At 43.0% G+C, this 143,447-nt stretch overlaps 5 protein-coding genes and 1 pseudogene across 35 annotated transcripts; 4 read left to right on the top strand and 2 right to left on the bottom strand.

The window, feature by feature from the left end:
* The first annotated feature begins 5,653 nt into the window (after positions 1-5,653).
* G0S2 (G0/G1 switch 2) lies at positions 5,654-6,639 on the top strand. The gene is made up of 2 exons (XM_005540708.3): positions 5,654-5,790; positions 5,902-6,639. Exon 2 carries the CDS (start codon positions 5,934-5,936, stop codon positions 6,243-6,245), a length of 312 nt encoding a protein of 103 aa, XP_005540765.1. The 5' UTR covers positions 5,654-5,790; positions 5,902-5,933; the 3' UTR covers positions 6,246-6,639.
* Positions 5,654-74,410, top strand: HSD11B1 (hydroxysteroid 11-beta dehydrogenase 1). Of its 6 annotated transcripts, XM_005540709.5 has the most exons (9): positions 5,654-5,790; positions 5,902-6,809; positions 11,311-11,406; positions 35,091-35,204; positions 35,985-36,115; positions 36,909-37,020; positions 37,144-37,329; positions 63,155-63,298; positions 64,759-65,313. In XM_005540709.5, exons 3-9 carry the CDS (start codon positions 11,364-11,366, stop codon positions 64,974-64,976), a joined length of 948 nt encoding a protein of 315 aa, XP_005540766.3. In that variant the 5' UTR covers positions 5,654-5,790; positions 5,902-6,809; positions 11,311-11,363; the 3' UTR covers positions 64,977-65,313. The 6 variants fall into 6 exon arrangements, with proteins under 6 accessions (XP_005540766.3, XP_045252320.2, XP_073891480.1 ...); XM_045396385.2 differs by lacking the exon at positions 5,654-5,790 and having other exon boundaries at positions 6,664-6,809; positions 11,295-11,406; XM_074035379.1 differs by lacking the exons at positions 5,654-5,790; positions 63,155-63,298; positions 64,759-65,313 and adding an exon at positions 72,761-74,410 and having other exon boundaries at positions 6,664-6,809; positions 11,295-11,406.
* Positions 74,411-74,752: 342 nt separating this feature from the next.
* LOC102117183 (adenosine receptor A2b pseudogene) lies at positions 74,753-75,641 on the top strand (annotated as a pseudogene).
* An 11,105-nt stretch (positions 75,642-86,746) lies between these two features.
* Positions 86,747-113,439, top strand: TRAF3IP3 (TRAF3 interacting protein 3). Of its 23 annotated transcripts, none has more exons than XM_045396421.3 (17): positions 86,747-87,004; positions 90,332-90,436; positions 91,278-91,680; positions 93,825-93,972; positions 94,123-94,180; positions 94,373-94,397; positions 94,668-94,697; positions 94,797-94,892; positions 104,118-104,189; positions 106,512-106,652; positions 106,761-106,898; positions 108,513-108,648; positions 109,251-109,313; positions 110,447-110,506; positions 111,599-111,735; positions 112,471-112,584; positions 113,184-113,439. In XM_045396421.3, exons 2-17 carry the CDS (start codon positions 90,354-90,356, stop codon positions 113,274-113,276), a joined length of 1,797 nt encoding a protein of 598 aa, XP_045252356.2. In that variant the 5' UTR covers positions 86,747-87,004; positions 90,332-90,353; the 3' UTR covers positions 113,277-113,439. The 23 variants fall into 23 exon arrangements, 12 of the variants coding, with proteins under 12 accessions (XP_045252356.2, XP_005540775.1, XP_073891512.1 ...); XM_005540715.4 differs by lacking the exon at positions 90,332-90,436 and adding an exon at positions 87,396-87,516 and having other exon boundaries at positions 86,757-87,004; XR_012432618.1 differs by lacking the exon at positions 90,332-90,436 and adding an exon at positions 87,321-87,516 and having other exon boundaries at positions 86,813-87,004; positions 112,471-112,822.
* Positions 99,438-115,713, bottom strand: C1H1orf74 (chromosome 1 C1orf74 homolog). Of its 3 annotated transcripts, none has more exons than XM_045396473.3 (3): positions 115,532-115,713; positions 113,927-114,839; positions 99,438-100,535 (listed from the first exon to the last, which is right to left on the bottom strand). In XM_045396473.3, the coding sequence occupies exon 2, from the start codon at positions 114,762-114,764 to the stop codon at positions 113,952-113,954; it is 813 nt and encodes a 270-aa protein (XP_045252408.2). In that variant the 5' UTR covers positions 114,765-114,839; positions 115,532-115,713; the 3' UTR covers positions 99,438-100,535; positions 113,927-113,951. The 3 variants fall into 3 exon arrangements, with proteins under 3 accessions (XP_045252408.2, XP_073891563.1, XP_005540770.3); XM_074035462.1 differs by lacking the exon at positions 99,438-100,535 and adding an exon at positions 104,314-104,477; XM_005540713.4 differs by lacking the exon at positions 99,438-100,535 and having other exon boundaries at positions 113,442-114,839.
* Positions 115,714-116,847: 1,134 nt separating this feature from the next.
* On the bottom strand, positions 116,848-137,484 carry IRF6 (interferon regulatory factor 6). 2 transcript variants are annotated; one of them, XR_012432636.1, is made up of 9 exons: positions 137,289-137,484; positions 133,309-133,380; positions 132,578-132,754; positions 127,732-127,936; positions 126,675-126,803; positions 123,376-123,534; positions 121,598-122,125; positions 120,770-120,888; positions 116,848-119,767 (listed from the first exon to the last, which is right to left on the bottom strand). XR_012432636.1 is itself a non-coding variant. In XM_005540712.4 (9 exons), exons 3-9 carry the CDS (start codon positions 132,749-132,751, stop codon positions 119,543-119,545), a joined length of 1,404 nt encoding a protein of 467 aa, XP_005540769.1. In that variant the 5' UTR covers positions 132,752-132,754; positions 133,309-133,380; positions 137,289-137,484; the 3' UTR covers positions 116,848-119,542. The 2 variants fall into 2 exon arrangements, 1 of the variants encoding a protein (XP_005540769.1); XM_005540712.4 differs by having other exon boundaries at positions 121,598-121,990.
* Between the last annotated feature and the right edge of the window lie 5,963 nt (positions 137,485-143,447).

Below are 143,447 nucleotides of genomic sequence, written 5' to 3' on the forward strand. Positions count from 1 at the left end.
GTTGCCCAGGATGGTCTTGATCTCCTAGCCTCCTGATCTGCCCGCCTCATCCTCCCAAAGTGCTGGGATTACAGGCGTGAGCCACCACACCCGGCCTGTATTCTGCTTTCTATAACTATGATTAACACAGTGTCAGGTACATGGATGGCTTCAACGAATATTTGTGGGCCTTACTAGAAGCTACCTAAATGTCACCTAAGGAATGCAAATGTCCTGGGCTTTGATAAAGCATCATGGAAATTGCTGATGTAGAGCAAGAGGCAAAGACAACTGAATAATAACAGCCATCATTTAACGATTGCTTCATTTGTGCCAGACACTGCCTAAGTCCCTTACAGAGCTCTATCTCGTTCACTCTTCATCATACTGTGTTTCACAGGGGCTTATCATCATCACCACACCCCATTTAATAGGGGCTATCATAACTCTTACTTCACAGATGTGGAAATAGAAGCTATAGAAGTTAAGTCACTTGCCCAAGGTCAGGCCCTAGCAAATGTAGGAGTCAGGATTTGAAGGAACCCAGATTTGCTTGACTTTAGAGCCCTGTACCCTTAAGTCCAACTGGCATTTGAGCCTGGGAAAAATTCCTCGTGCTGATTCAAACTTGTAAAGCATATTGTTTAATCTGGAAATGGTATGTAGGCAGCAGGGTGCAGTTAATTCTAACCACACCACCCATGGCTATTCAAGGCTCCCAGCACAGTCTGCATGCCCCAGCAGCTGGTGGCTCTGCTTGACCAAAAGATATGAAGGACAAAAGCAGAATGCCTATGAAGTCTGTTTCTTTGCCTTGATTTGTACCAGGGGTAGGCTGGAGGGTGCCCCAGAATGAGCCAATGGCTGCAATGTCAGACACTAAGTTGGGAGTGGAAGTGAAAGGTGAGGAGACCAGAGTGGAGGAAACTAAGCCAAGTTGCCAGGTCTTGGGCAATTTCAATACCAAGGCTCTGAGCCAAGGACAGGCTACTGTGCTTGAAATAACTTCCCAAGAGAGCCTTAACTGGTCACTTCACCCTCTCTATCCAAGCACTGACTTTTAGGTCAATGTAACTAATATTGACTAGCCCCCTATTCTATGTTAGCACCACAAAAGATACAAAGCTTTGGTCTTCCACAGAGCCGAGGCAAGCCCACAGGAAACAATGAGAGAGCTGTACAAAACGGTAATCAATCCAGTGCCAACCTGTGCAGTACAAGCCCCAAAGGCGACTGAAATTCACAGAAAGGAGAGATCAGGGTGTGCTGGCACAGGCAGTGGTAGCTTCTTGGAGCACATGAACTTGACCTCAATGAAGAAAGGAAGACAAAGTAGAACGAGGACAGCATTTCAGGTAGAAACAACAGTGTGAGCAAAAATGAAGCAGCAGCAATGAGAATGAATTGTTTCTTGGCCTGTGAAGAAACCTCTCTGTGGAGCAAAGGGCTGTTGTGGGAGAAGAACAGGAGAAGATCAGACCATAGAGGTCCTGATTTCCAAGAATACTAAATCAAGCAAATTCAACATGCAGGATCCAGGAGTCCATTATGTGGGCAATAAGAAATGATCTTGAGCTTTAAACAGGCAGTTGACAATAAAAAATTAAATTTTAGGAAGATTCATTTGGTGGTAGTGTTTAAGATGGATTAGAGGATAAAGGATTAAAAGCAAAAAAAGTGTCCCCCCAAAAACCTGAATGCTTCTTTAAGAATCTACTAAAAGTTGGACTGCAAACAAAAACACACAAACAAACAACAACAAAAAAAAAAACAGCCCCTTCCCTGCCAGGCTTCACAGTCCAATGGGAAAGCCATTCATTAATCCCATAGTTACCCATTAAGGACCTATTATGTGCTAAGGATTATACTGGGCACTGGGGACACAGTGAGGAGCAAACCAAAGTCCCCACCCTCATGAAGCCTATCCTGCAATGCACGTGGAAGACAATGTAAAACCAAACCATTAAGTACATCCACATATAGTCAGGTAACCAAGTGCTATGAAGAAAAAGAAAGTACGGCACTGGGTGGAGAGTGGTGGGATGCAGTAGTCACGGAAGGCTTCTCCAAATAACTGCCATGATATTTTAAGCCCAGAGAACAAATGAAATGGAGACGTCACTGCTAGAAATAAGGATATTGAGAAGAAGACTAAGCTTGTAAGAGTACAGAGAAGGGAAGGAGTCTTGTTTTAATTGTGTCAAGCTGTGATAATAGCAGGGTATCCACACAGAAATATCTAGACTCTAGAACTCTAGTCTATAAGACCAGAAGAGATAGAGGCTACACATATAAATTTCAGTGTCTTCCCTTGATATCTGAGTGATAAGAAGCTTTCTTTCTAAAACTATGAAAGTAACTAAGGGACTAAAAAAAAGTTTCAAGTGGGGTAGTCTTAAAACTACAAATAGGCCGGGCGCAGTGGCTCACGCCTGTAATCCCAGCACTTTGGGAGGCTGAGACGAGTGGATCGTGAGGTCAGGAGATCGAGACCATCCTGGCCAACACGGTGAAACCCCGTCTCTACTAAAAATACAAAAAAAAAATCAGCCAGGCGTAGTGGCGGGCGCCTGTAGTCTCAGCTACTCAGGAGGCTGAGGCAGGAGAATGGCGTGAATCCAGCGGGCGGAGCTTGCAGTGAGCCGAGATCATGCCACTGCACTCCAGCCTGGGCTACTGAGTGAGGGTCTGTCCCCAAAAAAAAAAAAAAAACTACAAATAGTTTTGTCATATCTCCTATTATGACTCCCTCCCTCCAGCTGCCTGGGGTCCCAAGGGTGGACAGTGACTTTGTGTAGGTGGCAAGCAGCTGGTAACAAAATAATAATTATTATTATATTATAATTATTGTAATAATAATTATTATTGAAGCTCATTTACAACTAACCATCCAAAAGACCTCTTTCCCCTGTGTCTTCAATCTCTAAGACAGGGTGGTAGGGAGAGTTCCATCCCTCCTCTGTACTTACCCTTTGAAACACATGTACCCCTTTATGACTTTACCTTCTGAAGATGGCTCTGAATGTGTCTGAGAAAGGGATTTAGAAAGCAAAATATAAAAAATTTAAACTAGCCCTTCCTACCTTCCTAGAAGTGGCAAGAGTTAAATGTTGAGATAGACTCAAGGGTAGGATGACTGTTTCAGTTCGCCTGGAAGTGTCTCAGTTTTAGCACTGAGAGTCCTGCATTTCAGAGAACCCCTCAACATTGAGCAAAGTAAGATGGTTGGTCAACCTATGGCTTGGTTTGACCATCATAGCTATAACCTGTGTCTTACCCGTGTGCATGACACAACACAGTGCTTTACTTCCTTAAAAATGACATCAGCCCCATTAAAGTACGTGTTTAGTTTCCAAGCCCTACCTAGTCACCTTCTACTCTAGGAGCCAGGTTCTCTTTTCCCACCCAGACAGATGAGCCGTGCTCAGAAATTCCTAGACATGAGTTGACACTGGATTCCTTAGCCTTCTACTCCCATCATCTCCCACTCAGCCCCAGCTACCACCTAAACTAGGAAGATCAAATCTACCAGTGACCTCCATCCACGGCATTTGCTGCCCCTCCTCTGTCCAGCTCTTGCCAATATAGCTGCTGGAACCTGGAGGTCAAAGTCAAATTATCAAAAAAGGATCTGAGCTGGTGATGTGCGCTAACACAGCAAATCACAGGAAAGGAGAACTCCAGATAAATTACAGCCTTCTGACCTAGGAAGATGTGTGGTTTGCGTCTCTGTGTTACAGAAACACAGGAAATGCTTACTGGACCAGTCAATTTCAGAGTTTTGGGTCCCAAGCTAGGCTGACTCACCTTCAGAATGGAAACCAAGTGACAGCCCTCATATCAGGGCACACATCACATGCTCTTCCAGAAGTCAATGGGTTTGGAACCCTCGCAGATATTGGGAAAGCTCACTAATCATTTCTGCCAGTTATCAGAGGTTGCTCTGAAATTATAAGGAAGATTCAAAGAAAACACCAAGACTGATATTAAACTTGGCAGGAACCCTTGTTACAGAATTTTCCTGCCTGACAAGGTTAAAAGAACAATAAGCAGGAAACACAATCCTCCAGGAATAATCAATCCTCTTTGGCCCCTGGTCACCTTGACTCAAACAGACTAAATTCTAAAATGTAGAATTTCAAATAAGCTATTTAGATAACCTTGACCATTCTCCACACACAAGCCCTTGCCTGAACTATTAATAGCCAAGGCAAAGGGTAGTTGTTATTGCTGCCTTTTTAAACTGAACCATCTGGGAAATTGCTTCAGACCCCCCAAGAAAGATTCCTGTTAACAATTCAAAAACTAAAATATTTGATCCCTGACACAGCCCTTTCCCCTGACCCGCCCTTCAGGCTCAGTCTGACTGACTGCAAAGGCTGTTGCAAGATTGCATCACTGACCTTTGCAATTTTCTGGCCAGTTTGATTTCCCCTTTTTTCCCCTGCCCCCTCCCTTTCTCTGCTTAAAGCCCGTTGGCCAATTTGCCTCTCCTTTTCCCCTACTTTGCTAATTCTGGCATATCCATAACCAAAGCCAAATTAGAATGCTCCCTTGGCCCCAGGTGATTATATCTAATCCTGATCAAAATCAATCCTACATCTTCAACGTCCAAGAGTACTCACACTATGGATTCTTACTTAAGCTGTCTACTACACACCCTTCTGCCCACAAACTGCTTCAAAGCTGAAGTTGAGCTGGAGCAGTGAAGTTGTACCCCCAAACCCAGGAGGGTGGCAGAGAATTATTGAGGAGAGTATGAAATACTTCCATTCTAGAATAGCAGACAAACTTCTACCAACAGCCCCTTCCATACTCGACCCCCCATACCCCAGCTCCCAACTCCACTCCTCAGTGAGAACAATTTGAATTTAAAGGCTCTTCCCTGATACACGGAAGTACATAAGGAAACAGCTTGCAGGCAAAGAGACTAATATCTCTCTCTCTCTCTCTCTCTCTCCCTCTCACACACACACACACACACACACACACCCCTCTGTGCATAAAAGCACCATCAATGAATAGTTTTCTATCAACTGACTCTAGCTATACATGCATGTACCTCTAAATAAAACCAACCAGGCAGGAAAGAAACAATATTAGCACATATTGCTTTATCCAAGCGTGACCTGCTCTATTCTGTTACCCAGATCCCTCCCCCTTGCCTTCTCCTCTCTGATGCAATTGCCACACACGTGGGAAGATGATAACCCTTCGGAAGAAAAAGGAAAGCTTTTTTTTCTTTAGATGGAACCCCCAGATTCCCTCATTATTTATAATGTCAGGCTGTCCTGGACGAGGGAAGCTTGTACCCACTGACACCAGTAAGAAGGTGCTGTCATGTCAGAAATGTCCGCAGACACCTCCCTGGGTTCCAGGTCCTCCCCTGCGCTAGCCTAGAGTGGGACTTTCGCGTGCACACTGGCCCTTCCGCGTGCCCCGCTGCCGATGACCCCGCGCGCGTGCCGGGTCCCCTAGCTCACACAGTCTGAGCGTGCGCAGCGCGTGGCCACCTCCTGCCAGGTCCCAGCGGGGTTCCACCCCCTCCTTTCCCCCTCCTTTTCTTCCTCCCCCTCCGCGTTCCCCGGGCTCTGGCCGAGCCAGTCTGGGCCCGGGAGCCCAGGAGGCGTGTCTCGGAGAAAATATATAAGCGGCCTCCGGACGCTAAAGCGGTGCCAGCGGCGGAGTCTCCAACGGGAAGAGCTGCAGCTGCCGAGCGGAGGAGAACGCCGAGGCCAGTCGGACCGACGGACACGCTGACCGCCGCCAACTGCAGCTAGCGCTGCCTCCTGCTAGCGCCCTGCCACTAAGGTGGTCCCCCTTTCTATGAGCCCTCCCTAAGATAAGGTGGGTGCGGGGTGGCGGGAGGCTGCAGCCGTTCTTCGGTGGCTGAAGTCCCCTCTGCTGCTGCTCCTCCTGCAGGTCACTCCCGCCTCCCAGAGCCTAGAGCCGAGATGGAAACGGTCCAGGAGCTGATCCCCCTGGCCAAGGAGATGATGGCCCAGAAGCGCAAGGGGAAGATGGTGAAGCTGTACGTGCTGGGCAGCGTGCTGGCCCTCTTCGGCGTGGTACTCGGCCTGATGGAGACTGTGTGCAGCCCCTTCACGGCCGCCAGCCGTCTGCGGGACCAGGAGGCAGCCGTGGCGGAGCTGCAGGCCACCCTGGAGCGACAGGCTCTCCAGAAGCAAGCCCTGCAGGAGAAAGGCAAGCAGCAGGACACCGTCCTCGGTGGCCGGGCCCTTTCCAACCGGCCGCACGCCTCGTAGGAACTGTGGGAGACCAGCGGAGTGGGAGGGAGAGGCAGCAGACAGAGACAAACAGACCGAAAGAGGGAGAGACAGAGGGGTCGCGCGCACAGGAGCCTGACTCCGCTGGGAGAGTGCAGGAGCACGTGCTGTTTTTTTTATCTGGACTTAACTTCAGAGAAACCACTGACATCTAGAACTGACCTACCACGAGCATCCACCAAAAGGAGTTTGGGATTGAGTTTTGCTGCTGTGCAGCACTGCATTGTCATGACGCGTCCACTACTGTGTCAATTATCTAAATACGTCTACCATTTTGCACTAGGGAGGAAGGATAAATGCTTTTTATATTATTATTATTAATTATTACAATGGCCACCATTTTGCATTTTGAAATAAAAAACTTTTTATACCATATCTCATCTAATTCCTGAGAGGTGTGGTATCCTGGGGTGGGCAGCAGGGAGGGTTAGCAGGCGTGTGACGGTGATGGGGTCTTACCTGAGCACTGCAGCGGGAGCAGCTTCCTGAAGGTCAGGCACTTGCTTCACACCTAGGAACTGTGTAATAAGCTACTACATGCAGGTAAGTCTGCTGAGGACTCGTTTTTCCTTCTTGTTAGGGGTGGGAAGAGAGAAACTTTTATAACTTCCATGAAATTTAGCATTTTAAGATGAGAAGGTAGATCAACTTCTAAGCTAGAGTGAGTGGGAGGTAACTGATTAATTCTAAGGCAGAAAAGCTCTTTGATCCTCACACCTGTGCACCAGAGCTTCCCATGGCTGATAACTTTTTCTTCCCAACTGTATTTTAGAGAGCGAGACAGAGAAAGAAGGGAAGAAAAGAAAGGAGGGAGATCTGGAGGTGAAGGACAGGAAAGAAAGGAAAAACTAGCTACCTGGCAGGAAAAGAGATAAGCTCCCAAGAACACCAAAGCAGATGATGAGTCTAGCTCTACCCAGCCTTTCTCCCCATGCACCCAGATCATAGTAAGAAACTCTGGGCTAGAAAGAGGAAAAAATAACTGGTTGTTACAGATCTGAGTCCTCCTCCTCCAGTGTAGAGCTTCATCTGTAGTAATAGCCAATTTGGTGACTCTATAGGGCTCGGCAAAAGAAATTTTATACTTTAAAGAGTTAGCCAGGAGTCCGAGGCATGGCCTTGATGCTAGTCTCCTCATATTTTTCATGTCACCAGTCCTAATCAGGACTTTACTCCTTTCATCAATAGCTATGCATTTTTGCCAAACATATCACTGGCTCACATCATTGCCTCTGCTCAGACTCTCTCCTTTATCCAGTGCCCTACACACATCTCCATTTCATTTCTGCCAACTCAATTCCTACCCAGTGTTCCTGGCCCTGATCAAAAGCCATCTCTCTCTGAAATCTATTCTTATCACTCCCAAAGGAAAAAAGCAATCAGAATGTGGTAAGATTAATCAAGAAAAAGAAATGTATTTGGAGTTTTAAAAGAAAAGAAGAATGTCGGTGGCACCATGGCTCACCCAGTTTCCAAAATGGGAAACTCAGCCCTATACCAAGGCAGAGCCTCACTTTCAATGTCCAAGAAACTTCCTAGAAACTGACTCAATTTTATCCTTCCTGCTGGTCTTCCAAAATGCCTCTTTTATTAATTACTCCTTTGTCCATTCAGCTACCACCTTGTCTGGCTCTCAACTGCTCAAACCATCCTCCTCACCCTCTAGCACCTTCGCCCTAAACTATCCGTTGTCAGACTGTCTTCCTTTAATATCTTTCATTCTGCTGCTCCTGAACTCAAAAACATCTGAGACTAAAACTCTTATGCCAGGTTTCAGTGCCTCTGTGATATGCTTCCATCTCAGCCGGCCCTCTTGCCTGATTTGTCAGGCTGCCTAGCATGAACCCCGGTCCCTTTCTGTTCCCTTCTGGTTTTCTGCACCTTTGTTTACCTTACTCTTCCAACCTGAATGTCCTCCCACCCACTACCTCCACATCTTCTGAAACCACATACCTCAAATTCTCCAAGGGAGGTATGATTTCAAATACAGATGTTTTGCCCATTGTCAAACTACATGTAAAACTGTGTGCTCTGTTTTTTTTTTTTTTCCCCCCGAGATGGAGTCTTGCTCTATCACCAGGCTGGAGTGCAGTAGCACAATCTCGGCTCGCTGCAACCTCCACCTCCTTGGTTCAACCGATTCCACTGCCTCAGCCTCCCAAGTAGCTGGGACTATAGGTGTGCACCACCATGCCCAGCTAATTTTTTGTATTTTAGTAGAGACGGGGTTTCACCATGTTGGCCAGGATGGTCTCAATCTCCTGACCTCATGATCTGCCTTCCTCAGCCTCCCAAAGTGCTGGGATTACATGATTTTTTATTTAGAAAGTAATGCCTATGCTTTGAAAGTTTGCCTATATATTAAAAAAATAAAGTTGCCTAAATATATAAGTATGCCTATACGTTTGTGTAGAAGGAAATTCCCCATGCCTGTTTATATTCACATTACCCAACCCAATCAAATCCGAGCTATTGAAATCTCTGTTCTCACTGGTCTCCTCAATTCTCTGAGTTCTTATAGGCCATACAGCCTGAGTCTCATACTGCATCACTCAGTAATAGACTTTTTTTCTCCCAGTTGTTCTGTGGGCTTGGTCATGTCTCTTATAGTACAATCTTCTTGAAGTAAAGGATCATGTCTTCAGTGTTCACAGAAATCTTTAGGTCCTAGGCAAATAGTAGGTTCTTAATAAATACTTGATTGTTTAATTAATCATTTATGAGGCTAGAGCAGTGCTTGTAAATGAAAGGAGAAGCAATTTTGTCCCCCCAGAGAACATTTGACAGTCTTAAGATATTTCTGGTGTCTGGGTGAGGGGAGGGGGCAGTACTGCAGGCATCTAGAGGGTAGAAGTCGGGGGGGTTTAAACATCTTCTAATGCACAGGACAGCCGCCAACACAAAGAATTCTCCATTCCAAAATGTTAATGGGGTAGAAGTTGAAAAATTCTGGGTTAGAGGAAAGTAAGGAAAAAGGGTTTGCTTAATAATTTCAGAATAAAAGTTATGAGGTAGTCTCACAAGGCTATGTCTGGTTACGATCAAACATGTTCCTCCCCCAACATAGGAATAAAAATTGTCTTTTGTCCTATTCTGCTTGGTAATTTTACCAACAACCTAGGAGAGGTAACAGGAAGTATACTTATCAATTCTGTTGGTGACACAGAGCTGAGATAGCACAGTCAGAACTCAAAACAACTCAATAGGCTGGAACCATGCACCAAAGAATAACCAACTGAAACTGAATAGGGAAAAAGATACAATACAGAATTCAGGTTCAAAAACCCAACTGCATGACCACAGAATTTGAAAGACATATTCTAGCAGCAGATCATGTGAAAAAGACCTCAAGTTTTTTAAAAATTTTAATTGATACATTATAATTGTACATATTTATGAGTACAATTTGATGTTTCCACACATGAACACATTATATAATGATCAAATCAAGGTATTTAGCAAAGCCATCACCTCATGCATTTATCATTTCTTTGTGATAGGAATATTCAAAAGCTTCTCTTCTAGCTATTTTGTAATATACAATACCCTACTGTTAACCATAGTCACCCTACTGTGGAAAAGAACTCCAGAACTCTTCCTATCTAATTGAAACTTTGTACTCCTTGACCAGCCTCTCCTCATCCTCCTCTCCCCCATCTCCCCCTAAGTCTCTGTTAACCACACTGATCTACTCTATACTTTTATAAGATCAGCAAACATCAGCAAATATATATATATATATTCATTCCACATTTAAGTGAGATCATGTGCTATTTACTATTTGTCTTTCTGTGTCTGGCTTATTTCACTTAACATAACATCCAGGTTCATCCATTTTGTCTCAGATGACAGTACATCATTGTTTTCCATCGCTGAATAGTATTCCATTGTATACACATACTACATGTTATTTATCCTTTCATCCACTGCTGGCACTTAGGTTGATTTCAAGTCTTGTGCTACAACAAACATGGGAGTACAGATATCTCTATATACCCACTAGTGGGAATGCTGGATCTTATGGTGGTTCTACTTTTAATCTTTTATAAACCTCCATGCTGTTTTCCATTCCATTAGGGGCTGTGCTAATTTACATTCCCACCAGCAGTGTGTAAGCATTTCCTTTTCTCTACATCCTCACCAACACGTGCTTTCTTTTGTCTTTTGGTAAGAGCTATTCTAACTATAGTGAAGTGGTATTTAACTATGGTTTTGATTTGTATTTCCCTGGTGAGCAGTGATGTTGAACATTTTTGTCATATACCTGTGGCCATTTTTATGTCTTCTTTTGAGAAATATCTATTAAGGTCTTTTGCCCATTTTAAAATTAGGTCACTTGGGTTTATTTTGCTATTGGGTTGAGTTTCTTATACATTCTGGATATTAACCCTTCATCACATATATAGTTTGCAAACATTTTCTCCCATTCTGCAAGGTTGTCTCTTCACTGCTAATTGTTTCCTTTGCTATGCACAAACTTCTCAGTTTGATGTAATCCCATTTGTCTATTTTTGCTTTGACTGCCTATGTTTTTGAGGTCTTATCTAAAACTTTGTTGCCTAGTCCCATGTCTCAAAATGTTTCCCCTATATCATCTTCTGGTAGTTTCATAGTTTTCTTATGTTTAAATCTTTAATCCATTTTGAGTTGATTTTTATAGGTATGCATGACTTCACAACGGGGATACACTGTGAGAGATGCTTTACTAGGCGATTTTGTCATTTGTGCAATCATCATGACGTCTACTTAAAACATACCTAGATAGCATAATCTACTACATAGCTAGGCTATATGGTGTAGCCTATTGCTCCTAGGCTGTAAACCTGTATGGTATATTACTGTACTGAATATTGTAGGCAATTATAACATAATGGTAAGCATCTGTAAACCTATCAACATATCTAAACATAAAAAGGTACAGTAAAAATGTTATTATAATTTTATAGGACTACCATTGTATATACAGTCCCTCATTGGCCAAAATGTTATGTGGCATATGACTTGATATGGTGAGATGTCACGATCTAGTCTTGTTCTTCTGCAGGTGGATATCAAAGTTTCCCAGCACCCTTTATTGAAGAGACTGTCTTTTCCCCAATGTGGGCTCTTGGCAACGTTGTTGAAAATCAGCTGGCTGTAGGTGAGTGAATTTATTTCTAAGCTCTCTATTCTGTTCCATTGATCTATATATCTGCTTTTATGCCAGTATCATGCCGTTTTTGTTATTATAGCTTTGAAGTTTATTTTGAAGTCAAGAAGTATGATGCCTCTAGTTTTGTTCTTTTTGCTCATACCTAAAGATTTTCAGTGGTTACAAGTTCAATAAAAGCCAAAGAGGGCTTATAACAGGACTACTAAAACAAATTAATGCTTCATTAGTAGAAGTATAATGTGCAGAAAAAGAGAAGGGCAAGATGATTTGTTATACTTTGCATTCTGTCAGGGTGAAAAACAAAGTTTAAATCGGACTGCCTGGATTTGCTTAGGTTTGCATCTTGACTCTCCTATTTGTAGTTCTAAAACCTGGGAAAGTTATTTACACTCTCTCAAGTTAGTTAAATCCTTTCTTCATCTGTAAAATAGTACCTTCCTCAGGGAAAATTTTGCCAATTAAATGAGACAAAACACATAGAGTTCTTACAGTAGTACTTTGCATATAGCAGGCTTTCAGTCAATAAGAGTTATTATTGTTATTGTTAATATTTTAAGACAAACCTTGACCAAAAAAATTTTGCTTAATTAGAGTGACTAGGGCAAAAAAAAGTCCAGAAACTCTAACACATACAGAACAATTGAAGAACAATAGAGATATTAGATTCAGTAGCTTTACATGACAATTGTGCCAAATATTTCAAGAGCTGCCATATTGGAGATGATAAGACTTGTGTGGCTCAAAAATAGAGAATGAGAACTATCAAGCAGGATTACAAGGAGGCAGATGTTATATTATTAAGATATCAGAGTAATTAAAAAACATAATGAATTGCCCTGTGATATATAGTAAGCTCCCCACTACCAAAAGCATTCAAGCAGGGGTTGGAAGTCATCTGCCAGGGATGGTATAAACTGGAGAGGAGATTTCTGGACTTGGAGGTTGCATCCAATTATAAGATGCTAAGATTCTGTCTAATATTACCACCAAAAAGGGGATGTACTTCCCTTTCCAGCCTGTCTGTCCAGATCATCCCTTTCTTTAAATGCTTCTTTATTCTTTTTCTCAGCATATTGATAAATATGTTTCCTTTTTGCTCAATTACTATTAAATGTGATAAATTTGATTCCAAAAATAAATTATTTCTTGATTAAACTCATCTAATTAATACTTTTGCCTTTTGTAAAAATACCTTAACCTACTGGTCAAACCTAATAGTCTCAAATTTGGTCATAGTGAAATATCTATTAAAGTTATCTTCCTCTTCACAAAAGACCACAAAACTTTGATCAATTTATAGAAAGAAATATATATAGTTTTATGCTATATTATGTGCCTTCTCTTGCACTATATTCTAATGAAAACAAATAGTAGGTATCAACTGAGAATATTTAAAGTTTCCCACATTCGCAGGAAAATTTGATTGTTCTATAGTCATGCTAACCAGAACTAGTAGAAAACCCACTGGCTTAATAAATGACAACTCACCTGTTAAGCTTTTAGAAGCCAACCAATCAGTGATAGGCCCTCATTTCTGAGAGTCAACCAATCAGGAATGAACTCATGCCATTAACTGCAACTCAGAGTGCTAACCAATCAACAAATAGTCATGCTTCTATAGCTGATGTCAGTCCATTTATGTCTGGGAAAGTACACCAGTCCTTGATCTTCATGCATCCTCAAAAACCTAGATGAGATCAGCAGGCTGCTGTTCAGACAGATTGAGCAGAAAAGCTTACCCTTACTATAATGAGCAACAAGTTTACTTTTTTTGTTTTATTTTATATATTAAATGGTGGTCTCATCATTCTTTGACAATTCTAGAAGCTCTACTGTGATTGTTTTAAAGACCTTCTCTTGGCAATATTCCAGGGAACATGGGACCAATAGGTACACTTACTGGGCTCCTTGTGCACAAGTGCATTTGTCTTTTAGATCTGCTGCCCAGTGAGAAAATCTCAACAATAACCTGAGCTCTGACTAGTTTTATTAAGTTCTCATCGCTTCTGTGATTTGCAAGCAAACAAGTCTTTGTATAAGATCATTTTTCCTAGTTCTTTGTATAATATAATTAGAAAATTTAGTCAACAGGTGCACACTTTAGTAAACAATTATACCTAGATCTTTGTATAAGGTCATTAGGCATTTTGTTTGGGAGGTACACCACTGAGTAATGGGACATAGGTCTTGGTATAAGATCATTTGACATTTTGTGTGGGAAATATACCATTGGGTAGTTCAACATAGGTCTTTTTATAAGTTCATTAGACTTTTGGTTTTGGAGGCATAAATATTTTTACCATTAAACAGTTTATTCCCTTCCTACTCTATGTTTGCTTTTGCTTGTCCATATTAAAATGTCTTATTGTATTTTTTTCTGAATTGTCTTATTTCTGATATAAGGGAGTGTTCCAGAGGAAATGAATGGAGATATATATTCCATAAGTTACCAATTCAATCCAAGCTAGTCCTCGGAGATAACAGTTGGAGGTCCAGTAGACTGAAAACCAATTTGGGAAAAGGCAATTGTCAGATCTATAAAAAACTTTCATGACAGCATGCCCTGTCTTGTTAGTCTGTGATAGGATACTTTTAGTTTGTACGCTGGGGTCAAAGATTTTGTCAGGTCATTAACTATGTGATCCTTTCTAACCTTTGCTTAGAAAGGGAACCCAAGATACCATTGACAGGCACACACTTTTACTCAGTGGCATCTCTCGTCCTTCTTGGTTTCTTCCATGTCAAAACTGCAGCCTCCACTGGGAGAACTCCTGCTTTTCATATAAAATTGCACTGTAATCCTAACTCTTGCACTTATTTTTGTAAACTGCAAAAAAAAAAAAAAAAAATTGTTAGAATAGCAATGGCTATCTTGCAGAACTTCTGACATGTCAAAATGAATAAATTAAAATATTTAAGAGGAACTCCAGAAAAATTAGGAGACAAAGGCCCAAAGAGGCAATAGTTAGCTCTTTCATTGGCAAGCTAAGGCTTCAAAATAAAATTTTAACTCAAGAACGGTCTCTCTCAAAGACTCTCTTTTAGGTGGCAAAGATGCCACCTAAAACCCACCCTCCTTTCATTTCTCTTTCTACTCGGCATTACCTGACCTTCAACATGAGCCACCCCTTTCTTCTTAGTTTTATCTGGAAAAGAGTAATCACACTGTAAAATTGCTAAACCAGAGGGCAGCCCTAAAAAGCTGAATTTAAACCCTGGCCTAGAGCAAAATTAAAAGTTACCATGAAAGATTTTCCTAAGCCTCAGGGGTGGTTGAGCAGAAATTAGTTAACAATTTAGGATTTTATTAGGTACTTATTGTTCTGCATTAAACATCTGTACCAAATGATTCAGTTAAGTGTTAGTCTATCCAATAGAGAAAACAAATTTATAAGCAGCAGGGTAAGAAAAAAAATTAAATAACTCTGTTGTGCAATATGAAAAACAAATGCCTTAAATGGACAAGAAAAAATTGAAAATACAGTACAAAAAGCAATGTCAAAAAAATCTTTCTTTTAAAAGTACATTAGACAAAGATTAAAAATTGTAAACTAAATAAAAATGAAGAGAGGCTTCAGAAAACTTTCAAAGAGCATTCTGGAGTACACTCAACAGCTGAAATAAAAGAAACATTGTCTTTATTTTTTCTATGAAAGGGCTCAAATATGAATTAGGGGATTTAGCGAGAAAAAAGTAATTGAAATATGAAACTGACAGCTTAGAAAATATCCAGTACATAACTAGATATTTTCAGAGAGCTCTAGAAAGTAAATAAGCTAGAAATCAACAGAACATATGGTACTCTACATAAAAAACTTGCCCCTGAAATAAAAACAAGACCGAAAAGTCTTGCATTTTCTAAGAATTGGGAACATATAGAGAGGGGTACTTGTAGATATTCCAAGCAAAAGGGTCATTCAAAGAACCAATGTTCCACATTGGCTAAGCAACAGAAGGATGACTATCCAAAATCTGTCTGATGGTGCTTCTCCAAAGGAGACATTAGCACCCAACAATTACAGTCCTTCTTCTGAGCTTGTGTGCCCAAATCTCTATACTCTCCATCAGGGCATAGCTACATCCAGTATGGCTTACCACTCTATCCCCAGCCTCTAGCCCAGTGCCTAGCATAGAGTAGGTGCTTATTAAATATTTGTTGAGCAAATGAAGAAATAGAAGAAGAAAGTACATTTTTGTTTTGATACGCTGTAGTCCCTTCCTCAGTCCAGAGATCACAAACCTCTGAATTAGGATGTGACTCTCTCTGTCATTAATTGGCAAGAATCATGGTAGAATTACCGTCCCTATTTACGGAGTCTCTTTCCCTAATACATCCCATTGCAGATTCCTGTCTTCCCTTTACCATCCACTCCAGCATCAGCTGATGCAGTCACTAAAATGGTTTATAAGTCACATATGAGATTCCTTAAGTTTATAATTGAAAAATGTATGGACACACAGCCCTCACAGAATGCATTGGATCGCTAGAGTCTCTCCTGGTGAAAAAGGAAAACCTGCCCAAACCCAGTTTTTGTTTCAGTAACTTCCTTTGAGACAAAGCCAGGAATCTGAGAGTGAGCACCTGCTAAGGGTGGGACAGGGGCTCTGTCTGGTATGCCTCTCCCATGTTAAGAGCTAACAATAGTAATGGATAAGTCTCCAGGGAAACCAGGACCACTTCCAAGCATTCCTGTCTTGGGCTGCCTCAAGGGCTCCTCTGTCCTTTGGGTAGTACCGATTGATGCCTGATGCCCAGAACTGGTCCACTCTGGCTTCTCTTTGGAGCAGTCTCTGCCGGCACCTCCTGGCTGCCAGCTCAGTCCTAGCATAAGGGACTTCTTCCTTGGCCTGGGTTTCACCTTCTTGTATCAGGTGGCAGACCAGCTGGTTTCAGTCCCAAATCAGGTCTTCTGACTCCTCCCAGAAACCAACCAACTTCTGAGCAGGAAATCCTGCCCCTCCCCAAAGAGTGGGAAACCGCAAAGGAAGAGAGAGATGAAACAGAAGGAAAGGCAGAGGAGGAGGGAAAGAGAGAGAGAAGAGAAGCAAAAGAAAAAAGAACATCAATAAAAAGAAGTCAAATTTGTTCGAAATCTTGAGGTAAGACTTTTAAAAATCACATTATATATAACAGTATCGCCATTTGTGTCAGGGCCTAGTACATAGTAGGTCCTCAAAAAACCTGCTATTGAAATAATTAATCTATTGAAATGAACAGGAGGGCTGGGCTAAAGAGAAATTTCAATGTGAAATGCTGGTAAGAAAAAAAAAACAAGACGAAATGCCCGATGAGCTTTCGAATGTGTAGGAGGGATGATATGATAAGATGCAGATGGAACCAGAAATCTCTTACTGGCACTGACAGCATTCTGATCATTGTGGCACAGAAAGTCAAGTTGGAACAAAAAAGTTGCAAAGATAGTATAAAAAATGTCTGCATGTTCTTTTGGAATTACAAAAAGACTGCAAGAATTATAGAAATGTTGTAAGCAGTTTTTAAAATCGGTTTTAAACCAATGACAGAGCACAAACACTATGTTGTATCTTGGGAACTGCTAAACATACTGATATCTGCACGCTGCAGCCAAACATCAGCTAGTTTAATGTTATTAACATTTAGATCTAGAGTGTTGAAAAGTCTCATTTTATTTCCAGAAGTCTTGTTCAGTGGATCAAGGGAGGCCTAAATGTGTCAATCAAAATTCTTCATGTGCTATTCATCTATCCTTAATCCTAGTCCAGGTGGGCTGCTCAGAATACTGACCCTCTGAGCCCTAAACGGGCCTCTTCAGAGAAAATCCCAACACTTGTTTCAGGTCAAGGAACTAGAGAAACCTGACAGGAAAGGGAAATACCATTCCCCACCCTCACCATTTACCCAAATCTTCGCTTGCCATCAATAGACAGTATCATCCAGAGTATTGTGGTTTAGTGATCCAGTCACTTGGAGAGATTAAAATAGCTAGATGCATGCTTCAGAAAACATCTACAGACAACGATGATGTGTTTTCACAAGAGTTGGCTTTTAAGAGTCCTACTCCTCTGACTTTTCCAACAGGGCTTACCAGTATCAGAGGGACACAATTGAAGTGTTTCCTTTAGTGAAAGTATTTCTTTTTGGAGTTTGTGTGAGTTCATCAGAGTCGGAAGCTGAAAGGAGGGTGGGAAACGTAAGGAGGGATGAAACAGTCTCACTTCTGCTTGCTTGCTAAGATTTGAAAGGAACTGCCTCCCTGTCATTAGGATGATATGAAAATAAAATCTGAAAATCCTAGCTCTTTCTTTATACTAATTTGAGTATAGCTAAAAGTTCCCTGTGTCCAATTTCTGAGCTAGAACAAATATTAAAGGTAATCTAATTTATATCTCCTTATTTGCCAGGTGAGGGAATTGAAGCTAAGACAAGGGAAGGGCCTTGCCCAAAGTCACATGTATTGTCAGTGATGGGAGGGAGACTGGAACTCAGTTATCCCAGAGTCCCATCCAGGAGCCTTTTAAGAAATGATGAAAACTTTACAGGAAGGTATCCCAGATGTCTGAGAGCTCATAAACATCGCAGCTGCTGACTAAATACAAATTCAGTTAAAAGATGCTCAAGTAATCTTCCCCTGGCAGAAATAGAAAGAAGAAAAAGATTTCCCCAATAGTTAAGTTTTTCCAGAATCTGTTTTATAACTGTCAGGAGACTAGGGAGGAGAGAGATTTAAGGCAGATTTGTCATGAAAGAACTAGAATATTTTACATTCCTACCACTGGATCAGCATTTTACATGTCTCATTTCTTTATGTAATCTTCATATTATCCTCATTTTACAATTAACATTGTTTTAACTTTGCTCAAATTCACAGAGGGAATAAGATACTCTGATTTCTGGATCTCTTGTTGGTAGGGCCAGGATCAGGCTCTGGAGAGACATGGCTAGTTCACTGACTGTTCCAGTCTTACTCAGGCCCCTCCCCAACACAGACCCTTGCTCTAGCCATTCAGGCTACCTGAGTTTCCTCTGAAATGCCATGCTGTTTCTAGACTTCTTGCCTGAATAGATGCAGTTCCCTCTGCTTGGGATGCCTTTCTCCAACATCCTCATAACTTGTACTTAGCCTTCAAAACCGAGCTCCCGGACCACCTCCCAGAGCCCTTTCCTGCTGGATGGTATGTCCCTTCTCTACTTCGACAGTACTCTACACACATTCCTATTACACTATACATCATGCTATGGTGAGCTCTGATTTACTTGCCTACTTTCCTTGTACTTGACTTCAATTTCCTTGAAAGCAGACACCACATATTCGTAAGCCTTTGCATTCCCAGCGCCTAGCACAATTCCAGAGATGTATTAGTGCTCAATATTTTTTTAAGTGGACAAACAAATGAAATATTTCCCCTCCTTTCCTTCCAATAAAACCATGCAATAAAATGTCCTGTTTCCATGCTCATGACTCTTTGGTAATTTGGGGATAAATAGAAGATATCACTACTATAAGCTTCCTCTCCTTTCAAGCCTGACAAGCCACACAAAAATAGCTATCTAGGATTAAACCTGGCACTCTGAACAGACATTAATTTCTGCATCCTGACAAAATGCTTTGATGACAGTAGAAGAATTTATATGCCATAAGCCATAAGGACAAAAAGACTGGGAACATGGGAACAACAGAGATAACAACAGTTAAGGAATGTCAACACTCTTAGAAGAGGGAAAGTACATGGATGAGTAATAAGTGACTTAGCAAACCCAAGACTGCTGGAGTCTGAGTGCTCATGATGGGAAGCCTCAGGAGTTGGAGGAACAGGTGGGGGTGAACACAGGAGAAGACCCTTGGCCTCTACAGCTACTCCAGCTGGAGAAGGAAAATTTACTTTCTGGAGAAACTTAACAAAGACACACCAGGCTTAGGGACATCAGACACAGCAGAGGGTGGGGTTAGGCATGGAGCTGGAAATAGCGAGATTAGAGAAAGACTCCATACTGAAAGATGAGATTCCCCAGCCCATTTTACTGGCTCAGCTCCCAGAACACAAACAGCCTAGCTCTACCCCTCTCCACCCACCCTACCCCAGCTTACACTAGGCAGAAGAATTAAGGATTCTTCCCTGTAGAAAGGGCCCAACCAAAGAGACAAACACTACAGACATTGATGATTGATTGATGACAATGAACACTACAGACATTCCCCCAATGAAACCACCAGGGGCCTTCTGGATTATCCTACAGTGAAGTCCAAAAATGGACAAGCCCTGTCCTCATACACAAAGCTTCTGACAGCCAAGGAAGAGACTACAAAGATCACCAGGTGACATAGTTTGGATATGTGTCCCCTCCAAGTTGCATATTGAAATTTAATCCCCAAGGTTGGAAGTGGGGCCTGATGTGAGGTGTTTGAGTCGTGGGGGTGAATCCCTCATGAATGACTTGGTGCCATGCTCATAGTAATGAGTGAGTTCTCACTCTACGAGGTCTGCAAGAGCTGATTGTTCAAAGAGGCTGGCCCCTCCCACCCCTCTCTTGCCATGTGATGCCTGCTCCTCTTCTGCCATGAGTGGAAGCAGTCTAAGACCCTCACCAGATGGAGATGTCGGCACTGTGCCTCTTCTGCAGGCTGCAAAACCATAAGCCAAACAGACCCTTTTCTTTAAAAACTACTCAGCCTCAGGGGTTCCTTGACAGTAACACAAACAGACTAAGACACTAGGCATGGAACAAAAGCCTTTGATACTGAGGACCTCAAGGGAGGAAATCTAGAAAGCAGAAGTAATAATTATCAGTAATGGCCACAGCAACATCAATATCCCCCAGAGATAAGGGAAGATAATTTGTGAATTGTGATCAAGAAGCCAATTTTTGGCTGAAAATAAACTTTCCTTCTCCAGCAGTGGCTCATGACTATAATCCCAGCAGTTTGGAAGACTGAAGTGGGAGGATCACCTGAGCCCAGGAGTTCAAGACCAGCCAGGGCAACATAGAGAGACCTCAGTCTCTACAAAAATTAGTGGAGTGTAGTGATGCATGCCTAGCCACTCAGGAGGCTGACATGAGAGGATTGCTTGCACATAGGAGGTTGAGACTGCAATAAGCTGTGATGGCACCACTGCGCTCCAGCCTGGGCAACAGAGTGAGACCCTGTCTCAAAAAATAACAACAACATGATAAAATAAAGAACCAATTTTTAAGTACGGAGAAGAAAAAAATGGCTCTTTAAATGAAAATGCAACTGGACATTTAAAAATTAAAATGAAGGGCTAGGCATGGTGGTTCATGCCTGCAATCCCAGCAATTTGGGAGGCCAAGGTGAGTGGATTACCTGAAGTCAGGAGTTCAAGACCAACCTGGCCAACATAGTGAAACCCCATCTCTACTAAAAATACAAAAATTAGCCGGGCATGGTAGTGCATGCCTGTAATCCCAGCTACTCAGGAGACTGAGGCAGGAGAACCACTTGAACCCAGAAGGCGTAGGTTGCAGGGAGCCAAGATCGTGCCATTGCACTCTAGCCTGAGGGACGAGAGTGGAATTCTGTCTCAAAAAATTAATTAATTAATTAAAATTAAACTTAAGCATTGGAAGATAAAATTGAGGAAATCTCCCAGAAAATATGACAAAATGGAAAGAGATTTTAAAAACATAAGACATAGAAAGATAAGAAACTTAAAAGATCAGCTCAGGAGCTCTGTCATCTTCTATTAAGTAGTCCAAACAGAGAATACAGAGAAAATGAAAGAGAATAAAATAATAAAAAAAAAAATTCTCTAAAATTTACCAAAATACAAGATTTGAATTTCCATATTCAATGGACCCAGTGGGTGCCCAACACAATGAACAACAACAACAAAACTCATCAAAGCGTATTATTGGAAATGTTAGAACTCCAGGAATAAAAGGACCCCAAAAGTTCTGGAGAAAGAAAAATAGTTCACAAACCAAGGGTCAGAAATCTGAACAGCAGTTGGACCTCTCAGTGTCAACACTGGAAGCTAGAAACTGAGAGGCAAGACAGCAACATCTTCCAATTCTAAGAGAAAACAGTGTCTTCTCTAGAAATCCTTACCCGGCCAAAAAACAATCAAGGAGAAGGTAATACAAGGACAAGCAGACAGGGCTGACCGGAACCGTCACAGTGTCCTTTATTTGGCCAGGGTCTGATATGTTAAAAATGTGAAACATCACTCCTCCATAAAGGTCTCAAAACATTTGTTTATTATACATGAGGAAGTAAACCAAGAAAGAGAAAAACAAGAGTTCCCATTCCCAAAGGAATGTCCCCAGATTCAGGGGACAGGAGGACTAAGGCCTTCAGTAAAATGTCTCCAAGAAAAAAATAAAGGAACTCATAGATTACCCGATTAATTTGATTTATTTATTTGAATTTTATAGCTCTTGTCAGAGGGTTTGAAGGACATGTACAACTAACAAAGCAAACAAATCAAAATGAAGTGATTATTAACTCCCAGGAATTCAGTGAAGACTAGAAGAAAAAAATGTATCATAGTACACCATATTGTTCAGCTGTAAACAATTAATCATAACAATACAAACACTATTGATTTAATTAACAATGTGATATTTTAATATTAGGAATCTAGAAAAAGGGGAATGGGTGTTTGTGTGATATAGAAAAGCAAAATCCCAACATTCCTTAGCAGGAAATGAATAAGTAATTTCCAAAATTGCAAAATAAAGAAATAGTAGTAAAAGTACATTGTTTACAAATGTGGAGTTGGTTTTCAGGGGAAAATAAATTAAGATTTAAAAATGATTGCCTCTCAGTGGGACCAGGGCTGAGAAAGGAAAGAGCAAGGATTGTTGTCACTCGTTGTGAACCTTTTGTACCAGGTAACTTTTTAAGCCCTCCTCATGTATTATATGAATAAATGTAAAACCTAGTGTTTTTTGTTTTTTTTTTTTTTAAGAAAAGGAAATGGCTCAGTCATAACAGCAGTCTCCCAGGGATTACATTCTACTACCAGTCAGCATGTTGTTGTCTGGAGTCGTTAAATTAAGTCTCTAACAAGCTAAAGTTAAAAGTATTTATCTAATTACCCAAAGTAGAAGTCTGGACTGGTGTGTCTACAGGTTACTTTAGAATCACCTGGGGACTGTCAAAGAAAATCAGAGCTAGAGAGCAGTTAAAGTGGTAAAAACAGGTTTTAATCAGGACTACTGCAATGGGGGAAAAGAGATCTCAGTATAGAACTGGACTCAATTCCACACCATGGGCAAGTGTGTGATAATTTACAAAGAGCAGGATGGTGATTGGTGATTGGTGGATGGAAAATTACTAAGACGAAACATCAGGGTTGGGATAAGGAGGGTTCTGGCTGAAATGAAACAGGATTATTTCTGAAGACAGGTCAGGGTGGTCAGGCACCCCTTGGGGGATGATGGCAAATGAAAAAACCAATTAGATATCAAGGAATCAGTATCAAAATGGGAGGGGGGCGCAGTTCTTGCTAAACTGACTTAGCAGGATTCTTTGTAAAACTGGATTTTACAAGGAAGTGCCCAGATGGGCCTAGAAGGTTCAGGAACCTGACTAAAGTTTGGCCAAAAAAAATCTTTGTCAGGAGCTTTGTAAAAAATACAGATTCCTGGGTCCCACCCTTAATAAGCCAGACTCAACAGGACTTGGGGTCTAAGGATCTGCCCTCAGTTCTCCCGGATGATTCATGGAGGTTTGGGAATCACTGAACTAGAGTACAAATTAGCTGTGTTACGAGGAGCAAGAGAATCAGGTTACGTGTATTTTATGTGTGTGTAACTATTTCTATATATATGAGTCTCTCTCCTTCCCTCCCTCTTTCATTCTCTTTTATTTTCAGTTAACCCATAAATCCCTCTGGATTGCTGACGGCATTGCCAGAAATTGTCTCCATCTGAGCTATCGCTCCCAATCCTGGGGCTCCCTCTGCCGGCAGAAGCATGTTAAAATTCTTAGCATCCTAAATCTAGAAATTCTCCTTCAGTTCCGTATTAGGTCAGTTTTTCGAGACTGTTGCCAAACCCTCAAATTTCATGAATCCTCTCATCAGATATAAAATACAAAGTGAAACCTGGAAAAACTTTCTTGACTTAAATTTGTGAATATATAAAGATTAGGAGGGAGCAGGACAAGGCAGAAATGAAAATGAAAGGTATATGCTGTGGTCAACACTGAGGAAGAGGAGACACTTTAGAATTTAAGTTCCCACCTTCTTCTTCCTGGCCCTCCCCCAGGAGATACGAATAGATGGGGAAGCTGCATTTAGCTGCTTTCCAAAAATGCAAAGAAGGAAACAAGTTAGACTAAAAAGCTCACTGAATTTGGAAGCAGAAGGCAAGGATTCAATATCCACCCATCCCCTACTTCATCGATTCTCAAAAGAAGTGGTCTCCTTTTCCAGAGCTATGTGCCATATCATCTGGAGTCTGACTCCATAAATCACGTCCTTCCAGTGATCTTGTTTTTAGATTCTACTGGATCTTTCCCATAAACAGAAAAGATGCTCAGCCCAGCACACTGTCTGGCACAAATACTCAATGCATTTGAACATTTGAATGAAATTTGAATGAAAGTTTAACTCATTTATATCCCCAAAATCAAAACCCTCTTTCGGATCTCTATGCTTCTCAAATGCCTCAAAATTGTGGACCAGTAAACACTGCATTCCCTCAGGTACTTCACTCTTCAACTCACAGCATTTCCACTTTAGCTCCTCTGGAACTCTCTGGCAAAGATTTCCAATTATTCCTTTGTGCCAGACCCCCTGTATTCTTGGCACTTCTCACATTCCTTGACCTCTCCCGTCTCACTGAGACCTGTTCCCTTGACCCAGCTCACCCTTGCTCTCCTTTGCTGGCCTTCCCCTTCCACCCAACCCTCAAACATGAGTGTAAGATTTCCCTCTTAGCCTTCACTGTCCCTGGTGGCTTCATCTACTCCTATGGTTGCAACATTAAATTCCATGATTTAATTCTTCCATTTCTATATCTTTAACCTGGACCTTTCTTCTGAGTTCCAAATACCTACCAGATATCTGTATCTGGATGTATCAGAATCAGTTCATCCACTGAACACTCAAAAAATGCTTACTGAGCAACTACTCTGTGCCAAACACCGTGCTAACACTGGAGATGCAGGGGCAAGCAAAGTGGAAATGGTCACTGCCTTCCCAGAACTATCTGATGGGAAAGGCAGACAGTGAACAGCTAGGAGTAAAAAGTGATGAGTGCAATGATTAGAGAAAATGCCTAGGGTTCAGAGAGCATCTTCTCTGGTCCCCAGCATTCCCTGAAGGTGTGACTTTGAAGAGCAGTACCTGAATGACAAGGAGTTGGGGCAAGGGGAGGTTCCTGGGGAAGAATTTCAAAAATTATGAAGAACTTGTAAAACTACAGTAGGTACTTTGGACTTTATCTTAAAGACAATAGGGAGCCATTGAATCTTCCAAAGCAGAGAAATGTGCTGATCAGTTGTGGTGTGAAGAATTGGATGGATTAGAGCCCACGGGGAACTTTACAGTGCAGGGATGTTCATGTCTTAAGTTGGATGGTGAGCCACGAGGCTTTTGTTTCACACTTATGCTTTATATATTATTCATGTTTTCCTATATTCTTTTGTGAGTGCCAAATATTTCACAAGCTTGTTTTAAAAATTAATAGATTGGGGAAGGTGAGGTGGCCAGAGAAATGTGAGGAGGTCACTAAAGCAGAAAACAGTGGTGGCCTGAGTTAGGATATGGTCTGGCTCTGTGTGCCCACCCAAATCTCATCTCAAATTGTAATCCCCAGGTGTCCAGGAGGGAAGGACCTGGTGGGAGGTGACTGGATTATGGGGGTTCCCCCATAATCTCATCTGTTCTCATGATAGTGAGTTCTCATGAGATCTGATGGTTTTAAAGTATTTGGCAGTCCCCCCCCCGCCCCCGCTCTCTCACCTGTCACCATGTAAGATGTGCCTTGCTTCCCCTTAGCCTTTCACCATAATTGTAAGTTTCCTGAAGCCTCCCTGGCCATGCAGAACTGTGAGTCAATTAAACTTTTTTTTTTTTTAATAAATTACCCAGTCTCAGGTTTTTCTTTATAGCAGTGTGAAAATGGACTAACACAGATGGTCACAAAGGGTGAAGATTTGGAGATGGTTCTAGAGATACTTAGTAGTAGAATCGACTGTACTTGGTGATTAATGGAATATGGAGAGGAAGGAGTAAAGAACTCCTAAGTTTCTGGATTACTAATTAGATGGATGGTGAAGCCATTGATTGAAATAGAGATCAATGGGAAATGGTGATTAAAAATAAAGTCATTGGAGAACAGTTTGGCAGTTTCTTAAAAAGTTAAACATGGCCAGGTGCGGTGGCTCACACCTGTAATCCCAGCACTTTGGGAGGCTGAGGCAGGCAGATCATGAGGTCAAGAGATCAAGACCATCCTGGCCAACGTAGTGAAACCCTATCTCTATTAAAAATACAAAAATCAGCTAGGCTTGGTGGTGCCCCCTGTAGTCCTAGCTACTCAGGAGGCTGAGGCAGGAGAATTGCTTGAACCCGGGAGGCGGAGGTTGCAGTGAGCCAAGATCACGCCACTGCACTCCAGCCTGGCCACAGAGCAAGACTCAGTCTCAAAAAAAAAAAAATGTTAAACATAAATTTACCATATGACCCAGCAATGCCACTCTTGGGCATATACCCAAGAGAAATAAAAGCATATGTCCACAAAAAAAACTTCATACTAATGTTCATTGCAGCACTGTCCATAATAGCAAAAAAGGGGAAAATTCCAAATGTCTGTGAACTGGTGAATGGATCAACAAAATGTGGTATATCCATACAATGGACTATGATTTGTCAATAAATGACACATGTTACAATATGGAAGAATCTCAAAAACATGTTAAGTGAAAGAAGTCAGATAAAAGATCACATGTTGTATAGTTATACTAATACAAAATGTCCAGGGCAGGCAAGTCTATACATGGAAATTAAATTACTGGTTGCCTGGGGCTGGGGGTGGAAACAGGGAGTGACTGTAAATGGGCAAGAGAAATCTTTTTGGGTGATGGAAATGTTCTAAAATTAGATTCTAAAATTAGATTAGTGATGATTTCTCAACTCCGCAAATTTATTCAAAATCATTGAATTGTACACTTAAAATGAGATAATTTTCTAGTATATAAATTGCACTGCAATAAAGCCGTTAAAGAAATAATCATGTCAGTTTCAGCATGATGAATTTGAGATATTTAGGAGGCCCTCAGAAGGAGAGCAGTTTGGGTAAGCAGGTGGTTATATTACCTGAAGCTTAGGAGAAATTCCACAGGAAATAGAGACTTTTAAGACTCATCCATCAACACAAAGGTTGTAATTATAACCATGAGAGAGAAGGAAATCATGCAGGGAATATAGAAAAAAAAATGAGAACAGAATGAAGGCCAACTCCAACATTCAAGGAATCCAGAAGGAAAGATAAGCCTATAAAGAAAACTGAGCAGCAGTGAGAGAAATAGGAAGAAAAGCCCAGTGACTATGATTGACAGAAGCCAAGGGAAGATGTCTGGGGAGGTTAAAATGGCAAGTGATGCTTAATGAGAAGGATCAAAGAGAAAAAAAAGCATGGTAGAAAAATCCAGCTGGTTATGGGGGAGCCCAATAACATTGCTGGGCATAGCTCCAGGGGTTGCAAGTCCTCAGGGTCAAGGCCATCCCAGCGCAGCCTGGCAGGGAGAGTGAAGTGTTGATGGAGGGCGTGAGGCTGGATTGAGGAGCTGAAAGAGTGTAGAAGATTCAGAATTTTTTGCATAAGGCAATGAGGAGATACAAAGAGCCAGTGGATAGAGTTCTGGGGTGAGGATGAAGAGGCCACAGAAGGCAAAGGCTTCATGACTTGAGAACAAATGGCCAGAACTACAGACTCCAACAGTGGGCACTCATGGCCCTCAAAGATGTGCCTCTGCTTGCTTCTCCAGCCCTTCTTCCTGTGTAACCCCACCTTGTAAAATTCAGTTATCCAGCCATATGGAACTTTTCATAGTTTCCCAAACATGCCTTTCTCTTTCACACCTCTATTTTCCCACACAGCTTCCTATGCAAAGAATGTTCTACAAACTAGCCCGCCCCTCTCCCCACACACTACTGAACCCAACTCAATGCTGTTATCATTCTTCATTTCCTGGAGCATTCCTGCTCATATTTCAACGTGGATCAAAACAAACAACTTTCTGGAAGCAGCTGCTGCTTGCCCGTCCCACATGTAGAATAGGCTACTCCCTTCCTTATGCCCCTACTGTAGACTTCCATTAGTGCACTGGTAACATCTTACACATTTCATTTATTTCCACATCATCTTCTTCTAGAGCATGGATAGCATTTCACTGGTGTTCTTATTCATAGTATCTGACCAACAGTAAATACCTAACTAAATAAATGTTAGTAGATGATTCCTCCACCCAGCTACCATGTGGTATATACCTCTTTTGCTACTTAGGGCCTTTTGGGGCTGTTTGTGGCCAGGATACTGGGCTCCACTTTGGTAAAGGTGGACCAGATGGCTATCAGTAGCCATGGTCCAGAATGTTTTGTCCACACCTAAGACCATTTCTCAGGTTCTCAAAGCCCAGTGCCACTTCTAAGCTTTTCAAATTAAACACAGGACACCCAGTTAAATCCAAATTTCAGATAAACAATGAATGATTAATGGTTTTGTTTTTTCCTTGAGATGAGAGTCTTGCTATGTTTCCCAAGCTGGTCTCAGACTCCTGGCCGCAAGAGATCCTCTCTTTGGCCTCCCCAGTGACTGGGATTACAGGCAAGAGCCACCAAACCTAGATTGAATCATGTTTTAGTATAAGTATGTTCCTTTCAAGACATCTTCCCTTCAGTAGTTTAGGTATATTTCTTTCAATAGTTTATCTCATCTTGACAGGTAGACAGCTTAGATAGAGGATAGGTAGATAAGATAGATAGATAGATAGATAGATAGATAGATAGATAGATAGATAGATAGATAGACAGACAGACAGACAGACAGACAGACAGACAGATAGATAGGCAGGCATCCTTAAAATAACTATGTCATTTATCTGAAATTCAGATTCAACTGGACATTCTGTATTTCTATTTGCTAAATCTAGCAACCCTATGTCCCACCAGGGGCAAGTGACTTCCTTCTAATGCTGACATCCCTGGAACCTTGACATGCCCACCTGGCTGGGGCTGTGGTGTCACCCTAGTGTGCTTCCTGAAAGTTGAGCTGACCAACCAAGAAAAAACACAAGATGGGCCAAAGCCCTGTGGTGGCCATGCTGAGGTCAGTCCTCTCAGCTGTGCGGGGCTCTTCCACTGCTCCCCATGCTGCCAGTGTTTCAACAAACCTTTCATTGAATAACTTTATTTAGTTATTACATGGCCCCCTCTCTCTTTTATGCTCAGGTGTAAATCCACAGGAGCTAGGCAAGAGGGAAAACCTGAAAAACTACAACTACAACATGCTTAGAACTGTCTACTTAGATCATGCCCTTAAAACATAAAAACAACAGAATTTTTTTTTAATTATAAAAAGAACTGTTTGCACCTCCATCTCCATGGGGGGCAGGGATCAGACCATGCTCGTGACCTCGTGAGGGTCTCTTCTTTCCTAGAAGGCCCTTGGCTCTCCAAGGCAAATAGATTCCAGGTATTCTACCCCCTCAGTCCCCTATCACAAGCTACATGTGCCAGGCAGGAACGGGAAAGCACACAGAGGGGAATTTACCTTATGCCTACTTCATTCTCCCAGATCCAAGATTCCATTAGGTAAAAAATAGAATAAATCTGTCCATTGAGATTGACATGAAAGATTGACAAATGAGAACTTCTCCCCTCGTTAGACATACACATGAGGGAGGAGAACAGGAGGAAGGGAAGGAGGAGGAAGTCTATTATTGGATAAAATCGCATGAAATGATAGTTCTTTCTATAGCGAGGAAAAGATCTTGGCAGCTATGAGTTCCTCAAATCAGACCTGAGGAACTGGGGTGAGAATGGGGTTGGGAGTGGCAAGAAAGGGAGAATTTTATGCATTATTGTATTAGCTTGTTTTCACACTGCTAATAAAGACATACCTGAAACTAGGAACAAAAAGAGGTTTAGCTGGATTACAGATCCACTTGACTGGGGAGGCCTCAGAATCATGGCAGTGAGTGAAAGGCACTTTTTACATGGCAGCAATAAGAGAAAAATGAGAAACAAACAAAAGCAGAAACCTCTGATAAACCCATCAGATCACAAGAACAGCAGGGGAAAGACCGGCCCCCATGATTCAATTACCTCCGCTGGATACCTCCCCCAACACATGGGAATTCTGGGAGATACAATTCAAGTTGAGATTTGGGTGAGGACACAGTCAAACCATATCATTCCGCCCCTGGCCCCTCCAAATCTCATGTCCTCACATTTCAAAACCAATCATGCCTTCCCAACAGTCCCCCAAAGTTTTAACTCATTTCAGCATTAACCCAAAAGCCCACAGTCCAAAAGTCTGATCTGAGACAAGGCAAGTCCCTTCTGCCTATCAGCCTGTAAAATCAAAATCAAGCTAGTTACTTCCTAGATACAATAGGGGTACTGGTGTTGGGTAAATACAGCCATTCCAAATGGCAGAAATTGGCCAGAACAAAGGGGTTACAGGGCCCATGCAAGTCTAAAATCCAAAGTGGTAGTCAAATTTTAAAGCTCCAAAATGATCTCCTTTGACTCCAGGTCACACTGATGCAAAAGGTGTGGTTTTGCAGGGTACAGCCTCCCTCCTGGCTGCTTTCATGGGCTGGTATTGAGTGCCTGCGGCTTTCCAGGCAGATGGCACAAACTGCCAGTGGATCTACCATTCTAGGGTCTGGAGGATGCTGGCCTTCTTCTCACAGCTCCACTAGGCAGTGCCCCAGTAGGGACACTGTCGGGTCTCCAACCCCACATTTCCCTTCCACATTGCCCTAGCAGAGGTTTTCCATAAGAGCCCTGCCCCTGCAGCAAACTTTTGCTTGGGAATCCTGGCATTTCCGTACTTTCTGAAACCTAGGGAGAGGTTCCCAAACCTCAATTCTTGATTTCTGTGCACCAGGTGGAAGGCTCAACACCATGTAGAAGCTTCCAAGACTTGGGGTTTCCACCCTCTGAAGTGAAAGCCTGAGCTCTAGGCTAGCTCCTTTCAGCCACTTTCAGCTCCTTTCAGGCTCCTTTCAGCTGGTATGCAGGGCACCAAGTCCCTAGCCTGCACATAGCACAGGGACCCTGGGCCCGGCCAATGAAACCACTTTTTCCTCCTGGGCCTCTGGTCCTGTGATAGGAGGGGCTGCTGTGAAGGTCTCTGACATGACCTGGAGACATTTTCCTCATGGTATTGGGGATTAATATTTGGCTCCTTGCTACGTATGCAAATTTCTGTGGCTGGCTTGAATTTCTCCTCAAACAATGTGTTTTTCTTTTTTATATCATCAGGCTGCCAATTTTCTGAACTTTTATGCTCTGTTTCCCTTTTAACATGGAATGCTTTTAACAGCACCCAAGTCACCTCTTGAATGCTTTGCTGCTTAGAAATTTCTTCTGCCAGATACCCTAAAAAACCTCTCTCAATTTCAAAGTTCCACAAATCTCTAGGGCAGGGGCATAATGTCACCAGTCTTGTTGCTAACACTTAATAACAGTTACCTTTGCTCCAGTTCCCAACAAGTTCCTCATCTCCATCTGAGATTACCTCAGTCTGGACCTTATTGTTGATATCACTATCAGCATTTTTGTCAAAGCCATTCAACAAGCCTCTAGGAGGTTCTAAACTTTCCCACATTTTTCTATCTTCTTCTGAGCCCTCCAAACTGTTCCAACCTCTGCCTGTTACCCAGTTCCAAAGTCACTTCCACATTTTCAGATATCTTTTCAGCAACAGCCCACACTACTGGTACCAATTTACTATATTAGTTCATTTTAACACTGCTGATAAAGACATACCTGAACCTGGGAACAAAGAGAGGTTTAATTGGACTTACAGTTCCACATGGCTGGGGAGGCCTCAGAATCATGGAAGGAGGTAAAAGGCACTTCTTACATGGCAGTGGCAAGAGAAAAATGAGGAAGAAGCAAAAGTGGAAACACCTGATAAAGCCATCAGCTCTTGTGAGACTTATTCACTATCACGAGAAAAGCACGGGAAAGACCAGCCCCCATGATTCAATTACCTCTCCCTGGGTCCCTCTCACAACATGTGGAAATTGTGGGAGATACAATTCAAGTTGAGATTTGGGTGGGGACACAGCCAAACCCTATCAATTCTCATTTAATGTTAAGATCCTCTCCTGTTTCAACGTTGCAGTGTTATTCTCCCAGGAAAGGCAGAACCTCTGAACACAGTGTTCACCTACTTTTTACTCAGGTTTGCCCAAAAAGATTCATTTTCAAAAGAGACCACTTGCTTAACAAAGCTACCAAACAGTCATGAAAAAGCACTACAGCTGCCCCCTTCTAAATGGCAGGTGTTTCTTTCATGATCTACGTTTTATGCCAAATGCAAGGAACTTCCCCTCTGGCTGCCCCTCCTCACATTTTTGCCATCTCCTATCAGTCTCCCCAGATCTGGCCCATCCTTCATAGTCCCATTCTTGTTCATTCAGCCCCTATGCACTTTTCACTCTGTTGCTTGTGCTTGATTCCATTTATTCCGGTGGGAATGATCAAATCAGAGAGAATTCCTGGCTGGGCTCTAATACTCACCTCCAGCAGTGAAAAGCCCATTCGGTGCAAGTGGGCTCCAGGTATCCGGTGAAAGCCTGCTCTGGAATGTGAATGGTCAGTGCATTACAAAGGAGGGCGCAAGGAGTGGAGTGAACAGTTCGCCCTTTTGCTATGGAACTTTAATGCAATCAGGGAATACTTGACTTGAAACAAATGCTAGCCGAAAACAGTTGTATTTCATTTTGTCTTTATTATTTTTTAAAACTTTGTTGAGAACCCCAGAAAGAAGATTTGGGGAATGGGATTGATCTGTTCTGACCAGAATGCTGAATCCCAGTGATTTCCCCAGATTAAACCAGGCTCCAGGAAGACAGCAATTTTCTTATTGCTGCAGCATCTCAAAAACACTGAAACAGCAAGTTTATTGAATGCCTATTTTGAAGCAAGGCTAGTGGGAAATGGAAAGAGACAAAGATGAAAAAGACATAATCCATGTCCTCCAGGAGTTTACAAGCTAATGAGAGAACCAGTCATGTAAATATGGACACAAAGTGGATTAGATGTTTATTATATAATATGGTTAAAGTGTAGTCCCCATGGGTCTCTGAGACCCTCTTGAAGGGTTGAAAGGTCAAAACTATTTTCATAATTACACTAAGACATTACCTTACTTTTCCAGAGGCTACGGGATGTATGCTAATGCCACTGCCCTGACTGCTAATAGAATGTATGCTTATGTATTCTTGAGTTTTAGAAAAAAATCCTCAGTCTTAATTTCTAATGCATCAACTGCAATAGCAATATCAATAGGTAAAACCTGCACAGGCAAAAGTTCTTTGAGGTCCTTGGAAATTTATTAAGAGTATACAAGGGTCCTGAGACCAAAAATTTGAGAACTGCTAAGATTTATGCATCAACTACCATTACACAGTGTGCTTGTTTCTCATTAATGCATTTTATATAGCAATTATTTTATCTAATCCCATGAAAATCACTTTATTGGATGCTTTTGACATATCCTTATTTTCTAGCATCGTAGCTATTAGGTCATCTAATTATTAATCTGTTTGTGTCTTTGGGTTTAAATGTGTCTTTTGAGGCCACACAATGTTGGACTTCATTTTTTAATGGAGCCAACAATCAGCAATTGTTAATGCATTTGCTTTGTTTTCTATTACTCTGCAGTTTATCTTACTCATTGTTATTTTTGCTTTCTTTAAATTTATGTTTTCTTAATGGACTTTAAAATTCATTATTTCTTTTTTATGTCAGACAATAAAGGTCCCTAGTCTGCCCATCTTTCTATCATGTCAGCATCATCATATTTCAAAATAACTTTTCATTGTTTCCTACAATTTTACTATTAATAGTATAGGTTTAAGAAAATAAACCTTATCTGGGTTCTGGCTGGTACTTCCTTTCCTCTAGGGATGAAAACGGAGTCTAGTCTGTAATATATCTTGCTATCATGCATATCTTTATAAAATTATACAAATGTATCTTACAGTTCTAAAGGCATGTAATCTAATTTTTACTTGAATTTTATCTTTTTTCTCTTTTTGTCCTTCATAGACCTCGAGCTCTGTCTAGCCCTCAACTGTTCTCAAATCTCCATTGTTTTCTACAAGTGACCCTCACAGCTGTGAGCCTTTGTTGACAAATTGTTTCATCTCCTCTGGGTCTTAAATTATTTTTTCTTACTCTAAAGTGAAAATTTGATGAGTGTTTCCAGATACTGCACTTGGAATCATAACTTAATTTCCCTTAACCTTGTGTAAATTCTGTCCCCCACTACTCCCAACTCCTATCCCTCCTCCAAAGCACTGATACTTATTATCACATTTAAATTTTTTCCCTGCTCTACTGATAACTTACAGAACGCAGAACGCAGGATTGCATTGTGATGGGGTAATTTCCATGATTTGATTGGTTGGTTTTGAGGTGAAAAACTTAACAATGATACAGCTTAAATTCTTTGAGGATTGTTCCTTCATGAATTCATGCTACGGACATACTGAGGTGGTTATTTTTATATTCCCTGATAATAAATTCTAAGTTGCTAGGGGTTTCTCACCACCCTCATCCTTTTACTGTTACTAGATCTATTTTTAGCTGGTGTGGGCGTCCCCAGCTAGTTTCACTTGCCTAATGCTAGTTCTTTTTTCTTCTATATCAGGTCGCCTCTTTCTAGCATCTTCTCCATGCTTCCTGTTCCTCTACAGAATTTACAAGACCCAGTTTAATAGTTTAGTGCCTTTTTTGTCACTCATTATTTCTTCTTTGTTCTCTGTTAAAGTAATAAGTGTACGATCCATTGCACTTGCCTTAGAGTCTTGAACCAGTCTTGGATTTCCCGCCATCTGGGTTCTGGCTGGTTTGCAATTTCTCCTTTGATGTTGTAATACTTTTTCATTGAACTTGAGTGTGGGGCTTATAGAGCTTGTTTGCTTTCATTATTTTTTCCCAAAATGTGCACATTTTTTTTCTTAAGCTTATTTTGCTGTTTTGTGCTGTTATTTTTAATTGCTTCCGACTGGGTGGGGGAGTAGGGGGACTGAAAGTGAGATTTAGCTTGAGTTTGGCTCTCTTTGCTATTACTCACATTTCCCCCCAGAAGCCCTACATGCACTCCTCCCTCTCTGTCTTTGACAAATCACTTTTGAAAGATCATTGATCCCTGGCGTAAATGGTGTTAAGAGTAAGATGGACTTGGGTAGGGATGCTCAGGAATCCAGTCCTGTACAGTCATGAGCTTGGCCATCTGGAAGTCTCCTCTTGCTCAATGAAATGGAGTAAACATTGTCCATTATGAAATCCACCACACAGGCTGCCAGGGACGAATGGGATCCCACCCAAAGCCAATCGCTGCTCTGACAGGGAAATTGGCTAGCACTGCCTGAGACTACTCCAGCCTCCCCCGTCCCTGATGTCACAATTCAGAGGCTGCTGCCTGCTTAGGAGGTTGTAGAAAGCTCTGTAGGTTCTCTCTGTGTGTCCTACAGGAGTCTTCAGGCCAGCTCCCTGTCGGATGGCTTTTATGAAAAAATATCTCCTCCCCATTCTGGGGCTCTTCATGGCCTACTACTACTATTCTGCATATGAGGAATTCAGACCAGGTAAGTACCCATGTGTCTCACTTTGGAGGAATAGGTTTTAAAAACACAGGGGTGCTTAGTGTTCCTGAGGACCAAGATGGTTCTTGATCCTCAAAGTTGGTGAAAATGAGGGAACCCTGAGGTAAAACAGTACTTTTGTGTCCTCCAGCTACAGGCTGTGGGCAGGGGGGAATGTGTAGGGAGGGTAATCGTGTAGCCAAAATCTTGCCAAATAGGCCATGCTTTATTTGGCACCCTTAATGGAAAGCAATTTCAAATATTCTACAAAAATGAGAGTAATACCCAAATTCACAACTCAGCCAGCTAATTGGGCTCTATGAAGAGACTGATAAGTGGGAGGCAAAGAAAAAAAAAATCTCTGGAGATGATGACTACATAGAAGTGAGGGAAAATCCCTGGAATTTCTATGAACACATGTGTTTTGATTCCTTGTTAAATATACTTTCAATTGAGCAAAATTGAAAGAGTCCAGAAATGTCTGGAACTCCAGCATTTTAGCTGAACCATGTATGACTTTTCTGGCCTCATCCTATGATCTCTTTCCATGGAGGTTTTTAGAAATGACAGTAGGGAGGCTGTCAGCCCAAACCTCCCACTTCAGAGCATGTTTATGAAAGACGTGGCCTGTTCCCACAGTGATTTACAGAGTTTGTGACAAACTGATCTGGGCTCATAACCTTTAAGTTACAAATTGAGATAAGCCTGCCTATATCCAGAGAGGGAGAAGGAATTTTGCTGCCAACTTGGGTATGGTCCTCACTTCCTTCTGGGGTTCCTCAGAGATGCTCCAAGGAAAGAAAGTGATTGTCACAGGGGCCAGCAAAGGGATTGGAAGAGAGATGGCTTATCATCTGGCGAAGATGGGAGCCCACGTGGTGGTAACAGCGAGGTCAAAAGAAACTCTGCAGAAGGTGAGGGTTCCATGCCTGCAGATACATGTACCCTCACATGCCCAGATATGTTCTTATATATGCTCACATATACACAGAAGCTAGCATATCGCAGATCTATATACAGATGCACATGCACACACACACACACACGCTTAATTTTGTACTCTCATATATAGATTCAAACACCAAAAAACCCACAGGAATATAAAAGTATGCATTTAAATATTCATTCGTGTGTGTGTGTGTGTGTGAGAGAGAGAGAGAGAGAGAGATTCTGCAACAGAGTCCTTGAGCTATATATGCTCACAGACATGCCTAGTCACACACATTTACACATTGAACCACAGATACATAGAGATGTTTTCAAAAACTGAAATCCCAGTACCTGCTCATGAATACGTATCCTCATACCCATGCAGACTCCCAGGCACATGCCCTCTCATAGACTCACAAACCCAAAGATGTACAAACATTCACAAACCTCGAGCTACCCACATAGTAACCAACATCTACACTCATATTGCCTTCAGAAATACCTATTCACAGAAGCCATGAGCATAAATCATGAACTTAAACCCCAGCACTGTGATGATTTATTCACTTAAACCCCACCATGTTCCAGAAAATATTTCAGAGAGAGGACGATGATCATGAGGGTTATATTCGGCAACACACACACACAAACATACTTACCATTTCTTACCTAAACAGGGCTGTGAGCAATCTCTCATTTAAGCCCCCCATTACTTCAGATACTATGCCCCAAAAGTCTGCAGCTAAGACTGATGCCATTTCTGCTTTGTCACTGCAGGTGGTTTCCCACTGCCTGGAACTTGGAGCAGCCTCAGCACACTACATTGCTGGCACCATGGAAGACATGACCTTCGCAGAGCAATTTGTTGCCCAAGCAGGAAAGCTCATGGGTAAGGCTGTTTCTCTTCCCTCCTCCTCTGAACTTTGCCCTTGGGGTCACCAAAGAGCTTTTGGGAGGAGAATGGGAAAGAAGTCAACCCCAGATGATTTCTTAATATAGCCATCTCTTGCAGGAGGACTAGACATGCTCATTCTCAACCACATCACCAACACTTCTTTGAATCTTTTTCATGATGATATTCACCATGTGCGCAAAAGCATGGAGGTCAACTTCCTCAGTTATGTGGTCCTGACTGTAGCTGCCTTGCCCATGCTGAAGCAGAGCAATGGAAGCATTGTTGTCGTCTCTTCTTTGGCTGGTGAGTGGGAAAGGGACCAATGTGGAAGGTAAAAGAAAAAAAAAATGCCAGGGATGATGCTAGCCTCTGAAGTAGACATAAATTTTTATCAGTTTCCGTGCAGAGAAGTAATAAAGGATTGGTCAAGGTAGGTGGGCTACAAAATTCTTTTAAGTAACGGAGAAAAAGCAGCAGCTCAGATTGCCCATTGGAAGCCTGAATTGTTTTCTACAAAGGAAGGTCAAAGGGACTTGAGGGGCTGCTGGAGGTACAGCCTGTTCTGGTCCTAAGGGAGAGGCCTAGTTACAATATTAACTTGAAGTTGAAATGTTCATAGTAATATTAAACAAAAGCTGATTAACAGCTTACTCATACGCATGAACAGGCAGATGTACTGATAAGAGACTTGCAGGGGGATGATTTGTGGACTCAATGAGAGGCACGTATCCCGAGTAAAGAAGACACTGTTACAAACTAGTGACACCATAAAAAAATGAGGGATTGGTCAAGGTAGATGGGCTACAGAATTCTTTTAAGTAACAGAGAAAAAGCAGTAGTTCAGAGTGCCCATTGGAAGCCTGAATTATTTTCTACAAAGCAAGGTTGAAGGGACTTAAGAGGCTGCTGGAGGTACAGCCTATCTTGTTCCTAAGTGAGAGACCTAGTCACAATGGATAAAAAGGACTTTGCTTCCTCCATAACCAAAAACCATAGGTTGGTGAAGTTATGTAATGTGAAGGTAGAACAGAGAAGTGAACTATTTCAACAACACACAGTTGTCTGATAAGTGGGCTAAGCTAAAGCTAAATAAAATGAACAACGAGAAAAAAAAAAATGAACAGACCTGCCTATACTGGGTGTATTCTCCAAAATCTGAACATGTTAACATGAAAAGATCAATTTAAACAACCAGCTGGGTAGGGAGGAAATGTGTCCAGGGAAATATTCATGAAAAGATCTCTGTGGGATCAAGAGAGGTCCCTGGTGTTCTGGATGGTGGTAGTATCAGAAGCCATCACCAGTAAAAAAACCAGTGAGTTCCCAGCTCGGGACATTTCTAGGCCCGTTTTTATCATAGATCCAGGAGACAAGTTCCGCACATCTTTGTTGATTAGTCAGTTAGAAGGAAAGTGCAAACACCAGGATCAAAATCTGCCATCTAAGTGTAGTTCCCGGCAAAATAAAAACAAATAACCTAGAGGACTCTGTAAACTATTAAGCACTTCACAAACATTCTTACTGAAACTAATAGCACCATCTGTGTTGTAAAGAGTTCTCCTTTCTGGCCCAGGGAGGGCCTGCATAGTGATTGGATAAAGGGGCAGTGTGTCTGTGCTACCCACCAAACAGAGTGATTGATATGCATCCCGGTGCTTCCCAGACAACACAGACTCCCCACCCCTCCCCAGACACAGATTTTCTCTGGGCTGGAAGAAAGGGAGAGCTTCCGGATGCATACTGAGTGGGAGGGTGCTGGGCACATCCCCAATCCATCCCAGGGCATTGGCCAAACTTCTCACATCAGTCATGATGTAGGTGGCTTTAATGATTTCAGTTGATTAAATAATACATTGACTCTAGGCAAAGGATGTATTTCACCTTTGAAGAATGTAACTTTCTAGAATGTACCCATGATCTAAATGTGCTCAGAAGGACTAAGAATTACTGTTGAGCCCAAGGACATGATGAAATTCCCATAATCTCTGTTTCCCTGTATCTCCTACACTTATTGAATGAAACTTGGTAATTTCCATGAACTATGGGAGGCGGGAAATCTAGCTGGATGAGTATCTTTGGTGTTTATTGTTTGTGTAGCCAAGATTCCAACTTTTTTGCCTTGAAACCTGTCTATCAACTTGCAAAGTACAGACACATTGCTGTCTTGCCACAACTGAAGAATATTCTCTGCTTTATGATGTATTATTTTAATCAGTCAGTAAACATGTTCATTAATCCTTCCTCTTTAAAATCTAAACTCTATAAATATGGGATGCTAAACATCAAGTTGATCTTAAGGTCAGCCAAACAGTACTGGGATGGAGTTTTAATCATTTCTTCTAGGGAATACATTAAGTTGTTTATTGAGTTTCAGTGATAAAGAATTGTTTTTATCCACAATGCATTTCTGGGTATTGCATTACATGGGAATGCTATACTTCTAATATGTTCCTTAAAGGCTTGGTTATCTCTGTAGCATTAACAGAGACAATATTGCTGCTTCTGGGAACCTCCTTGTAGTCCACATCTGTCCACTATTCACGACCTTTTCTTGGCAACCTATTGAGCAAGTTTCTTGTATGTGTAACATCCTGTTACATTGATTAGCCTCCTCTCCTTCCACCACTTGCTAGTTAGGATGTAAGTTCAGCTACTGTAACAAAGACCCGAATTTACAATGGCTTAAGCAAATCTAAATTTATTTATCTCACACAAAACACACTGGATAGGCATTCCAGGGTGGATAGGACAGATACAGTAGTTCTGTCCCATGAGGCTGTCCAGGAGGCCTTCTATCTCAGAACCACCAGTCCTAGAGTGCTTGTTTACAACTGCGTGTTCAAATGGCTCATTGGCATGTCTGAATTCTAACTCAAGAAAATGAAAAAATTAGGATACCACCTGGAAAGTGTACACTTTTCTTCTGCCACAGCTGGCTGCAATTGTTACCTTTATTCAAAGGGAACATGTGTCCAACTAAAAATCAGGAGTTCTATTTCTGTAAAATACACTGACATTGATAAACAACTAGCAATCTCTCCCACATCAGCCATGCTAAAAAACACATAAGACTAGAAAAAGAGTATACCCTCCAGGCCATCCCACATATGAACCACACACACACATACATACACACACACACACACATAAGACTCATTCCCTCCACATGCAAGGTCCATCACAAAAAACAAAGTCCTTCCATTAGGCAGTGCGTGCAGGGGACAGTGGGGTAGGAGAAAGAATGGAAAGAGAGTACCTATATAGTATTCATGAAACGAACTGAAGTAGAGATATTAATACCTCAATTTGACTAAAACATCACTGGAGTGGGCAGAGAACATTTGAAAACATCTGGAAAAAAAGTTTATCTGACATTAGTCAAAATAGGTCATCTTAGGTTCAACATTAGAAAAGTAAAGTTGGTTTCATTTTCGGGCTCCTGGGCTTGGTGAATCCCATCAATGTGGCATGTGTCATCAGTTGCACACATGGCAGCTAGAACTGAGCATCTAAGGCCATTTCTCCACCTGCTTTATGCCCCTGAGAGGAATCATGGACAAACCCTGTCTTCCTCTGCTCCTTTCTCCTCTCAAAATCTACTTAGCCCACTACCTCCTATGAAGTCTTTTTCAGAACTCACCAGAGCCATTTCAATGTTTCTTCTTGGTCTTTATCTACTATATTTTGGTAAGTTAACTTTAGAAATCTGACTTCCTCATCATTTCTCTTTTTTGGGTTTATTGGTAATTCAAATACAACTAATACTACTCATAACTACTAATAACACAAATGTTAAACATACTCGGCAAGCATATGTGTAGGGATAGTAATCCTTCTGGATCAAGGAAAATGCAAGGTATATTTTGAAGTGAATTTGGACATCATAAAAGACTCGGTTGCTTTAAATATTCAAAATGAAAATAGATCAAAAGGAATAAAAGAACCTTGTCAAAAACTTTTGAATGTTCAGACTTCTCTTGAGAAGCTCCATAAAGTGTCTCCAGTTAACTATTCACCTTTCTCCAAGTAAATCTTTTTAAAAACTCAGCATTCTCTCTATATAGATAGTTTTATTCAAATGTATTCCTTTTCTGTTTTACTCATTCGCAGCATTGTTTCGTACTGTTTTTTAATGTACGTGTGCAGTCTTTCAGGCACTTTGAGTTGACTAGCCAGGGGCAAACATTCATAAGACAGTGCTTTGTGGGAAAACTCAAACCAACAGATGAAGTCACTTGCTGGATCTTAACCTATTTGTCAGTGGAGGTCTGCCTGTGTGGTCTAAACCTGTTTCAAAAATTCAACATTATGAAGAGGGGAAAAAAAACAGGTTTTTCAACTACGCATATCAACTAACAGGACTTGGAAGACCTATAGCGATGTTTTGCATAGACAAGGATATACAGATGTTAATGTCATCCCCGCATTCAGTTCAGTTCTGGCATACCCACTCCTTCCTGAAAGGTGGGCCAGTGTCTCAATGTATGGCTATGCCTTGGGGTATTGGGGGAAGGGGGAACCCAAACTCTAGATTATGAACGGGCCTCAGAACTAGAGTGGAAAGGGGCAATTTATCCCTTGCCACAATTGTTCTCATTTTTCTAAGAAAAGATGCCTCTTTACCCTTAAATCCAATTACCTCAGAAATAATCTTCAGGAACCAGGATTTCTGAGGTGAGTGGAAGTGTTTATCCATGTGAACGTAAGCATTTACATGAGGGATGGGGAGCGGCGATGGCCACACAAGGTTGAACTGTGTGTTGGGGGATGGGTAGAAGTATGCAGAGGTGAGGTATGTGTGTATGTAGACGTGTCATCCATAGGGCCTATAAGAATGCCAAGAAGGAGATCGGAGATCAGAGTAAAATCAGCAACCTGGGCATAAAAATTCCAGAAAATTTGTTCTATAAAATGTAATCATTGTTGCCTAACTTTAAGAGATCGTGTTTGGGCAACACTGGGAGGATTGAGACAGAATCTGCTAGATTTTTCTAGGAATTCAATTCTGCATCTGCCCCCAAAAGAAAGGAGTGGGGGAGATTTGAAAGGGAGGAAGACTCTGATGAAGACAGTGACAATTTAGTGCAGGCTGAGAATAATACAATGCTACCCATAATCGCTGTTGCTTCGTGTTTTCTTCTGGAAAGGCTAGGTAGTCGAGGTTACTTATGTCTGCTAAACCACAGGTTTCATTCAAGTGCACTTGTGGATGGAAATAGCAAGGTTCTACATCATTTGTGTCTTTATGTCTCCTTACCAAGGAATCTGAGAAGGCTTACAACAGATACATTCTATCTGGAAAAACACAAATAGAAAACTAGGTCTTAAGGAAAGGAGAATATAAATGTGCCCAAATTAGACTTGGTATAAATCCTGTGCTTAAGCTTCAACATTGGCACTTGAATTTCTTAACAATAACAAAAAGAAAAGAAAAAGGACAGGATCAGTATACAGCCAGCACTCTGTATGCCTGGGTTCTACATCTGTGGATTCAACCAAATGTGGATCAAAATAAAATGGGGGTAATAAATTAACAGAGTTCTAATAAGTAAAACTTGAGTTTACCACATGCTGGGTACTATGTTGAATTCACAGAAATGATATAAGATGTAGGCACCGAATTAGGTATTATAAGTAATCTAGAGATGATTTAAAGTATACAGGAGGATGTGCATAGGTAATATGCAAATACTACACCATTTTATATATGAGGGACTTGAGTATCTATGAATTTTGGTATCCACAGAAGATCCTGAAACCAATCCCCCTTTGAATACTGAGGGATAACTGTACTCAGAGTAGGGAAAACGCATGATTCTTATATTCATTTAATTGTTTTTTATTTTTGTGTATTTTTTAAAGTCTAGGTCTTTATTTGTCATTTTGTCTAAGGTAATTTGGAAATATGTACCAGTAGCCTTAAGAATGTTTCCTTTGGCCAGGCCTAGTGGTTCATGCCCGTAATCCCAGCACTTTGGGAGGCTGAGGCGGACGGATCACGAGGTCAGCGTTCGAGACCAGTCTGGCCAAGATAGCGAAACCCCATGTCTTCTAAAAATACAAAAATTAGCTGGGCACGGTGCTGGGTGCCTGTAGTCCCAGCTACTTGTGAGGCTGAGGCAGGAGAATCACTTGACCTGGGAGGCGGAGGTTGCAGTGAGCTGAGATCGTACCACTGCACTCCAGCCCGGGGAAAACAGAGTGAAACTCCATCTCAAAAAAAAAAAGAATGTTTCCTTTATTTCACCGAGTCTAAGTGCAATAATATATCAAGGAAATAGCTATTAAATTAGTCACAGATTTAGATACAAAAACATTTGTTGTAGGATTTTTTAAATTGCAAAACATTGGAAGTAACCTAAATGTCTGGCAGTAGGAAAACAACTAGTTGTACTATATATAATTTATATGTGTATCTGTATCCATAGCTATATCTATATCTCTGGAAGGACATTTTCCAAAATACTAGCATGATTATATCTAAACTACAGAACAATGAATGATTTTTATTTTTAGCTTCATATTTTTCTTCATTTTCCAAATTTTCATTGTGTGTGTATGCATGCATGTGTAACTTTTATAATCATAGAAACATTTCAATAAGTTGTTGGGAGTGTTGTTTTTCCATTGCTTTGTGCCTCTTTTCATAACCTTTTATGAGAAATTCATTTCAGAAATTATTTGCTTCTTGCTCTGCTTCCTTCTTTTGAATATAATCATATACACTCTCAATATCTTCAATGGATTGGCTCCAGGACCTCCCACAGATACCAAAATCCATGGATGCTCAAGTCTCTCATATGAAATGGCATAGTATCTGCATATAACTTAGGCATATCCTCCTGTATACTTTAAATCCTCTCTAGATGACTTATAATACCTAATACAATGTAAATGCTATGTAAATAGCTGTTATATTGTATTATTTAAGGAATAATGACAAGATTTTAAAAGTGTGTACGTGTTCAATACAGACACAAAATTATTTCCTGAATATTTTCAACCCATGGTTGGTTAAATCCACAGACGCAAAACCCATGGATACAGAGGGCTGCCTGTATTGATTTCCATAAGTAGAAGTTTGCTTAAGTACTTCAAGAGGAATGGTTGGGGAGAGAGAGCATAACTTCATGTCTGAGAAGTTTATTCCATAAACAAACTTGAACAAGTGCTTCCCAAATATAGTCATTCATTCATTTATTCAAAAAATATGCATGAGGGTCAACTCTGAGTCAGGCACTATGCCGGATGCCAGGGCTATGGCAGGGAGCAAGAAGGCAAAGGCAAGATACCTGTTGTGCCCACATTCTAGTGTAAGCCAAGTTGTTACTGTATTGTTTATAGCTGTAAAAACAAACTAAAAAAAAACTAGAAACAACCTAAGTAGCAACAAACATAAAACAAACACTCTAAGGGATAAAAATCATGTTACAGATCTATTGGAAGGCTTTTTATTTCTTGGTATACAAAATAATAGTATGTTTTACAACTGCTTGCCTCTGAAAGCTGTTGAAATACAGCATTTTACCCACAGTGACTAGGCTGTGCTCTCCTTAAAGGCAGACACATTGTTCATTCATCTCTGATTCCCTGGAGCTAACAAATTTGGCAAATAATCAACACATTCTTCTTGAATGAACAAATGCTAAAATGGCTTGCTAGTACCTGGATTTCTGACTTCATGTCTTTCCTTAAACTGTGTTGGAGACTCACAGTCATATTTTCCCTCCATATTTCCTTTCTGTTTCTAGGCCTTCGTGTCAGGGCTTCTTAATAAGGATACTATTGGCCTTTGGTGAGGGACAATTCTTCATTGTGTGGGACTATCTGATGCATTGTCGAGCATTTTTTAGCATCCTTGGCTCTGAATAATTCAATCTAAAAGCCACTCATAGAGACCAAGCAAGATAGGCATCTTCACGGGGGAGGAAGGTGGCAGCACAGATTGACAAACTTGAGTAGGATGGGACAGGTTTGTGTCACGGAGCAGATTTGGGACATCAGAGACTGAGTGAGATGAGGATGGCATCCTCACGTGGGGCAGCAGTGGTGGCCTAGTGTGAAGTTTCAGAGCCCAACTGGGCCAAGGAGGGCATTCATGTGGCATCTGGCACAGGGTATCAGAACTAAGGGGGGTGATGATGGCATCTGCAAGGGGGCCTGCCATGGGCAGCCCAACATAGGGTGAAAAAGGCATTCACCAGGCATTCATGTAGTCTGGCACTGGGGTGTCAGAACCCAGGTGGGATAAAGAAGCCAAATGAAGAATGATCACATACAGGGGCATTAATCACATAAGTAATACATATTGCAGATCTTGGAAGTCCCAGGTTCTCACTGTCAATGTTACAATATGAAAGGGAAGAAAATGAGAATGAATCCTCTAGTGTTGGATTGCAATTGGAAGTGTGGGTATGAATTAATAGTTGTTTAATATACATGGACAGATATATAAATATAGATGTGTGTCTATATATACATGCATGTATTCGCTCACTCTGTCCACTGACAGGACCTGGGAGCACACTTGGTGCCCAGATCTTGTTTTCTAAATATCATTCTCCACTAAAAAAAAAAGAAAAAAGAAAAAACCACCGAGACTTCTTAGAGAAATGATTGATTCCAGGGCAGTGGCAAGAAAGGTACAAGATAAGCCTGAAAATCTTGTTCTGCCAGTAAGTACAGAACTGCTCAAAGGATAATAGGCACACATTACTAGGACACAGAAGCTAACTTTAAAGGGATCCCATTAGCCAAACCTAGAACCATTTGGGGCATCAAAATAAATAATAGTAACAGATTATCACCCACTGCAAAAACAGGAAATAAATCCATAAAGTCATAAATAAATGCACGAATAAATAAATCAAGAGAGGGGAAGGATTTTTCATGAATAAATAAATCAAGAGAGGGGAAGGATTTTTCATGAAAGCCAACTAATAAGAAATGATGAACTTAGAAAATCACCATTTGGTAACCATAATTGTAATAATTCAGCCAGGAAGCAACAAAAGATGCTAAAACTAGTGGGTGAAAGTTAAACAAGGAAGAGGATATTTACATAGTCTCAAAGTACTACCCCCTGTGCAACAACAACCAAAAACACCACAAACGACGTGATTCAAAAATGGGCAAAGGATATATGACAGACCCACAGCTAACATCATGCTGAATGGGGAAAACTGGAAACCTTTCCTCTAATAATTGGAACTAAACAAGGATGCCCACTTTCACCACTCTTATTCAACACAGTACGGGAAGTCCTAGCCAGGGCAATCAGGCAAGAGAAAGAAATAAAAGACATCCAAACTGGAAAACAGGAAGTCAAATTTTCACTCATTCACGTGACATGATTTTATAATCAGAAAAGCCTAAACACTACACAAAAAAACTCTTATAACTGATAAACAAGTTCAATAAAGTTGCAGTATACAAAATCAACATACAAAAATCAACAGTGTCCCCATATGCTAACAGCGATCAATCTGGAAAAAAAAAAAAAAGTCAAGAAAGCAATCCCATTTACAATAGCTACAGAAAAAAAAAAAAAAAAAAAAAAAAAACTAGGAATAAATTTAATCAAGGAGGTGAAAGACCTCTACAGGAAAAACTATAAAACACCCATTAAAGAAATGGAAGAGGACACAAACAAATGGAAATATATGCCATGCTCACGGATTAGAATAAATTAATGTTGTTAAAATGACCATAATACCAAGAGCAATCTATAGATTCAGTACAATTCCTATCAAAATACCAATGACATTTTTCACAGAAATAGAAAAAAAAAAAAAAGCCAAAATTTGTAGGGATCCAAATAGCCAAAGCAATCCTAAGCAAAACTGCAAGTAATACATTACCTGATTTGAAAATATATTAAAGGCTATAGTAACCAAAACAGCATGGTATTGGTATGAAAATAGACAGAACAATGGACAAGAATAGAGAGCCCAGAAATAAACACATGTATTTGCAGCCAAGTGATTTTCAACAAAGGCACCAAGAACATGCACTGGGGAAAGGACAGTCTCTTCAATAAATGGTGCTGGAAAAACTAAACATTCATATGCAGAAGAATGAAATTAGATCTCTATCTCTCACCATATACAAAAATTAATGCATGACAGATTAAAGACTTAAACGTAAGACCTGAAACTATGAACCAGAAGAAAATGTAGGAAGAACACTCCATGACATTGGTCTAGGCAAATATTTTATGACTAAGGCCCCAAGAGCACAGGCAACAAAAACAAAAATAGACAAAGAGGACTATATTAAACTAAAAACCTTCAGCATAGCAAAGGAAACAATCAACAAAGTGAAAAGACAACCTGGTTGATGGAAGAAAATATTTGCAAAATATCCATCTGACAAGGACTAATATCCAGAATATACAAGGTACCCAAATAACTCAATAGGAAAAAAAACTATGTGTTTTTAAAATGGGCAAAAGACCTGAACAGACATTTCTCAAAAAAAGACATACAACGTATAAATGGTTAACAAGTATATGAAAAATGCTCAACATCACTAATCATCAAGAAATTCGGCCGGGCGCGGTGGCTCAAGCCTGTAATCCCAGCACTTTGGGAGGCCGAGACGGGTGGATCACGAGGTCAGGAGATCGAGACCATCCTGGTGAACACAGTGAAACCCCGTCTCTACTAAAACTACAAAAAACTAGCCGGGCGAGGTGGCGGGCGCCTGTAGTCCCAGCTACTTGGGAGGCTGAGGCAGGAGAATGGCGTGAACCCGGAAGGCGGAGCTTGCAGTGAGCTGAGATCAGGCCACTGCACTCCAGCCTGGGCGACAGAGCGAGACTCCGTCTCAAAAAAAAAAAAAAAAAAAAAGAAATTCAAATTAAAACTACAATGAGATATCATCTTATCAAATTGCTATTATCAGAAAGACAAAACATAACAGATACTAGTGTGAATGCAGAGAAAAGGGAACTCTTATATACTGTTGGTGGGAATGTAAATTATTGCAGTCACTATAGACAACAGGTTGGAGATTTCTCAAAAAAACTAAAAATAGAACTATCATATGATACAGCAATCCTATTATTGGGTATTTATCCAAGAGACAGCAAATTGGCCAGGTGAAATGGATCATGCCTCTAATCCCAGCACTTTGGGAGGCCGGGGTGGACGGATCACTTGAGGTCAGGAGTTAAAGACCAGCCTGGCCAACATGGTGAAACCCCGCCTCTACTAAAAATACAAAAATTAGCCGGGTGTGGTGGCCTATGCCTGTAATCCAGCTACTTGGGATTATAGCTACTTGGGAGGCTGAGACAGGAGGCAGAGGTTGCAGTGAGCCAAGATCGTGCCGCTGCACTTCAGCCTGGGCAAGAGGTTAGACTCCATCTCAAAAAAAAAGAAAAAAGAAAAAAGAAAGAAAATCAATATATCAAAGAGATATATGCAACTCCATTCATTTGCAGTAATGTGGATGGAACTGAAAGTCATTATGCTAAATGAAATAAGTCAGACACAGAAAGACAAACACTGCATGAACTCACTCATATAAGGGAACTAAAAAGGTTTATCTCATGAAGGTAGAGAGTAGAATGATAGTTAACAGAGACTGAGAAGGATGTCAGCATGTGGGCAGGAGGGTGAAGAGGGGTTGGTTACTGATTACAAACATGCAGTTAGAAGGAATAATTTCTATTGTTCAATAGTAGAGTGACTATAGTTAGTAACTATGTATTGTACATTTCAAAATAAGTAAGGACTTGAAATGTTCTCAACACAAAAATAATAAATACTTGTGATGATGGATATCTTAAATACCCTTACTTGATCATTACATATTCTATGGATGTAACAATATCACAGGTACCCCATAACTATATACAAATATTATGTATCAACTTAAATTTTTTAAAAAATTTAATGGGCAAAGGACTTGAATAAACATCTTACCAAAGGCAAACAAGTGGCCAGTAAGCACATGAAGAGATGCTAAACATCATTAATCATTAGGGAAATGCAAATTGAAACAACAATGAGATACCACCTCACAGCACTAGGATGGCTACTATCCCCCACACCCCTCAAAAAAAAAAAAAACAGAAATAGCAAGTATTGGTGAGAATGTGGGGAAATTGGAATGCTGTGTACTGTTGATGGGAATGTAAAATAGTACAGTCACTATGAAAAACAGTATGGCAGTACCTCAGAAAATTTAAAATAGAATTATCATGTGATCCAGCAATTCTAGTTCTGGGCATATACATAGAAGAACTGAAAGCAGGAGGCCGGGTGCGGTGGCTCATGCCTGTAATCCCAGCACTTCGGGAGGCCAAGGCAGGTGGATCACCTGAGGTCAGGAGTTCAAGACCAGCGTGGCTAATATGGTGAAACCCTGTCCCTACTAAAAATACAAAAATTAGCTGGGCATGGTGGCAGGCGTCTGTAATCCCAGCTTCTCAGGAGGCTGAGGCGGAGAATCGCTTGAACCTGGGAGGCGGAGGTTGCAGTGAGCCGAGATTGCGCCACTGCACTCCAGGCTGGGTGACACAGTGAGACTCCATCTCAAAAAAAGAAAAGAAAAGAGAAAAGAAAAGAAAGGAAAAGGAAAGGGAAAGGAAAGGAAAGGAAAGGAAAGAAAAGAAAAAAAAGAAAAGAAAAGAAAAGAAAAGAAAAGAAAAGAAAGGAAAGGAAAAGAAAAGAAAAGAAAGCAGGGTCTCAAAGAGATACTTGTACATCCATGTTCACACGAACAGTATTCATAATAGCGAAAACACTGTATGTTTCACTATTAGCAACCCAAGTGTCTATTGGCAGATGAATGGATAAGCAAAATGTAGTATGTATATACAATGAAATATTATTCAATCTTTAAAAGAAAAGAAATTCTGACACATGCTACAACATGGCAGGACCTTGAGGACATCACGCAAAGGGAAATAAGCCAGCCACAGAAAGAGAACGAACCCTCTGGTGTTGGTTTGCAATTGGAGGAAACTGTATGATTCCACTTACATGAAGTTCTTAGGATGGTGAAAGTTATACAAAGTCAAAAGTAGAAGGGTGGTTGCCAGGGGCTGGGGAAGGAGAGAATGCGGAGTTATTGTTTAATGGGTATAGTTAGTTTTGCTACATGAAAAGAGTTCTGGAGATGGATGGCGGTGATGGTTGCATAATAATATGAATGTACTGAATGCCCTTGAACTGTCTGCTTAAAACTGGTTAAGATAGGCCCCGGTGTGTGATGTTCCCCTCCCAGTGTCCATGTATTCTCATTGTTCAACTGCCACTTATGAGTGAGAACATGCAGTGTTTGGTTTTCTGTCCTCGTGATCGTTTGCTGAGAATGATGATTTCCAGCTTCATCCATGTCCCTGCAAAGGACATGAACTCATCCTTTTTTATGGCTGCATAGTATTCCATGTTGTATATGTGCCACATTTTCTTAATCCAGTCTATCATTGATGGACATTTGAGTTGGTTCCAAGTCTTTGCTATTGTGAATAGTGCCGCAATAAACATACGTGTGCATGTGTCTTTATAGTAGCATGATTTATAATCCTTATAAAGGATTGCTGGGTCAAATGGTATTTCTAGTTCTAGATTGGCTGGGGGAGGGATAGCATTAGGAAAAATCCCTAATGTAAATGACTAGTTGATGGGTGCAGCAAACCAACATGGTTCATGTATACCTATGTAACAAACCTGCACGTCGTGCACATGTACCCCAGAACTTAAAGTATAATTTTTAAAAAATGGTTAAGATAGGTTTTTTTTAAAGTACCACCGGAAAACAAAAACAAAAACAAAAACGAAAAAAAACTTACTGATTACGAGGGGGAAAAGAGTAATTTTACAGAAGAGAAACCTGATAGACGGCACCTGAATCAAATGATCGTGGTTAAATAACATCACCAGTAATGGAATAAATTGAAAACATGTATCACTTGATGGGGTGCAATGTGAAGAACACAAGTTACTTCTGTGAACCTGCCAAAATGCATAACCTGAATCAAATCATGAGGAAACACCAGACAAATCCAAACTGAGGGACATTCATCAATAGTGCGCTAGTAAATGTTTAACAACAAGCTACCCAGAAAGGAAAAATCAAAAGCCCTGATTTGTAGCCTTTCCATGGAATCAACACTCCCATGATGACCATATCCACATGACATTCTCTTGCTTGCAAAATTTATAAACATTTAACCACCAGCTCTCACAATCTAGTATGAGCCAGCTTCAGCATATCAGCTTGTACAAAATAACTGGCTGTACTCTCCAACAGTGCCAAGGTCATGAAAATAAAGGAAAGACTGCAGAATCGTTGCAGAGCAAAGGCAACTGAAGAGTCATGACAACTAAATACCAACACACGATCCTCGATTGGATCCTTTTGCTATAAAGGGTATTATTGGGACACATGACAAAATTTGAACAGGGTCTGTGGATTAGATAACATGGATACATCAGTGTTACTGTACTGGGTTGAACAGTGGCCCCCAAAAAGATATATCTACATCCTACCTGCCTGAACCTGTGAATGCAACCTTATTTGGACAAAGGGTCCTTGCAGATGTAATTAAGTTAAGGATCTTGTGATGAGATCATCCTGGATTAGCCAAGTGGGCTCTTAATCCACTGCCAAATGTCCTTATAGAGTCAGAGGAAGAGAAGACACAGACAGAGAGAAGAAAAGGCCATGTAAAGATGGAAAGTAGAGATTGTGACATAGCCACAAGGAACGCCGGCGGCCACCAGAAGCTGGAAAAGGCAAGGAAGCACTCTCTCTTAGAGCCTTTGGGGGGAATGCAGCCCTGCCAACACATTGATTTCAGACTTCTTGACTCCAGCACTGTGAGAGAATAAATTTCTGTTGTCTTAAGCCACCCAGTTTGTGGTAATTTGTTATGACAGCCCTAGGAAACTAATAAATTCCCTCATTTTGATGACTGTATTGTGATTATGTAGGACAGTGTCCTTCTGTGTAAGAAATGAACACTAAGTATTTGGGGGAGATGGGACATGAGGTCAGCAATGACCTCAATTACAGCTATTACCCTCAAATGGCTCAGCAGAAAAAAAAAAAATAGGTTGTGTGTACTATTCTTGCAACTTTTCCTTAAGTTTAAAATTATTTCAAGAGAAAAAATAATAATAATAATAATAATTCCCCATCCTGGGAGTCTAGTGACTTGGAGGAAGTATGAGAGTGAATTTTGTGGGGCTTTTTCTGGGTTCTTCGGAGATCCCCTGCAGGAGACACCACCGCTGCTGCCCATTCTCCCTGCAGTTCCCTTTGTGTGAGCAATGCCTTCTCTAGCTCATTACTTTCAGTTCAGCTTTCTCCTCAGCTCCTAGGCTTCAATCGGCCCAGCCCACTTGGCCCAGTCTACCCCACCATCCCTGGGCAGGTGACCCCAAGCGAGCCCCCATCCACAGGATCCACACTGGGCCTCTGGGAAGTCAATTCTTGGACTACATGGTTGATCCCACAGTGCACTCAGCTTTGTTCTCAAGCAAGGGCAGTTCCAGCCCTCCCTGTTGCCTTTAGACTTTAGATGTGAGTCAAATTCCAGTCCCTGAACTCCAGGGGACATATTAAAAGTTCTCCAAATAATGCTGTTGAGGGCCCTCTCATGTGGCTTAAGGGGAGAGGGATGAAACTGCCCTGAGCATCGGTGGATATAGGCACAAGACACTGAGAACTCTCTCTTATCCAAGGGTGATTTAGGCTAGGCACGGGTGATTAGGCAATGCAGGCAGAACTGGTTTGGGCCCACCCTTCAACCGTGGATGTTCTTCAAATCTATTCTTTTATTCTTGCCTTAGAAGATGTGCTGATACTCTGAGACTTTAGGAAGAACTCCATTTTACATCCTGTCAACAGGCCCCATACCTGCATAGAAATATTCTTGCCAAAGTCACCTTGTGAAATTTAGTAACAAGTTTTATCTTATTTATCTCTGCTACATTTTGTGCTGTTTCAACACCATATGCTCTTTCCTAGTGATCAGCCAAAACATTGCCCTGGGTTTTCTCTGGCCACCTTAACTGTCCCCTCTCAGTCTCTTAGGTTTCTTGGCAACTCTCCAACCTTAATTGTTGGTTTCCTCAGGATTCTTCTATCCTAAACCCTCTTCTCTTTTCACTCAACACACTTTCCCTGGATACATCCATTCACTGCATTGCTTCAATTATCACTGGATTGTGGGATGTCTCAATACTTATGATGACACCTCAGGTCTTCTGGGGTATGGAGAAGATAGGTGGATTTATCTTGAGAGCCCAACTCAATCCAAACAACTAAAGAGTTTAGACCATGAGGGTCTCAACTGAGCAAGGATTTTTAGGAAGAGCTGGGAAAAATGGGGGGCAGGATCCAGGATGACTCTCTGGCCTTGAAGCCATTTAGGCCTGATGCACCTCAAATTTGCGCTCCTTCATTTGCCTGGGGTTGCCCTAAAAGTGTGAAGGCAGGCAGGAGTGAAGTTTTTCAATCCTTGTGCACTCCCTTCTGAGCAATCAATTAAAGCAGTCTAAAATCCACCTTTGAATTGGTAATCATTTCAAAATATCAGCAAGACTGTTAGGGATGGAGGGTAGAGAGAGGATGAGCGAAAGCACGTAGGCCTCCTTTTGACCTCTTCTACTCAGCTAACAAGGCTCAGTACGTGGTTTCTTTGCCAGCTCTGGCTCTTACTGTTTCTACAGTGGCTGAGTCCCAGCATTTCTGGGACAGAGCTAATTACAAACATTCTGTCCCACTTATCATCATATCTGCCTTCATCCTCCTAAGACTCTGTGTCCCATATTTTGCTTCAGAAAATATAGTCACCATAGCTCTGTTTCTTAGTGTTCTAAAACTTCCCAGAAAGCTAGCTGCCATCTTTCTCTTCTGCTGTGATGGCCCCACCCTCCCACATAAGCCAAAACTTAACCTTGGGTAGAAACGCTCAGGCTTCCGACCCCCTCAATTCCATGACTGCTTCATGCATATTAGAACAGTGCATTTATTTACTTATTAATTTTATTTAATTGAGCACATACACTAGCACATCTTTTTTTAAAAAACTGGCAGTCCAACAAGTGGATCTCACAGGGTACAATCAGAAAACAAGTTGATTCTTTCCTCCCACTGCCTGTTCAAACCTGTTCTGTGGGCAGGTCCTCCCTGAGCCTGGACATGAGCTAGGGCAGATGATAATACTTTTCTGGTTACTCCAGGTTAGTAAAAAATCCTATGGCTGCCTCCAGTCCCCAGAATAGTCTCATTTCTGAATAGGTAAAATGTCTAGTCATGTGCAATTTAACTTTAACCAAAGCTTCTCCCCTTGCTAAGCTGGAACCTGCTGTTGGTAGGAAATGTGTTTGTTCTTTCCCCTCTTTCCTCACCTCCTCCCCACTCCTTGACCCCCTCTAGCCTGTCTTGGGTTAAAGGAAAAGGGAGAATGCAGGGAAGAGGATAAGGAGTAGGAAAGGTCTTATTTGGCTGGCACCCAGCTAACACATTGGTCTTCTCTTGACATTCAGAACTCATGCTCTCTGACCCCTTGGTGGATGTTCAAATCTGACTCTTGCATTGCATGCTTTTGTGGATTCTTTGGAGGCCCTTTCTGGAATACTAGTAATTCTTCTTGTGGTTTGGGCAGCAGTTGCTTATGTTATTTCCTTTGGGCCCTGAGATTACAGTGGGAATATAAGAGAATACACTCACCACTTCAGGCTGTCCTTTTGGGCAGAATTGGAAATGGCTCCAGAAGAGAAGGGATAGGTCCTGGGACAAGGCCCACAGGCTGGTGAGCAGAGTGTGGGCTGGATTTCAGGTCCACCTACAAGGGAGAGTTTCCATAGGTGTGACACAATTTGGGCTATGCAATGGCTTTGCCCATAGCCATGGCCTCTCAGATTGAGTCAGACCCCAGTCCCCCTTGTTGCTCATCAAACTCTTTGGGACAAGCTCTCTGAGGTCTCTTTGAAGTCACTCTCACAAAGATTGACGTGAGGAAAATCCCCCATGCCTTCTTTTTAGAAGATCAATGAGACATTGCTAATTTCTTCTCCCTAACTCCCATCCTCTCTGGCCTCCCAGTGTCAGCCCCTTTATTTCCTTGGGATGTTTGTTTGTGTTTCCATGTTCCCTGTTAGTGCACAGGTGGTCTGGAACCTCCCTTCAGAACGTGGAAGCCTTTGCCAATTACTGTGATGTTCTCAGCCTTTGAACCTCAGCTGAAACTAAAGCAGAAAAAGTCAAATTTTAACATCCTGTTACATGTTGTTTACTCCACTTTGACCAGGCCTTTTGACTCATGGAACCTTTTTTAAAAAATAAAAATCTAGATTTTTAGAGAGATTTTGCCCTTTTCAGCTTTCTGAAACTTCTAAATATAGTTTACATAGAGCAGAACGTAGGGATTTCCTCACACAAGCTAATTCGCACTATGTGGAAAAAATGTTTAAGAACAGACTTGTGAATAGAAATAGACTTTAATTAAATGCGCCAAGGTTGTTTGGTACTAGAACCTGGAAGATTTTTCTCTCTTCTCTTCATTTTTTTTCTGCCTTTTTTTTAAAAAAATATATATTCCAGATTTCCTTTAGTGAGCCTAGACTGGTTCGCAATCGTTATCTGCAATTCCAAAATCCAAAAAGGCTATGGGAAAACAAATGGAAACAATAATAAAACTCCAAAAACTAAGGATTTTCTTTGCATAATTAAATCTGCCTAATGAATTTAACCTGAACTGAAGTGAGGCTACGTAAATCCTTCCTTTATCTCAGTATTAACTTTCCGATGTTTTAGTGCAGAAATAATAACATGTTCTCATACAGGTTGCCTCCTCCAACCCTACTGGAGATGCAATGTAATATCTATTATATGCCCATACCACCATCTAAAATCCAAAAATAAATTTAATTTCCATAATACATCTGACTCTAAGAGTTTTGGGTAAGTGTTCATAAGTCTGTACTATTGTAAAAGAATAAATACAATAAACTTTGCTATTAGTTTCCTTGTCTGACTAGCTTCTCACTGTCTATCTAACTCCTGCCTCTAATTTTTGTACAAGCCATTCTTCCACCTCCCTGGTCCTTCATGTACTTCCTTTCATCAAGTAGAATTTACAACCTACCTCCTCCAGGTGGAGTTTCCTGATAGTCCAATATATTTCTTCACCTAAGCATCCAGTTTAGATTTGAAATACATGTTTTCCTTAGTCATGCCAGTTTGGGTTTTAAAGAGACTTAATTCATAATTCAGTGACTGCTCACCCAGCTGTCATTGTGGGACTTTAGCCTCTTCCAAAGACCTTTCTCCATTTCTTCCAGGAGTTCCTAGATGATGTTCAACAAGCTTAGGCCACCATGCCTTTCCTGCCCCACACTCATTCTCAAAATGCACTATGAATGTCATTTATGGATAAAGCCACTCTTTCCTACTGAGCTCTTTAGCACAGTCCTCTACTCCAGAAATAGACTAGAAGAATGGGGTGGGGGGGAGGGCAGAGCTCAAATCCACAGGTTAATGGTCCTTATTTGCACATGGTCCTTATATGCATTGAATTTAAGTACTGGCTTAAACATTTACAGATCAATAGCAGGTCACAAAATCTGAGAGATGTCAACAACAGCTATAGTCATATGTAATTATGTTACAGTGTACCTCATGCATAGTCTTCATAATAAAGGCTAATCATTTTTCAATAGTCTTTGTCCAATCTTATATGCTTGCATAATAGTTCATTTTTTTCACCATCTAAAAGTGGGCAGATCTCAAGATCAAGAGATTAAGACCATTCTGGCCAACACAGTGAGACCCCATCTCCACTAAAAACACAAAAATCAGCCAGGCATGGTGCCACGCGCCTGTAGTCCCAGCTACTCAGGAGTCCGATGCAAGAGAATCACTTGAACCCGGGAGGCATAGATTGCAGTGAGCCAAGATCGCGCCACTGCACTTCAACCTGGCAACAGAATGAGACTCCGTCAAAAAAAAAAAAAAAAAATTTTTTTTTAGGCTGGGCACAGTGACTCATGCCTATAATTCTAGTACTTTGGGAGGCCAAGGCAGGAGGATCACTTGATGCCAGGGATTTTAGGCCAGCCTGTGCAACATAGTGAGACGTCGTCTCTACAAAAAATAAATTAGCCAAGCGCAGTGGCATGCATCTGTAACCCCAGCAACTCAGGAGGCTGGGGTGGGAGGATGAGCTATGATCTCACCACTGTGCTTTAGCACTTCAGCCTGGGTGGGTGACAGAGTGAGATCCTGTTTCTAATAACAACAACAACAAAAAAAAAACTTTTTTAAACCATGCATGCATCCATGTCATGAATTTTTCAGGTGGTCTTCTGACATGTCTGGCTCCTTCACTACTTCTCTCCTTTCTTCTGCTTTCACTTTCTCTCTTCTCTTATTTAACCTCCTTCTCCTACAAAACCATTTAGGATTCTTCTATGTACCTTGAGCATAACCCGAGGCATAATTAAGGATAGGCAATGTGATGCATGAGCTCCATGAGTGGTATAAAAATAACTGCTCTATGAATGCAGACTATGGCTTCACAGGATATCTTGCTTCTGCATCTCTGTTGCCACCTAGACAAACACATTAAATGTCATAGTCAATATCTTTATTGTCATCTAGGGGTGCGTAGTGGGCTGAATGGTGGTCCTCCCCCAAAAGATATGTCCACCTAGATCCTGTGAACGTGATCTTAAGTGGACACATAGAAAGTCCTTGAGGATGTAACTAAGATCTCAAGATGAAATCATCCCAGATTATCTGAGAGGCCCTGAATCCAATGACAAGTGACCTTATAAGAATAGCAAAAGAGACAGATAGAAGAGAAGAAAGTGATGTGAAGATGGAGGCAGAGACTGGAGCTGTCAGCAGAACTCAGCTCCAACTGCCAGCAGACATGAGAAGCTAGAAGAGACAAAAAAGGATTCCTTGCTATAGCTTTTGGAGGAAGCATGGCTGTGCTGATAACTTAGTTTTGGACTTCTGGATTCCAGTACTGTAAAAGAACACATTTCTGTAGTCTTACGCTACCAAGTTTGTGGTAATTTGTTATGGCAGCCCTGGGAAATGAATACAAAGGGACTAGGAATGACTAGCCCTGTCTATTTATGGGTATCCTCATCTGTCAGCTTAGAAGTGAAAATAATACTGCTATTCATAAATTTTGCCTATTTTGGACTCAACTCTCAAAACAGAGAGAATCCTCACCAACGCTCTTCCTGAGTTGGGTTTAACACATGGCTCCTGGAAAACACACATATAAAGAACGGTGGCTTCTGTAGAGGAAGTACCACCTAGTGTTCAAGAGTGTGGGCCACTAGAGTCAAATTTGAATCCTAGTTTGAATCCTGCTTCTCCCACTCATGAACCTTGAAACTTAGAGCATTTATCCTTTAGACTCTAGACTGGCACATAAGAGCTAAATAAATTTCAGAGGTTATTGTGTTTGTTCCATATGCTTGCTTACTTTTGCAGAATACTTGTCTCTGCTTACTTATCCCTCTCCATGGCTGAAAATGGCTATCGCAGTCCCAACCTTACATGACCTTTTCATTCAAAATCCAACAGCAGCAATCAGAATCTTTTCGTCGCTCTTTCAATTTCTTGAAAGAGAGACCATGATGTGTGTTCAAGCCAGTGTTCACATTCGTGATAACTGGGCCAACCTTTCATGGCTAGAAAGATAAAATCTCTGTGAAGGGGATGAGGGCAGGAAGGCCATGGCAAGCATTTCTAGTACACTGTAGCTTTTCACATTTTATATATTCAAACCTATTTATGTCTTCCTTAATAATATGCGCCTCCAGTTTCATGCTTTAAAAGGTATCTCTAACTTTGAGATTAGAAATTCACCCATAGCTTATTTTAGTTTTTTTACTTTTCACATATACTCTGTGATCTAATTTGAATTTATTTATTAGAATGCCGCTTTTTTTCTCCAAGTAACTAGCTATTTGTCCCAACATTATTTTTTGAATAGCTCCTACTTTTCTCACCAATTTGAATACTAATACTGCTAACAATAATAGCATTTTCTGAATGCTTTCTATGTGCCAGAGTTTGTGCTAAGTATATTATATGGGTTACTCCAGCTTGGTTATATTATTATCCACATACTACAGCTAAGAATTGGCATACTTGGGATTCACACCTGGGTCATCTGACTCCAGAACTCATACTTTTAGTTACTATGCTATTCTTATAAGTAATGTGGATCTATTTTTGTCTCAAACAATAAGGAAAATAATTGACATAACTGGAAGTCCAGATGTAGGGCAGGCTTCACAGTTGACTTGGCTGAAGCTCAGTGTCCCCGTGATTCTCTTGGCTCTGCTCTCTTCCATGTGTGGCTTCATCCTCAGGCTGACAATGAGATAGTTGCAGCAATTCCCACCCCCATATCAATGCACAAAAATGTGTCAGAAGAAAAAAAGGATTGCTACTCTCAGAAACTCTTCCAGAAAAACACTAACTTTTTGAGACACTCCAACAAAATTTTCTTCAAGTCTCATTGGTCCAAAATGAGCCACATGGCCATTCCTGTATCAATCATGAGTAAGAAGAATGGGATAAAATAGATTACATAAGCTCACACCTACAGTTAGGAATTATGTCAGCCTTCTTTTGGCACATGGGCTGCATAGAAGTGGGGATAACTATCAATAAAAAGTAAGTTCAGCTGTCAGATACAGAAAACCTAAAATAATAGTGGACTCAATAAGCTAGAATTTAGGCTGGGCATGGTGGCCCATGCCTGTAATTCCAACACTTTGGAAGGCCGAGGCAGGTGGATCACTTGAGGTCAGGAGTTCAAGACCAGCCTGGCGAACATGGCGAAATCCTGTTTCTACTAAAAATACAAAAATTAGCTGGGTTTGGTAGCTCACACCTGTAATCCCAGCTACTCAGGAGGTTGAGGCAGGAGAATCACTTGAACTTGGGAGGCAGAAGTTGCAGTGAACCAAGATCATGCCATTGCACTCCAGTCTGGGCAACAGGGCAAGACTGCCTCAGAAAAACAAAACAAAACAAAATACCAGTAAGTTAAAATTTAAATCAGGTCTGAAGGTAGGCAGTATAGGGCCAGTAGAGTATGACAGCTCCATGGTCACCAAGGTTCCTTCCTTCTATATAAACTATCTAAATGTTTTGCCATCCTCAACATGTGGCTTCTACCTCATGGTCCAAGATAGGTCTGGAGTCACAGTCATTACATCCACCTTCAGACACCAATAAGGACAAAGGAGTGGGAAGGAGAGACGGGCTTCTCCCTTTAAGGATGTGTCCCAACATTGAAACCAAAACTAAAGATACAACAAAAAAGAGAAAACCACAGGCCAATATCCCTGATGAACACAGATGCAAAAATCCTCAACAAAATACTAGCAAACAGAACTCAACAACATTTTAAAGGATCATTCATCATGACCAAGTAGGATTCATCTCCAAGATGCAAGGATGGTTCAATATAAGCAAATCAATAAATGTGATACATCGCATCAATAGAATCAAAGACAAAAACTGTATGATCATTTCAGTAGATAATGAAAAAGCATTTGGTAAAATGCAACATCCCTTCATGATAAAAACCCTCAACAAATTGGGTATAGAAGGGATATACCTCAACATGATAAAGGCCATATATGACAAATCTATAGCTAATATCTTACTGAACAGGGAAAAATTGAAAGCCTTTCCACTAAGATTTGGAACAAGAGAATGATGCCAACTTTCACCACTTTTATTCAACATAGTACTGGAAGTTCTAGCCAGAGCACTCAGACAAGAGAAAGAAATAAAGGGCATCCAAGTTGGAAAGAAAGAAGTCAAAAACCTCACTGCAACTTAAAGAGAGATTCCTTCTTCTCAGGTAATAGTTTAGGCCTGGTTTTGGTGGACTTACATGATGTCTTCAATAATCCAAGGTCATTCCACATTTCTGTTCCACCATAATTAACATTAGCTTTTCCTATAGTTCACAAACTGACTGCTACAATTCTAGCCATCATATCGGAGGTTCATTAGGAGGAAAGGAGAAAGGCAAAATGTAAAAGTTGCATGCCACCTGAATCCATCTAATTTATCAGGAAATCAATATCTTTCCTAGAAAACTCATCTGTTAGATTTCTCATTGGCCAGAACTATTACGTCGCATGGCTTATTAGGGCAAGGAAATCTCAGGGAGATGAGATTTGCACAATGGAAATGTAATAATAATGAATTTTAAAATGATTACATTGCTGTCCTGAACAAAATCAGACTCTATTATTAAAGAAGGAGGAATGGATATTGAGTAGATTACACTGTTTACTATAATTTTCCATCTAGAATATTTTTTGCTATATGATATAAAACAAACATAATTTTTTCTAATTAGTTAACCACCTTTCTCAGCATCTTTATTAAATAACCCATCCTTTCTTCATTGGTTTGACATACAACATATTATATTTGAAACATATAGAAATTCCAATTCTGATAACTGCAGAGTGGCACCTGAAAGACCATCCTTCCCCAGATTACAACTATAAACTTTTGACAAAATATCGACAACAACCATTGAAAGCACTGGAGATTAACCAAGAGCAGATAGAAAATGGAGGGTTATTGACACTTGGAAGAAGGAAATGACAGTAGGCGAATTTCCCACTTGTATAGCTTTATGCCTAAGGGCAGCCCCAATCAGTGCCATATCTGGGATAGAAACCTGCCATCTTGCCAACATGAATAGCTAGAAGGAAGAGGTTGGGGTTACCGTAACAGCTGGAATGTAAAGGGGGATATGCTGGAAAGGAGAGTCACAGTGGAGAAACACTGAATCCTATACATAAGCTCTGTCCAAATCTCTAGTTGTTCTCTGAACAATGCATGGGCAATGCAGAAATCAGGCAGCCAAGTTAAGATTCAAATAATTGAAAAGAGATTTCAGCTGATACTTATTACAAGAGACAGCGTTTCACCCAAGTTAACTGGTCACTTAAAAAAAAAAATCAACACTCTTTGGAGGAATGTGACAGAATCCAGGCACCCTGCAATGTATCATTCACAATATCCAGGATACAATGAAAAATTAACACCCATACAACAATAGTAAATATGACCTATACTTAGGAGGAAAGGAAATCAATAAAGATCAATCTTAAAATTACCCAAACTCTGGAATTAGCAGACAATTGATTTTAAAGTAATTGCTATAACAATGCTCGGTAAAGACTGTAGGGTCTCAGGTCACTTCTACTCTCCCCTCCTAAAAAGGGTATTAATAATATTTTATCCTATTAGGCATATGTTCATATATCCTTCAAAAAACTTGAGTGAGAATTAAGCAGTCTGGTGAACGTTTTTTTTTTTTTTTTTTAAGTGGTTTTGGGTAGAAAAGCAAACACAGGATTTTTTTGTTTGTTTTTTTTGAGATGGAGTCTCTGTCACCCAGGCTTCTGTGTGGTGGCACGATCTCAGCTCACTGCAACCTCCGACTCCCAAATTCAAGCGATTCACCGGCCTCAGCCTCCTGAGTAGATAGGACTACAGGGGTGCGCCCAGCTAATTTTTGTATTTTTAGTAGAGATGGAGTTTCACCATGTTAGTCAGGCTGGTCTCGAACTCCTGACCTCAAGTGATCTGCCCACCTCGGCCTCTCAAAGTGCTGGGATTATAGGTGTGAGCCACCGCACCTGGCCAGGACAGTGTTTTTTTAAATCCCTTTGTAAGGAAAGTAAAACATACCCTTTCCATTGTCAACAGGTCACTGAGTTGGCAGAGATCACTTGTCAAACTCTTGGATCCCCAGCACTTGGTTCAGAGGTGGAAGAGTTAGCAGCTGTGGAATTACATGGCTCTTTTGTAGCCTCGCTTGTTTATCACCTTTACTAAAACCCTAAACAGTCCCTCTTCAATGAAGGCTGTCCTGTAGCCCAATCCCACCCCATGCCTTCGAGACCTTAATGTTTTTCTTTTCAAAATTCAATACAGCAGTATAATTTCCATGGGGAATATAGAGAAACTAAGACTCAAAGGGGTAAAAGGACACCATAGGAGTTACAAAGACTACTACAGATAAAGATCAGCTCTGTCAGAAGCTGAAATGGGCCGCCTTATTAACCCATTTCTTTAATCTATCATCTAGGGAAAGTGGCTTATCCAATGGTTGCTGCCTATTCTGCAAGCAAGTTTGCTTTGGATGGGTTCTTCTCCTCCATCAGAAAGGAATATTCAGTGGCCAAGGTCAATGTATCAATCACTCTCTGTGTTCTTGGCCTCATAGACACAGGTAAGGTCAAGACTTCGAATAATTACCTGCAGATGAACTGTCTGCCTTACCATTGTGGTTAAACAAAGGTGCTGAACTCCCCGACTCCTTTAGTGCATGTGTAATGCACTAAAAACGAACCAATGCAGAAAGCACTAGCTGTCTCATTTAAAGGCATTTCTGTCACCAGTGGAGGCTCTGTCTATTCTTTGAATCTCCTTTCCATTTTGATTACCAAGGTGGCTGGGTGTCACTACATTCATCACTTAACCCTTTGCTGAACACCTTATGTCCTCATGGACACTCAATGACCATTATGCTCCTATATGAGACTTATCAAATACAAGTTTGTGTTTCTTAAAAGCATCACCAGTAATAAGACACACTGGTATCATGAACTCTTTGATGTGATGTGCTGAGAAGGACACAACATCATTTTTGTAGTGTTCTTGCCAAAATACATGACCCTACTCCAATCATAAGAGAACAATGAACAAACCCAAATCAAGGAACATTTTATAAACATTTGGTCAGTATTCTTCAAAAGTGTCAAGGCCATGAGATACAAGGAAAGGCTGAAGAACTGTCACAGATTAGAAGAAAGATGGGAAGAAATTACTACTAAGTGGAATCCTGGATAAGATCCAGGAACATAAAAGGAACATTAGTGAAAAAATAAGTTCTGTAGTTTAGTTAATATATTGTATCAATTCTATTATTGTACCTGTCCTAAATGATTGCACAATGGTTATGTGTGATGTTGCAAACAGGGGGAGCAAATGTGGAATATAAGGGGGTACTGCATGTAATTTTTACAACTTTTCTGTTAAGTCCAAATACAAGTTTATCTAAAACATGTGGCAGATATTAAAAGAAAATTCCCTTTGAAGAGTAATTGAGTAGTAGTTAGAGAAGTAAAGAAAGAGACTGAGGCCCAGAGGGAAACAAGAAAGGAATGGAGAGAGAGAGAAGCTGTACAAGATGGACATGAAAACTTGGAAAGAGAGAGAAGTGAAAGTGGTGACAAGGGAGCAAAAGCCTGGATTCTTGAGTATCTCTTCCTTTTATAAGACAGTAAGTCATTATCATACAGCACTCTGGTTTTGCCCACTGGCACTTCCCATTAGCTACTGAGTCATTATGAGACTTCTATCCTCATTCTGCTCCCCCATATTACTTCTCCGCCTCCAACCAAAATACCCAAGAGAGAAGCATGATTCAGATCTCCTGAGTAATCACCTCTAACTGCTCCCATCAATCTCCACCCAGGAAGGCAAGGCCCCTATTAACACTAAGGCCTCTCTTTGCCCAACAGACTCTAACATACCCAGTCTCTCCATGTATTCCCTATAGCGCCTGTAAGGCTTGCAGAGCAAACACTGCCAAAAGCCCCTGACAGCTAAGTGGTTGATGTCTCCAGGCCTTCCATCATGTAGACTGTCCTAGTCGGATAACCCTACTCTTCCCTTGTCATTCTATAGACACAGCCATGAAGGCAGTTTCTGGGATAATCAATATGCAAGCAGCTCCAAAGGAGGAATGTGCCCTTGAGATCATCAAAGGGGGAGCTCTGCGTCAAGAAGAAGTATATTATGACAGCTCACTCTGGACCACTCTTCTGATGAGAAATCCATGCAGGAAGATCCTGGAATTTCTCTACTTACCGAGCTATAATATGGACAGATTCACAAAAAACTAGGAACTCCCTGAGGGCTGGGCATGCTGAGGGATTTTGGGACTGTTCTGTCTCATATTTATCTGAGCTCTTGTCCATGAAGACATCTTCCCAGAGTATCTCCGGAGACATGAAAGTCATGGGTCACACCTGACAAATGGAAGGAGTTCCTCTAACATTTGCACAATGGAAATGTAATAATAATGAATGTCATGCACCACTGCAGCCAGCAGTTATAAAACTGTTAGTAAACATAGGTATAATTACCAGATAGTTATATTAAATTTATCTCTTATATATAATATGTGATGATTAATACAATATTAATTATAATAAAGGTCACATAAACTTTATAAATTCATAACTGGTAGCTATAACTTGAGCTTATTCAGGATGGTTTCTTTAAAACCATAAACTGTGGTCTGAACTCTTTATCTGTTCCTGAGTGGAAGAAATCACCCTAATCTTTGTTTGGTGGGGAATATGGTGTCTTTATCTTTTCTGTATATTTCTGATATTCTTCATATTATTGCATATTGCTCCTCTGGGAAAGAAGACACCTAGGCCTAAGGAACTAGGGCAAACCCAGGGAAATGGAGGTCCCAGAAACTTGAGCCACAGACCCAATGGCCCATTTACTGCTCTCAGAGGACATCAAGCATCTGTATGTTACATGTGAACACTAAACTCTACATTGGAAGTTTGGAGAGGGAGAGTTGGAGTTCAAATCCTGCCACTCACTCATTTAGACATTTATTCATTCAACAAATATTTAGTAAGCACTTATTAGGCATCACCTAACTACGATTAAATGGGAAACAAAACATCAGCAAGATGAACAACTCACCAAAGCCCTATATTGATCAGGGCCCAAGAAGTAAGAGATGACACCCTCAAATTGGGTAATTTTTGTAGCATTTAAGAAAAAAAGGGACAAGGCATAGGGAAATCACAAAAGATAGTGATATCTCAGGGTTAGTTGCAGCTGTTTCCATCCTAAGGCCCACAGGGACAAGAGAAGGGACCTGTTACACAAACTCTGAGATGTGAAGACCTGTGTGGAGAGTACATGGCAGGAGCTGTGACATTTAGTTAAGAGATGCAGCCAGCCAGCCAGGTGCTGTGGCTCACGCCTCTAATCCTAGCACTTTGGGAGGCTGAGGTGGGTGGATCACCAGGTCAAAAGGTTCAGACCATCCTGGCCAACGTAGTGGAACCCCATCTCTACTAAAAATAAAAAAATTAGTTGGGTGTGGTGGTGTGCGCCTATAGTCCCAGCTACATGGGAAGCTGAGCCAGGAGAATTGCTTGAACCTGGGAGGCGGAGGTTGCAGTGAGCTGAGATTGTGCCACTGCACTCCAGCCTGGCAACAGAGCGAGACTCCATCCCAAAAAAAAAAAAAAAAAAAAAGAGAGAGATGCAGCCAGCCCACCAAGGATTGTGAAGCAGGTATCTAGGGGAACAAACACTCCAGCCCCACCTCACACTCTTCCCTCCCTCTGATCTCTGGCCAGTGTTTCGCATTAGCTGAACAGAGGGGCAAGGGAGCAGATAGGTATAGACCATACAGGTCAGCTTCCCCATGTACAGAGCAGATGGAAAAGGGTAACGAGTGTTCTGGAGAGATGAGTGGGGTATATCCATCAGGAACTGCAACACTCCCAAACATACAGCTTCCAGGGTAAGTAATGCTGGGACATGAGACACATGCCTAAAAGTGCAGGGGAAATTTTATTTTCCCACCTCTGAATCTAAATGGCTGGGCAGCAGAACATATTGGAATCTATTGAGCCTACCAGCCCCATGGACAAAGGGCTGGATCTGAGCATGCTAATACGGCTGCACTTTTCTTAGAGGTCCTTCCAAGGCTATGCTCAGTGCAAGGGAGCAGGAGAGACCTGGCTGCATCCATGTGCAAAACAAAACGAAACAAAAAGGGCCAAAAAATGTAGTCTGGTTTCTGACATGAAATGCACCCACACTTGCAACGTGGCCTAATAAATGTCTTGGTTTCTGATCAATCAGATTAACACCCTTCAGTCTCTTGTAGAAATGAGACTCCTTCTTCACAGTGAGATGAAGTGCAGTAATTCCTTTACTCAAGGGTAGAGATAATATTAAAGCTGAGTTAGAATTTGCTTGGGGGGAGGTTAAACTTCTTTCTAAATGAGACTTTCTTCAGAATCCAAAGGGGAAGATCTGAAAAAGTAGGTCTAAGAACTGAAACCATCTACACCCATATAGCTTATTATCTTCATTAACACGATTTCAACATTCCATTCTCTTATCAGCATGACTTTACTATTCCAAGAAACTCTTGTCCACTAAGATAAATGTTGCAAACCCATTTAAAAGTGCTGAACTTTTCAATAGATAGCATCAAATAACTGCTACTCTTTAAGACTGCTTGGAACCTTTAGTTCCAAACCCCAGTTTCACTGTGCTCACCAGTATCCAACTATGGCATCACGATCCTTATCCAATTGAAATAAAGTCACCATGCTGAAGTCTCACATTAACCTAGACTTCAAAGCCCCATAAAGACCCTGACTTTACCCTCTCCACTCTCAGAGTCTACTAAGACTCCATCAAGACTCCAGCTTTGCCTTATCAACAGGTTGTTTGGTGGTCTTTTTTAGGGAGCCAGCAATCAACAAGTCCTTCCTAAGAGATTCTCTCAAGGGTCCTCATCCAGTTCCTAACCTGGCTCCCCTGCCCCTTAAATATCTGCCCATCTCTCAGGAGTGGCAGGGGTTCCAGCAGCTGGAGCCAAGTTCCAATTTCAGTGGCACCAGCAGTACAATAACCCTTGTCTTTGGACTAGTTCCACTTAAAAGAACCTAGCCTTCCTAGCTCACTTTATCACGAGCTCAAAAATATACATCCAAGGATGTCCATTTTCACATCCTATGTGAAATCCAGATGTGCATCACTCACTTCTCACCCACATTAACACAAAAATTCAGCATCTCTTGTAGGTTCCAAAAGTAATTATATTCTCACTGAAAGTATAAGTAAGCAAGGTAGCATATCTCAGAGGGGAGAAGGAAGACTAAGTTTACATTCATTCAGCGTACATCCTTTTTTTTTTTTTTTTTTTTTTTTTTTGAGACACGGTCTTGCTCTGTCACCCAAGCTGGAGTGCAGTGGTGTGATCATGGCTCTACTACAGCCTCGAACTCCTGGGCTCTAGCAATCCCCTGGCCTCAGTCTCCCAAGGAGCTAGGACTACAGGCATGTGCCACCATGCCTGGCTGGTATTTTAAAAATTGTTTTTAGTAGAGATGAGATCTTGTTATGTTGCCCAGATTGATCTCAAACTCCAGAGCTCAAACAGTCTTCCCACTTCAGCCTCCCAGTGTGCTGGGATTACAGGCATGAGCCACTACGCCCAGCCCGGTGTGCATCATTTAACTCAAAAGATCCCCCTTGGCCATGTTGCCCTCAAAGTGCTTCCTCTAGGCTTCCCCTCTTAATCTGACTTTGACCCCCAGAGAATCCAGCCTCCAGCCTCCTTCTTCTCCCTCGTATATTTATGCACAGTTGATTCTGACTCTAACTTGAATGTCTTTTTTAACAAAAATAGTCTCTTCCCACAAAGAAATTCCTTCACCAAATATTACATTGGTAGGAGCCAAGACAATTGAAAACAACCTTAATGTCTACCCATGGGGAAATGTTTAAATTATAGGAATTAAATTCAATATTATGAAATCACTGTGTCATGGTAACAAGGGATCAAGTCGATTTATATGTACATCCATGGAAGGAATTCCAAGGCATACTGTTAAGTGTGTAAAACAAGTTGCTTACAAAGATGCATAATATAATTCCACTTATGTTAATAAGTTACATACACACACTCATGGAATGAGGATGTGTGGATTCCATGTGAATGGAATGGGGAAGCTAACTAGCATAAGGCACGATTGTAAGACCTGAGAAAATTAGGGACAGCTTTCTTCCAAGGAATACACCTGTGATTCTCAAACTGGCAGTGTTGTGAGTTGAGCTGTGTACCCCAAAAAGACATATTAAAGCGCTAATCCCTAATACCTAATACTTCAGAACATAATTTTATGTGGAAATAGATCATTCCAGATATAATTACTTAGGTGAAGAGAAGGCTGCACTGGATTCAGGTGAGCAGTATGACTAGTGTCATTTTAAGAAGAAGGCCACATAAAGGCAGAGACACACAGGGGCAACACCTTGTGATGACAGAGGCAACACCTTGTGATGACAGAGGCAGAGATGCAAGTGATGCAGCTGCAGGCCAAAGGACACCAAGGCTTGAAAACCCCTATCAGGAGGCAAGAAGAGGCAAGGAAGCACTCTCCCCTACAGGCTGCAGTAGAAGTGTGGCCCTCTCAACAACTTGATTTCAGTATTCCAGCCCCCAGGACTGTGAATCAATAAATTTCTATTGTTTTAAGTCACTGCGTTTGTGGTCCTTTCTTTGGCAGCCTTTGGAACCTAATACAGGAAGTACTTTCTTTGGCAGCCCTAGGAACTTAATCCCTGTATTAGGGATCCTTAATACAGGGATATGTACCCCTTGCCTTGCTTCTCTTGGTGGCCCAAGATTATGATGTTATCATAATGTTATGATTATAATATTATCATCATCTTGGGCCACCAAGAGAAGCAAGGCAAGGGGTACATATCCCTTGACTCAGAATTTTACTTCTAGGAATCCTGACATACAAATGTGATGTAATTAAAACAGAATCAAGTCATACCTCCATCAAAACCCATAATTATCCCATTTCATTCTAAGTAAAGGCCAAAGTCCTTACAGAGACCTAAAAATCTTACATGATCTGGGTCCTCATTGGCTCTGAGATGGCATCTCCTTCTCTTCTCCCTCATTGCTCAAGCACTCCAAGAGGCCTCACTTGGCCTCCTATCTATTCCAGAACATGCCAAATATGCTTCTACTTCTCCATACCACATGGCCAGCTGCCTTACTTCCTTCAGATTCATTCAAAAAGTTGCCTTTTCATGGGCTAAGGACATGAATAGACAATTCTCAAAAGAAGACATACAAATGGCCAACAAATATGTGAATAAAATGTTCAACATCAGCCAGGCATAGTGTCACATCTGTAATCCCAGCACTTTGGGAGGCTGAATTGGGTAGATCGCCTGAGGTCAGGAGTTCAAGACCAGCCTGGCCAACATGGTGAAACCTCATCTCTACCAAAAATACAAGAATTAGCCAAGCATGGTGGCGGCACCTGTAATCCCAACTACTCAGTGGGCTGAGGCAGGAGAATCACTTGAACCTGGGAGGCGGAGGTTGCAGTGAGCCGAGATTGTGCCACTGCACTCCAGCCTGGGCAACAGAGCAAGACTCTGTCTCAAAAAAAAGAAAAAGAAAAAATGCTCAACATCTCTAATGATCAGGGAAATGCAAATCAAAACCACAATGTGATACCACCTTACTCCCACAAGAATGGCTATAATAGAAAAAAAATCGAAAAATAATAGACGTTGGCATGCATGTGGTGAACAGTGAACACTTCTACACTGCTGGTGGGAATATAGCCTAGTGCAATCACTATGGAAAACAGTGTGGAGATTCCTTAAAGAACTAAAAGTAGAACTACCATTTGATCCAGCAATTCTACTACTGGATGTCTACCCAGAGGAAAATAAGTCATTATACAAAAAATGATATCTGCACATGCATGTTTGTAGCAACACAACTCACAATTGCAAAAATGTGGAACCAACCCAAATGCCCATCATTCAATGAGTGGATAAAGAAACTGTGATATATATATATACATATATATACACACACACACACAATGGAATACTACTCATCCTTCAGAAGGAATGAATTAATGGCATTCACAGGAACTTGGATGAAATTGGAGACTATTATTCTAAGTGAAGTAACTCAGGAATGGAAAACCAAACATCGTATGTTCTCTCATAAGTGGGAGCTAAGCTATGAGGATACAAAGGCATTAGAATGACACAACAGACTTTGGGGGCTCAGGGGAATAGGGCGGGAAGGGGGTGAGGGATAAAAGACTACAAATTGGGTGCAATGTATACTGCTCAGGTGATGGGTGCACCAAAATCTCACAAATCACCACTGAAGAACTTACTCATATAACCAAACACCACCTGTTCCCCAATGACCTATGGAAATTAAAAAAAAAAAAATTTAAGTTACCTTTTCAATGAAGCATTTCTTAGCCACCCTAAATAAAATTTCAAACCCACCCTGAAATGTTCTTTCTGTTTTGTTTTTTAAGACAGGGTCTCGCTCTGTCACCCAGGCTGGAGTGCCATGGCATGATCACAGTTCACTGTAACCTCTACCTCCTGAGCTCAAGCAATCCTCCCACCTCAGCCTCCAGAGAGATGGGACCACAGGCATGTGCCATCATGCCCAGCTAATTTTTGTATTTTTTGTAGAGACAGAGTTTTGCCATGTTTCCCAGATTGGTCTCAAACTCGTAAACTCAAGCGATCTACCCTCCTTGGCCTCCCAAAGTGCTGGGATTACAGGCATGAGCCACCATGCCGGCCTACCCTGAAATTTTATGTCTGCCTTCCATGCTTCTTTTTTCTCCTTAATACTTATTATTATCTATATTGTTGGTCATTTGTCTTGTTTATTATCTACCCTTGTCCCAGTTACTGTGGTGACATAACAAATCATCCCAAAACTCAGTGGCTTAAAACATAAAACAACATTCGCTTCGCTCGCAAATCTGTAGTCTGAGCAGGCTCAACAGGGATAGTTAATTTCTGCTCCACTCAGTAAGACTGGGTGGCTCAAAGGTCAGGAACTAGAACCACCTAAAAGCGTGATTGTGCCTGCCCTGGGAAGGCATGAACAGCTGGACTCTGCAACAGGTAGGGCACCTTAGGTGCCTGGCTCCTTGGGCAGCTGGAGCCAAGCAGGGAGGGCACAGCGGGAGTCTCTCTCATCTTTGTGTGGTCTTCCACATGGTCACTTGGAATGGCAGCTTCAGGGTTGCCAGACTGCTTGGAGGACTTGAGATCTCCAAAGGCAAGTGTCCCAAGAGAAAGAGCCAGGCAGAAGCTATATTGCCTTTTAGGACTGACCATACACTTTTGGTTGAAGCAGTTCTGAAGATGCACCTCTTTTCAAGGAAAGGGAATATAGACCCCACCTGTTGATGGAGGAGTGTCACTGTCACATTGTAAGAGGAGCATGTGGGATGGATGGGCTAAAAACTGCTGCAGCCATCTTCAGAAAGCACCATCTGCCTCACTCCCGCTGCTAGAATGTTGGTTTCATGAGGACAGGAGTTTTTTCTGTTTAGTTCAGTGTACCCCCAGCACCTCGAGGAGCACCTGGCACATACGTGCGGGGCAGAGAAGATCATGAGGTATCTAGATACAAGTGATAAACTGTTTTCCCAGATCCAGAATCAGGAGATTCTGAGAGTAACATAAACACAGCGAGAAGGCAGGTTTGCAGGAGTCAAGGCCCTGCAGATTGTCAAAAGGACAGGAGTGGGAAGGCTGAATAGGAGGTGAGGAAATGAGTGCAGAGACAGAAACACGATCAGGTGACAAATTGATAGCTAAAGTCAAGTTAAAATTAGTTTTTGCCTTTAGTCTGAACATGTAAGAGTTCTCCTTAGGCCCAAAGATATTGTAAGGTTTCAGCCTGTGTTCAGGATAAAGCAGCCTTTCTGATTCTGCTCATTTTGGGCTTACTCACCCCTCCATAGCATTAGGGGAGCAGAAGATATGAAAACTAATAGCCAGTATCTATGAGTTAATATTAAACTAAACCTTTGGTCTCTTCCAGGGCCGTGCTGAGAAATGTTTAACGACTAACTCTCCAGAAAAAGAAGAAACAAAGCCTTAATTTGCTGATTGGTAGCATTTACCTGTATCTATGATGTAAAGACTCTCACTGTGGCCAACATCGAGTCACCAAAAGGACATCACTGCATGTGTATTGGGAAGAGATGGGCACCCCCGGCTCTCTCAAGCCTGTGTACTGGCTCCAGCACATCATCATGACTTTCACTTTCCACATTCCTGACAGAATTCGTTATTCTCAAGGAGACAGTTCACTCTCTCCTCCTCCAGGACTTGAAATCAAACTCTGATAACACGAGTCAAATCGGCATTTTTTTTTTTTTCTGTCAGTAAGCGTGGCCAAGCTGACTAGCAGTGACAAGACATCTACATTCTATAATACCATTGCCAGGGAAGGAGAGGCAGCAAGGGCTCCTGAAGACATGGGATGCTCACACTCTTCCATTCTAAGGGCATCAACATCCTGCATGAAGTCAACAGCCTCGACCGAAGTGTCAGGGAGCCCTGTAGTCATGACTTTCAAGTTTTTTAGCACTGCATTCCCCTGGGAGCAATAGAAAATCCAACTATCTGACAGTGGCTGGCTGAATCAGGCAGAGATTTATTTTCCTCTCCTAACAAAAAGTCTGGGTGGAGCCGACTAGGGCCTTTGGGGACCTGGGCTCCTTCTGTCTTTGCACTCAGCTCTCCATCCTCCTCCTTGATGCTGGGTATTCACAAGACAGTGGTCCCACCCTCAGCATCACTCAGTGTTTCCGGCAAGAGAAGAAGGAAGGTGAAGGGTACAGGATGCACACCAGCTGACTCCGACCCCTGATAATGAGCACACTGGGAAGCCCCATCCAAAGACTTCAGCTTACATCTCACGGCCCACAGCCATGGCGTGTGGCCACTGTTCCCTTCAGGGGAGGCTGAGAAATGGAGCTTTCAACTGGGCACATTGCCACGCCAAACAAAACTGTGGTTCTATTCAGCAACCAATAGTGTTTGTCATAAATATAAATCACCAGAGAAGCAGGGAGATACAGTCAGAGTAGAAGGACACAGGTCCTAAGACGTCAGCCTCCTAACCATGCTGACAGCATCCACTCACACTGACCATTTGCAAGGTCCTACTTGGGCACCACAGCTCTACCTATGCTGGAGGAAATCCCAGGCTTCCCACATCTGTAAATTTCCCTTTGAGAAATTGTGATTCCCTCTCTTCAGTAAAGAATGTCATGAAAAGGCCTAGATATCAGTAGGAGGGAGCACTGAGGAGGAGATCTCAGAGGAGGAGTACACATTGGCACAGGGGACAGACATCCAGGCTGCTCTTCCAGAGATCTCCTTCTCAAGGACAGTTAAGTCCCTCCTCACCAACAAGTCCCTCTCCAGAGCTTCTGTGCTACTATTCTCCACACTGACAGGACCCTGCTCCTTGGTTGGACCACTCCGGGCCAGCATGTGAAAAGCACCCCAGAGTATAGTCCACGGCAAACTTCAAAGGATGGCTGGATCGAAGACTCTCTAGAGCAGCGTTCTCCAAAGCTTTTGATCACATACTTCATTATTAAAACATGATTACACTTAGGGAACTCAAAAGATCCCCAAGTTGGAAAAAAAATGATTAAACATGTGTGCTTCTAATAGACATATGGTTACTATTTATTTAATATATGCATATAATATTTGCTAGCATAAAACATATGCAAAAATTGAAATCTTAAAAGGACAAACTAAAAATAAATAGAGAGATGCAGCTGGCAGAGGCGTAGTGTGGGCACATACAACTGTCCCACGTGAGGCTCATGGTAGATGAGGCCCTAGTAGATGAGCCATGGGCCCAGGTAGGTGAGGAGCCTGGCTAGCCGGGCCATGCTGCTGGAGGTGCACGGTGCACCCATTCATGGTGCTAGGGCTGGCATGCCAAGTGCACTGCAGTCGTCCACCAAGTGTCCCTGGTGGTGGATGACTGCAGTGTCCCTGATGTGTCCCTGATGTGGCCATGGGGCTATTCACCTTCCCCTTTCCCATCATCATCAGCCTGGGTTCTGCACTGACTTCCACAGCCACCTCTTCCTTGCCCGCTTCATGCCTGTGCTCACACAGAGCTCCATCTTCAGCCTCCTGTCCATGGCCATCAGCAGGTACCTGGCCAGCCACAGTCGGCTCAAGCATAAAAGTTTAGTCACTGGGACCCAAACAAGAGGGGTTACTGCTGTCCTCTGGGTCCTTGCCTTTGGCATTGGACTGACCTCATTCCTGGAGTAGAACAGTAAATATGCTATGTCCAACAACTGCAAGGAGCCCTGGGATGGAACCATGAATGAAAGCTGCTGCCTTGTGAAGTGTCTCTTTTAGAATGCAGTACCCATGAGTTACATGATATATTTCAGTTTTTGGGGGGGTAAGTCCTGTCCCCACTGCTCAAAATGTGGCTGATCTCTATCAAGTTCTTCACAGTTAGTGCATGGAGCTGATGGACCACTCAAGGACCACCCTCCAACGGGAGATCCACACAGCCAAGTTGCTGGCTGTGATGGTGGGGATGTTTGCTCTGTGCTCGTTACCAGTGTGCACCATGGACTGTATCACTCTTTTTCAGCTAGCTCAGGCTAAAGATAAGCCCAAGTGGGCAAGGAAGATGACCATTCTCCTGTCACATGAACATTTGGTTGTCAATCCCATTGTCTATGACCACCAGAACAGAGACTCCTGCTATACTTTTCATAAAATTATTTACAGATATGTTCACTGCTGGACTGATCTCAAGAATGGGAATGGGAAGGTCAGGGCACAGCCTGTTCTCAGTGTGGCCTGTGAAGCAGGCTCTGGCCTCTTCGAGGAGAAGACGTAAATACATAATAAACAATGGGACAGGACATGACTGGCTTATTCTCATTGTAAAAGGTAGCTATACCTCCCAAGTACATGGGCTGCCTCTTTTGAGCACTCCCCTGGAGCTACCATATATCTAGCTAATATATACTTGTTATTAGTAGGCTCCAAGGGTTGACAAATATATTTATGGTTCTATTTGACTGCTCTTACTGTGTTGACGATGTTGACAGCTTGAATGGATTCTAAAAGCATGTTTTGTTTTGTTTTAGAGTCTGCCTCCTTTATGGTAGAAAATGACAAACTATTTTACTGTGAAACACTGTGAACTATTATAATGCAAATATGTTTTAAATTAGAGGCAATGAAACAATAAAAGTTGCCTGTACTAAAAATGTATATTTGTTCCTAAGAAGGCAGCCAGGAAAATTAAAAGTATAATTCTTCAATCAAGAAACTGCCATATTAATTTGAGGAAATGATAGTCTCCTAAGTTCTTAAGTAGAATTGTCATCACATAATAATTTTAAGCTCCATTCTTTTCCATATACAGAAAACTACCCGAGGGGAAGAAATTGGAAGAATGAGATCCCTCTTCTACCAAATTCCCCTTTCTAGAGCTAGGGAGTGAATTTCGCTTCTCTCCAGAGTTCAAGTTTGGCGAAGTTCTTGGAACCTAAAACATGAACATTTCACTAAGTAAAATTATATAATTATGTGTATGTATTAGGTGAAATAAAAATAAAACATTTTAAAAATTAAATTAAATAGAAATTCCAATATTCTGCCCATCCTAGTAGTTCTCCTGCATGTCCCCCTTTGGAGGCTATGGCTCTAAAGTTGTATTAGAGAAAGAAGTCAGCATATGTTATGCTTTTAACTAGTCCTTTGGGACGTGAGTTATGGGACAAATGTTCCCTTGGCTTAGGGCGAGCTCCAATAAGTCAGATACAGAAAGAAAAATATTGCATTATCTCACTTTAAAAAAAAAGAAAAACTTGAATATATAGAAACAGAGAGTAGAAAGGTGGTTGGGGTAGAGGGATGATGGGGAGATAGAGGTCAAAGGGCACAAAGTTTCAGTTATGTAAAATAAATAAGCCTAGAGATCTAATGTACAATATAGGGGCAGCAAAACTCCACCTCCATTCCCAGAGGGTCCTGGCTGAGTCCAAGAATTAAGCTGACATAAGACAGATTAACAGAAGACAAGCAAACAAATTTATTTAATAGAAATTTTACATGGCACAGGAGAACCTCATAAGGAAATAAAGACCCGAAGAAGCAGTTTGAGTCAGTTACAAATTCAGTATACTGAATTCGACAAAGAATAGCACACTGAAAAATGTGATAGGGCAAGTGGCTTGGGCTAGGGTATTAAATTGGGCAGAGATGCAACTAGGAAGATAAGGGTTAGTTTAACAAGGTTTGTTTGTACAGATTTATCTTGGCTTCAGCTTCTCATCCTTGATGATAAGACTGTTCCTTTTTTATCCTACTACAGGGAGGATGTCTTTCCCATGAGAATGTCGTTTGCTTTTAAGAAACAGCTCAAAGGTCAGAGTGATCTTCTTACACTTGCTGTTTTTTAAGTGCCCTTAACTTAAATAGTCAATATGCCAGAATGGCGTATCTTTAACTCCTGAAACATCACGAGGACTATAGTTAATAGTATTGCATCATATACTGGAAATAACAGAGTAGATTTTACATACTTTTACCACAATAAAAAGGTGACTATGTGAGATGATGAATACCTTAACTTGCTTGACTGTAGCAATTATTTCACTATGTAAATGTACAGTCATGCATGACTTAACAGCAGGGATAAGACCTGAGAAATGCATCACAGTTGATTCCATCATTGTTCCAACATCATAGAGTGTACTTACACATACCTAACTGATAGAACCTACCACACACCTAGGCTATATGGTGCACCTACAGCTCCTCAGCTACAAACCTGTGCAACATGTTACCATACTGAATACTGCAGTCAATTGTAACACAATGGTAAATATTTGTGTATCTAAACATATCTAAGCATAGAAAAGGTACAGTAAAAATACAATATTATAATCTTATAGGACCACCATTGTATATACAGTCCCTCATTGACCAAAACATCATGATGCTATGCATGACTGTATATCAAAAAATCAATTTTTAAAAGATGGAAAGTACCAGATGAACACTGGCTGAGTTGGGGAAGCTTTCTGGGAAGGATGATAGGAAACAGAAGCCCTAGGGGAGGACACATTGGTACACCGCATAACCTGGAATCAGAGGGTGGAAACTGGGGACTGGCCCAAAAGACCCTTAACAATGAGGGGCTGAGGCCCATGGGACAAAAGAAATGGCAGAGCGTTCGAGCATCTCTCTGCTGAGCGACTGGCTGCCCGGGGACCGCTGGGGTGGTGTGCGTCCGGGGCTCCCTCACACTGTCCTTGAACGGTACTGTGGACCACAAAAGAGCAAGGCTGTCCTAAGGAAAGACTTTGCCTCTTTGCCGGCCTCCCTTCGGGCCGTCAGGGTGGCAGCGCCACCCCGTGGCTGAATGTGGTGGCGTACCACGCTTCACACAATCTCCTTGCCCAGGGCGTAGCAGGTTCTACCCCAGGGCAGCCACTACCTGTACACCAGCGTGCCTACCAGTGAGTCATCGCTTAGGGCCCTGAACTGACCTAGAGGCTGGGCTGGACTCCGGCATCCGGTAACTCCGCCCGGCTGCTGGGGCCTTACGTTTGACATTGAGCCCTGGGGAACTAGACCTGTTCAATAGCGACAGCTAGTGGTCACCCTAAAAATAAGGTGCTCTGAGCCTCGCAGGGAAAGCACTGTCAAGATACGGGGAAAACAGGACAGATTCTGGGCCTTGAGTGGAAGCTGGCACATTTCCAAAGCCACTCTTGGGTAAAATGGTCTGTGGAAAACCCAAACGCTTTAAAGTGATGTACCAGGACCTTGTCTGCCTCTCCAGCCACATCTCGGGCCACCTGCCTTGCTTTTGATTCCCCAGGGACAAAGAACTGCCGGTCCTCTGAAGCACCCTGATGATCCCACTGTGTGCTGGCCATGCCATCTCCTCTGCCCTGAGCGCCCTTCACTCTCCCCATTGCCTGGTTAACTCCTGCGCCTCCTTTAAGGTTAAGTCCAACCATTACCTCCTCCAGGAAAACTTCCTTCCCTTCCGCCCAGCCTACCTCTGAAGGCTGGGGTAAGTGAGCTCCCACCCCTATCCCATGCCTCTACAGTTTTCTGTATTTGTTTATCACTTGAGTTTATCACATGTTTTAAATTTACCTGAAAATTGTCTTGTGCATCTGTAACTAAGAGAAAATACTGACTATATTTTACTCCTTGTTGCATCTCTAGTACTGAGCACAATTTTAGGCATTTAGAAGGTATTTAATATTTAAGAAATAAAGAACTCATAGACCTTCATACTGGGAAAGGCTTTAGAAGAAATGGAGACCCACAGGGGCAAAACAACCTTGCATTTTTTTGGGGGGGGGCGGGGGGGATGGAGTTTCGCTCTGTCACCCAGGCTGGAGTGCAGTGGCACGATCTCAGCTAACTGCAAGCCCCGCCTCCTGGGTTCACGCCATTCTCCTGCCTCAGCCTCCCCAGTAGCTGGGACTACAGGCACCCGCCACCACGCCCAGCTACTTTTTTGTATTTTTAGTAGAGACGGGGTTTCACCATGTTAGCCAGGATGGTCTCGATCTCCTGACCTCGTGATCCACCCTCCTCGGCCTCCCAAAGTGCTGAGATTACAGGTGCGAGCCACCGCGCCCGGCCGCAGCCTTGCATTTCAACAGAGAGGTAGAGATGGATCTAAAAGTCACCTCACTGGATTCCAGCCATTGCCTGTTGCCCCACACCCCGCTGTTTTTGCCGCCTGCTGACTCCCAATGTACTGAGCTCTCAAGCTGGTGAGAGAGCCTCCCAGCTCTACTGACCCTGCCATCTCCACAATGCCCTAAAGCCCAGCTTGATTCCCTCCCACCCACTTCCTGGAAACCTTTGCTGTCAGAACTAACCTACTTCTTCACTAAACTTCTCCAGCAAACCCACTCCAAGGTTTTATCTTAAAGAAAGTATTTTAAAAGAAGAAAAACAAATAAATGCATGCATGAAGATGCCCATCGGCAGCATTATCTGTAAAAGCTAAAAATTAGAAATGACAAAAATCTCCATATAATTAAATAAAATTAAATTCCTCCATATAATTTCCACATGAATAAAATTTCTAATTATATCATGGAAACTAAAAAGAGTTTCACCGCAACATTGGAATGGTTTTATTTTTACTTTATTGTATTACCAAATACTTCCATAGTATTTACTATATTTAGGAACTATTCTACTGAATATTAACTAATTTAAATCCTCAAAAGAGCCTTGTGAGACAGGTGCTATTATGATTCCCATTATTACATCAGAACACATTTGGTTTGGTCTAACTTAGAATTTAAATGACCTGGGATAGAATAGAATTTAAGTGACACACAATGAGAAACAATACGAGCCACTTCAAATGTTTTTCTTCCACAGAGAACAGTGTAAGGCACATTCTTTTAAAAACTTAGTTAAATGAGTTTTAAAACTTACAAGATTAGATCAGACAAAATGCATCGACTCACTGAAACTACTACTCCATTTTCACACAGCTACAGATCTGTGAGTCCATTTCGTCATAACCATTAATAAATGACAAGACAGATGTTCCAAATTGCAGGCGTTGCTAATAGTGATAGCTCACATGTCTTAGTGCTTTACAAGTGTTATATCTTATAATCCTATAACAATTCTGTCAAGTAGATATTATCAGTTATAGCCATTTTACAGAGGAGGGAACTGAGATGCAAAGACCTCAAACATAGTGTTCATGCATCCTAAGCTCAAACAGATAGTAAGGGGCAAAGCCAGGCTTCACACCCAGGCAGTCTGACTTCTGGTGCCCCTGCCCATCTAGCCCCAGGCTGTCACTCAGGACGGCTTCAGAGTGAGCAACAGTCTTGAAGTACAGATGACAGATGTGATCAATAAAGTAATCTTGTTACAAAGTTAAACATAATCACAGCTCTGAATTATTACAATTACAGAAAATTATTATAACATATTAATTTTTATTATGTGTATTAAGTTGTATTTGTACTGTATTTGTCGGTGGCTAATAATTATCCTGAGCAATGCTGGGTCACATGGCTACTATTTAATATAAGGATATTACTAAACACATTGTGGTACACTAATATTATGAAAGACCATGACGATGTGAAAAGCTTAAAAATGGAAAAAATGGAAAAACAGAAAAAATATTTATAATATAGTATCAAGTGAAAAACATATAATTCATACAATCACATATTACAAAAATGTAGGTTTCACTATGCTTAAAATATTATTAAAAAGAAATGCATATGATCAAAAACCAGAAGGTAGTGTGAAAAATATGAAACTAATTTGTCTTTGGGTAGCAGGGTTAGGATGATTATTTTTCCATTTTAAAAATCTTTTAGTGATATTATATTAAAATTTGTATAAACCTGAAAGAAAAAATGAAAGAAAATCCAAATGCTTTCCAACTCATTTCTCTGTCCATCTGCCTTTAGTTTTCTAAGCAAGCCCTAAAGTTGCTCTCTGCAGGCGGGGGCAAGGGCGTGTGCAGGGAGTGCTGACAGCAGTCTAACATGTGAGCACTTTTGGTGAGATCAGTTTGGTTCAGCATTACAGCATCAAGTTAATATTCTTTGTTATGGATGATAAATCGTACTGAGTATAAAAGAGATTCTAAAGGTTTGTGTAGAAATGTATAAAATGTATAGAAAAGTCTCTGGAAGATATCTCAGTTTGGAATGTGAAGGCATTTGTGAAATAATTAGGATAGTTTAATCGAGGCTGTGCCAAGAGATGACAATTTAACTAGGAAGGAAAATTGTCAGTTTCAGAAAGAGGATCACACTATTAAATGACCTAATTTTGTTAGACAGCCAACGTCTCCAATATCGGAGTATTCATGAGTACAGTAACTAGTGTTGAGGCTCTCAGAAATCTTAGCTAAAGACATTGATCATGGTTCTGACTGCCTAGGCTATGTGAAAAAACATGACATACAAAAAGTAAGTAGAAGCATATTTTAATCAACAGAAACCTCATATTTTTTATTTTTACTGAATGATAATTTTTGGAAACTCAGTAATTTACATAAGAATACCTTTTAAATAAAGAATATGGGCCAGTCACGGTGGCTCACACTTGTAATCCCAGCACTTTGGGAAGCTGAGGCAAGTGGATCACTTGAGGTCGGGAGTTTGAGACCAGCCTGGCCAAAATGGCAAAACCCCATCTCTACTTTAAAAAATACAAAAATTAGCCAGCATGGTGGCATGTGCCTGTAATCCCAGCTACTCAGGAGGCTGAGGTGGGAGAATCACTTGAACCTGGGAGGCGGAGGTTGCAGTGAGCCAAAATCGTGCCACTGCACTCTAGCCTGGGCAGCAGAGCAAGACTTCATCTCAAAAAAGAATGTGATTTTTTAGTCACGAACTAGGAGTCCTATTTATTGGAAAACTCACACATACACTGGGGAGAGGAGGTTTTTGCTTCGGCTGAGCTCTAAAAAGCAGTAATTTTTCATTTAGAAGGGCATTGTATGAGCAGAAGACAAGTCATTATGATATTGAACTCAGGAACAGCCTATTTCATGTTCTGGCAGGACTCAAGGGGACAGAAACTGAAATGAAGGATAAAGGAGAGGAATGAAAGCTCTCGGAAGATTAACTTGTGGTTTGTCCTTTCCATCCAAATAGAGATGGGTGCCTGGGAGGCCCCCCTTTTTCTGTTCTACATTACTCTCTCCTTTCCTGTTTCCTAATATACACACACTCCTACCTCTATACCTACCCCACCTTCACCCCCAAGCCTGAGGCTGCAGCCTGTCAAGGCTCTTCAGTGTCACAGCCAGTGAGACCACCTTTCTTATGAGCCCACGACAAAAAATAACTCGTCCCTTGCTCAATGCTGGACCCACAAGAATGGATCAACAGTTATTTGTACCTTATGGTTAGGCTTTTCAGATTCTTAGAATCTAAACAACAGATAAATCTCTTGCTAATATTGAACGTCTCTTACAGCATACATTTGAGGTTTCATTACGTGAAAAGGCTCTCCACCAACAATGACGATACAAAGCAAGCAAAGGTAAGAGGAGGACTTAGAACTCTGTCCTGCCACAAACGTACAGTCAGAACTCTACAACAGAGCAGCAACCTTGCAAACGTAGGAGTCAAGGAAATATTTATCTTCCTCCTGGTGAGTTTAGACTGTATCATCTCTGAGAATGAATATTTGTCCTTGGAATGTTTGTGTGGACATGAGTAAACATTTACCAGCTAGACACTTGGGAGACTAAGGAGGACAGTCTGCAAGTCACCTGATAAGGAGAACTTGAACTGAATGGGAACAGACTCAAGTATGCCTACCCTGAGCTGCTCTGCAAAACTTGGAGTGCCAAGGCCACTGTGGACTATCCTAGTAAGAGTGTCTGTGGCATTATTCTAGAATGAATAACCTAGACTTGAGGAATGTGGTGCTGAAGAAACATTGTCAAGAGTGTAGGAAAGGATTCTAAGGCAAGAACAACTCTTATGAGTGAGGTTAATGTTTCCCAGAAGATATGAGGAGTCACCCAGTACAGTGGAAAGAGAAGTGGGATTAGAACTGGTAACACCCATGAGGGGACCCCCATAAAGTGTTTAACTTCGTGGTGGCTCACGCCTGTAATCCCAGTACTTTGGGAGGCCAAGGCAGGTGGATCACTTAAGGTCAGAAGTTCGAGACCAATCAGGCCAACATTGCAAAACCCGGTCTCTACTAAAAATACAAAAAATTAGCCAGACATGGTGGCACATGCCTATAATCCCAGCTATTCAGGAGGCTGAGACACCGGGGAGGCAGAGGTTGCAGTGAGCTGAGATTATGCCACTGCACTCCAGCTTGGGCAACAGAGTGAGACTCCATCTCAAGAAAAAAAAAATTTTTAAACTCCTTAGTGCTGTCTCTTGGAGTATGGGAGAAGTCATATTAGCATGTAGTTTGGTTATTACCCCAACTGTATAATAAAATCTGATAATCTTACACATGCCTGTGTGGTCTTGTGAAGCAACCAGGCTATAAAGGAAAGGGGAGCTTACCCCATACTCATCGCCTCATGGGGGCCTACCCAGGGCCCAGCATCTATCAAGGAAACTGTTTCAGAATATGACCATCAAAAAAGGGAGCCGTTGTTCCCATTGAACCTGGAAATGATGAGGAGAAGCACAGGATACTGGCCACTAAAAGCTAGCTGCCCAGCTCAAGAGCAGCCTGAATTAAAACCTCCATTGGAGGCCAGCTGATGATCACACTACAAATCTCTACTTGAGCCTAATTTGGTAAATTCGTTTTCTTAAGTCCATTTTATCTATATTTTAAAAATCATTCACATAGTTACACAAATGACTCTCTACAATTATTTTAATTTCCACTGTATTGTGGCTACTTTCCATGTATCATTCCTAAACTTTTATAATGGCTTTTCTCTTTTTTAAATTGATTTGGCTCATTGATAGTTTATTTTATTGATTTGTTTTCTATTTGTATGTCTACCCTTCCTCCCCTTGCCAGATGCACACACAAAAACTGATTTTTTAAATCAATTTTAAACAGGATTCTAACTTATTACATATTCTCCTTTTATCATTTCAAAATTCTCACCTCCTTTTTTTCTGATCATTTTTTAGCAATTTGTTTGAAAATAAATGAATAGGAAATTTATTTTTAATCTTCTTCACTTAAGTAATGAAAATGTTTAAAGCTAAGGATTTTCCTTGAGTTCTGCTTGGCCATACCTCACAGATTTTGCTCATAAGGTTGCCACTACACCATTTTTCAATCCATTCTTAATTGCAGATTTGAAATTCCCTCTATATTTCAAAGTAAATGGGAAGAATTTTTTCCCAAGAAGTTAAAATATTTTTCTTCCATCTTTTGTTATTTATTTCAATTGTATTGTACTATGGTCAGAAAATTCTGCTATAATAGATCAACTTTTCAAAAGATGTACTGAGGCTTGCTTTTTTATCAATATGGTCAATTTTTTAAATATTTCATTGGCATTGAAAATAAGGTATATTTTCTATTCTCAAAGTTCTGTGTGTGTGTGTGTGTGTGTGTGTGTGTGTGTGTGTCAATATAGATAGATAGGTATGACAACCTTATTAATTGTTTTGTTCTCAGAACACAATGTTAAGAGCTCAAGCCTGCTGTCAAGTAAACCTGGGTCCAACACTTTCTGTAGCATATCATTGACTGCTCTAAATGCCAGTTATCATGGGGGTAGTATCCCAATGACTGCAGAGCTTTGTACACATTTCTTTCTGGTGTTTAATGGAGTCCAAATAGTAGGTCTCTATAGGAATTCCTATTAAAATCTCCTGTCTTCCTTTACACTCTAATCCCCTGAACTCCCAGAATCTTCTCACTCTTCTATGCCAATAAAAATTCTCTGGCCAGTCGCGGTGGCTCATGCCTGTAATCCCAGCACTTTGGGAGGCCAAGGCAGGTTGATCACTTCAGGTCAGGAGTTTGAGACCAGCCTGACTAACATGGTGAAACCCCATCTCTACTAAATACAAAAAATTATCCAGGCATGGTGGCATGTGCCTGTAATCCCAGCTACTCGGGAGGCTGAGGCAGGAGAATTGCTTGAACCTGGGAGGCGGAGGTTGCAGTGAGCCGAGTTCATGCAATTGCACTACAGCGTAAGCCACAAGAGCAAAACTCTGTCTCACTCTGTCGCCCAGGCTGGAGTGTAGTGGCACGTTCTTGGCTCATTGCAACCTCTGCCTCCTGGGTTCAAGCGATTCTCGTGCGTCAGCCTCCCGAGTAGCTGGGTTTACAGGCACATGCCACCACACCTGGCTAATTTTTTATATTTTTGGTAGCGATGGGGTTTCACCATGTTGGCCAGGCTAGTCTTGAACTCCTGACCTCAAGTGATCCACCCACCTGGGCCTCCCAAAGTGCTGGGATTACAGGCGTGAGCCACTGTGCCCAGCCAAAATTCTCTTATTCTGACATCTTGGACTCCCCAAACCCTCTGTCCTCTACTCATTCCCATCTGTATGTGTCAAGCTCCAGACACAGGGCCTTGAGCTGTTGTCTCTCATCCTGAGTAAATGCCATTTATCTTCAGCCCTACTGCTTGAGAATCCATCCTCTGCTTTTCCCTGCTGATTCCTCGTCCTTTTTCTCCTCAAAGAACAGAGAAAGAAGCAGTAGCAGAGAAAATGGTGACAAACTCTCCACATGTTAATAAACGTGATCACAGCTATGTTTAAGTCTCATTACCTGCCTCACGTGTGTCAAAACTTAGAATTCCAAAGAGCCACGTACATCATCCAACCACCACAGTGAGTAGCATCCAGACAAGGTGAATTTTACAAGGTTACAAAGCTGCTGGGTTAACTTGTCCCAATCCAGTTTCCCCTCCACTATTTTAGCTTGAACTTCTTGGGAATTTCCTGACTGCATCATTTGTGATGGCTTCATCTTAATGCACACAAATTCGTTCCCTTTAGTTTTTCCCTAAATTTCCTAGTCTGGTTGACTGGATAAAAAATGTGTAGAAGATTCTGCCTTCTATTCCTTCCTTCATCCCCCAGCTACCCACCTTTATACCCCCTCCTCATTGCTCTAGAAAGGAGCAAATGCAGAATTGGCCTCATTCCAGAATCTGAGAAAGACACCAGCTACTTCAGAAAAGCAGAAACTCTTTACAACACCAGGATTGGGAAGAGGTGGCTAAAGAAAAAGGAAAATCTTTGCACAAAGAACTACCTGATACACATGAAAGCCTACACTGAGAACATCTCATCTAGGTCTTACCATCAAAAAGGAATTTTCTTTCCCTTCATAGAAACCACAAAGGTCTGAATCTGACCCAGAGGACTATCCTTGTCTAATCGTGGAAAGGAATCTTGACTTGAAACTGTCCAAGAGCTTCGACCAATCCAGTAGCAAGAGAAAGGGTGGCCAGGGTGCCTACTGATGGGAGGAGCTCCTGAGCCCAGCCCTGGAGGCCTCAGAGTTCAGAGGCTCACTCAGATGATGCCAGAGAGTAAGAGAGAGGAACCGGGGTTTGCAAACCTTGTGGCTTTGTCTGTTTCCTGTTTCAGCAAGGCTGCTGTGCAAAAAGAAAGACAGTACCAAGAAGGGACGTGTTAATGGGGCCCAGACCTATGGATTGAAAGCGTGTGCTTTACCCATCTGCTGTCTTGCTCCATCTGAGACCAGAGCCAAGATCTGCCCAGGAGCTGGAATGCTTTCCTGAGTGGCTTGAGTCGGAGCCTGGGACTCGGAGGTAACTGAGAAGGAGGATGCTTTTGTGTCCTGGTTTGGGAACTCCAACTTTGGGGTGGGGCAGAAGATGCTCTACCATCCCAGCTCTCCTGGGTGAAGAAAGAGCAGGTGGCATAGTTTAAGGGTGTTGGGGGTTTGGGTAACCAAGAAAGTATCCTGTGTTGGTTTCCCGTGGCGCTAGCCTTGGCACAGGGTACAGCTTGCACCACTCCTCTGTTCCAGTAGATTAGATTAGATTACATTAGATTAGGAGTAAGTCAAATGACTTAGTTCAGGCTACCCAGTGATATGGGCATGAATTAAATGACCTTTTATAGTTTTCTTCAAAGCGGGGATCCCTGAACACAAGACTGCCTTCCCAGCAGCTCAAGCGTAGGCCCCTCTCCCCTCAGTTCCCACTGAGAGCTCTGGGCCAGGAAGGCCACCCATGCAGGAAGCCATTCATTGCGTCTGTTGCACACACGGCCAGGAAGTAAAAGTGAGACTCGGAAAGGCATGTCAAGCCACAGTCAGGTGAGGAGCCATGCCCTGTTCTCTCTCTGCAGCCTGAGAGACCAGACTGAGCCTTCCAAGCCAGTAACCCTTCCTCCAAGCTCTAAGTGAGCCCAGTCATGCTGCCAGGTGGGAATGTCAGAGATGCCAGAAAGCCTGGGCAGTGACCCAGTGATCTTTCTTTGAACTCTACAGGGACCAGTTCCCTTTTCTTTAGCAGCCTATCCCTGTCAGCCATCCTGCATACCTTCCTGTTTTTAAGCAAGTCAGTAGGGTCCAGATATCCCAGAAACCGGGGTAGGGTTCTATGCAGCATGCTGCACCACATCCTAGCAGTTGTGGTAGCCAAGGCATCTGGGAACACTCCCGTCTCTAAGAAGCCATTTCCACTGCAGCTCCTTTCTTGGGTAAGAAGACTCAATGTCTGCCCCGAGGAAGCAGTGAGCAGAGCAGCTGTGTGTTTCAGTGGATGAAGGTGGGTGGCCTAGGTGGAAAGCCCAGAGAGACCTCATCTCAGGCCCTGTGTTCTCCCCCATAGCCCTTTCCTCTTCATGGCAAGAAGGTAGGAGGATTCTCAATGTTCTGCCTCCACTACAAAACCTGGCGGGAAGCTGGAGCCAAACAGGGAGGGAACCTCACAACTTATGTGTGACACAGGCAGACCCCATCTCTTCCTTACCTTTCTGCTTGGTGTAATTGGGATGGTGATTATGTCCAGATCACAGAGAAGCCCTTTCTCCTTATAGCCCAAACCCGGGGTCAGAAGAAACAGAGAAGTAAATGTGACTCCAACCTTGGTCCAGCATCCCCTCAATCTGATAAACAATATACTCTGTCAAAGAGAGAGGGTTGAGAGGATGAGAGAAGGCATTCTTGGTCTTAAGAGTGCTCATTTAGCTTGGAGCCTTTGTCTTATAGCACCAAGTCCTCAATATCCAACATCAGCATAACAAGGATAATATTTGGTTTTTGCCATTACTTTTAATGGCAAAAATGTCATTTAATCCTTATAACCTACAAGGCAGGTTCTAGCCCTATTTTATTTTATTTATTTTATTTTATTTTATTTTATTTTTGAGACGGAGTCTTGCTTGTCGCCCAGGCCGGAGTGCTGCAGTGCAATGGCACGATCTCGGCTCACTGCAAGCTCCTCCTCCCGGGTTCACGCCATTCTCCTGCCTCAGCCTCCCGAGTAGCTGGGACTACAGGAGGCCGCCACTATGCTTGGCTAATTTTTTGTATTTTTTAGTATAGACCGGGTTTCACTGTGTTAGCCAGGATGGTCTCGATCTCCTGACCTCATGATCCACCCGCCTCAGCCTCGCAGAGTGCTGGGATTGCAGGCGTGAGCCACCGCGCCCAGCCAATCTAGCCCCATTTTATAAATGAAGAGACTGGGGCTTAGAGATGTTTAATAGCTTACCTAAAACCACACACAGGTAGTAGGTGACAGAGCCAGGATATGAGTCCACACAGTGTGACTCCAAGAGCCAGGGTTCTCCACTGCAATCCATGGCAGAATAGCCAGGGGCTGTGACTCAGGGATGCTGTGAGTGTAGGTTCCAGAGATGGAGTTCACATGCACATAATCCTGGGTCTCTTCCATTCAGTCATTTATAACAACAGACATGGGTCTGTCAGACCCTTTTTTTTTTTTTTTTTTTTTTGAGACGGAGTCTTGCTCTGTCACCCAGGCTGGAGTGCAGTGGCCGGATCTCAGCTCACTGCAAGCTCCTCCTCTCGGGTTCACGCCATTCTCCTGCCTCAGCCTCCCGACTAGCTGGGACTACAGGCACCCGCCACTTCGCCCGGCTAGTTTTTTTTCTGTATTTTTTAGTAGACATGGGGTTTCACCGTGTTAGCCAGGATGGTCTCGATCTCCTGACCTCGTGATCCGCCCGTCTCGGCCTCCCAAAGTGCTGGGATTACAGGCTTGAGCCACCGCGCCTGGCCCAGACCCTTTTTTTTAAGTCTCTAAATAAAGAAAGTGGCAGGGAGAAAGTCAAGGGACCATCCCCTAGGCCCACTCCCACCCTTATCCAAGAAGGAGTAAGTAGAAACACCTAAAGAAAGAAGAGAGCCATTCAGAATGGGTATGTAGAGGACAAACATTAACAACCTCACATTTCTGTTTGGAATCAATGCTGCCTGACACCAGAGTATGCTCCTCCAACCCTCAAGAGTCAGGCATTTGAGTGTTCAGGGCTTGGCCACCCAAAACTCCTCTCAGGGAAGAAGACTGTACCACCCATGACCCTGGGGAATGAGTGGTAGGATCAGAGAGAAAACAAGAATCCTGCAGAGAATTCCAGACTGAGCCAGGATAGCGAAGTCCCAGTATAGGGGCAGAGACTCTGCTACCTGTTGAGTCTGTTTGGCCTATAAATAAACCCCGAGGGGTTACAGCTAGCAAACGCCTGCTGGTTGGTGAAGCTGAGATACCCTCCTCCCAGGGTGGTGGGTAATGAGGTCGTGGGAGGAAGAGAAGCAGCAGCAGCTGTGAGGGGGAGTCCCTCTTCCTTCATCAGTCCCTGGTCTGACTCCAGTGATCAGAGGAGGCAGGACACAGAATTTCCAACGCTCAGGATCCAGCTAATCCAAGTCCAGCCCAACTCAGCAAAGTGACCAGAGGGTTCTAGTAGGATAAACTGCAGAAGGTAGGTGGGGAAGAGTAGGAAAGAGAAAGGGACAGAGAAGGAAAAGGGGATTTGGGTCTGAGTGCTATGTGAATACCAGGTAAAGCCATGCAGAGGGACATCCTGTGGCCCCTACACCAAGCCTGGCTCCCTGGAAACTTCTGATTACTATTTTTGTTTTGTTTCTTTTCTGTTTGCAGCAGCCTTATTAAGGTCTAATTCATGTGCTTGTGGGTTTGGATGGCACAATCTGTGTCTTGGCAAAGGAAAGCAGACTTGGCACCAGAATTAGCCCTGACAAGAAGGTGATCCTAAAGAAATGGAACCCTCATCTCCAAGAGTATTGGAGCCAGATGCTCTGAAATGGGTTTAGGCCAGCACTAGGCATGTGGCAGATGCTCAGTCAATACTGATTGAACTTGATCTGCACCTGAGAGACACGGCCGAGTCCTGAGCTTGGAGTGGGGGGCCCATGGACCATTGTCAGCACAGCAGGTTGGAGGAATTAGGGTAGGGTTTCCTCCTAAACCATGCCAGGTCCAGACTCATAAGTTAGTTGCTAAAAGTCAAGAAGAGAGCAGCGGGTGCTGGTCACAGGACTGGTCACCACCTGAGTGGGGTGTGGTTAGCCCTCCAGATCTTGAGAAGTGTCACTCAACTATGTTAGTAACAGCTTGGACCAAGACAGCAGTAAAGATACTGACTTTCTTTTTCAGCTGGGGGATAAGAGGGCAGAGGGGCTCACTAGGCTGTTTCTCTAGAAGTCTGGAAAATGAACACACACCTGCCATCCAAGAGGCTATAAGCTCATTATTATTTTAATCAATTATTTATCATGTTCCCCTGACTTAGAGGCATGGTAAGATGTTCAGTCAAGGAGTAAGTGGCAGCCATAGAGACCGTTTTACTTTACAAAGGGGAAACATCAGCTAGAGAAGAGCAGGAAATCGCTGTTACAAGGTTGTATTAATTCATTAGAGACTGAGCCCAAGAGTCCTGACTCCCAGTTTGATACCACCATGTCCTCAGTTTTCAACCCACATGGATGGAACTCTGTGCTATTTCTGCCCCCTGGTCTAGGGAGATAGTCATTTTTCTGCCCATCTTCTGACCCCTCCCCTTCTCCTCCCTCTTGGCATTTGGCAGATCCAGGCATCTATTCCAGGAACAGGAAGCCAAGCGCAACAGGTGCTTGGAGGTCATCATGATCAGCCCAGACCCCAGGCCCTCCCCTGGCTTGGCCCGGTGGGCTGAGAGCTATGAGGCCAAGTGTGAGCGCAGGCAAGAGACCCGTGAAAGCCGCCGCTGCCGTCCCAATGTGACCACTTGCCGCCAGGTGGGGAAGACGCTGAGGATCCAGCAGAGAGAGCAGCTCCAGAGAGCTCGACTGCAGCAGTTCTTCAGGAGGAGGAACCTGGAGCTAGAGGAGAAAGGCAAGGCGCACCGTCCCCAGGCCAGGGAGCAAGGGCCCTCCAGGCGGCCAGGCCAGGTGACTGTCCTCAAGGAACCTTTGTCTTGTGCCAGCAGGATCTCTTCTCCCAGAGAGCAGGTGGGCCATGTCAAGGGACATACTGCTCTGTGCTCCGGGACCCTCTCTGGACAAGGAGGGTGGGTGGGCTCAAGGTCGCTAAAAGTGATCTAAATTAAGTCCTTCTTCCTCAGTCATATAGTAAAGTTGCTAAGAGCTTCTTATAGTAAAGTTGCCAACAGCTACTTATTCAGAGATTTTTGCTGTTGTGTTTTTGTTTGTTTAGCTCTTTTTGTTCTGCACTTGACTTGTAAGAGAGAGAAAAATAATTTTTAAAAACAATTCCAGGCTGGGCATGTTGGCTCATACCTGTAATCCCAGCACTTTGGAAGGCCAAGACAGGAGGATCACTTGAGGCCAGGAGTTCGAGACCAGTTTTTTGATAGAGACAAGTCCCTGTCTCTATCAAAAACTTTACAAACTAGCCAGGCATGGTGGTGCACACCTGTAGTCCTAACTAATCAGGAGGCAAAGATGGGAGGATTACTTGAACACAGGAGTTTAAAGCGGCAATAAGCTATGATCACACCATTGTACTCCAGCCTGGGCAACAAAGGGAGACCCTATCTCTAAAAAACTTAAAATAAAACAAATAAAAATAATTCCAAAGCTAACACCTATATCAGTTCAAACTTAGGCAATATACACATATCTTCTACAGCTATCTTATAGCATTCATTCATCCATCAGTCACCAAATATTTACTGAAAGTTTATTATATGCCAAGTACACAGGCCAATCCTTTTGACACACACACAGACATATCTGTCCTCTCTTCTTCTGCAAGGCTGTTGTGCCCACTCTTCTCTCTTTCTCTGGTGTTATTCCAATTCTATTAAATCACTCGGCTACAGCCTCATCTGGTCCAGGAAGCCTTCCCTGGCTTCTCCAGGCCACCGCTGCTGTCTACGGGCCTTGTGAGGTTAAAATCTTCCAAGATTGTGTAACCCTTAGAGGGCCCATTAGTCTGGCCTGGAAAGGAACAGTGTTGGCAAAAACCAGGGTATGCTGAGATGACGTTGGCCAGCAAACCATCTGTGTCTTCCTACTGAGGTTGTGAGCATGTTGACAGCAGGGATGTGTCCACTATGTTCCGTGGAAATGCTTGGCATTGTGTCCTACCCAGAGTGGGTACTCCATTAGGGCTTCTTAACTAGTGGATCTGTTATGCTCAATAGGAGATACTGTTCAGAGCAATGATCCCAGAGCCCAGTTGCAAAAGAAAACAAACTGTTTACTAAAGCAAAAAACCTCCCCACAACTCCCCACTTTACCTAGTCTTCACACAAAACCTCAATGATTTTCTAGCTGTTACTAAGAGAAAGGAAGTTTTCCTTCGAATATGGAAGGAATCTTATAGATTATCTATTCCAAACTCCTCACTACACAGACAGAAGACTGAGACCTAGAAAAGATGGGATCTGAACCCAGATCCCCTTAGTGGCCACTCAGACCAGTTCTCTTTCCATATCACCATGCTGGCTATCTAAGTGGCCAAAACCAAACAAGGTAGAGAGAGAGAGGGGGAAAAAACAACAACCACAACTAGAGATTCTAGAGAGAAAAACTGGAGAAAAGTACAGCTCCACATATGCCTGGCCTGAGGAGGACCATGCCTGCCAGTCAGGACAAGGATGTCAGGAGCAGGAGAAGCCCGTGTGGCTCTGAAAGCTTGAGTGGGCTACTTTGATTTTGTGGACCTGAAACATTGTCCTTGTCCTGTAATGAATTACCACAGACTAGGTGGCTTAAATAACAGAAATTTATTTATTACAATTCTGGAGTCTGGAGGTCTAAGACCACGGATCCTGCAGATCTGGTGTCTGATGAGAGCACTCTTCCCACTGTGCAGATGGTCTTCTTCTCATTGTGTCCTCACAAGGCAGAGACCAGAGACAGAAAGCAAGCTCTCATGTCTCTTCTTATAACAGCACGAATCCCACTCATGAGGGCTCCCTGCTCTGAGTTAATTATTTCTCCAAGACTCCACTTCCCAATACTATCACATTGGGAGTTAGGATTTCAACACACAAATTTGGGTGGGGGGACAATAAACATTCAGTCCGTAACAGACATGATGGTTGGTTCTTCCTTCTGAAATCATCAAGAGAATCTTTCAAGAGGCTCCAGGCAGTGGTTTTCAGCATTCCCCACTTGCCTTCCAGGTGGCAGGCACCAGCTCTGAGGTCCTTCCAGCCCAGCATCCTCCTCCCTCAGGCATCTGCAGGGATCTGACTGACCACCTCTCCTCACAGGCTGGGGGCCTTCCTCCACAGGACCCTCCCATCAAGAAGCCACCCAAACACCACCGTGGTAAGAGCAGAGCCTCCCTCACTCCACAGGGCCTGCAGAGAATCCTGAGACAGCTGTCCCAGCTCACTGGCAATGGAGAGTCCCTGCCCCTTCCCACTTCCCTCATTTCCTTCCCATAAGTTCTAAATCAACTTATCCTCTATCTCTCAGGTACTCAGACAAAGGCAGAAGGACCAACAATTAAGAATGATGCCAGTCAGCAAACCAAGTGAGTTCCTGACCCTAACCCTCTCACATCCCATTCATTCCTCTCTAGAGAGAACACAATGAATTTTCATGTCCACCTTAATTAAGAAAGAGGAAGCCCTTCCCCACCCTACTAGCTCTTCAGAAGGGATTTCTGCCTCCTGACTTGATTCTTTGGTCCATTATCATTATTTTTAATTTCTTCTCTTTCCAGTTACGGAGTTGCAGTTCTGGATAAGGTAAGCACATATTCACTTTGAAGGGGTCGAATCAGAAAGTATTAAGCTCTGACATTCTGGAATTCCACGATAAACTTGGCTGGGATGGAGGGGCATCTTCTTCCTGGATGGCAAGGAGGTACTGAGCATAGACATGGGGACTAAATGGACCCTGTCAGAGCCAAAGCAGAAGAGGTTTGCTCTACACAAGCCAACCCAGGTGTAGGTTTTATGTCACAGGGTTTCAGGGGACTTAGAGACATTTTGAATACCCTTGTTCTTTCTCTCCAGGAAATCATCCAGCTTTCTGATTACCTCAAAGTAAGTGGCATGTGACCTCTCCCCTCAGTTCCTCCACCCACCTATCCCCGATCCTCCAGGCTAATCTTACCCTCTTGCACTTTGTTCCCGCACCCCCAGGAGGCCCTACAAAGAGAGCTGGTCCTAAAACAGAAAATGGTGATTCTCCAAGACCTACTGTCCACTCTGATTCAGGCCTCTGACAGCTCTTGGAAGGTAAGGGAATGAAATTTTTTTTGAACAAAACTCATGGGCTTCTATGTGTTCCCATCTCATTTTTCTTTCCATATCATCACAGTAAGAGAAAGGGTTTTGTCACTACTGAAAAGTGAGCTGGGAAGAGGCAGAAGATGAGGGTGATGGTGCTCAGACCTAGAAGTCAAACAGGTCACAATAAATATATGGGTCATCACCTGAGGGTCATGGTGCTACATATCCAAGGAAGACCCAGAACCAAAAGTGGCAAGAATTCCCATTTTTTAATTTGTTGGAAGGAATGAAGGAAGACCCCAACATAGTTTATATTACTGAATATGGTAAATGCCAAATATTTTTGTATGGGATTCACACCGATATTTATCCAAACTAGCATGCCATGTACACACTCAGTCCAAATGAAAATATCAGAGTGGGAAGGGACCTTAGAGACAGTCTGGTCTAATACTCTTATTTTGCCCAGGAGGACACTGAGTTTCATAGGGGTCAAGTAACTTGCCAAAAGTCACACAGCTAGTTAGTGGCAGATCTGGAGCTAAAATTCAGGCCTTTGATTTCGGTCCATTCAATGTACAATATTCATAGGTTATGTCCTCTATACGGAACACTGGACTAGCACTAGAAATAATGAGATTATTTAGATAGGGTTCTTGCTTTGAGAAGGCTCATGGTTTTGTAAGAAAGACACATGACTAAACAATACAAAAACATGAAAAATAAAAGAAATGTTTTCAAGATATAGGAAAATACAAGAAGGAATGAGTGACTCCAGAGAAGAAAAGAGCCAGGGGAATGCTTATATAAGCATTTGCCAGGAAAATATAGAAGCAGAAATAGTATTCTAGTTGGGGTACAGGCAAAGATCTAAAGGCAAGGCCGGGCATGGTGGCTCACACCTGTAATCCCAGCACTTTGGGAGGCCGAGGTGGGTGGATCACCTGAGGTCAGGAATTCAAGACCAGCCTGGTCAACAGGGCGAAAACCCGTCTCTACTAAAAATACAAAAGTATTAGCTGGGTGTGGTTGCACATGCCTGTAATCCCAGCTACTTAGGAGGCTGAGGCAGGAGAATCGCTTGAACCAAGAAGGCGGAGTTTGCAGTGAGCTGAGATCACCTCATTGCACTCCAGCCTGGGCAACAGAGCAACAATCCATCTCAAAAAAAAAAAAAAAAAAATTAAAGGCATGACACAGTCTAATAAAATGGTTCTCCAATTTTTTTATTTCGGGATTCCTTTATACTTTTTCAATTATTGAAAATATATAAGAAATGTTTATATTTACCATATTAGAAATTAAAACAGTTGGCCAGGCGCAGTGCCTCACACCTGTAAGTCCCAGCACTTTGGAAGGCCAATGCAGGAAGATCACCTGAGGTCAGGAGTTAGAGACCAGCCCAGCCAACATGGCAAAACCCTGTCTCTACTAAAAATACAAAAATTAGCCAGGCGTGGTGGTGCACACCTGTAATCTCAGCTACTCCGGAGGCTGGGCCACGAGAATCACTTGAGCCCAAGAGATGGAGGTTGCAGTGAGCCAAGATCGTGACACTGCACTCCAGCCTGAGTGACAAGGCAAGACTCCCTCTCACAAAAAAAAAAAAAAAGAAAAGAAAAGAAAAAGAAAAAAAAGAAAAAGAAAGAAGAAAGAAGAAAGAAGAAAGAATTTAAGACAGAAATTGAGAAAGAATTATTAATTTTAAAATGATAGTAAAATATTTCATGCTAATCTAAATTACATGTTTTAAGAAAAACAGTCTGGGCACAATGGCTCACACCTGTAATCCCAGCACTTTGGGAGGCCAAGGCAGGCAGATCACTTGAGCTCAAGAGTTCAAGACCAGCCTGGGCAACATGGCAAAACCTTGTCTCTACTAAAAATACAAAAAATTAGCCAGGTGCATTTGCATGCACCTATAGTCTCAGCAACTCGGGAGGCTGAGGCAGGAAAATCTCTTGAGCCCCAGGGGCAGAGGTTGCAGTGAGCCAAGATTGCACCACTGCATTCCAGCCTGGGCAACAGGAGTGAAACTCTATCTCAAAAAAGAAAAAGAAAAAGAACCATTTTGAAAAACAAAATTAGTGACAGGAGTGTCATTGCTTTACCCTTTTGCAAATATTTTTAATGTCTGGCTGAAAAAAAGACAACTAGATTCTCCTATTTACTTCTGTATTCATTCTATTGGTTTAAACATAAAGAAAAATTCAGTCTTACACAAATACGTCATTAGAAAAAGTAAGACTTTGCTCATCCCTTAAAAGGGTCTTGGGGATTCCCAAGGTTCCTCAGAATCCCCATGTTGAAACCTGTAAATTAGTATATATTATAAATTCATGTATTAGTATGAGCTACAAGCAGCTTGACACCACCAAAGCATAAAGCACCAGGTGGAAAGAGATGGAGCACACAACCTCACCGGCCTGTGTGACATCTCACCCTACCTCAAAGATGGCTTGAGCAGAGAAAGAAAGATGATGGGAGAGTATGGAACAAAACTGAGAAGTTGCAGCGATGTAAAAAAAGACTTCCTAAGCTCAGCTCTGCTCCTCATGTCAGACATTGTACCTGGATTTTTCAAACCACGGTCAGGGCTCCTGACTGTTAGGTCATTTTCATGGAGAGTAGGAACTTCTGGCAGACAGCTGTGCATGTGAGGTGGTTTCTGGTCCTGAACTAAATTGAGATCATCTTGCTCATTTGTTTGACAGTCATTTGATAAGTTCCAACTCTGTGCTGGGTCTTGTGCTACAGGGACAAAAAGCATTATGGTCCTAACTCTTGAGGAGCTCACAGTCCAGCCATGAAGACAGAGACATGTAATAAATAACACCAAAACAGTATAATAAGGCTATAGCAGCAGTGCATACAGCATGATGCAGGGAAAAGAGAAAGAAGGCAGCAATTATTCTGCCTGAGGTGGAATAGGGAAGGCTTTAAAGGAAGGAAACCTAGCCAGGCACGGCAGCTCATGCCTATAATCCCAGCACTTTGGGAGGCCAAGGTGGAGAGACCACTTGAGGCCAGGAGTTCGAGACCAGCCTGGCCAACATGGTGAAAACCCGTCTCTACTAAAAATACAAAAATTAGCTGAGCGTGATGGTACATGCCTGAAGTCCCAGCTACTCGGGAGGCTGAGACACAAGAATCGCTTGAACCCAGGAGCTAGAGGTTGCAGTGAGCTGAGATTGTGCCACTGCACTCCAGCCTGTGTGACAGAGCAAGATTCTGTCTCAAAAAATAAAAATAAAGGAAAGAAACGATTTTAGCTGAATCTTGAAAGATGAGTAGGAGCTCACCAGTAGAGAAGCAAGAGTGATGATGAGGAAAAAAAGCAGAAAGTAGAAGAGTGTTTAAGGTAAAGGAATTGGAATGATTACAGGCCTATGTATGGCAAAGAATTGGGTATGGAGAGTATGGCTGAAAAGAAGGTATGTCAAAGTAGTGCCAAAGAAAGGATCTCGGACAGGTCTTTAGAATTATAGGTCTTAAACTTTTTCTGTTGAACAAGGTATTTCAAACTTGAATAATGCATGGACCCATTTTTAAAGGAAACCCATATATGTAAATATATAAAATCACAGATCCATTAGAATGCATGCTACCCAGCTTGAGAAACACTGCTGTAGGTAATAAGCTGAGTAGGAACGGAACTATGCCTTATTGAGGTTTAGAGTTCTACACTTAGCAATGTCTGGCTCATCCTTAGAAAGTATGCAATTACTATCTGAGGAAATGACTTGTGAATGATCAGATCTGTGTCTTAAAAGGTTCTCTAACTTCCAAATGGATGCAGTGTCTCACACTTGTAATCCCAACACTTTGGGGAGCCAAGGCAGAAGGATCACTTGAGTGATCAAGACCAGCCTGGGCAACATAGTGAGACCTCATCTCTACTTTAAAAAAAAAAAAAAAAAAAATTAGCCGCGCACGGTAGTACACATCTATAGTCCCAGCTACTTGGGAGGCTGAGGCAGGAGGATCGCTTGAGCCCAGGAGGTCCAGGCTGCACCACTGTACTCCTGCATGCGGTAACAGAGCAAGATCCTGTCTCAAAAAAAAAGGGGCAGGGAGGTTTCAAGGATTCTCTAACTTCTAGCAATAAGAACCCTGGCTCCAAGCTGGGACTGGGGGAGTTGAGAGTCTTGTAATATCCCAGGTAAGACACAACCAGAGCTTGAATCAAAGCAAGTTTTATGGGAATGAGGGGGGATATATTAACAGACATTTCTGGGTTTGTCTCCAAGGAGGAGTTTCACCCCATGCACCAGCCCAAGAGCAGAAGTTTCCTTGGTTGTGGTTTTCTCCCTCCCTTCTTCTCACCCCTCCCAATCCTCACCCTTCTCTTCTTCATCCCTCCTCCCCACCAACCCCCTAGCTTCCAGTTTTAAAGAAAAACAGTCTCAGACTTTTTCAGTTAACAGCTATTGTTTCCCTTAAAATAAGGCAATTCAACTCTCTATCTCTTCCATGAAAGCCTCAACTTCAATAAAAGTATAGCCCCAAACTGTGGTATCTGGGGAAAATAATGGGAAGAAAGTGGCCAGAACTGGTTCAGACCTTTATTTTTGCCATTTGACCTTCATAAATTTGAATTTACAACTTCACATGCTGAGAACTCACCACAAACTCCCTATTAGAACCCCAAGGATCAGCTCCCTCCACTGTGTCTCTGGGCCTTTTGGATACCATAGGCCCTGGGGCCCTGAACAGGGTCCAACCTTCAGGGCAGAAACAGCTCTACTAGCAGAGAAAGCAAGCTTTCAATATTGTGCAATACAAAAACGAGAGCAGGGCAGACTTGGGTTTGAAGATCTGCATCGTGGAATTAAGATCTTGAGATGACAGCGCAGCGGGGATTGGTTGCAAGCCCTAAGCAACCTCTGCTAGAGCAGAGAGATGAGCTGTGGGCTGGTGCTTCCGTGGTGAGGTGGTGGTGTCTCTGGAGAGCAGATCAGAGGCAGGGGAAAACCACGCAGAAGCAGGAGCTGAAGACCTCGGATCGGCACCAGGTGTGTATGGCCTCCGCCTTGCTCCTCTCTTCACTGGGGGTTATATGCCCTCTGAGCCCTGGGGTCCCGGGGTCTAACTGCCTAGAACGTCAGCAGTAGGCCTGTAAAAAGTGCTTCTTCCCACATACTGTAACACTGGGCTTCAGTGTGGGGAGTCCTGGGGCTCAGACCAGCAAACTACATGCCCCATTTGCAACAACTTGGCTGCGACTTTTGTGACGTCTTGGGGAGTCCAGAAAAGCAGAGCTATGGAAAGAGGTTTCGTTCAAGCTCCAGACTTGGGTGGCCCTTCATCCCCACTGAAGGGGCTATCGTAAATTGTCTTCTGTTGCAACACGAATGGAAAAGTAATCTGGGGTTGGGCCAATACAAAAACAGTTGAAAGAGGTAAAATATTGGATTAAAGCCATACTATGGAATGGGGAGAGAGGAAATACCCCAAAAGGGTAGGAGACTGGGAAAAATTTAAGAATATTGCCTTAGGCCTGTTTTCTTCCCAAAATATAGCAAGATAAACCTTAAACTTGGTAGGTTTGACTGCATTCTGCATAGAAAGAGTTTGGGCAAAGGCAAATGTGCGGAGCGGAAGATGTGAACCAAAGGAGGTAGGTGTAGAGCCAGTTGATTTCAGGACCTGTGGATTGACAATGAACAGGTCACAGCAGAATGCAGCATTTTACCAGTTACTTCAAAGCTCAAACAGTAGAAGTCTTTCTCCACGTCTTCCATCGGTCACAAAGCCCTGTGCTTATTGTAGTTGCCAAATCCCTGACTCTCTGCTTTCCCTCACATGAGACGTTAGGAAAAACATTAATAGCAGGAGGCACTTTAAAAAATTATTTTTGGCAACACTTTTTGCTTTTGCAAGCCCCAGCTGAGTAACACAGGAAGCAGAAAGGGTGGGGGCACCCCCTGGCTCCCATGGTTAGAAGAATAAGCCAAACAAGATCAAAACAGGAGCTGCGAGATACCACTTCCTGCCTCCCCCAGGCACCCTGAAACTCACTGAGGGAGGCAGACCTCAAAGCCGAGCCCCCTCCTCTACCCCCAGACCGTTACAGACCGGAAATGTTACAAGAGATGGAAACGTCCAGGCCGTCTGGCTGAGAGGGCCCATGGCGTCTCGGGCCTAAAGAGAGGTGGAATTTCAAGACCTCACAAGTGTCCCACTTGGCCTGGTTGGAAAAAGCCAGAGAAAGGATAGGAAAACTGGTCACTGCCCTTTCTCTGGAAAACTGGCTCTCATTGATGGCTCCCCCGCCCCCTCCCCTACACATACACCCTACACAAAACTCCAGGCTAGAAGAACAAAACCCCTACCTGGGCAAAAGGGGCAAGTCTACAAAGGGAGGGGACAACAAAGTGGCAGGGAAGCTGTAGCTACTCAGCTGAAATACTGAAAAACTGAGAAACAGATATTGGCTCTTCGTGCCGACCTTGCTCCCCTCTCACCCTTGAGATTAGCATCTTTCTCGGAATGTCCAAAATACCATTAGACAGACCCAGCTTATGAATAAATAGAATGTGACTTTCTGGGAAGCTCCCTTACACCCCCTGCCGCCCTTACTCTGCTTTAATATCTCTCCATTTCTTGCTTTCTTAAAGAAGTTCTTATCTTGAGTCTAATATGTACGTGTGCATGTGGAAATGTATGTATGCAGGTGGAGGTGTGTGTGTGGAGATGGAAGTATGTGTGTCCAGGTGGAACTGTGCGTGTGCATGTGGAGGTGTGCGTGTGCATGTGAAGGTGTGTGTGTGCAGGGGGAAGTATGTGTGTGTATATGGAGGTGTGTGTGTGCATGTGAAAGTGTGTGTGTTCATATGGAGGTATGCGTGTACATGTGGAGGTGTGTGTGTGCATGTGAAGGTGTGTGTGTGCAGGTGGAGGTGTGTGTGTGCAGGTGGAGGTGTGCGTGTGCATGTGAAGATGTGTGTGTGCAGGTGGAAGTATGTGTGTGTATATGGAGGCGTGTATGTGCGTGTGAAAGTGTGTGTGTGCAGGTGGAGGTGTGCGTGTGCATGTGGAGCTGTGTGTGTGCATGTGAAGGTGTGTGTGTGCAGGTGGAGGTATATCTGTGCATGTGGAGGTGTGTGTGCATATGGAGGTGTGTGTGCACGTGGAGGTGTGTGTGTGCCCATGTGAAGGTGTATCTGTGCATATGGAGGTGTATCTGTGCATATGGAGGTGTGTGTGTGCATGTGGAGGTGTGTGTGTACATGTGGAGGTGTGTGTGTGCATGTGGAGGTGTGTGTGTGCATGTGGAGGTGTATCTGTGCATGTAGAGGTGTGCATATGCATGTGAAGGTGTGTGTGCATGAGGTGTACCTGTGCATATGGAGGTTTGCGTGTGCAGCTGGAGGTGTGTGTGTGCAGGTGGAAGTGTGTGTGTGCAGGTGGAGGTGTGTGTGTGCAGGTGGAGGTGTATCTGTGCATGTGGAGGTGTGTATGTGCAGGTGGAGGGGTGTGTGTGTGCAGATGGAGGTGTATCTGTGCAGGTGGAGGTGTATATGTGCAGGTGGAGGTGTACCTGTGCAGGTGGAAGTGTGCGTGTGCCGGTGGAAGTGTGCGTGTGCCGGTGGAGGTGTGTGTGTGCCGGTGGAGGTGTGCGTGTGCACGTGGAAGCGTATCTGTGCATGTGGAGGTGTGTGTGTGCATGTGGAGGTGTACCTGTGCATGTGGAGGTGTGCGTGTGCAGGTGGAGGTGTATGTGGGCAGGTGGAAGCGTGCGTGTGCATGTGGAGGTGTGCGTGTGCAGGTGAAGGTGTATTTGTGCATGTGGAGGTGTGCGTGTGCATGTGGAGGTGTTTGTGTGCATGTGGAGGTGTGTGTGTGTGCAGGTAGAGGTGTATCTGTGCATGTGGATGTGTGCGTGTGCAGGTGGAGGTGTGTGTGCAGGTGGAGGTGTATGTGTGCAGGTGGAAGTGTGCATGTGCATGTGGAGGTGTGCATGTGCAGGTGGAGGTGTGCATGTGCAGGTGCAGGTATGTGTGCAGGTGGAGGTGTGTGTGTGCAGGTGGAGGTGTATCTGTGCATGTGGAGGTGTGTGTGCGCGGGTGGAGGTGTGTGTGTGCATGTGGAAGTGTGTGTGTGTCCAGGTGGAGGTGTATCTGTGCATGTGGAGGTGTGCGTGTGCATGTGGAGGTGTGTGTGTGCATGTGGTGTGTGTGTGCACAGGTGGAAGTGTGCAAGTGCATGTGAAGTGTGTGTGCAGGTGGAGGTGTGTGTGTATATGGAGGTGTGCATGTGCATGTGAAGGTGTGTGTGTGCATATGGAGGTGTGCATGTGTGTGCATATGGAGGTGTGCATGTCCATGTGGAGGTGTATGTGTGCATGTGGAAGCATACGTGTGCATGTGGAGGTGTGTGTAGCAGGGAGGGAAGTGTATTAATCTCCTAGGGCTGCTATGACAAAGTACCACAGTCAGGGGAACTTCAAAAACAGAAACTTATTTTCTCATAGTTCTGGAGGCTAAAAGTCTGAGATCGGGGTGTCAGCAGAGTTCTTTTCTCCTGTGGTCTCTCTCCCTGGCTTACAGGTTGCCATCTCTCTCTGTGTCTCCACGTGGCCTTCCCACAGTGCCCTGATCTCCTCTTTTAATAAGGACATCCATCATATTGGATTAGAGCCCAGCCTAATGGCCTCATTTTAACTTAACTACATCTTTAAAGACCCTGTCTCCAAATATGGTCACATTCTGGGGCACTCAGGGCTTAGGACCTCAACATAGGAATGTTGAGGAGATACAAATAAGCTCATAACAGAGGGTAAAGGAGGGAATAAACATTCTTCTGGGAGGGGAGACTGTGTTAGCCTTACTGGCCTACATTTTACAGGGAAAGGTCCATGTACAAGACTGAGAAGAGGTGAGGAGTGCAGAAGTGCCTAGAGAGGGGAGAGAGGTAGTGAGCGAAAGGGTAGCTTAGAAGCTTTCCTTCCAGGGCTCCCCTGCTATGCTACCCTGAGCCATTTGATAAAAATGGAGGTAAAAGGAGGACTTGAGGCCAGTCTGATTCTTTCTTGTCCTAGTCTAGAGAAAGAAGAGAAGATCCTCTTCTATTCAGCATCCTTTGTCATATTTGCTCCTGCCTGCCTCCTGAAAGAGTTCACTGTTTGAGCATCAACCATGTGCTGGGCAGTAGGATAGGAATATAGAGTCAAACTCTTTGCAGACTAGATTTTGGCCCACACTCATTAACTCATCCCATTTGCTCCAGGGACAACTTAATGAAGACAAACTGAAGGGGAAACTGAGATCCTTAGAAAACCAGCTGTACACCTGTACCCAGGTAAGCATTCTGAAGGATATTTCCATCTCGGGAATCTAGAATTAAATGTGAAGAATGCTTGAACCTCAATCTTACTTTTGAGAAATGCCACCAGATAGAGAATAACACACCCATTCCTACTTACCCAGTTCTGGCTTGGCCATTTTCACTTTAGTCTCTAATTCACTAGATCACTGTCTCCATCCTTCTTCCTCTCCCTTTCTCCCAGTATCCTTCTCTTTGCACCCTGGAGGAATCCCAGCACTAACCACTTTGTCAGCTCCAGGGGAACCTTGAGAATACCTGAAACTGTAGGGAAAGGCCCTTGGTAAAGATTCACAACACCCAGACAGATCTTTACACATCCTAATCTTTGAACAGATGAGTTAGATGTTATAACGAAGTCTTAGAAAATGATTTTCATTCCATGGGCAACTTTTTTTGTTTTTTCTAGCAACCCCTAGAAGAATGTAAAAGCTCTTTTACTTGGCTCTTCTGTAACACCATTTTCCAGCATTAGTAATCTCCTGATTGGCCTAATCTTGGTTTACAAGAGATAGAAAGAAATCAGCTTTCACATTTGAGAAGTGATGGATACCTGACAGGTGGGAAGATGTCAAATAAGAGAATGGGGCGGAACAGGCAGACTTCTCCCATCTGGAGTTAGAGAGAGAAGACAGTTGGCCACATAGATGGCGTCTCACAGGGGAAGAGAGTTTATGGAGTCTATAAGTTTCTTGGTCCACAACTTTCATTTATTCAGTATGACTTGCTTTGACAGGACTAAATAATGCCAACCAAGTTCACAAGAGACCAATATATAATCCAGAATGCCAATCTATTCATTTTCAATAAGGAATAACACATAACCAGTGCCCAGCATGGATGGTCATTGGATGTCCAATAACTGGGACATCCCCTACATATGACCTCAACCAGGTTAATTCCTGAATCTAGTTTTTAATGAAAGTTCCAAAACTATAAGACCCACTCAAATTTAAATCCAAAATTTCAGACAATTCCAAAGCTAAATGGAAATGATTTCATATTGATCCCTAAATTTTTGTCATCTGGTCTACTGCTTACACAGTGGGTAATCCAGAATTGACAGTAAAATCTGCCTGCCTTCTCCGAAATCACAGGACACAAAGATGAAAGAAAGGGAGAAGGCAAGACCCCCAGTGAATTTGCAAAGCTGCACTTGTGTCTCCTTAATCCTGCAGCCAGGAGGAATTTTATAACGCGAATGTATTAATTTTAAACCATTAAGTTCATTAGGCATTGTAGAGAAGCTACAGTGATTTTTTTTTAAAGCAGCAGCAGTATGCTCCCTCCCTGAAGGAGTTTACAATCCAGTAGGAAAAACAGATGAGTCAACAGAGTAGAATAATAGAGGCATGCAGGGTACACTATGTGAACACTATGAACACTAAGAAAAGCTGCCTAATCTATAAGACATTGTGGGATGGGGGCAGTTGGTCAATTTATCAGAACTGATGATACTGGACTGAATCTTGAGTATGAGTAGAAGTTAACCAGTTCTAGGCAGAAGAAGCTATATGGGTAAAGGCAGAAGCCAAAAAAACAGAGTGCTAGGGGATCTGCAAACATCTCAGCTTAGGTGGAAGTAGCATGGGATGAAAGTCTAGGCATGTAAGTGGAGCCATGACAAGGAGTTTGGATGTGATTCTTAGGATGCTGAGAATCCATGGAGAATTTATGCAGGAAGTGGCAAGATCAGATTTGCATTTTAGAAAGAACCTTCTAAATGCGGGACTGAAAAGGGACTGAAGGGAGGCAAGATTTGAAGAAAGGGAAGCTGTTGCATTAATCCACATAACACTACTACTAGAGCCTGAACTAAGGAAGCAGCAGTAGGGATAGAGAGGAGACAGATATGAACTATGAAGGAAACTGTCAAGGTTCAATGACCAACTGATTACTGGAAGGAAATGAGAGAGAAAATGAAGATTGACTCCCTGGTTTAGGGTTTGGAAAAGACTAGATGGATGATGATTCTGGTCACTGAGATAGGAACCCCAAGAAAAAAGAACATGTTTAGAAACATGAGTCCTGTTTAGACATGTTGGATTTCAAGAGCTTGTGGAAGGCCTCAGATATAATGCCCAGCAAGCCTAGGGCACTGTTTATTATGCCCCCCCACTCATCTCTCATTGCCTGAGGGACTCTCCCTGCTAGCTCTACCCTAAAAGAAAAGGCTCACTAGATTACTGGTATCTCTGCCTGGGGGAAGAACCAACTTCTTTTCATTTCTGTATCCCAGTTCAGGATTTGGCACACAGAAGTTCAATGTGTATTTGTTGAATTGCATCAAATTTACAGAAATACTCCCCTTGGGGAATGAAAAAAGTACTACTGGAGATGGAAGACCAGAAAAACAGCTATGAGCAGAAGGCCAAGGAGTCACTGCAGAAAGTGCTGGAGGAGAAAATGAACGCAGAGCAGCAACTACAGAGCACACAGGTATGGGGATGCCACACAGACCTTGGGGTTGGGGACTCCAGGCAGCTTGGGGAACAAGGGAGCCAGCTGCACAGCTCCCTGGAACCTCTCCTCTCTGACCTCCCTCAGCGATCCCTGGCCCTGGCAGAGCAGAAGTGTGAAGAGTGGAGGAGCCAGTACGAGGCTCTGAAGGAGGACTGGAGGACCCTTGGGTCCCAGCACAGAGAGCTGGAGAGCCAACTCAACGTGCTTCAGTCCAAACTGCAGGTACCAGGCACTGGGGGTGGGGAGGGAAGACAGGGTATGGGGAGGAGGGGTGGTGATGAAGAAGCTGTTCTGGATTAGGGACTCCAAAGGCAGCTGACAGCATCTGGCTTTCAGTTCCTCAGTCACCACCTACTTTGTACCAAATTCACTGTTTTGGCTCTGAAATTTAATTTCGAGTTTAGCAAGGATGTCTGCACTGCTCATGCAAATGAACTAAGCGTTCATTGGAATGACACCATCACCATCCAAATGAAAAGAACTGGCTGGAATATATATCAGCCTACTAATGTCATATCCCAACCCACTCTCCAAACTCCATCCCAAAAAAGCATCCAGTTCAGAATTGCCCATTGTTGGCACAGAAAAAATGTCACTAATTTATTTACAGGTGAGTACTAACTAACACTTTTTGCCAATGTGTTTTTTAAGCAATTACATTTAGCAATTACAATTAGACTCCTGGCATCCTCAAGGGTTCCATCATCTTCAATCTGTCCTAAGACTCGGTTTCCCCATCTGTAAAATGAGGATAATAGTACTTACATCATAAGGTTGTTCTGAGTATTAAGTAAGATGATCCATGTAAAGTACTTAGCACAATGCCTGGCACATAAAAGCACTCAGTAAATATTAGCTATCATTTTGCATAGATTTATTTACTTGGTTTGGAGTTTTGAGGATCCACCTCAAAAGCTGATCTTTATAATTTTCCTGAAACAGGGCTCAGAACAGCCCACTTGATAAGAGACAGAGTATGTGAGTCTTATCAAAGGAGTGAACCTAGCTGGTCACTCTGCGTGGTATCCACATCTCAACCTTTGCTGTTCTCTTCTTCCCATCACCTATAAGGCAACTCCTATGAAGATTTTGGGGGGAGGGGGTTTAACTTTGAATATTTGTGGAAAAAAAAAAAGACCCTAACAAAAAAAATTGATACTGCCAGAGGAAGAATAAAAGAGAAAATGAAAACATCTAGAAAACTGATGACTTCGTATTCCTTAATTTGGTGATTTACCAAAGTGTCAAGACATGAGTCCCACGCCAATGACAACCACTTACATTTCCCCTAGAATGGCAGATTTTTTAAAGTACTGGGTTTCCTAAAGCAATTCTTATTTTATATATTCTAATTTATGTACATGAATGTGTCACTTAGACCTGTCACTAGAGATGGTTTAGAAAATAAACTTACACTACACATGCCTCAGTCCACTTCAAAACTACTGGCACATGCCTATAGTCCCAGTTACTCAGAAGGCTAAGGTGGGAGGATTGCTTGAGTCCAAGAGGTCAAGGCTGCAATGAGCTATGATGGCACCACTGCACTCCAGTCTGGGTGACAAAGTGAGACCCCATCTCTAAAAATAAAAATAAATAAATAAAAGACACGAGTTCCTTGTGAATATCAAGTCTTATTTGCTGTTATAAATGTAAGGAACAAAGCAAAGGGAAGAATAGGAAAAAAGAAAGACTTCTCTATTTTCTCATCTACCTAACATTCCTTCTATCTCTAAAACTCCAGAATTTTCTATATTTTCCTCTTCCATGGTATCTGCCCCCAACCTCCACCCCAACACTGACCTCCTTCTATATGGCCCCTCCTCCTCCTTACAGGGAGCAGATAGCAGGGACTTACAGATGAACCAGGCCCTGCGATTTTTGGAGAATGAGCACCAGGAACTGCAGGCCAAGATTGAATGCCTGCAAGGGGACAGAGACCTGTGCAGCTTGGATACCCAGGACCTACAAGGTACTCTTCTCCTTGGAGGCTTTGGGCGTATGGGAGCCATGGCCAAGTGAGCTAAGAAAAAAGAAACTGAGTTAAGAGAAAGGCTTCAGCCTTTTATTTGTTTGCTTGATTGGTTGATTGGCTTTGTAATCTCATTTCACCTTGAGGGAGAGGCAGGGCTGTTTTAATCATCCAAAATTGAAAATTAATTTCACTGTACCAGATAGAGTATCCTTTTGTCTAGCTCTCTTTTTTAGCCCATCCCTCTGGGCCAGATCACAGCTGCTCCCACATCAGTCACATATGTCAAGGCCACATTCCTAATTTGAAAGGGAAAGGCCAGTTGAAACACAAGGCATAGAGAAAGTCTCTCAGTCACAGCCTCTGCGTCCGAGGACTAGATAGTGTGTAAATACAAGCCTCAATGCAACCCAACATTGTTGATGCACAAAACCTGAGGTACTTGGCTTCTGGTTTACCTCTTCAGAACTGGGACACAACTTCCAAAAGACACATGTTAGAGGCCACGACAAGACAGCATCTATTACTAATTTCCATCCTTAAGTACTGAGTTCATTAAGTCTTGGGTTCCTTTATTTTGGCTTGCATTATTGCATTTTCAGATCAACTAAAAAGGTCAGAGTCGGAGAAGCTCACCCTGGTGACCAGAGTACAGCAGTTGCAGAGTAAGTTTGCTTTCCAGATTCTGAAAGTCCACAGGGTTTTCCTGGGGGTCCTGGCCCATAAAAGGCACCCAGAGTAGGGACTAAGGGCCCAGTCTTTGGCATATGCTCTAACTCTGTGCATTTTCAGACCCTCTTCTTGTGAAGTGAGGTCATTTACATAGCTCTCCATAAATTATGTATTAGCCTCTGTTCTTTTTTTTCTACTTTTCTCCTTCCATGCCAATGACACCACTTACATTTCCCCCAGAATTGCAGATTTTGTTTTAAGTACTGGGTTTCCTAAAGCAGCTCTTATTTTATATATTGTAATTTATAAGTACATGAATGTGTCACATAGACCTGTCACTAGAGATGGTTTAGAAAATAAGCTTACACACTATACGTGCCTCAGTCCACTTCAAAACTACATATTGGGCCCAAAGAGGAAAAGGGACTTTTCAGAAGAAAAGCAGTTTCTGAAAAGCTGGAGAACCTGACTCAATTAATACCGCTGCTGGTTGCCCACCACTTTAACCTCTGACACCTGATAGAGAAGCTTCATGCAAACAGCAATGATTATTAAGAGAGCAAAGCAACCGCAGGGGAAAGGGAAAGTCTTCAAGCAAAGACTTGAAGATAGAGACATGGTAGGGGGAGAAATAAGGATGCTATATTCATAGCAAAGTACCACAGACTGGGTGCCTTGAAGAACAGAAATGTATTGTCTCACAGTTCTGGAGACTAGAAATCCAAGATGTCAGCAGGGGTGTTTCCTTCTGAGGGCATTTACGGAAAGATCTATTCCAGGGCTCTTTCCTTGGCTTTGCAGATGGCCGTCTTCTCTCTGTGTCTTTCCCATGAACGTATCTGTGTCCATATTTCTCCTTCTTATAACGACACCAGTGATATTAGATTAGGGCCCACCTGAATGACCCCATTTTAATTTGATTATCTTTTAAAGAACCTATCTCCAAATAAGGTCATAATTTAAGGTACTGAGGGTTAGGACTTCAACATATAGATTCTGGGGGACAAAATTCAACACATAGCAGATGGGAACATATTTAATAACTAAGGTTCTAGGCAAAGGTCTGAAAAGAAACTCTTTGTAGTAAACATGCTAGCATAGACAAGTTCCTTGTGTTTTCCAACAGGTCTGCTTCAGAATCAATCCTTACAGCTTCAAGAACAGGAGAAACTCTTAACAAAGAAAGGTCAGCAAATTTATTAACCACAAATTCTAAGATACTGCTCTTCCCTTACCTGCCTAGAGGCAGCGGGATGGACTACATGACCTCCTGGAGTCCCACCCAGTTCTGAGAGTCTGTTAAGTCCAGGATGTGTGGGAGCTTTTTAAGGACTGATCATTGGCTCTGAGGACATTTCAACTAGTTAGCCTTCTATCCTGAGGTATATAAACTGTGAAAAAGGATTTCTATTCTCTCTGAAAGCACATGTTTGTGTTGAACATTTCAATAAATTTATTTTGAACTCAGGATTTCATGTCAATTTTTACACACTTGATTTTCCAAATCACATCCAACTTCCCAGCCCCAAACCACATAGCATGCCAGAGTCAACTCACTCTTAGCCCTAGAGAGTCTACTGTCCATGTTTACTGAGAATTCACTGTGTATACAGAGGGGCAATAGCTCCTCACCTGTCCACTACACATGACCTTTTGTTTTCTCCTCACAATCACTGGGCATAATATAATAGATAATGCAGAAATGTTTATGCCCACATAGTATGGATAAGACCATGAAGGTCTATGGTGGCACAGACTAACAACACAGCTACAACAATCCAAAACTTCTGACTCCTAGTCCATGCTCTTTTCACCAAGACTAAGACTGCAGGGTGGCTGAAAAACCATCTTTAACCATATGAAGATAAATTTTAGGATATGACTGCCATCTTCACAACTTTCAAATGAGGACATCAGGGAAAAGGGGTTATATTAAAGCATCCACCAAACTTATCTGACAAACTAGGAAGAATGTGACATACAACCAATGAAATTCAATTAGTAAGTATTCACTAAAATTATCTAGCACTAGATAAGACTGGGGATACAAAGAAAAGATGCCAATCTTGTCCTCAAGGGGCTCAGATTCCAGCTGTCTGTCCAAGCTTAGCAGGGGCCTAGTGGAAGTTAACCTTTATGTCAAAGAATGCCATCAGTCTAGCCAAGAGCACGTCCTCCCAAGTTCCCTCCCCTCTCCCCACTCCTAGTGGCTCACCCTCAGGGCCCTTCCTCAAAGGTGTGGGCCTCACTATCACCAAGAATCTGGCTGCTTTTTTAGATCAGGCTTTGCCCGTGTGGAGTCCAAAGTCCTTCCCTAACGAAGTGGAGCCTGAGGGTACAGGGAAGGAGAAAGACTGGGATCTCAGAGACCAGCTGCAAAAGAAGACTTTGCAGCTCCAGGCCAAGGAAAAGGAGGTGAGAGGGTGACCTGAGACAGTGATGGCTCATCTGCAGAATAGCAGAGAAACCTGGGAAGCAGCCAAAGAGCAGGGATTTCAAAGTTTAGGCTGTGACTGGATACCCACAGATATTAATTTGCCTACATAAAGTGTCTGTGCTTCTGGGCTGACTTGTCAATCTTTTCCCTTCCTTATTTACACCAACTCCTATTCAAGGTTTTAACTGGTTACCTTTTAGAAAGTTGACCAAAACTCAAACACATTTAATAAAAATATTAACTTCTCAATATGTCGTCCCACATTGAGTATCTTAAGTCTTTATATGTCTTTTAAAGAGTAAAACTCTTCCTTTGTACAACTCACAAACATACACATCCCCAGAAGTATTCATATGCAACTAGCTCCTGGGAAAGAAACTTGTACTAAGGTCACTTCTAGGTTGTTTGTGCTATAAGAACTTCATTTTTCAGTGTCTCTCATTTGCAAAGCACTTGCACGTAAAGTCACATAAAAGAACTTAAATGTATAAAATGTAATATTATAATATGCAGTATTGTCAATCATTTAAAATGAACACATTCCAGACAATGTGAGACAGTCAAAAGACAAACTCAAATCCCTGAGAATGGCTGGGAAGGGAGGATGGTGGTAAAAATTCCAAATGAGTGAAACTTACACAGGGCAGTCTCCCCTACCTGGGCTCTGTCCTAGACAGAAGTGACAGTGACAACTTTGGTGATGTTCTCCCCAGTGCACAGAACTGCATTCAGAATTAGACAACCTCAGTGACGAGTATCTCTCCTGCCTGCGTAAGCTGCAGCACTGTCGAGAAGAGCTGAACCAGAGCCAGCAGCTGCCTCCCAGAGTAAGAGGGTCTCTCCTTCCCATAAAGCCCTGGATGATGGGATGATTCCTTCCTTAACCAAGATTTGCAGATAAAATATATCAGCCCACGCCAACAACTGGCCATCCTGTCCCACTGTGCTTGGTTTATAACATACTGACGTTATGGCAACCATTGGAAAAAACACTGGACTCGTGCATCAAAGCCCAACTTTCATGGAACTCTCAATGCCAGAAGGAAAGACTCACTCTTAGCTAAAGTATGAAAGGGTGTTCTTTTAGCCTATGATAAGCATGGTGGCAAGAATAGAAGGACAACAAAAGTACTGGGGAATACAAACAAAGAATACAATTTTGCTGAGTTATTTTCCACCCTTCATTATTCATATCAGTATTTATATATCTGGTCCCTGATGGATATGGCTCCCTGGGCCAGAGAACACTGGTTAAGTGGTTTTACCCCAAGACAGGTGACAGAGTGGGAGACAGAGTAAAAAGCTTTTTCTCTACCACTAACCCAGGGTTTTCTACTGGGCTAGAGTAGGAAGAAGAAAGACTTTTGCCTATATCTTTTCCAGTCAACTCATAGCCACTTTCTTCTGTCTCCCTGTCCCTCTGCAGAGGCAATGTGGGCGATGGCTCCCAATGCTGATGGTGGTGATTGCTGCAGCACTGGCAGTGTTCCTGGCCAATAAAGACAACCTGATGATCTGAATAATTTGTGACAACTGTCTCGGGTGAAAATCAGAAGCAAGCAACTCAACAAAAAACTCAGAAGGTTTGGGTACATTACAGCTTGGGCTTTCCAACTGACTTAGGATTTCTGACTTTTTGTTATTTTCTTAACCTAGTGTAAATAAACTTCACCTGACCAGACTGTTCCTCAGAACTCTCAGTTTATTCCTGAAAGGTGTATTACATTAACAAGTATCACATATTTAAGCATACTGGTGGTCTACTCTCCTCAAATTCAGTTGCAGGCATATAAACACACAGAGAAACCCCCAGCCCTACTTTCCTAGCAGACAGCACCCACATAGAGCAGGTATATTTAGACGGTTACCATGCAAGAGTGTTTGGCTTGTCTTCCACCACCCTGCTTTTCCTCTATCACCTCTTTCCTTCTACCTCTTATCCAGTGAAAATGAAAGCATATCCACTAAGAGGACTTCCTAGCATAGAAATGGCAAGTAGGTACTATCTACCAATTTGCTACTAGCACCACCACTACCTATTTACATGCCCTTTGCATTTGCAGCCAATGGATTAGAGCGTTGTGCCTTAGTGTACTCAAGACCCTTGGAATTGGCAGTTGAGATGATTATTTGCCATCCCCAACCTAGAGATGATCATTTACTGAGTACCTTCTATGTGAGAGGAGAGTAAAAGTCAGAGGGCCACAGCCGGCAGTGTGACTATCTCAGAGGAGATGCTGAGATCAGTAAAGTCATTCTGAGTCCTAAAACGGGTTCTGAGGTCCTTCTCCCAGGTGTTTAGAATGTGTCTCAGGCCTGGGAACAAGCTCTCTGGGACACTAAAGGAATAGAGCAGGATTGGGGGTCGACCTAGCAACCATGAGATCCGGGCAGTGAATACTCGTAGTGGAGTCAGAGCTAAGCAGTTGTCATCTCCCTGGTTCAGGTGAAAGGTATAGGGGACAGGATAGCCCAGGAGGATCCCAAATACAGTACAGAGATTCCAGTCTGAGGAATGGAGCCTGCTGTGGGAGACTGCAGAGGGAGATAAGTCCCTCTGCAGCCCCTGCAAATGTGTGATGATCTCAGTCACGAGGGCCTTCAAGTCCTGAAGTTGGTCCAAGGAGCAGACAGAAGGGTGAGGCTGGCAACTGGAAACATCCACAAAGGCTATGGTACCAAGCAGCACCTGCTCCAAGTGCTGACATACATGCTCAGGACTGACAATCAGGCTGTTTTCTCCAATCTCAAGGATGTGAAGTCCAAAGGTCAGGAAGCCAAGCCCCTGCAGCTCCTCCAGATAGCTCTGGAGCTCTGATGCCCCTGCACAGTTGCAATCATAGAGCACAGCTGGCTTCAGTCCCCGGGCCACAGCCAGCACCTCTCCAGCTAAGTGAAGGCAGATGGCTTGGGGTGGACTCCGTCTCTTTCCCATGCCAAGGGTCTGCTGAGCAGCTGCCACCAGCAGCTGAGGTCTCAGTGACGACATGAGATCTAGAAGCAACATCAAGAATGGCCTCCTTAGCTAGCCAGAGTTCCCTTCCCTGGGTGGCATCTTTAAGCCAGACACTTGAGGAGGGGCCTAGAAACAAAGCAATAGCAGGGAATTATTAACAGCCAATGACACACCATGAAACCTGACAACAGCCTTCCCGTTAAGTCGAAGTATCTTCCAAAGGTTATTCTGTCCCTCCCTCTGCTTTGAAATGGTGACCCAGCCCAGACAAGATAGGATCAATGCTACCTGATTTTTCTGGTTGACTTGGTCTCCCTCAATCTTAAATTCGTGTTTTTCTAGCCTTATAGCTAGATTTATATTCCCTCTGGCTTTTATTCTAAATTTTACCTGTTGCAAATTACGTTCTCTGGTTCAAACCTTAAGGAGCTTGGGTCAGAGGCGGAGGCGGGGCGGTGTTTGGCAAAATTCACAGCATTTCGCCCAAAAGCCCTTCTGGGACAGAGCTCCAAGTTCCAAATGTATCCTTTCCACTGACAACTCCCCTACTCTTTCCGCCAGAGAATAGTTATAAGAACAGCAATTTGATTAATATACACCAGAATGTGGACTAACAACCATCTCACCCTGACACATAAAAATGAATGAATGAAATCCGCTAGAACTGCATACGGTAGTATTTTAACTTCTGCTGGCCCCGCCTTCCCTTTCTGTCCGACCAAGGACCCTCGGAAGATGGGATTTCTCCGATCCACACGCCCCACACCAGAGCATATTACAGTGATTTGCTAAATGAGGCATAAGTCTCTCTCACATACGTTCTTTTTCCACGTCCGCTACAGGTTCGCGGGCTCAGAAACTTTTTGCGGCTTCCTGCCTGCTGCCAGAAAGGCAGCAAGTCCCCAACGCCCAGCCGCAAGTAACACTGGAAATCCCGCCTGCGCTGGGAAGACCCTCTCAGCCTGCTCTGCTCCTGTGGGGCAGGCACCTTCTTGCGCATGCGCACCCACTCGAGTGCCGCCCTCTTTTCCCCCCATTCCGTGACATCATCCAGCCGCTCGCGCGCCTCGCGTTAGAACCACTAGCGAGGCCGCCTTGCTGCGCGCCGGAAGTTTGGGGAACCCTGCGACCCGCCCTTTCCTGTCAGACAGAACGCGGCCCCACCTGTCTGCTCAGGAACTGGGAAGGGCGGAAGTGAACGAGAAAAGGCGGAACCTGGTGAAACTGGTTTGCCGCTGCTGCCCTCATTTTGCTTCGCAGAACTTCCTTCTTGTGTTATGACGTCTGGTGTCCCACTTGACTGGGAATCCAGAAACAGGGCACACAGCACTTCATAAACACCTTTGATTTGTGTCTGTGGAAATATGTTTTGTCCAGACGAAACATACCTCAAGGCAATTAACATATTTTGCAGAATAGCCTCACCTGTGGGTGATGCTGAACCGTTTTAATTTTTTTTAACTTGACTTCCCTAAATCCTACATTTGAGAGGCCTACAAGAACAGCTCTCTAGGGAGGGTGTGAAGGTGTGAGTATTCACTTTGAACAAATATGTGCCAGTCATGCTGCTAGGCCCTGGAGGTATTGCAGTGAGCAAAACAGACCAAACCCCCACTTTCATGAGGCTTAAGTTCATGTCTACTGAATCCAGTTTGCTGATTTCAAATAAGAAATGAGAAGTGACGACACAGAGGCTTTCCAGTTAGGTCATTACAAAGAAAAAGTGTTATTTCACGTAAGAGTTAACACCTTTTTAACTACCAGCAATTTGAACCATGCCACAAAGGGAAAGGATTTCTTGAGAAAACCCCAATATCTAAGGAAATGGCCCCAATTTATTTATACTTGGAGCAGGACAGAGATTAAGGGAACAGTGGACACCTACACTGTAGTTGTCACTCCTGGGTCTATCTTGGTGGTGCCTTCAGACCGTGAAAAGTGAACTGTAAAGATGGGGTCAACATGGGAGGAAGACCAGCTTATAGGAGTTACCAGGCTAACACTGTCTGGTTCTTAGCTCAGAGGGAGTCAGAAGCTGAGTGTAGAAAGTAGTCTTCTAATTTTAGAATGTTTTCCTTTCCCGCATTTATTTAATTTTCCCATGGTGGTTAACAATAAATCCCTAAAAGACTGATTTAGTTCATTCATTTATTCCAGCAACAAATATTTGAGAACACACCGTGTCCCAGACACTGTTCTAAGGACTGGCAGCGAAGTCCAAGACAAACAATCCCTACCTTCAGCAAGTTTGCAGTCAAGCAGGATACAGATGCTGAGCATTACAAGGGAAATGATTATTCTGAAAGAGGAACTATGGGGTGCTATGGGAACATATAACCAGGGACCTAATTATATGGGAAAGGGACCAGCCCAGATCCAACACTTGCCCTCCCAGTTTACCTCCAGTAGGTTCTTTTTAACTTGAACTAATCTTGTTTGGTGGGGTAGACGGTGAGGAAAAAGAAGAGCTAGTGACAAAATCTAACTCCCTTCTCAGTCTTAAGCATAATGAAGGCAAGGGAGTAGAAGATATCAAGGGAGTGAGTGGTGGTGGCCACCAAAGGAGATAGCAGACTGAGGCCCTAAAAAAAGAAAGGAAACCTAAATCTATCCAGCACTCTCCCAGCATTCTGAAAAGGAGCCAAAACAAGGAAGAAACTGGGGTATCTAGTGAGGCCCTCACAAATCACTCATCCATTTCTCTGACATGTTCATAAACTTTTCGCAGTGGTTACAAACCAAAAGCTTGGTATTTCTTGGCACTTTTCCAATACCCTTTACCAGCTCACATTATCTGGGCTCCCACCCAGGCTACAGATAGCCTGGCTGTTAGCATTTCACAGAAGGGATACAGACTGGCCCAGATTCAAAAGCTACCCTTCTAATTTACCTACAGTGGGTTATTTTTAACTTTGAGCTCCCACATAGAGATGGGGCAGCCAAATATCAAGACCAAATCCCTCACTTCACCTGCTCAACAAAATGACCCAAAAAATGTAAAGTTTCTGTGCCATTAACACTTCCTGGTCCCTAAAAGCCCAACTTTTCCTCAAAGCTGGGCACCTGACCTTTAGCCAGATTTCTTAATCTTGTCATGCTTTTCGTAATAGCATGGGTAATGCTTTTCATAATAGTAAATTCCACCAGGTCTCTTAGAAACTCTAAAACCAAAGCTTAAGAACTTTAAATAAATAAGTCCTCGTGTCACCACTGATTATGAACTTTTAGTTTTTAAAATAAGGCTAGCACAACTTTTGAGTCATTTTGAAAAGTAGGAGATGGCCTGGTTTAAAGGTACCAGACTAGACATGGGCTTCCTTACTACGTCCCGACACAGACAGAAAGGCGTCACTATTCAAGAGGACTGGGGCTTGCAACCACAGATTACCATCTTATTTGCCATTTAGGTCCCAGATTGCTTGAGCCCAGGAGTTCAAGACCGGCATGGGCAACATAGCAAGACCTCATCTCTACAAAAAAAAAATTAGCCAAGCATCATAGTGCACGACTGTTGTCCCAACTACTCAGGAGGCTGGGGCAGGATGATTGCTTGAGCCCAGGAGCTTAAAGCTGCAGTAAGTGGTGATTTGCCACTGCACTGTAGCCTGGCAACAAAGCAAGACTCTGTCTCAAAAAAGAAGAGAAAGCCAAAATGGTTAGAGACTCAGCAGATGTTTCCAGATAAGATCAGTTTGTGACAGATAGACCTGCATTGTTCTATACCACTCTTTACCTTCACTGTTCACACTCAGATAACTCCACTAGTAAGGGAGACAAGCAGGTTCCTGCTATGTGAGCCTTTCCAGAAGAGTACTGCCCAGCCCTTCTTCATCCCTGCCTTAACACACCCAAAAACCAATATCTTTCAACTGCAAAAAATCTAAATTATACTGTCCCTTTTGTAGTCAGAGAAGTATATCTTAGATCCCCAGCTCAGTCTAGCTCAGAGAAGAAAATAAGAAAAATAGAGCTCTTTCCTCTTAAAGCTACCACCTGAGTCACATACTATCATCTACCCCCCTCCCCCAACCCCTAAACACACACACTGGTATTTGAGTGGTAATATGGTAAATGCCTGACAACCTATTCTTCCACAGAATCCCTAGGCTTTCTGTGTCAACAGCTTCCCTTTAGAAGCCAAATTTGTGAGCTTTCACTCCACAGGCTGGGTGACTTTCAGACTTTGGCACCCATTTCTATTTAGATATCAAGCATGGTTTCTAAGCAACCAGCCAGCCAGCTCCTCTCCCTCTCACTTCCCCCATCAGGGAGCCAGCTTACTATACTAGCAGAACAGGTCAAACAGAGCTTGATCCTGGACAAATCAGTGCTTGAGGAAACTTTAACAAAACCAAGGAAAAATGTGGTACAAGAACAATGCAGAAGGATTCTGTTCCAGGCAGTTTAGCCTTGTACAAGTAGAAGAAGGTCATCGAGTCTGTTTTAAAGCTGTATACAATTTCAGGCATCATTCCAATCTCTTCACTTTATAAGCAATAAATCTGAAGCCCAGAGGTTAAAGGACTTGTTCAAGGTCACATTGGCAGCAAAGCTGCAGCTAGAACCTTGGTGTCCAAACTCCCAGGCCAAATCTCCTTCTACTGTGCTACATCATACTACCATTAGGAGATTTGAAAAAGAAAAGCAAAGTCTGAAGGGTGATTTTTCCATAAATTAAATCAGCTTTAAATCTAGGCATACTTGGAGAATCACAGACTTCTAACACTGTTAGAGAAAAGAGAGATTTAAAAGCTGGTTAAATCTAAACAATAAAAAAATCCATATATACAATATTATAAAAAAGGAAAGGAAGAAGATGGCATTCACGATTATTGAGGAGGCAGGGCAGGGGGGAGTTGCATGCTGGGGGTGGGCTGCATGGGCTGCCAGCTCTCCTGGGTTTGAAGGATGCGGTACAGCTGCTTCAGCTGAGCAACGATGTTATCTTTGATGTCTGGGGTTGAGATCTGCAGGCGGACACTGCCACTATCAAAGGATCGTGTGAAATCACCAGAAAACATCTCGTAGATCATCCGAGCTACTACTGGAATGACCTGTTCAAGACACAGAACATAGGTGTATCCTCTCAGGAAAAGGTATTTTTAAATAGCACAATGGACCCAAGATTGAAGGGCAGACCAAAGAGGCCCTGAGGAAGCCCCCCCATTCTAATGTCTAAATAAAGGATATGCCTTCATCTCTCTGGACCATCCTCCTGCCAAAGCTCACTCTGGAAGTTGGTTCAAATGAAGGTAAAGAACCTAGATGTAACATTAGGCTACATGCCTAAATAAATGACTGCTTACTTTGCAAGACTTTTAACAAAATATCATCTATTGCTTGCCTTGCTACACAACTCCAGGGGCAAAGCCCAACTGGCCTTGCTGCCACTTCCTAGAATAAATTTATATTCCTAAAAGTAACTCAAAAGGTTTTTCTAAGAAAAGCTGGAAAGGGCCAGGTGTGGTGGCTTATACCCATAATCCCAGAATTTGGGGAGGCTGAGGCAGGAGGATCACTTAAGCCCACGATTTCAAGACCAGCAGGGGCAACATAGTGAGACCTCATCTCTGCTAAAAATAAAATTATGCCAGGCATGGTGGCCTGTGCCTGTAGTCACAGCTACTTGGGAGGCTGAGGTGGGAGGATCACTTGAACCTGGGAGGTTGAGGCCACAGTGGGCTGAGATGATGCCACTGCACTCCAGCCTGGGTGACACAGCAAGACCGTGTCTCCAAAAAAAAAAAAAAGTGCAATTTACATTGTGTGTGTGTGTGTGAAGAAAAGCTGGAAAGGGTCATATCTGTGAGGTTTCAGCAAGACTCTAAGGTTAGTAAGAGAATGAAAGACAAGATCTCCTCTAAATCAGTCACCCATTTTAAGGACCCTGCCTTTTCCAGCATGGTCCTACTGCACAAACCTGAGTCTGTTACCCCATCTGATGAGACTGAAACCTACATGGGCTGATGGATGCTTGATGAAGGCTCAACCCAGACCTGGGGCCTAAAGCATTGGCAAAAAGGAGAAGAGTTGTTGACACAGCCTTATCTTCTCACCTGAACCAAGATGAGTTTCCTTTCCAAGGGTTTCCCATCTGGCCATTCTTCCCCAAAGCATAAGTAGATCTCAAACGGTGGCTGCTTTTCTATCTGTCCTTTCTGGTGGGCAATGAGATCTGCAGAAAGTGGAAGAGCAAGTTTGGTATACCGGGTCATTCCACATGCACTCAACAAATACCATCTTTTATGCTGTCCATTACAATAGTCACTAGCCACAAGCACTCACTAATTTTAAATTAATTAAATAGTTCCTGGGTCACATTAGTCATATTTACATGCTCAATAGCCACATATGGCTTGTGACAACCATACTGAATAGCACAAATATATTGAACAGTACAAATTACAGAGGGTTCTCTTGGACATCATTGATCACAACTTGCGGTCCAAACCACATTGTAAAAAATTCACATCTCAGTGCTTTCCCCAAAACTGCCTGCTTGAATTCACCACTCAGATAATTCCCAAAAGAACATGTGCTATTCTGAATATGACAAGCAGGATTACCTTCCAAAGTTAAAGACAAGCTGGTAACATTTGAGATGTAATGACAGGGCTGTCTCATTCTTCTGCCATTGAAAGAGCCACAACCAACTTAAAAATGACTTCCAAGTACGTATCTTTGGAGTGAAACTCCCTTCTTTGTTGCCGAGGTCACCTCCAATTTTTAGAGCCAAAGTTCTGTTCTCCCTTGACCTCCTCCAGAAGAAATTTTTAAAGATCTTTGCCATGCCAGGAAAGCAGGGAGGTGAAAGGCAGTCATGGTGGAAGGAATGTACTTCCAGAGAATGATTCCCACCATCAACCTTCTAAGAAATGACTTACCGCTAAGGAATGTTTCCAGACAAAATAGCTTGACCTTCTTTTGTCTCTCAATCAGGTTGGGAGCAACAAGTGATGGGGCACATGGCCCAGACCAGTACACCTTGCACTGGCACAGCCTGATGGCATAAATGGCGTGACCGCTGACCTCCAGGATCAGTCCTCTGTCCATGACGTCCAGCAGCTTGCTAGTGAAGAGCTTCTGCTTCTCATTGGTAATATGCTCAGGACCTGGGAATTTGACCTGCTCCAGGCTGACAGGACCAAAGAGCTCCTCCTGGTCAGGCATGGGACCCAGGTCCCCATAGAAGAGTCGGCAGCCCTGGGGGTTGCTCACGGTCATGGTCTGCCCGTACTCCTTCCCACGGTACTGAAACTTGATGTCCAGGTCAGTCACTGCAAGGTTAGAGATGACAGTGAGAGTCCTGCTTCACTGCTCTGCCTGTTCATCCCTGTGACTCATGCAATTCCATTAAGATCAAGCCACCTTTCAACCAGCATTCAGGAAGGCCACTGCCATAGTTATCCTTCCTGCAATAAAGGGAGACATCAACATATCCCTGGAATATTCACTCAAAAGGCTGCCTGAAAGCAAACAGTTCAAGGTCCATCTCAACTATTTCTGTTCAATCACCACACCCCAAGGGCTACAATTTCATCAAGTAAAGTGGTCCTGGTATCCCCATGCTATACTGACTGAGTCTTCACACCAGTGGTCATTGGAAGGAACTAAAAACTAAGGTATCTGGTTTGTGTATCATTTTTAGCTTATTGTTTAAAGAAACTTGAGGAACAAGAAGCAATACCAAACAATTTTTCTGAAAATGACATGTGAGCACACACACTGGGGATCTGTTCTAATAATATACCATGAAAGGACACAGTTCACATCAAAGTTAATTTTTACTCAGCAAATCTCCATTGAACCCAATAGCCCTTATCAAAGCTAATTAGCCTCTTGGACAAAATTGTATTAATAGCACTCACATGCCTACCATGTATAGTGTGAAAGGGAGACCCAGGCAATGACATTGATTCTTCATTGAGATAAATTCGTACCAAATTCAGAAAGAGGTTTTTTCTGTAGGTCCTAAAGTCTCTCAAAATCCAAGAGCCTCCTCTACCAAATCCATGGCCATTAACCTCCCTGTTCCACAACTAACCTTGTCACTAAATCCCCCTGCCTGACTGATAAACCTGGGCCTCCTACCCACCTAAGACCTGAATAACCTGGAGCTGGAGCTGTAACCAATCAGAGCGTCCCTATGGGCAAGTAAGTATCAGCCAATGTTTCTTTTCTTTTTCTTTTCTTTTTTTTTTTTTTTTTTTTTTTTTTTTTTTTTTTGAGACCATGTCTCATTCTGTCACCCAGACTGGAGTGCAATGGCTTGATCAGCGCTCACTGCAGCCTCGACCTTCTGCCTTCAAGTGATCCTCCTACCTCATCCTCCCAAGTAACAGGGACCACAGGCATGCACTGCTATGCCCAGATAATTTTAGAGTCTCACTATGTTGCCCAGGCTAGTCTCAAACTCCTGGCCTCAAGCACTCCTCCCACCTCAGCCTAGGATTACAGGTGTAAGCCACCACACCCAGCTGGGCCAGTGTTTCTTTACTTCTTCCCTGGTGACTCATGGGCTAGCCAGGAAACAGAAATAGAAGGTGCCTCTGAGACAGGTAGTTTTTCAATGCATGGCAAAGAAATTAAGTCAGAAAGCAGGACAGGAAAGAGTCTGTAATAGGAGCAGAAGGCCCAGCAAGAAAGATAAGGTCTCACTTACTTGGGAGAGAGCTGATCCACAGTTCTGGAGAGCTATAGAAGGGCTGTATAGGTGCCTGGGGTACTTCCATCTCCAGGGGTTCAGTTTTGGGCCACACTGCCTCAGGGCTGCAGTTGCCCACACTGCAATTACCCACACTGGCTGGCGCCATGGGAGAACCTAGAACAAAAGCATATGGTGAGCAGACAATGCACATCACTTGCTGATGCTCTGAGAACTCACAAGGTCAGTAGACAAGAACTAAATACTGAACCCTGACCCACTGTGATCTTCCAGCCCATCAGTGATTCCCATAACTAACACAATAAGAAATAAGCTTCCCCTGCTCCTGCTTCCTAATCATATTATTTCTCCCACAAATTCATAGTTTTAAAAACCTTTGTTTGCTGAAAATTAACTTAGACAAGTGAGTTTTCTCTGGAGGTTAAATTATAAGGAGTAAGAGATTCCATACTGTAAAATTTGCCCCAAGCAATTAAATAGAGGTTCGTTGTCTTCCATAAAATGAACTCAACTGAATTAGCTGATTAGCTTCAAGGAAGTGTTAATGCATAGAAATTCCTTTAAAAACAAACAAATACTTTTACATGCATAAAATGTCTGGAAGGATACTCAAGAACCTAGAAGGATCTGACTCCTCCAGGGAAAGAAATGAAGGTTCAGGGACAGGATAGAAGGAGAACCTTTCCACGTATTTACCTTTTTGTACCATTATGAATGTCAACCATGTGAAAGTATTATTTATTCAAAAGGATCCAATTGAAGGTTTTTTTTTTAAAAAAAAAAAAAAAAAAAAAAGAGTATTTCCCTGCTACTGTCAAAGGTGACTTGCTCCAAAGTCTACAGATTTCTCCTCCTAGCCTCACCTCTTAGGCATCTATTCTTCAACAATTCTTCATCCTCTGGCCCAACAGCTCTGAAATCACAAAGGTTAATGTTTCTTTGACCCTTTGTGTATAAGTCTGGTTAAATTTACATTCTCATTTTACTTTTATGTTTTTCATATCTATTCTACAACTTTCCAAAAAAGGATTAAAGGCAGCTCAAAACATAAGGACACACAAATGCTAGCTTTAATAAAATAGCAACAGAAATAGGAAATCAGGATCCTGGAAATAAACTGCATCCTTTTAGGGGGTGAGAATAACAGAATGAGTCAGCCAGACATTTGGGAAAGGATCCCACATTTCTATTTTTTTTTTTGTTTTGTTTTGTTTTTTGTTTTTTGTTTTTTTTTGAGACGGAGTCTCGCTCTGTCGCCCAGGCTGGAGTGCAGTGGCGCGATCTCGGCTCACTGCAAGCTCTGCCTCCTGGGTTTACGCCATTCTCCTGCCTCAGCCTCCTGAGTAGCTGGGACTACAGGCGCCCGCCACCGCGCCCGGCTAATTTTTTGTATTTTTAGTAGAGACGGGGTTTCACCGTGGTCTCGATCTCCTGACCTTGTGATCCGCCCGCCTCGGCCTCCCAAAGTGCTGGGATTACAGGCGTGAGCCACCGCGCCCGGCCTGATCCCACATTTCTAGATGTTCAATTTCACTAAGTGAGAATATAACATGTGGCAATGCTTTGTTTGTTTTTACTTTTATTTTAGTTTCAGGAATGCATGTGCAGGTTTGTTAAATAGGTGAATTACATGTCCCGGGGTTTGGTATAGAGATTATTTAGTCACCAGTTAATAAGTGTAGTACCCAATAGGTAGTTTTTTAATCCTCATCCTCCTCCCACCCTCCGTCCTCAAGGAGGCCCCAGTGTCTATTGTTCCCTTCTTTGTGTCCATGTGTACTCAATGTTTAGCTCCCCCTTATGAGGGGGAACAAGTAGTATTTGGTCTTCTGTTCCTGTGTTTTAGTTCACTTAAGATAATGCCCTCCAGCTACATCCATGTTGTGGCAAAAGACATGATCTTATTCTTTTTTATAGCTGCATAGTATTCCATGGTATATATGTACCACGTTTTCTTTATCCAGTCCACCATTGATGGGCATTTAATTTGATTCCATGCCTTTGCTATTGTGAATAAGTGCTGCAATGAACATACGTGTACATGTGTCCTTATGGAAGAACAATTTATATTCTTTTGGGCATATATCCAATAATGGGATTGCTGGGCCAAATGGTGATTCTGTTTCAAGTTCTTTGAGAAATCACTAAACTGCTTTCCACAGTGACTGGACTAATTTACATTCCCACCAGCAGGATATGTGTTCCCTTTTCTCCATAAACTCATCAGCATCTGTTATTTTTTGACTTTTCGGTAACAGCCATTCTGACTGGTGTGAGATGGTATTTCATTGTGGTTTTGATTTGCATTTCTCTAATGATTAGTGACGTTAAATATATGGCAATATTGACCTGGAAGATCTCTATGAAACTTCTCTTTACCCACACTTGGTTGCAAATATATAAGTGGAAGGATAAATGAAGGAGGGCCAGTGGATAGACAAGTGTCATTTCCTGATTCTGAAAGGTAGGGGCATCACCTAGAGTAGGGTACCTGAAAATCCTAAATAAATAATCTTGATATCCTAAGTTTTATAGGTGGCACAAGTTATCTCATTTTGACCCATTGCAGCCAGGTGGTACTAAAAAGACAATGAAAAACTGGTTGGCTGGATATCCGCAAGTCATTTGAGTAGGAGCATTTCAGTGGACAAATCAAGTAAAGATGCTGCAGAAGAGTAATTCAACATGTGTTCAAGTATCCTCAGAAAATGCAGTGGGAGATTCAGTACCTGCTCTGTCACACAGTGGATTCTCAAGCTCCCAACTCAATTTTCCTGGGAAGCTGGATTCAAAAGCCCACAAAAGGAAAGTCTGTTGCAGATAAATCCTATCAGAGCCTAGAATTATCAGCTACAAACATCACAAGTTTCCTGTGATACAGCCTAAGCAGAGTGGTCCTTGTTAAGGAAATGACACAGAATTTATACCAAGAGAAATATTAGAAGAGTTTGCCCGTAACTCGTAAAACTGACACTGCACTTGGCCTGAAGGAAATTGGCAAAATGTATAACTGATGATATATTTGTATGTTGGGTTAAGAATGAATTCAAATTTTTTATTTCTTTGAATTAGCACATAAGCTTCCGAAGATGTTCTATTGCCTGGAACCCACCCAACTCTACTGGGATAACTGAGACAGCAGGGAGTTCCTCACCTCTGACTCCCACTTGCTAACAGTCCAGCAGCCTGGACTGATCCTGCTTTCAGGGCAGTGGTGGCCAATGTATTGACAGTTCCAAGGTCAAAACTACTTACATCCTCCGTATGTCTCTGTACCACCCATCATCCCCACTCACCATTGATGTTCAGGAAGGGGAAGGTGTCCTGGATGGGAACATGGTGCTGCGACTGATCCAGCTCATCTTCCTCATCTTCTTCATCCACATCATTATCCTTCTCATCCCAGGGAGCAGACCCTGTGGATCCTACCCAAGATACACAAGCTCATAAGTGAGCCATTCAGGTTGCACTGCCATCCCTGCAGCTGACCCACCATTCAAGCTAGGGACTGCTATCCCAGAGGCTCCTCAGGTTCAGTACACACCCTCAATGTCCTAGCTAAAAAGAGTGAGAATCAAAGGAACCAACACTTCTCTCATGGAAGGACCTCCCTGGATTCACTGGAGCATGTATCTAAATTATCTGGCTGTTAGTACTTGTTAAGTACGGAGTTAATTGGAGGGATTAGGAGATATTCTCTTATTCAAAGTATCCTATGAATTAAACGATCACTCACCCAACATGTATAAAGAACTTATTACCCTGATCTTGTCACTATTGTATGTACCAAAACATCACTATATACCCAATGAATATGTACAATTATTATTTGTCAATTAAAAAAATTTTTTTATAGATCATGTTAATTTTTTTTTTTACAGGTCATGTTAATTGATTCTCACAATAGCTTTTGAAGTAAATAGGAAAGCTGAGATCCCATATTTTAGAGTTGAAGAAACTGAGGCTCACAAGAGGTAAAATGACTTGATTCAAGTCCTACAAGTAGTAAAGTGATAAGGGCCAGGTTTAGAATGCAAACCTAAGCTTTGATCCCTTCTCCTTCAAAACTACCTGGCCTCTTGAATCCCAAGAGAGGCTACTTTTACAGTAGAACTGTATACCCCTCCACTTTCTAATGTTTTAAGTAACTAGGCTAAAAAACATACCCCTAATTAAGCAAGATTTTGCTGAGTTTGAGTCTTTTGTTTTCTATGTCCTTCCCAGAGAAAGGCTTTCTTGCTTTATCCATCTTAAACTTTGTAAATCAGGCTGTTTTCAAGTTGACAATCTCTTAAGAGTCCAGCCGAGAATCTGGCATACTGCCCACCTTCTCCCCAGCACCTGGGGCCTCACCTGGGTTAATGATCGAGCCCTGGGGCTGAGGGATGTCACACACTTGATATATCTTCACTGGGTTCATGGGCACCTCCTTGGTGCCATCATACATTAGGTTGAATTCTCTGCTCTTATTGAGAGCACAGCGCAGCTGGGCCTTCCATTTAGCTGGATCAGGGTCATCCACTCCTTCCTGGTACTTCCCTGTCTCTACAGCCCAGGCCTGAGAACAAGAAACCACAGTGAGTCCTATCATTGCCCAGAGCCACTGCAAAGCGTGTGCTTGCCCTTTCTCATAGATACACACACACACACACACACTCTTGCATGACTGCCCCACCATCCCAACCCCAATTTACAGAGACTGTAGCAGGAAACACTGCCCTTAGGACCAGGCAAGACAGGTGTCTAAGTGAAATAAAGCCATGTGCAAACACAATATATTAAAAGGAGGAGCCTTATCGCAAGCATTGGTACCAGCACTCATCAAGACGACAATGTTCTAATGAAGGGCTGAAGATAAAGTTTGGGGAAAATATGCACCAAAGTGCAGATGGTAACTCTGGATAGCAGAATTTCAAGTAACTTTTTTCTTTGCTTATTCATTTTTGACATGAGTTGCTTATATGACAATAGATAAGACAAAGAGGCATGACAGAGGATATGAAGAGTTTGGCCTCCTGGGTTCCTTCCCGTCAGTCTTCAATCTAATACATAAATAAAGAATTGTGGCTCACTCCTGTAATTGCAGCACTTTGGGAGGCCAAGCCGGGTGGATCACGAGGCCAGGAGTTCGAGACCAGCCTGACCAACATGGAGAAATCCCGTCTCCACTAAAAACATAAAATTAACCAGGTATGGTGGTGCATGCCTGTAATCCCAGCTACTTGGGAGGCTGAGGCAGGAGAATCACTTGAACCCGGGAGGGAGAGGTTGCCATGAGCCAAGATTGTGCCATTGCATTCCAGCCTGGGCAACAAGAGTAAAACTCCATCTCAAAAAAAAAAAAAAAAAAAAGAATTGTAGAAACCAAGTACCTTTAGGAGGGAAGGAAACACACTGGGGGTTCAGCTTGTCCCACTGCCTGAGGGCCTCAAGTCCTAAAAAATCCACACCCCTTACCTTTCCCTATCCTCTCAAACTTCTACTTCATTAGAAACATCATGCTGTCAACCACACCAGTGGCTGGCAGCATGGACTAAAACCACTTTGACTCCTTCTCTCTGGTTTTCAAATATGGAAACTCACAGCACTTTCCCCAGACAAGAAGAAGTTAGCCTTCCCAGTGAGGAAATGAAAAATCTAAGCCGCTCAAGTCATAGACCAAAGTGCTCAGGAGCAAAGCAGGGAGTAGACACCTAGCCCTACTTTCGGCTCTAACAGGCATTCTTGTTTCTGCTCATAGGATAGCCACTCTCCCCCATTGCTAACAAGTTCTCTGATCTCTTTGTGCAGGAGTACAACTTGTTCTGATGCCAAAAAAGTAGGTGCCATTAGCAGAGAACTCAAGACAGGAAGCACACACCAATGTTTTCAAGCTAACAGGTTATTTGACTTGTCCAAACCCAATCCCTTCCTGATTCTGATCATAGGCTTCTGCCTCAAGCTGAAATTGAATTTTTCTGCCCCATCCTTCAAGAGCTCTGATCTCTTTCAGTCACCCCCTGAAGAACCTCACAGTCATGAGGAAGTTCCCTCAAAAGCTAATCTAAATCCTCCTCCTCCAATTCGGATCACTTCCTCTTACCATCTTCTCAGATTCCGGTCCCTCCATTGGATTTGTGGTACGGAATGAAGAAGTTTGGCAACACTGTGCTGCCCCAGGTGGCTGAGCAGACACTAGGGGGCCTAACTGCTGCTCCATTCTATCCAACCCCCTACAGGAGATTTCAATTTCACTGGTCACTGGTATCTGGAAGGCCTATCTCCAGTTACCTGGCAATACCTGGCTGCTGCCTCCCCACATTTTCCTTTCCGTTTGTTTGATCCTCTGTGTGCCCACGCTAAGTCTGGCCCCACCCAGCTGACTTGGGCTATGAAGACTTTGGCAGAGGTCTGCACATTTCTGTGGTTCCCTAAAGCCCTGCTTCTCCGTAGAGAGCAGCCAGACCAACCCAGAACCACAGCCCCAGCCTTCCTGCTCACCACACAGCCATCCCCAGGACCCACCCAGATTGCACTGGGCACCCAAGGCTGATGCAGTGAAGAGCCGTATCCTTTAAGACTGGAACTTTATAATCAAGAAAGGAGGCCAGGCCCGTTGGCTCATGCCTGTAATCCCAGCACTTTGGGAGGATGAGGTGGGTAGATCATGAGGTCAAGAGATTGAGACCATCCTGGCCAACATGGTGAAACCCCATCTCTACTAAAAATACAAAAATTACCTGGGCATGGTGGTGCACACCTGTAATCCCAGCTACTTGGGAGGCTGAGGCAGGAGAATCACTCGAACCCAGGAGGTGGAGGTTGCAGTGAGCTGAGATCGTGCCACTGCACTCCAGTCTGGGTGACAGAGCAAGACTCTGTCTCAAAAAACAACAACAACAACAACAAAAACAAAGCAAAACAAGAAAGGAGAGCCTAGGTGGAACCATGTGGCAATCATTGTGATTTATAAACATCGCTTGTTCAAACCCATTCTGAGTCTTGCTAGCAAGAGATTCTGATCACTGTGCAGGTCCTTATTTCTCTTCCTAAAGAAGAAATAATCTCTGCATTTTTATAGCGCTTTACAAATCCGTTTCCATACTTTATTTCACTTGATTCTCACAGGCAAGACTACTTTCATCCCCATTTTACCAAAGAGGAGCTGAAGCCCAGAGAAGTTAACTTGCTCAGGGCTACACATGCAGCTGATGGTAGTAGAATTTGAGGCTAGTTCTTCCAATTCTTGATCAGAAAGGGCAGTATAATGGGGGTTGGAATGGAGACAGAAAGTCAAGGGTTCAAATCCTGCCCCCACTACTTACTGGGTGTGTGATTTTGGCAAGTTATTCAATCCCTCTAAGACTTAGCTTCTGCATCAACAGCATGAAGGTAATACCTCCCTTACAGGGTTGTCATGAGAATTAAAAGAGATAATGGACACAGACACTCATTTAATGTTAGTGCCCACCTGTATATTCTGCTAAAGGCCATCAGAGCTTGGTATCTGTGAAAGCACCCTCCCTCTGCACTCTGCAAACAGATGCACAGATATAACTAAAACAAAGTCACCTCCCCACAGCCCAATTTTCCTCAAGCCCCAAGCATGCAAGCCCAAAGCATCACTCTCATGAGTAGGGCTTTCAGGAAATAGCCTCTTCCCCAGGGCCAGCCACTGTCAGACATTTGAACAGCAAATCCAGTTTCAGACCATGGCCACAAGAGGCCAACTGGGCCAAGATGGGCCTGCGCCCTTCTCAATGCCAACTCCAATAATTGGTGCTGGTTTATAGGTACTAACCTTGTCAACTTTTATATTGTTATTTAAAATCTAAATTAACAGCAGTCATTTACCTTCTAAGTACCTTCAGGCCAATTTTCTCTCTGCCTGTCCTCTCTACACCTGACATAACTGAGTTGGGTGGGAAACATCCCAAGGATGGCTTTCTTTTGAACCCTGCGCTCACATTTTCTGCCCTTTCCAAACCCAATTTCAGTAAGGACCCAAGGCATGAATCTTGAGAGGCCCACAGTAGAGACTGTATTTCACTGGTGACTTCTAGCTTATACTCAAAGAAGAAAAGGGCAAACAAACTAACTTCTCAATGTCTTGGGATGCAGGAACTAAAGCTACTCATGAGATGGAAGTGACCAAGAAAGAAGCTGGTCTGGAGCAGAGGCACAGCCTCCAGTGTTTCAAACTATGTGACAACCTTTCCCACAACAAGCCTGTCCACCTACTTCTGTCTTAAGTCAAGCTTTGGTTTCACTTAAATTTTGTAAAATGTTATGTGATTAAATCTTGTTTTCAGTTAAATAAAATGACTGTCATATCAGTGCTATTTCTTATTTTTGAAAACATTCATAAAATTAAAACTTATAATTAAATCACCTTTAATTTTTAAGCAGCAGTTATAGATGGGGCAAAATATTTTAACTCAAAAGAAAAGCTTGCCAGGTGCAGTGGCTCATGCCTGTAATCTGAACACTCTGGGAGGCTAAGCAGGGAGGATCACTTGACCCCAAGTGTTCAAGACCAGCCTGGGCAACATGGTGAAACCCTGTCTTTGCAGAAAAAATACAAAAATTAGCCAGGCATGGCGGTGTGTACTTATAGTTCCAGCTACGTGGGAGGTTGAGGTGGGAGAATCGCTTGAGCCTAGAAGGTCAGGGCTGCAGTGAGCTATGATCATGCCACTTGCACTCCAGCCTGGTTGACAGAGCAAGACCATATCCCACAAAAAAAGAAAAAGAAAGAAAAACTTGCTGAGAGTCCTCTATACCAACCACATAGGCTATACTGTGTGCCTGCTAACACCTGATAGTTCTGTCCTGGTCTGAGTATCCATTGCCAGGCCCAAGCACCTCTCTGCATAGCAAGAGCTCTGAGTGATTGAGGAGGAAGAGTCAACTGCTGACCCTAGCTAGCTTTTGAAACAAACACATCACTACAATCACTAATGAGAGTTTTGGCCAACCCCAGCTGGTATCCTTTGGGATGTGATTGAGTACCTTCAACCAGTGGGAAAGAACAAAGGGCTTCAACCATTGCAGATATGCCTCCAAAAGAGGAATTACCATGCCTGCAGAGTTTGGGCACCCCCATCATAAGCATTCTCTCTGTTTCACCAGAGTTTTAGATCTAGTATATTCCCCAGGCCAAAAAAAAAAAAAAAAAAAAAAAATCCAGAAAGGTCTGATGGTAGAAGAAGTCCTTTACCTTAAAAATGGTATTTTCCTCTTCTTGTTGAGGGCTATGCCGGGTGGCATGTTTCCAGGGAATCTGGAAGCGTTTAGAGTCCCTGTGTAGCCAGATGAGCCCAGGGTAGAGGCCACTATCCACCTGGGCCACCAGCCAGGGCTTCAGTCGGACTCTGCGGGGGTGGAGGGCCATGATCTGGGGGATCAGAGGGAGAAATGGGAAGAGCAGAAGAATTAGGCCAGCCACTGGGAACCCTTCCCAGCCACCGTTCCCATCTACTAGAGCTACAGTTTCACTAGATTACAGCAAAGAAACTAAATATGGGAATAAACTGTGCCAGGTGGGAAAGAAAAGAGGTTAAAAGGTCCTTTTTATTCTGATTCCAAAGCCATTTATACTTCATGCTTTAGCCAAATCAGACTTATCATGCAAGTAGATCACATTTCTTCTATTTAAATCCTGAAGCAGAAAAATAAAAAGATGATGTCATCCTGCTGGAACACAGTCCTTCCTGAAGCACCAAGGACTTTGGAAGAGAAGGGAAATTGTTCTTTTCAATCTCATCTCAGGAGAGGGAAGAAAAAAGTTATGGAAACAGCAACAACTATGTAAGTGAGAAGCTGAAGCATGTTCTCTTTTTAAACAAGACAACTAAAGGTGAATGGGAATATTTTAGAAAGAAATGACAGCACCATGATGAGGGAGAAGTAGGTGAGGGGTAGATCCTGGACTCCAGAGTCTTCACTTACATGGAAGAGCAGGCAGTGTGTTCGCAGGGATCTGAAGAGTTGGCTTGTCTTTCCCTTGACCGCTCAAAGGTTCTGTATGGAGAAAAGGGGGGTCTCAGATGGTTATCCATACAACAATCTAGTGTCTGGGAGAAGGCTTGGGAACATTGGCGACAAAGGTTCTGAGAATATGTCTCTGCAAATAAGTTCTGGTAAAGCTCAGAAGTCCTAGAATAACCAAATACTAAAGTACTAAGAGTACTTAGAGTACCAAAAACAGACATGAGACAAGCTTTGCATGGCTAGGACAGCCTCCTCCCTTGGGTCTGTTTATCTCCCAATGAAGCCTGGAGTGAACTGATTGGTTGCAGGAGCCAGCCTGGGTAAAGTCTGCAATTGATTCTCGTAAAAATACATGGGCATAGCAGATAACATTCAAGAGCAGCTGGCACTCACGGCAGAAAATAAAAGCCTTCCCAGATTAGGTGACTGATAAAAAAAGAGTCACTGGAGAATTGTTTATCTGAGATGTTCTGTTGGACTTTTTGGTGTTCTTATTTTGTTTTTACTTAAGATGAGAATGAGATGCCTGGAAAAAGAACACTCATTCAACAAATATTTGTTCATCAGCTACTGTGTGCCAAGCACCGTGTTAGTTACTAAACACTAAAGCTCTATGTTCCTTCTTGAGAATCTCCACATTGGAACTTCTCAAGCCCCAAAATGGCCTGAGGAGGAGTGAAAGATAAATAGGTCACCTTCATACCCAGAAAGATCCCTACCTAGATCACAGTTCTGAAACCAAACAACCTTACAGCAAAGAAGCTAAATATGGGAATAAACTGTGCCAGGTGAGAAAGAAAAGAGGTTAAAAGGGTCAGCTGAAGGCTCCAACATAGAAGAGCTTAGCTGATGGGGTGGCCCATAACACCACTTCTCTCCCCAGCCAGACTCCCAACAAATGTGAAAAACCCAAACCTAACTCAGCATCTGGCACTTTAAGAGCAAGGCAAGACCTGCTCTCACCTGAGCTTTCTGACCCAATTACCAAGTCCTGCAACTGAAACCTTCCCCCTGGGAGCACAGTGGGTAGGTGAGGTTGGCATGCAGTGTTCAAGTGCCCCCACGTAGTTGGCCTTGAATTGGGTGTTTTGTAGGGCAGCATGTGAAACCATCAAACCATGGAGTGCATTTACACCTTATAAGGAGGAGGGAATGCATATTCTCTCAAGGGCTAGTTCTACCTTCTGCTCCCCAGTCCTATCACTACTAAAAGGGGGATGGAGCAAGAGAAGGAAAAAGAGGATAGAGAAATAGGCACCATCCAGTCAATCTAGTAAAGAGCTTTTGAGAATTTCCATTGCAATACTGGTAAGTGCTGTGTTTGGGCCTGTCAGACATTAAAATCCAACTCTTGACCAATAGTGGACTTGAAGAAAAGTCCAAAAGGGCTTATTGTAGTTGATCCAAAACCCATCTTGAAAAAATTAAGGCAATCAGGCCAAGACCAGGAGCTGCGCCTGATGATGGGAAAGGAGAAGCAGCCACCCATAGAGATCAGTGATTAAGATCTAGAGCCCTGGGTTCTCAGTGTTCTCCTAAGATGGAACTACACATGAGCAGCCTTGCCTCAGCCCCATGGAAGGAGCCCCAGCCTGCCCTCCTCCAAGCCCATGCCCTGCCTCTCTTACTGTAAACCCTCTCCACCTTCTGAAAGTCAGCCAAGATCTCCCCCACCCACCACCCAGTAACTATAACTCTAAAAACAGGCAGAGATGGAAAAATTGAAAACCCAAATGACCGAGACGGAAATGGTTCATTACGTCACAACCACAGGCTGCAATACCAAGTAGCCATTAACAACAGGCATCAGAATTTTTATTATACTCAAGGAAATATTTACAATATGAAGTTGTGGGGGCAGGCGGAAACACAGTATACTGTGTAGCACTATCTCCATCTTATAACATAGCACATACTTGCATACATGTGCACATACACACAGAACTGAAAAAAGGAAATACAACAATGCAACAAAATATTTGTAATGGTTATTGGAATTGTAATGGTGATGGAATTATGGATGCTTTTTACATTCTCCTACATACGTTATACATGATTCATATTTTCCTACAATGATATGTTTCAACTTATAATTTTAAAAACTACAAGTAATATTTTTTTAACCTCAGGACAGTAAGACATTGCTTATGAAGGATGGTAACAACAATCCTTTGTATCTGTGTAGGCTTTACAATTTTTACATGAACCTTTACCTAACATGTCTGGTTTCATCCTCGTGAACCTGAACGTGGTATTACTATCCCCATTTTACATCTGGGCTAACTGAGATGCTTTATCTCCTAAGTCAAAGTGTTCTGTACCAAACCTTGTCACTGCACCCTGTCTTCTATGTCCCTCTCATCTTCTAGGCACCAAGAAAGTAAACTAAAAACATCAGCAAAGATTCCAGCAGCATAGAGGGCCAATAAAGTGACTGAGGTGGAGACTGCATAACATCCACTCTCAAACACACCTAAATCAGAGTTCTCTTTCTAAACACTCTTACCACCCAAATCCCAATGCCTGCAGAACCACCTTAGCCTAGTTGAACTCATCTTGGTATCTCTAGCTGCCATCACAGCAAAATGCAAGGCCTATGTCTCTAACAGGTATTTAACCAGCCAAAGGACAATGATGCTAACCTATGTATTCCCCTCACGCTGAGCATAGAGGAGGGACACTTTCAGCCTCCTCAGGGCACTAACTGTCCTCTCCCATACGCCTATTCTAGGGAGCAGGTACTCCATAAACACCCTCACTGCCACCTCCATAGCCCCTCCCCAGACTAGTTTCCAGGGGCACTGCCACACCAAAGCCGAGATTTGGCCATCAGTGGTTTTGCTCAGGTTAAAACACAAGCCATTTCTTGCAGACAAGTCTTAGCAGTCCCAGTTCTTCCCTTTCTCCTGAAGGAAGTGAAATGCCATCCTCTAAGTTCCGTTCCTCAGGTTTCCCTGTTTAGTTTAGCCCTGCTTAGGGGTAAACTCCGGGCGTCTAGTCAAAATGTCTACACCCTTCCCCCCTGCTGGATGGAAGTTGGGGGATGACAAATGGGAGTTACAAGGTATTGAGTGCCACTGTCATACGTCATACACGTCTCATCCTAAACCACACTCCTGGGTCAACACCAGCTTTCACCAATCCCACCCAAGCACCTTCCTCACTCTATCCGTCTCCTTTCCCTCACTTCCACTCTTGACATCCACCAAGAGAACAGGTTGCGACAGGGTGACCCCTTTACCACAAAGCAGGCTGCCTGTGAAGAGTGGCACCTCAGGCCTCCTTTCCAAGTCAGGCCTGGGAGACTTTCCCCATTCTCCACACAACCCTCCAGCCCCTTCGGGCAAAGAGGGCCCACCCCCAGAGCAACCACACCCCAGCCCCACCCTCCCCAACACCTAGCTCCGCTCTTTGGAAATCCAAGGGTGTCTCCCAGGCCCAGGGCGAAGGGCCTAACTGTGCCAAACAGACTCAGGAGGGAAAACAAACCGCCAATGCTCCAAAGCTCCTGGCCACCCTCACACCAGTTTCTCAAAACGCCCACTAGGACCAAGGGCCTGCGGACCTGGGAAGTCCTCTCTCTGGGACACAGGGGCCAGCGGCAAGTTGGTAAGAATGAAGGGGGCGCGGTGCTTTAGATCTACCGGATAGTGGGGTTGTTGGGGACCGAGAGCAGTTCCCTCCGCTTCGGCGGTGGGGGTAGGGAGAGTAGGCACAAGTGTAGATTCGAGAGGGGCCTAGCGCTACAGAACTGAGGCTGCCCCAAAGCTATCTGGAAGAGGGCGACAGGCACCCAACCCCAGTGTGTACGCACCCAAACACACAGATGCCCCCGAGCAAGTTCTCTCACCCCCCACAAACTCCGGCGACGGGTCCTACCCCACCCACGGGGGAGCCTCCCCTCCCTCAAGCTGGTCCTCAGAAGTTGGCGTCCCCACCTTTGCTCAATCTGTCCACCAGAAGCTGACGTCCCTCCGAACCAAGTCCGCAGCGAAGATCACCCGTCGCTACCACGCTCCTCGACGTCTCAGCCAAGGGGCGCCTGGCTCTACCCAAGTAGGGACTGCGGGTTCCTCTCCCCGTCCCGCACCAGCCCTTACCTGCCCGGCCCAGGTGCGCCGAGCTCACGTCAGCGCCTCGCCCCAGGACGCCGCAGCCCTCGCCTCCGCCAGGCCACGCCTCCCAGGTGTGGCCACGCCCCCCGGCATTCGGGATTGGCGAGTTGCAAGAAATATGACACTCCGCGTTTCTGGACGGCCCGGCCCAGCGGCGCCCGCCCTCTGTCCCACCCTACTCCCCCGCTTCTAACTCCGGCTAAGAAAGTCCCACATTCAGCCTAGCCTTACGCCTCAGGGCTGGTGGTCCTGGGAACTGGAAGTGACTGGGAGTTCAGATCTAAGTCGAGAGGGTGCCTCCCTCCTTCACGCCGCATAATTGCCCTGCAGCATGCAGACAGTTAGGCACAAATTAAGGATTTTGAGATTCTGGGTTGGCCCTACCACTCGTGGGCCTGTGTAAGTGGAGTTGTACATGAAGAAGAGAACCAGAACTCTTGGTCCTGTCTGGGGGAAGCCATATGCTTCCAGGACTAGAATTCTACCTTTACTTTGCCTCTTACCCGTGTGACTCTGGGTAAGGTACTTAGCTTCTTGGTTTCAGTTTCCTCATCTCTTCAATGAGAATAATAATCCCTGCCTTCTTTTTTGTTGTTGTTGTTTGCTTTTTTCTCTTTCTTTTTCTTTTTTTTTTGAGATGGAGTCTTGCTATGTTACACAGGCTGGTCTCCAACACCTGGGCTCAAGGGATCCGCCTTAGCCTCCCAAAGTGCCGGGATTACAGGCACTGGCACCCAGTTCAGTTCCTTTTTTTTTTTTTTTTTTTTTTTTAAGGCAGGGTCTGGCTCTGCCACCCTGGCTAGAATGCAGTGGCACAATCATAGCTCAACCTCCTGGGCTCAACCGATTCTCCCACCTCACCCTCCCAAGTAACTGGAACTACAGGCATGGGCCACCATGCCCGACTGATTTCTTTTTTTTTTTTTTTTCTTGTAGAGACAGGGTCTCACTATGTTGCCCAGGCTGGAGTTCCTGCTTCCTCTGATCACTATCGTGTAATGATTAAAAACATAGCCTCTGGAGCCAACTTTTGGGGTTTAGACCCCAACTCCATCAGTTACTACAGACTTGGGAAAGTTTCTTAAGCTTTTTAGGCCCTGGTGTCTTATCTGTAGAAAGAGGTCAGTAATACTACCTACCTCAGGGTACTGTGGGGATTCAATAACTACATGTAAACTGCTTGCAACAGTATTTAGCACTTATCAAGTGCTTTTTATGTACTTGCAATTATTATTGGCGTAAAGATTAAAAGTACCATATAGACAGTGTGTCAGAGAACAAGAAGGCATTCCTTGTTATTACCTGAAATTCAAGTCCTGCATGTACCCTAACAGGTGCTTGATGAGATTTCCCTCACGTTCCTCATCTATCTAGAGGACAGGTTTGCAGGAAGCTGTGCAACAGTAAATAAGACTTTTAAAAATCCCCCACCCTCAACCACTGAGCTGTCATAGGTGAAATGGGGCATGAGCAGGTCACTGAGGTTTTGGTGTTTAAAGTAATGAGTGAGAAACTGTGGAGGAGTGGTGCAATTAGTTGAATTGTCACCCACATAGAAAAAAAAAATTTGTATTTTGAAGTCTTGACTACCCCCCAGCCCCAACCACCACCACCAGCCAGATGTCAGAATGTAACCTTATTGGGAGACAGGATCCTTATGGAGGTAATCAAGTTAAAATGTGGTTATAAGGGTGAGCCTGAATCCAATATGAATGGTGTCCTTATAAAAGGAAGAGATTTGGACACAGAGGCAGATACCCACAGAGGGAAGGTGGTATGAAGAGACACAAAGAGAAGACAGCTAGCTGCAAGCCAAGGAGAGATACCTGGAATAGAGCTTTTTTTCACATCCCTCAGACCTTGATTTTGGACTTTTAAACTCCAGAACTATGAAACAAAAAATTTCTGTTGTTTAAGCCACCCACTCTGAGGTACATTGTTATGGTAGCCCTAGCATACTCATACAAGTGTGTTGAAGAGCCCCAGATTGATAATAATGTAGGCATGATTCCAAGCCCCAATTTAGCTTTGGACTGTAGCCAGCAAAGGCCTGGGAAGGCAGCAAGGCCCCAAGGCCTGACTCAGCCAGCCTCTGTCTCAACCACTGCCCTGTGGCCACTCTTCCCTTCACTGGGGGAAGGGCAAGCTCATCAGCACAGCTAGCTGTTTACCGCTGATGAGCTCACTAGACAAACAGCATCTTCCATCTGGCCCAGGGCTGGGCTCTGGGGACCAAACAAGCTCCACTGCAGGTGTATGAGAGGGATGAGGGATAAGGCCATTGGGAGAGTGTCATTTGAGGGGAGTCAAAACCCCAATGGCATACAAGTATGAGCCCACACACAGGCACTCACTTTTGCACCAGCTGAAATTCCCATGACTAAGGGGATGTCTTAAGGACCTTCTTTAGAAGACATATATTTTGGAATCAGAAAACTCAAGCTGGGAGGGTGCTTCTGGATTATCTAGATCAAGACTAAAACTGACTTAGCCAGTTTTTACCCATACAGTATTTTAAATATCAGGAGATCTCACATAAACATCCAGATTCTCAGCATCTCTTAAAGAGTCAAGTGCTCTGGATGCTCTACCAGCAGTTCTACCTGGCAATAGTTGCCCATTTAGAGGGAGTCTACACATTACAGCCAGGACAAACTCACTCTATTGAGCTCACTCATTTAATTGCCTGACCCTGTAGGCATCTGATTGCAACGTCTAGTCTAAATTCTTCCTTTCCATAGGCGAGAAAACTGTGGCCCAGCGAGGTCAAGTGATTTGCTCAAGGTCACATAGCATATTAGCCACAAACCAAGACTAGAACACAAATCCAGGGCTCTACCCACTTGGACCCTACTCAGTTCCCCAGCCAGAGTCTATTCTGACCTGTTCTGCACTGGCTGTTAATTATTTAAAAAAAAAAAAAAAATCGGCCGGGCGCGGTGGCTCAAGCCTGTAATCCCAGCACTTTGGGAGGCCGAGATGGGCGGATCACGAGGTCAGGAGATCGAGACCATCCTGGCTAACACGGTGAAAACCCGTCTCTACTAAGAAATACAAAAAATAGCCGGGCGAGGTGGCAGTGCCTGTAGTCCCAGCTACTCGGGAGGCTGAGGCTGGAGAATGGCGTGAACCCGGGAGGCGGAGCTTGCAGTGAGCTGAGATCCGGCCACTGCACTCCAGCCTGGGCTACAGAGCGAGACTCCGTCTCAAAAAAAAAAAAAAAAAATCGCCAGGTGCAGTGGCTCACACCTGTAGTCCCAGCACTTTGAGAGGCTGAGGCGGGCGGATCACCTGAGGTCAGGAGCTTGAGGCCAGCCTGACCAACATGGAGAAACCCCGACTCTACTAAAAATACAAAATTGGCCAGTCTTAGTGGCACATGCCTGTAATCCCAGCTACTCGGGAGGCTGAGGCAGGAGGATTGCCTGAACCCAGGAGGCAGAGGTTGCGGTGAGCCGAGATTGCACAATTGCACTCCAGCTTGAGCAACAAGAGCGAAACTTCATAGCAAAAAAAAAAAAAAAAATTAAAAAAAATCACCCATGGATCTAGGTACTGTTGATATTGCCATAAACAAAAGCAAGTCCCTACTCTCATGTCACTCAACTGAAGAATTAATGAAAGGGGGTAAAACAGGTGGAACTAAGGTAGAGATCAGGAGGAACCCCCTGGCTCTGCAGGCAACAAGCCCTGGCAATAGGCCACCCTGATGTCTTCTATTCTGATACACACCTCATCTGCTTGATCTGGGGAATAAGAACTTCTTGTGAGTCTTTCCACAGGCTCTTGAGGAATCAGTTCTTCTGTATTCTCAAAAGAGCCTCTTCAGGATTTAGTCATTCCCAACATGCCCTGGGCCGGCAATGCTCCCATCATTTTGCCCTCCGTTGATAATCAGGTGCGGAATTGCTGACTCACTAGTGAGTCTGAGTTTCAGGTAGTGGGACGTACATTTCAGCACAGGGGCCCTGATTCACAGCCACAGGGAATGAGGGAATTCCCCTCTCCTGTTCCCAGTCAGCTCTCATTTGGTAGGGAGGAGTTTCTTTTTTCACCCAGAGACTTTAAACTCTACAATATCAGACATGTGACAATAAAACCATGAACCCAAATCCCACTCTCTTCTTGGCAGAGCAGAGGGCGTGGCAACTGGGACTCCTCCCAAAGGCTCCGTATGGTGGAGTTTAGTGTGACTGGAGTCGGTGATAGCAAAGAAGCTGTGCACCTTTGGTGGGGTTGCAAAAGAGTGGGGTAGGGACATTGCACTAAACAATCCAATTCTGTGCTTTCAAAGCACAGAAGACTGCCTTCTGGAAGGCATTCTGCAGCCCATCACATCTACCTTCACTCTTCTCTTGGCCCTGGTTTATCTCTGTCTCCATCCAAGTATCTTAAAGTACCCGGGCTACAGATGATCCTAACACATTGCCTAAGTCACAGCCTAAACTGTAATGCACACTGGTTGTTGCTCTCTGTAATAGCCTCCAAATTCTAGAATCACCAAGATGGCAGGAAGCATAAAAGAATCTCACTTTCCATTCCAAGCAATGGCACAGACTTTGGCTTTGGACTCTAGAACAATTCTCCACCAAAGTATGCAGAACATCTTCTGAGTCCTTCCACAGTTAGAAGACTCTTTTTATCCTTCAAGCAAGCTGAGCACTGGAAAGTGTTCTCAAAGAAGCAGCTTTCTTTATTCCAAACTTGGATCTCTATGGGAGGCGAAGGAGGAAAAACAAAGCCCAGGAAATTATTTGGAAGTAAGCTACCCATTGGGGCCCTCCCTTCATTCTTCTGCCCATTCATTCTGAATCTTGAGGGTCCACTTTCCATCTTCCCCAGCATTGAGAGCTTCCATTGGCTCTACAGACAAAAGAGCCAAAGAAACTACAACCACCATGAATGTGAGAGTTCAGAGTTCTGATTTCAAATCTGCTTCCCCATTGGGACAAAATAGTGGCCTGATTTTGGCTTCATGGTCAGCACCAAACAACCTATGCTGTGACTGTGCTGCTTTGAAATGAGATAGTGGATATGAACGCTCTCTGAAATAGGTGAAGTGCTGTGCAGATGGAGTGACCATCACTGCTGTTATCTGCTCTTTGTTTTCTTTGTGTAGATAATTCTCTCCAGGCTTCAGCCAAGTCCTAAGGGCAGCAAGGTGCAGGCCAGACAGGAACTAGCACAGTGTCAGGTTCAGTTTGAGCTACAGAGCACTGGACAATGTGTCGATTTCAGAAAATGAGGACTCCAGGAGTACAGAACCTTCGGGGAGCAGTGTGGCAAGAAGCTGGACTCCTGTTCAATATGAGTGATTAACCAAATGTGCTTTTCTCCTCTCCCACCCTCCACCACCCCAGATCACCTCAGGTGATCAATGACAGTGAAGGAATTTTTTAAAACATATTAATCTATAAGGTTAAGAGCTGACAAAAAGCATGGGAGTAGAGATAAGAATGGATGAGAGAGCTCAACAAAAATAATAGGAGACAAAACACTATCTCAACAAAAATAGGATGTGGGTGGTTGCTGACGCTTTGGTTATAAAGCTTTCAGTCCTATTTGATTAAATCTTAAAGCAGATTTATATACTATTTAACGAAAATATTATCATTACTTTTTTTTCAAGAAAGAAGAAAGAGCACTTGGGGAGTCAGGAGACCTGGGTGTCAGACCTTTCTCTGGCACTCCATGACAGCAGAGCCGCATCAGAAAAACTAACTGTGCTTTGGAATGAGTCAAAATTTGTCTCCAGTTTCCCATCTCTCATTTCCTAACTGTCCAGGCAGTCTGAGCCTCGATTTACTCACCTCCTAAATGAGAATGCTGCCTGTTTCATGGGATTGACAATAGGATTCAATGAAATAAATAAAACAATACCATGTCTTAGAAAATGTCATTCCTCTCTATTGCTGCATCCCCCTCCCCGTCTTTAGGCAAGGATGTGGCACAATTCAGGGCACCTGGTATTCACTTAACAAA

The sequence above is a fragment of the Macaca fascicularis genome, chromosome 1 (assembly GCF_037993035.2).
Source record: "Macaca fascicularis isolate 582-1 chromosome 1, T2T-MFA8v1.1".
Taxonomy (NCBI): domain Eukaryota; kingdom Metazoa; phylum Chordata; class Mammalia; order Primates; family Cercopithecidae; genus Macaca; species Macaca fascicularis.

Bases quoted from the DNA above. Each gene is read 5' to 3' on its own strand.
- IRF6 (XM_005540712.4), bottom strand. From the start codon at position 132,751: ATGGCCCTCCACCCCCGCAGAGTCCGACTGAAGCCCTGGCTGGTGGCC. The intron at 126,804-127,731 runs GTGAGGCCCCAG...TATCTTGGGTAG, and splicing joins GGGCTCGATCATTAACCCAG to GATCCACAGGGTCTGCTCCC. The intron at 120,889-121,597 runs GTAAGTCATTTC...CACTTTCTGCAG, and splicing joins TCTGGAAACATTCCTTAGCG to ATCTCATTGCCCACCAGAAA.
- G0S2 (XM_005540708.3), top strand. From the start codon at position 5,934: ATGGAAACGGTCCAGGAGCTGATCCCCCTGGCCAAGGAGATGATGGCC.
- HSD11B1 (XM_045396385.2), top strand. The intron at 37,330-63,154 runs GTGAGTGGGAAA...TCTATCATCTAG, and splicing joins TGTCGTCTCTTCTTTGGCTG to GGAAAGTGGCTTATCCAATG. The intron at 63,299-64,758 runs GTAAGGTCAAGA...GTCATTCTATAG, and splicing joins TCTTGGCCTCATAGACACAG to ACACAGCCATGAAGGCAGTT.
- C1H1orf74 (XM_045396473.3), bottom strand. From the start codon at position 114,764: ATGTTGCTTCTAGATCTCATGTCGTCACTGAGACCTCAGCTGCTGGTG.
- TRAF3IP3 (XM_005540715.4), top strand. From the start codon at position 87,431: ATGCAGGAAGCCATTCATTGCGTCTGTTGCACACACGGCCAGGAAGTA. The intron at 106,653-106,760 runs GTATGGGGATGC...GACCTCCCTCAG, and splicing joins AGCAACTACAGAGCACACAG to CGATCCCTGGCCCTGGCAGA. The intron at 109,314-110,446 runs GTAAGTTTGCTT...GTTTTCCAACAG, and splicing joins CAGAGTACAGCAGTTGCAGA to GTCTGCTTCAGAATCAATCC.